Source organism: Mugil cephalus, chromosome 3, assembly GCF_022458985.1.
Source record: "Mugil cephalus isolate CIBA_MC_2020 chromosome 3, CIBA_Mcephalus_1.1, whole genome shotgun sequence".
Lineage (NCBI taxonomy): Eukaryota > Metazoa > Chordata > Actinopteri > Mugiliformes > Mugilidae > Mugil > Mugil cephalus.
The window spans coordinates 26,587,504-26,716,727 of NC_061772.1; the positions used below are offsets into that span (position 1 = coordinate 26,587,504).

General features: G+C 41.4%; 4 protein-coding genes and 1 pseudogene across 5 annotated transcripts; all 5 read right to left on the minus strand.

The window, feature by feature from the left end:
* Positions 1–8,460: 8,460 nt before the first annotated feature.
* Positions 8,461–10,095, minus strand: LOC125005921 (BTB/POZ domain-containing protein KCTD12-like). The gene has a single exon (XM_047581579.1). It carries the CDS (start codon positions 9,935–9,937, stop codon positions 9,143–9,145), a length of 795 nt encoding a protein of 264 aa, XP_047437535.1. The 5' UTR covers positions 9,938–10,095; the 3' UTR covers positions 8,461–9,142.
* Positions 10,096–14,167: 4,072 nt separating this feature from the next.
* On the minus strand, positions 14,168–19,745 carry LOC125005653 (SUN domain-containing protein 3-like). Its single transcript, XM_047581135.1, has 10 exons — positions 19,671–19,745; positions 18,977–19,064; positions 18,777–18,883; positions 18,628–18,638; positions 18,339–18,474; positions 18,146–18,234; positions 17,878–18,051; positions 17,702–17,791; positions 17,435–17,591; positions 14,168–14,316 (listed from the first exon to the last, which is right to left on the minus strand). The coding sequence occupies exons 2-9, from the start codon at positions 19,060–19,062 to the stop codon at positions 17,472–17,474; spliced, it is 813 nt and encodes a 270-aa protein (XP_047437091.1). The 5' UTR covers positions 19,063–19,064; positions 19,671–19,745; the 3' UTR covers positions 14,168–14,316; positions 17,435–17,471.
* Positions 19,746–26,200: 6,455 nt separating this feature from the next.
* slc5a7a (solute carrier family 5 member 7a) lies at positions 26,201–32,122 on the minus strand. Of its 2 annotated transcripts, none has more exons than XM_047580797.1 (9): positions 31,867–32,122; positions 30,804–31,032; positions 30,457–30,570; positions 30,030–30,185; positions 29,775–29,923; positions 28,878–29,021; positions 28,212–28,365; positions 27,440–27,657; positions 26,201–27,342 (listed from the first exon to the last, which is right to left on the minus strand). In XM_047580797.1, the coding sequence occupies exons 2-9, from the start codon at positions 30,985–30,987 to the stop codon at positions 26,668–26,670; spliced, it is 1,794 nt and encodes a 597-aa protein (XP_047436753.1). In that variant the 5' UTR covers positions 30,988–31,032; positions 31,867–32,122; the 3' UTR covers positions 26,201–26,667. The 2 variants fall into 2 exon arrangements, with proteins under 2 accessions (XP_047436753.1, XP_047436752.1); XM_047580796.1 differs by having other exon boundaries at positions 30,804–31,029; positions 31,867–32,121.
* A 1,602-nt stretch (positions 32,123–33,724) lies between these two features.
* On the minus strand, positions 33,725–41,224 carry LOC125005422 (ADP-ribosylation factor-like protein 6). The gene is made up of 8 exons (XM_047580774.1): positions 41,044–41,224; positions 39,056–39,209; positions 38,788–38,849; positions 38,530–38,598; positions 37,854–38,105; positions 37,216–37,271; positions 36,397–36,409; positions 33,725–36,074 (listed from the first exon to the last, which is right to left on the minus strand). The coding sequence occupies exons 2-8, from the start codon at positions 39,173–39,175 to the stop codon at positions 36,041–36,043; spliced, it is 606 nt and encodes a 201-aa protein (XP_047436730.1). The 5' UTR covers positions 39,176–39,209; positions 41,044–41,224; the 3' UTR covers positions 33,725–36,040.
* Positions 41,225–42,128: 904 nt separating this feature from the next.
* On the minus strand, positions 42,129–104,265 carry LOC125005445 (annotated as a pseudogene).
* Positions 104,266–129,224: the final 24,959 nt, after the last annotated feature.

Here is a 129,224-nt window from a genome sequence, read left to right on the forward strand (position 1 = left end):
ACAGAGAATCATGTCAAACATCCCTCTGAGAATCGTTCATTTAAAATAATTTGATTATGTACGACAATGTTAGCATTTCCCCAGTGATCATTCAGTCAAATGGAAATGAAACGTAACTGCGTCTTCTGTTTACAGCGTTTTTGCCATTTAAAAAAATGTAAATATATCAGAAATATAATGTTTGTCTGTTGCCAGAAGTATTCAGTCACCTGCCTTTACACATTCTTAATCCATTGGACTTAATGTGACGTTGGCCCACCCTTTACAGCTATAGAAGCTCCAACTTTTCTACGAAGGCTTTCCACGAGGTTTAGTGTTCATGGGAATTTTTGACCGTTCTTCCAGAAGCTCATGCGCGAGGTCAGACGCTGATTTTGGATGAGAAGGCCTGGCTCGCAGTGTCCCTCAGTTTCATCCCAAGGGTGTTCTATCGGGTTGAGGTCAGGTCAGTCAAGTTCTTCCACACCATACTCCCTCATCCATGTCTTTACGGACCTTGCTTTGTGCAATGGTGCGCAGTCACGTTAGAACAGGAAGGGGCTCATCTGTTCCCAAACTGTTCCCACAAAGTTGGGAGCATGGAATTGTTGAAAAAATCTCTTGGTATGCTGAAGCATTCAGAGTTCCTTTCGTTGGAGCTAAGGGGCCAAGCCCAGCCCCTGAAAAACATACCCCACACCGTAATCCCCCAACCACCAAACTTCACACCAGGCCCAGTGCGGTCAGATAAATTCCATTCTCTTGGTTCATCAGATTGATTCGTCACTCCAGAGAACGTCTCCAATGTCCTAGAGTCCATTGGTGGTGCTTAACACCACTGCATCCGAAGCTTTGCATCTCAGAAATCGTGTTCTATATTAAGCTAGGATAGTGCTAGTAATAAATATATATTATCATTTTGCATTCAATGTTAAGCTATTCAAGTATTCATTTTTTTTTTTATTTCAAACATGTGCAACAGTAGAGTGGCCGTGCAGCTGCAATAAACATAAACATACTGACATATATATCATGCACTGTTAGCTTCCTTTCTGCTAATATTGCAGCATGCGCCTGGGATTTCCCATGGCGACTGAATAGGCTCTCGGCCAATTGCGGGGAACCTGACAACGTTGGCGTGTAATATACGGCCTCGTGACTGACCCAGCAGCGATAGGGGCGGGGCCTCCGATGTACAGGAGGCTTTGATTGACAGGTCTGGGCTAGCCTGTGAATGAAGTCCTGACTGAAAGGTAACGTCTTCTGCTTCCATTTAGGCCTTTACTAAAACATGTTGGATTCATGTTAATGTGTATTTAAAGAAATGTGAATATGCGACCCCCCTGCAGTATCTCTGCAGACCACCTGTTGTAGACGTATGCTGTAGAAGCAGTCTGAATGCCTAGGCGTTTGATTTTATACACCTGTGGCCATGAAAGTGATTGAATTCAGTTATTTAGATGGTTGAACGAATGGGACTGAATAAAAGGCTTCATTCATCGTCTTAACATGTGCTAGAGAATATCTGGACAGTAAACAAGCTGACAGCGTTTAAATTATGCAGATTTATATGGTTGGGAAACCACAAAGAGTTTTTCCAGAGAAATGACATTTTTTAAATCTAACCGACAAGTTCAAGTGCTAATGATTAACCTCGAGACACGTGATGGGAAAGACAACTTTTCCAAGAGCTACTGGTGCTGCTTTATGTTTTCTGAAATATCTGCCAAGTGGAAAATCATGACCCTGGTCTTCGTCAAAGCATCTTAAGTATTTTTTAAGCCTTATTGCTTCCTTTGGGTTTAAGAAAGTACCATCTTTTGTTCTACATTTGAGTATTTCAGCCCTAAGGCATTTATTTATGGTTCTATTTTAAACCGGCTTCTAGTGTTCACTCCAGAGAAAATGGTTTTTCAGAACTTTCCATGTGAGGTTCTTTGTTCGGCTGAGAACATATTTTTCATTAGTTTAAAGGTCACAGAGCACTGGCTACGTCCTGGCCTGCCCTGTCTTAAATAATCCACTTTACAATTTGTCTTGATCTCATGTTTTCCTTTGCATATTAGATAGAATAACAAAACTTTACTGGCTTTGGCGTGTGTCTTGTACTGGTTGAACTATTTTCATACATCTACAGCTTCATCAAATCATCACTCCGGGCTGGCCTTACGTTTGCACAATCCTCACAGGAAAGCATGATGACATGATTAAGCAACAAATGTCCCAACTGCCTCTGTCTACATTTCATCTGCTGCTCTGTGAACACGTGCTATAGGCCGTGTGGGTTACACAGGAAGCACCCACGGAGAAGGAGTGGGTGGGTCTGCGCCGCGCTGCGCCTTGCAGATATCACTGTCTCCTCTGAGTGAGGCATCACCACTGTAACATTATCCAGACCCCAAACAGAACAGACAGGCACAGAGACGTCCAGCTCGACTGACAGCGGGGGCAACCTGGTATCTGTTTTTAACAATCCTCATTTCAACTGTGATCATGACCAAATGAGATGCTTTGGGGCCATAATTCACTTGCAAAGACTAAAACGGCGAACACTTGAGGAAAAGGACTTGAACTCTTCTAAGCGTCTGGTATTTAACACATTTAGATTTACATTTGAAATGACAAGGAGAGAGCTGGCAAAGCTCTGTGAAGCTGGATTTGGAGCAAAATGCTAACGTTAGCATGCTACGTTGGAGCCTAGCTGATGTTGAGCTGGTGTAATGTTGGCTGCGTTCACAATCCCCTTTTCTTTCCCCCCTTATTCCCCCATTTAATGCAGATGCTTTAAAATTCATGAAGACCTTTATCACGCCAGACTAACTGCGGGCTTGAACTAATACTGTAAATACACTTCCCCTTGAATCCCTGACTGAATGGAAATGTTTTTTTTTTTTGTTATGCATACCGTGCCCTATTAGTTAAAAATTAAGGCGACCACAGTAAAAGTCTAACACACAAACTGGTGCTGATACGATGTTCAAGTGATGGACTTTGAATCAGCCTTCACGTCTTGCCCTTTCAAAAACAGCGCGAGGGGGAGGGAGACGAGGGCTGCACTTCTTGTGAGAGGAAGCCCGCTGCAGCAACAGCAGGGGAGGAGGATGCTCCCTCTCTTCCTCTCTGTTCCCTGCAGCTGAGTGATGCTGGCAGCCTTTTACCTTTTAGTTTACCGGCACAGCGCACGGCTCAGCTTTGTCACTGGGAGCTGCACCAATCTCCGGTCTGCTGCTGGGCGCCGAGAGCGGCTCAGCGGAGATTGGCGACATTTAAACCCTCCCCTTCTACCCAACAACAACTGTACAGAGCAGACGGGGAGTAAGAGATTTATAGTTGTAGTCGTTTAGGTGGAGTCCTTTAAGGAGACGGCTGACATGGCCACCGGAGGATCACAGATTTCTACCGCTGTGTCTCCTGCTGCACCTGCTTTTGTTCTCCTCCTGGCTATTAGAATGATATGTAACTTTTTCATCTTCGCATGCAGCGGTGAAAACTACTTTGACAATAGCAGGGGAAACGAGTACTGTGGACGTACACTGATCAACCGCAACAACGTTGACCATCTTCTGATATTCAGTGTTCTGCTTTTGGACCTGGCATTCATGTGGATGTTACTTACCCACCTAGACCAGACCAGACACCCCCCACACCATAGCGACGAGAATCCTGGATGGCAGCAGCCATCCCCGGCAGGATGCAGCCTGGCACAGACACACACACAAAAAACGCTTTAGGAACAACTAAAAAAAAAACAAAAAAAAACATGAAGAACAGGACGAGGTGTTGACCTGGGCTCCAAATTCACAACTTCCCAAACTGATCAAGTATCTGTGGGATGATCCACCCTCATCCCACTGGATCCAAAGGCCCCCACTAACTACATCCTGTTTTCCAGACACCACAGGACACCCTCAGAAGGCCCATGTCCATTCTCTGATGAGTCACAACTGTTGTGGAGGCACAAACGAGACCTACACAATATTAGGAAGCGGTCATAATGTTGTGCCTGATCAGTGAACTCCACCTCATTAAGGAGTGTGTTAAAGAATGACTGCAAACCCAAAGACGTGTGCTTCCAGTGTTTTTCTCCACTGTACGCCGGTTGAAAGAGCAAAAGCCAAACTTCGACTGTGACTGCGGTTTCTGTTTCAGGGCTGAAGTGCAGGTGTCTCTAACGCTGCTGTGAATAAACGGAGTCAGCTCCTTGGATGTTTTTGTGTGATCCTGTTATGATTTGAAATATGATCAGATCAGATCTTTTTTTTATTTTCCATACAGGTCAGATAAGGATGCACTGTTGCTGTCTGCAGGTTTGCGTCTTACCGCTGGGACCCAAGAAGATGAAACGGGCTTATGCACGGGTGCAAGGGCTGTCTAAGTAATTTCTTTCATTTCCTGCATCTGGTGCAGAGGGGGAATTTTCATAGTCTAGTCAGACACAAACATACACAGGTAGGCTGCCAGTTTCCTGAAGCTGCAGAGGAAATTAGGTCAAATAGAGTTGCAATTCATGGTGACAACAACAGTTAAGGGATGTATCAGATTGTAAAACCGAATGATGCGACTGAATAAAAGATAAACTGCTGTGGATTGAAGTGTCACAACTCGAGGGGATAGTCGAGCCTTCACATGGCAAATTGTGGCATGACCAAATTTTTAGTGGCGCAGCCAGACGACAGCTTCCGGGAAGGATTTGAGACTGAGGCGATGTGTTTTTCATGTCTCTAGGACAAACGGCAAAGCTCGCAACGATGCGACGGCATTATTTTTAGCTCGATGTGTTTCAGTGAAGTGTTAATGAGTGAAGAAATGTGTGGGGCTTAATAGCCTCACCGTCCGCTTGGGAATGCAAACAGTACAACAGGTAGTGGAGTGTTTACTGTAATTCCGAGATAACAGAGGAGGGCTGTGCTCAATCTCCTGAGCAAACAAAGAGGCGAACCTTTATTTGAGACTGTTTTGTCAACTGCTCTTCATGAGGACACTGAAAAAAAAAAAAACATGCATGAGATGTCCTGAAGTTTGCTGAGAAATCATGCAAAGTCAACCAGATGTGGAGACATATGAAGACACCTCAGAGCATTTCATCAAAAACTTTATGGCTTAATGGCTGTGTACTTAGCTGCAGCCAGATAACTGATATGAGGCCACATCTCATTTGTTTGAAATAAGTTTTTAATAATTGCTTTCCGTCTGTTTCCAGTCGTTGTGTTTGACTAAGATAACGTCCTGCTCTCTGTAGCTTTATATCCAACAGTCATACAACATGTTAGATACAGTAGTGGGGAAAGAAATGTACTAATTCCATCTTCATGACAGTTATTACTATAATGTTTGGTTAATCTGAAACGGTGTAAGAAATTCATCTGTATGGCGATTGTGGAGGATGGATTTTGTGGTGCTGCTAAAACTGGACTGAATTACATACAAAAGTGTTTCTATTATTTAGCACAGCCCTCTGACTAAAACGGGGTGGTCAAAACAATAGAAACTCGTAGCGCTGCGACTCAACACAGTTCAACAGTACTACAACTAACAGCCTCCTAAATGAAAGCATAGTTGAATCAACAGCTCTATCAGTTATTTTAAACAACTGCCAAATAACTTCGTGAAGCCATGATTTAGTGCAGGACTGCAGCCAATGTGGAATGCATTTATAATCATTAGATTACACGATGTACTGGTGGGTGTTCTTATCTAATTCCTTACAAGAAAATTAATGACTGTTCTGTTGTTCCATAATTGTGTTGTAATATTGGGTAGGTCTCCCTTGTGCCTCCAAAACAAAACAGTTGTGACTCATCAGAAGATGGACACGGGCCTTCTGAGGGTGTCCTGTGGTGTCTGATTACGAGATGTTGTTAGTGGGGGGGTCTTTGGGTCCCATCGGTAGAGGGGAGGGGCCTCTGTGGATCATCCCACAGATATTTGATCCGTTTGGGATCTAGTGAATTTGGAGGCCAGGTCAACACATTGTGCTGTTATTCACGTGTTTTTCTTAGTTGTTCCTGCTGGGGACGGCTGTTGTGAGTGCCACACGTCAAAGTAACATCCACATGAATGTATGCCAGGTCCAAACGTTTCCCAGCAGGACAACGAATCGACACAAGATGGTCAATGTTATGTGCTCCTGTCAGTGGTCATAATGTTATGCCTCATCGGTGCATGTCCACTCTGCAACTAGAGTCAGCTTTGTACTGTTTCGGGTTTAATAAAACGAAGACTTGTTGGCAATCTTCAGAAGATTTTAGTCGACTGTTCGGTTAATTTTAGTTCTGCTGCTTCTACAGTATATCATTCATGACGGCTGTGGTGCTGTTCATCTGAGGGCCAATACAAGCCTGGTGCTGAGTTCTGAGGTTCTCATAGAAAAATAATATCCTCACTTTGTTCTACTACTACTTTGAGGCTTATTATAGCGACTATTTTATTTCACAGAACTGGGAGAAAATTGCTCGTGAGCAAAAGCTAAGCGACTGCTAAATACTGCAGTGCAAAGTATTGAGGACTGCAAATATAACAGAGGGGCCTCTGATGTCTTCGCTGGCTGGGAGGCAGCTCTACTATATGTGGGACATTTCAGATAAATGGAAATGAAAGGATATTCCTGCGTTTGCTTAAAGGCAAATTTCTTTCTTTTTTTAACTGCTCTCGCACTTGATTCAAACAAAGATGAACACAGCTTGAATTAATTATGCATGTGTTGTTCTCACCGTGAACAGCGTGATGTGTCTATATTAGAGGAGCTGGAGATGGAATTAAATATATATATATATATATATATGTATAAAAATATATAAAGACATGCAGGTCGCAGAGACTGTGAGAGGAAGTGTGAAAGATTTAGCACATTGAGGCTGCTAAGAAGAAAGCCAGCTTGCCTGCGTTATCTCCAACTCTGCAAATTGGCCAATTTGGCTCTCTTTATCCGTCTCCCTCCTGGACTCCGTGTGAATGCATAAGTGTGAGTGTGTGCATTTTTAGCATTTGGCGACAAGAGGGGGAGAAAATCTATCATGCACTGAGCGAGATCTCTTTTGGAGGTGTGTTATCACCAAGGACACAGACAACACGCGTGCAAAACACACTCCGTGTCAGTAATAACCGCTTGGGAAAAAGACTCACACAGAGCGAGGTTATTTAAATTTACTTTTTAGGTCTCCTCTATCACTTCATTCAGTCTGAAGTGGACTATCCTTCCCTCTCATGGGGAGTTTAAAGCAACCACCCATTTTGTCCTCATCCAGTCATAACACATGCAGCGTGCGTCTGATTTTTTCTGTGCCTCGGTTGTTTCCTCTGCGTCCTGTTTCTGGAGATGTCACTATAGAGGAAGAGCCGCGGTCGATCCTTCCTTTTTCCTGTCCAGATGGCAGCATCAGCTGACTGCAGATACGGGCTCTCTTGGGGTGTCTATCTCGGAGGTTCTCGTCGAAGCTTTCTTGGTGGCAGAGGAATGTGTGGGAGGTTGGAGATGTTTAGCATGTGCATAAAGAGGTTTTGGAGGAACCGATTGTCACTTGTAACATATTGCACGGAGAGCGGCTTCGGATACAGCTGGACAATAAATAAATGATTTGTTTCCATGTTTTCTTCCCCTTCTTACACGGCCCACACAAAGGCCGTCTTGTATTTTCTATTAGTCTTGATCCTGGGATAACTTGGATTTGCGCCCCCAGGATCCCACAAGAGAACAGACATTTGATTACTGTACTTGTCATCTAAAGAGAAATCCCCCCTTTCCTCCTCCACCCCCACCCCCTCTCCTTCCCATCCCGGCCACGGCAGATAACAGACCTCCTCTGTGTAGCAGAAAAGGGACAATCTGCTCTGTTCTGCTGTCGACGTTCTATAGTTCTGCCAGATCGGCTGGCAAGTTTTGTTTTTGACTACAGTTATTTTGTTTTACTTTTTATCTTGAGCAAAAAGAAGTAAAGAAGTATAAATGGTGTTTACACAGCATGTCTACCATCGCTCTATTCGAATCCTTACCTAACCTAACTGATGTCAGCCGTTCACAGGAAATGCTGATGGCAGATTGTGGTTGATAACGACTTGAAAAGATTATCTCTCGCTTGCTTCCTGATTGAGCGCCCTCCAAATTTACAATGCGTAAAATGTCACATTAGAAAGCTTGCATGCACTCTCTCTCTGAAATGGTGGTTTGAAATGGATTTTATCTCTAACGTGCCCAAACTTGTAAGAGTGTCACTTAGCTGGCTCACCCGGGCCGACTGTGCACGAGATGCCAGATCAGTATTGATGGAAGCGTCTTACAGAGAAAGTTGAAGATTGTGAGTCATGCAGGCTGTGAAAGAAAACAAAGCCGAAACATGAGTATTAATGGAAACATAAACTCCCCACGTTTGGTCGTTTGGATGAGTGGAGAAGTGTCTTCCGGGAAACCCCAAGTTCAACTACCTTTGCTTTTTTTTTGGTCGACGAGTAAAAAGAAGCACCAGTGTATTTGGAAAAAGACATAAATTTGAGTGTCACAATATCACATTTTATTATCTTTTATATCTAAAAGAGAAAACATTTACAACAGCTTATAAATGGCGCAGTGAATGCGCGACTGCATGCTGCTTTGATGTGATCAATCTAAATAAAAATAATAATAATAATAAAAGCAATAAAAGGATCATGCCATATGCAACTTACTGCCAATGCACAAAAATGAAAGACGTGGGAGTTATAGGAACACTACAAGAGGAGCTGCGTTTGATTATTTACTGCATGTGTCCTATGCGTGTCCCTGGTAGCCTCTCCACCGTACGAGGATGCAAGCACAGCTCACTGGGGCTGAAAAGAAAGCAAAATTCCTGCCACCCTGAGGAACCATTTATGTCACTGACCGAAGAACAGAGAGGTGGTTGTGAAAGCCGCAAAAAAAGGTTTAGAGGCCAACTGAGCCACAAAAATGAAGTGACAGATGGGAAAAGTCATTCTGCCTTTCGCTTTTCACCACTAACCAATGAGATTTATGTTTAAAGTGTCCTGCAGAGCACAGGAGAAAATGTCAAGGAAGTTAACTCTCTGTGTGCAGCCCGCAGAGCAGAGAGTGACAAAAAAAAAAAAAAAAATAGAAGAAAAAAAAGAACTTAACACGCTAATTAATTATAATGTGAGTGATGATTTCTCCTGGCTTCTTCGTTTCCCTGCCAGTTCATCGGCAGAAAACGTACTCGGTGTAGCTGGTCCACAGTTTGTCTTCACCCGGGTCGTTACTGCCGTAAGAGCAGGTCCCGGTGGAGTTGCAGGCCACCATGTGGAAACCAGCCTCGGCCAGCCGGTCAAACGCCTGCTCCAGAAAGTTGTACTTGAGGTAATACCTGGACGTGTACTTGTCGGGGGGTCGGTCCGGGTCCCGGCTTTCGTTCAGGGTTTCTCCAAACACCTCCTTGGCCAGAGAGATCTTGCTGCACACGGTTATTCTTGCGACCCTGCGGAACTTGGCGTCCGCCTGGATGTCCCTCCCGATGGTGTAGCTGCCTCTGTACCCGACGGTGATGAAGCCGGCGTCGGCGCCCGGAGAGCGCACTGTTCTGTCCGAGGATGAGGTGACGGGGCTGGTGAGCTCAGCCTCCTCCGGCTCCCCGCTGTCCTCCGCGTACGAGCTGTCCTTGCTGATCGCCGACAGCCGCCTCGACAGCTCCGGCAGCTGGAAGAAGTCCGCTTCTTTCTGCAGCCTCCTCCGCTCCTTGAAAAACTCGGGCAGGAAAAGCTCCGAGTCCCTCAAGTAGTCCAGAATGTATCGGAACAAAAAGCCGTCCCGGTCGAAGAAGTAGCGACCCTTGTTGTCTTTGGGCAGATCGGCCGGGGTGCTCTGGGTGAACTTGGTCCACAGGAGAGAGTTGGGGACTGCGGTGAGAGTCTCGAGGCGGGTCACATACACCTGGCCGCCCACGTTCAGCTCCACAATCTCTGGGAAAGTTGAACTTTGGTTGCCGGTCTGAGCCATCTTTCTTTCTTTCTTTCTTTCTTTCTTTCTTTCTTTCTTTTTCTTTCTCTCTTTCGATCCGAACAGCCTCCCTCTTGTTCCCCTAACACAGAGGGCTGGACAGGGAGTCTCCTCGCTGTACAGTAATGTTTATAGTGGTTTGGCTGTGTGGGAGGAGAAGGAACCAACACACATTAACTGTTCAGCGGAAAGCTATGAGAAAGCATCATGCTGCCTTCAAGGACTTCATGTAAGACCCAACTTCCTACCGCAAAACTTGCAGATCTCTGTGACATTTTATCTATTTTTTTTATATATATACATATATATAGATATACATATACAGCGGTGTAAGATTATCCCATGTTGGACATTAATGTTAATCCGTAAAGTAACAGAGGGCATTAAAAATAAATGAAGATAAAAGTGCGATAATTCCCTCCCAAATATAGATAAGTAAAGCAATAGTGCAGTGGAAAGTTTGGGAGGTCTTATCACAACATTTTGGGTTTTTTACTTCATTGTTTGGGCTGTCGCTAAATATCACAACTCGATGTATCTTCCCCTGCTAATATTATCAGACCGTTGTATAACAAACCCCGGAGAGTACATTTTGACTGACATCCTGCTACCTCTGACAGTGCAGTGTCACTTGCCACTTTATACTTTATTCTGTTATTTTTACGTTATATTTAACTTCTTTTAAATCATTCCAGCGTTTATATTTTATATTCTGTGAACAAGTGTATTGTAGATAAATTATGTGTCGGTGACCCGAGGTAACGACATCTCATTTAATACATGCACCAACGGTGTATTTGTTTAATGACAATAAAAGTGAGTCTTATTTTTTCTTCTATGACCTTGTGACAATTCATTGTTCTGCTGGGAAAGTTTGAGGACCTGGCATTCGTTCGTGTGAACGTTACTTAGACATGCAGCACCCACCTAGACCAGACCAGGCACGCCCACCCCATAGCAATGACACTCCTTGTTGGCAGCAGCCATACTCAGCAGGAAGCAGCCTGACATAGACACACGCAAAATAGTTTAAGAACAACTCCATAACAAAACCACGAAGAACAGCACAAGGTGTTGACCTGGCCTCCAAATTCACTGGATTCCAAACTGATCAAGTATCTGTGGGATGATCCACAGAGCTGCCTACCCTCAACCCATAGGAACCCAGAGTCCACCCACTAACAACATCCTGTTTTCCAGATACCACGGGACACCCTCAGATGACCCGTGTCCATTCTCTGATGAGTCACAACTGTTTTGGAGACCTACACCATATCACAATACAACTGTGGAATAACAGTTCTTAACTTTCTTGTAAATAATTAGATAAGAACACCCAAGAGTACATCTTGTAATCTTGTGATTACAAATGCTTTCAGCATTGGCTGCAGTCCTGCACTAAAGTTTGGCTTCATCAAGTTATTTGGCAGTTGTTTAAAATAACTGATGGAGTTGCTGACTCAACTGTACTTTGATTTTGGAGGCTATTGTTTGTAGTTCTATTGAACTGTGTAGAGTTGTAGCGCTACGTGTTTTTATTATTTTGACCACCCCGTTTTAGTCAGAGGGCTGGGCTAAATAATAGAAACACTTTGCTTAAATCAGTTTGATTCAGTCCAGGTTAACAGCACCATAAGCTACATCCTCCATAATCATCATACAGGTGAATTTCTTTCTTCAGATTCACCGAACATTATAAGAGTCATGAAGATGGAATTAGTGCATTTTTTTCCCACTACTGTATCTATAATAATCCATAATCTTATACCAGGTCGGTGTAAGTCTTCACAGCTCACGAGCCCAGGTTCAAAAATATTATTGTCTGCCTTTATTTTTATGACCAACAGTTATGATTTGAGAATGTGGAGACTCTTGTAACTATAATAGACGGTAAATGATTTTGATTCCGCTGGAATGCCTTCATGACAGCTCATCGACTGGAGGATATGTTAAGTGTTTGTTGAAGGTAAAAAGGAAAAAAGAAAAAACAAAAGGTCATGATATTTCATATTTTCATGTACTTGTATTTCATCTGGCTGCAAAAGCACGGATACAGAAGGTGCAGAAAATAACAACACACCCTCTGCCGACTGCAAACACACAAGCTGTTATTATGACAACCATAACATCACCCTCTATTAATTCTGTTAACATGAAACACCAGTGTTAATGACACATTACATAACACGCTATATGCGCTAAATTTATATATCTGGTTTCCTCTAGAGACTGAAATTCTAAATAACAAGATCTTAACAAGTCTGTGTTTATCTAATTAAAAAGAAAAACTAAAAGGCAACAGGTGACACTCTGCACTTGAAAAAGTGGTCAAAGACTCTTCAACTGCTGCTGCAAGTCTAGTGGAGGTGCAAAGAGGCATAAGACACTTCATAATGGATTATAATAATATATTAGCGGGGTATTCCTCACATGTGTGCTGATAGTGGCCTTCGTCTTCAGTTAGTTTAAACGAACCTTCAGGCCTCACATGTTTTAGGTACAAATTTGATGCAGGAGCATACTGTGTTTGACAGGAAAGATAAAACTGAAGAAGATATCACCTTGGCTATGAGTCAAACCCTTTATGATGACGTTGTGTGCATGTGGGAAAGGGGTTTTTGTGCGCACATCCCTGAAACCTAGACTAACAGTCCCAGCACACGTGGTACCATAAACGGGAAAAACCTCGACTCTAAAGGTAACATAAACCACGGCCCTGCTAATCTGTGATGCCTCCAAAATCCCTTGAAAAGAAGCCGTGCTTTTCCTCGAAGCCCCATAAGTCAACGCTTCATCGATTTCAGCTTAACACACAAGAACTGTTCGATCTAACCCCGAGTAGCAGCGTAGGCCGCATTCATATTTCAGTCCACGCAACTGCATTTGAACATCATCGATCACAGTCTCGACAGAAGATGTAATTGGCCCGTTATCTCAGACGCTTCATAAGAGTGATTGCTGATCAAGATCCATCTGCATGGCGGAAAAAAACAACAACAAATACTCAGAAACGAACGAGCTCTGAGAAAACACGAAGCATTCAGAGACGGGGCCAGAAGCAGATTGTAATGCATGAGTGAGTAATCAGAGGCGTTTAAGATGATGTTGCTCTAAAGTTACTGTTGATGCAGATGAATGTGGATGACATCTGCAGAGCTTTAGGCTACGTGACACGCAAAAAAAAGGAAGTCCTTCCCTTGGAAAGGAGCAAAACGTTGTTCAAACACTGGGCGGCAGAGATTTTGATGATTCAGTTACCTCAAACATCTGGATGCTATGAGCGTGACCATTTAATTAGCTGACAGTCAGATAAAAGACATTTTAATTACCAACTGTATGTGATTAAAGATCTTGTTATGTTGGTGTATTGTGATGAAAATGTAATTAAACTGAAAAAACTTCAGGTTTAAATGTGATAAATGTTTATTCTTCCATTTTAATTTCTTTAGAGACCCACTGTGAGACCTCCCTGAGCAGGCATTAAGGCAACAGTGGCAAGAGAAACTCCCTTGTAACAGGAAGAAACCGTGAGCAGAATCCAGCTCATAAGGAGGGAACCACATCTGCTTGGGTAACTGATGCTTTTACTAAGTTATTTATTTTTTGGTGCATAGACTGTATATAAATATGGATAATGCATCCTCACTTCCCTTCACTGGACAAACTGAGGCTATTTTCCCAGGGATACAGGTCAATCTTTATACAGTCTATATGGTTTCCGTCAATGTCGATTCATTAGGCAAGAAAATCAGTTTCATATCCGACTCTGACGAGGTGCAAATGACGCAGCTCCTGGTCAAAAAGTCTTTTCATACTAAATGCACAAAAGTCCTGCTACTTTCTTAACACATGTCTAACTTTACAGCAGAAAACTTCAACTTCAGTTTCAGCACCGTCCACCTTTTGTCAGCACGCCACAGCCAGATTCAATCTCAGGATAAGGGTGACATCTAGTGGACAGTAACTAAAGAAGCAGCTTGTTTTTCGTTTCACTGTAATGTCTGATGTTTACTGTAATGAGTAGCTACATTTTGCATCGGCCAGGTACAATACAACTGGACATCATTTGGAAAATATGACAAAAAATTGTTGGATGTGCCCAGAAAGTTGTAAATTTGAGCTTTTATCGTTTTTAATGTCTAATGTATTAATAAAACACATGCAGTGTTTGGTTATAGAAATGTGTGGTTTGTTCTATATTTTACACACACACACACACACACACACATATATATAAATATATATATTACCAACATTGTTTGTTAAAAATAAACGGGTCTCTTACTCTCTACTGCTCTGCTGCACAATTACACTTAAATTGTCATCCTCTGTCCAGTCTCGGCCTCCTGTCCGTGTCATCGCTGTTAAAGGTTACATTCCTTACAAGAGGAAAAAGACAGAAGATAATTGGATAAAGGAAGTTGTAAAGTTTAGCTCCCTAGGATAAATGAAGGGTACCGTAAGAAGCATGGCAACTCATTTACTAATCAGAAAGATCTCCTTGTCACCGTCCCTAATAGCAGTCCCTCCTGAGAACGCATGAGTTTGGTTTAAATTGCCTGGGGTCTTTCCAGAGCATTTTTCACGGAAAAGACTACAGTGGATTGTAAGTAAAGCCTCCACAATCACCAGCTATGCCCGCCCATCAATCCAATCCATTTATTACTTCATTATTATTATTTGTAATGTTACTGAGATGCCGTGTCGACTGAAACTGAGGCGGCTAATGAGATTATGAAGATCCACAAATGAATTGGAGAAGTTTAATTATGCAAACTACAGACAATGAATCAAGGAAGGAAGTCTTGCAAACACATTTTTAGTTATTTTCACTCCTCCTGACTCCACATAGTGACATAAAAATGATTAGATGCACAGATATATAGATTGCTACACAACGTATCTTATGTTTTTCGTGTGTGTCTTTTTCTACACCCACTGGGAGGGAATCACGTGACCACCTGCTCGTGACATGAAGCAGCCTTCATGATGTGACACCCAGTCAGATGCTGTCACTCTGCAGTGTAGTGGAGTGTGACCTCTACAGCAGCCCAGCCTAGACCTCCCTAGCCCTCTCCAGTGATCCTCTCCCTGCTCTTGTCGGACACAGAGACAGAGACGAGAGGCAGATACCGTTTTTTTTTCTTCTCTCTCTGTCAACAGGGAAACGCTGGTCTCTCTTTCTCCCAAACCACACACAGTCATATCCCACACAGCACACACACAGATAGACTTCACCACATGTCACACTGACTGAGTCTTAGTAAACCTAAATGCTAAGACAGGAAGAGGACATCATTGATAGGAGGCAGGAAAAACAGAGACGCTTAGATAAATGTTGACTCAGGGACCAGCACATAGTCTCCCCCCCCAGTTCATTTCCACATGTTTTACCCCACATGACCTTTTGGAAATTGGAATAAATCAATTTATTTAAATATGTTTGGAGTCCCATTCACTACATACAGTATTTACTGACCTTTGTAAATAGCACCCCCTGCTGGTGACAGCTGTCTGTCTTTGTCAATAAACTGAGTTGACCTTTTAATGAAAGTTTGACCCTGGTGACCATGGATTACAAACTCTGCGATATGAGAGATGATGATGACAATGAGGATGAGGATGTCTGTTTATTATCCTTAATTACCAAGTAATTGTTTGTGGTCCCATGAGATAAAAAAGGAAAAAATGATGCCTTCCTTTTGGCAAATTTCACAATGAGCATTGATGACAATGAGCAATGAAATTATTTTTGCATAATGTTTTTGACAATGGGTCACTTCAGAAACAGTGAAGTAAAAATAGCATCGTCAGTGAACCACAGAGCACAGAGGTCCAGGCTGCCGTTTTGACAAACCATTCCACATAACAATAACTGATTCGTCATAGGAGTGTGTGTGTGTGTGTGTGTGTGTGTGTGTGTGTGTGTGTGTGTGTGTGTGTGTGTGTGTGTGTGTGTGTGTTCACCACCTCCAGATGATGGATCCTGTGCTGTTTATTTTCTTTTGTCCAACCTCCATTGTCTATTACGGTTCCGGGACTCAAAAGAAAAAAACTCGTTTTGCCAACTCTCTTCTTTTGCTCTCTCACTGATTTTACGTCACACACCTCACATATCAAACACACACTCGCTCAGAAGAGCAGGTCCGAATGTATGTGATGATGTCTTAAAAGAACTGCATGGCACTTCTGACCCGATGTTTGCGAAATACTAATAAATAAGAACATACGACAGGGAATATGCAAACCCTCCAGAGAGAAAGAACCAGAGCCTGTGGGACTACACACCAGTCCTCCCTCTGTGCAGGTAGAATGCTAATTACTCCACCACTGTGCTGTCGGTGAAGGTGAATCAGACTGAAAACATCTCAATGTGACTTGTTTTGCAGAATTGCAGTGACACAAAACGCCAGCATTTTCCCCTTTACCCTGTGTAGTAGACGCGGGGCTAAGAACAGTTTACCTGGATTTACTTACCCCTGTTTAAGTCCACGTCTACACAGGTGCCCCACCCAACCTTTGTTTTACATTTATATCTTCTTGGGGAAAAAAACTGTCCCCGACAGTGATTACTGGGACATGAATTTGTGGATGAGTGGTTTGTTTCCCCAATGTGTAAATCTTCGTCTTCCTCACTGCACTGAACAGCATAAACTATGTTTTGCTTGGGTTTTTGTCTTTGGGGTGAACAGGTTTCTGCCTCAGTATGTTCCCAGGTTTGAAATGAACGGGAATCCGGGTGTTTCCAAATTTCTCCGTAGTTTCTCCAATATCCCAACCACAAAGGGGACGGCAACATTCCTCCTCTTGTTGCTTCCGGGATATATTCTCAGGCTTTTGAAAAACATTCGGGACATGTAAATATTCCAACTAGGCCTTCGTCTAAAACTTAAAAATATATCCCAGAAAAGACAGAGGCAGGGAAGACAACAATCTGTCATGTGGCTGGGATATCTGAAGAATTTTCAGGAAACACAGCATTCCTGTTCATCTCAAACCCGGGATAACACTGAGGCAGAAACTTGTTAACCCCAATGACTCAACAAGACGTGGTTTGAAAGAGGAGTAAAGGAAGACATGTATGTCTCTGAACAGGGGAAGTGGACTGAGATATAATCTGCCATCAGTTTACAATATAGTCTGAACTTCTGTCCATTCATTGAACACAGACACTAGTCACGCAAGTTTCTGGTTGGTAACGGACACTACACACACAGATGTTCCTATTTCCTTTTTAAACCTCAACTCCAAGTTCCTCAGAACTGAAGGATCTCCTCAGATGTGTGATGAAACATGTTCAAGCAACTCTACAAGTCTAGTTACCTTTCTTTAAATTTTTTTTTGTATATACCATTACCTGGATATCTGAGAACCTTCAAAGACACAAAAGAGCATTATGTACAAAAAAAATAAAATAAACTAAATAAATGAGGATAGAGTTAAAAAAAAAATGAAAAGAAAGGGACAAAGTAAATCCCTATAGATGTCTGGAGTCACCTTCACACAGTCTGAAATGCTGCCACAGAGCTGCTGGTCACAGCCCGTCTTCCAACTTCCCATGGACTCTGAAACTGTACAGACAGGTGTACTCAGGATTACCCCAGTTGCTGTTGACCTTCAGCGTTACATAGCTGAAGACATCTGTTTTATGATCCTGACAGACACAAAAAAGACACGGGAGGGGTTTAAATGAGAAAAAATAGTGAGACATTTAAAATGTAACGTGCATGTGCATATGTTTTAATACCGTGATGTAATACCCACAGGCAGCTTGAAGGTCTGCAGCAGGTCCCCCTCATAGTCATAAAGAAATGTCCCCAGTTGGACCTCGTCGTCATCTAAAGTCTTCCTGCCCTATGGGACAGAATGAGATGTTCATACACCTTGTTATTTTCCATGTATGTGACAGTTACTGTTACAACAGCAAATGTGCCACTTACATAGACAGAAAACTCCTTGGGAGCGCTGAAGGTGTTTTGAGTTGGGGACAATGCCTTGGATATGTGTCCCAGTGTCACATTGGTGATGGTAACTTTGTGAGACAGGCGGATGGATAAATGCCCCTGTTCACCTGCAAAGGCCCAACAGCGACCGGGAACCAGGTGGGATTTTCCCTAAGAGAAAAAGTAATGACAAAAGAAGGTTTAGAAAGTGTAACAATAGTCTCATGTAGCAATACAACATCTGTTCTGTGAGAGTAGTTCGTACCTGAATCACAATTCTTGGGCTAACAGACCTCTGACACGTTCCCCGGCTCTGGTATTCTTGTGAAGTCATATGATGTAGAACACGGGCTCCTGCACACACAAAAGAAATACACAACGACAATATGAATGGAAACTCAAAACTGAAAAAGCACAAGTGTGGAAAAGTATTCTCATTTATAATTAATACATCTCACCAAGTGGCTCCAGAGCAAAGTTGGGCAGCATGTCGCTTACAGGAAGTAGGTAGTTCATCTGGCTTTTTAACATCACAATCTCATCCTTCAGCTCTCCTATGTGCCTTCCCATCTTTTCTGATCCACTGTTAACGACCTAGGAGGAGTAAAAGAAGGGTCATTTAACATGCTCACATCATCTGACTCTAATTATGTACAAAATATTTTTTTCTACAAAAGATAGACAGTCCAGCTGGTTTTCTGATTCATGCCATATTCTGATTCATGCTAGATCCAGGAGGGTGCTCACATATACAAGTCCTGATGGATGAAGAGAACAAAAAAAAAAACAAGTTGGGGATATTCAATTCAACAGACAGACACCGAGCAAAACTGATAAATATATAAGTGGCAATGGAGATAACTGTTAAAGGATGGATGTTTAAGGAAGTCATTTACCAAAACACAAGAGAAGAACAAGGAGGAAGCCAGGAGAGGTGAACCTTCTCCAGGCAACTTCCTTCATAGGTGGAGGATTGTTGAAAGTCTGACGCTTTCTGATCATACTGGACATAATAAATAAAATCAAGGACCTTTGTATATATGGAAAACAAAACAACTGAACTAAAAGCACACACGTAGACAACCATTAAATATACCTGCACATGGTCTCCCTGTAGGAAACAACAGGCTCTACATCTTTATGGCATCTGGGGGAAACCAGCTGAGTGCTTCTTCGTGGCATAGCTAAATAAAAAGAGGCCAGGGATTTAACAGTTCTTTCCAAATATCAGACAAGGAGCAACTAAAAAAATTAGCTGCACATAAAACTAACACTCTTAAAAATAACACAAATAAAAATAGAGATAAAATAAAATAAGATTAGATTAAAGACCTATTGGTTAGTTACACCAACGGACCCAACGGCTGTCCGGCAGAACTCCTAAATAAATAAATAAATAAATAAATAAAAACAGCACAAAAAGACAAAAACGACCAAAAACCAAGGTGGTTGGTTCTCAGCAATAAAAAACAACAAAACAAGAACAAGACAAACAAAAAACAACCAATAACACAATAGGAATAAAAATTAACGGAGCTACTGGCGACATGCTGTCACTTTTTCACTCGCATTTTTGCATGAATAAATAAACAAATAAATAAATAAATAATGATTAAATAAAATAAATAAATTATTCATATCTGATTTATATCAATGCAACGAATTAAAAAATGAAACGGATCTATCAATCTAACACCGAGTTAGCTAAAACAGGGTTAGCTTACCGGTCTTCTAGCTTCTAGCTACAGGAAAAAAAACTGCAAAATAAATAAATAAATAAATAAAAATACCTTTATCGAACGACGCCAGAAATCACGTCGAGTCTCGCTGTTTTTTTGTTTTTTTTTTTAAAAAGTAAATCTTTTTCTGTGGTTGTAGCTAATTAGCTCCAAGTTGCTCGTCCTCAACTGGAACGAGCGAGAGAGAACCGTTGCCTGTGGCGTCATGACGCGCAAGTATGACGACGTCATGACGCGCAAAATTGCATCAACTTGTAACGTGCGTGAAGGCCACAAGCACAGTGGGATATTTATTTATGTATCATGTACACATTACACTATACATGTACATTATAACCTGCTAGCTGTTGTCCTCTATTAAAGCCATGCTCATCTGGTCAGTTCTACAATGATGCTGCCACTATTGTCCGAGGCCCTGAGGATTCAAGCTGCCCAGTGAAGAAGCCACTTGCATGTTGCATCGGTTTCTCTGAATCACTATAATGAAGGTGAAGAGCATGATCTCTGTGGATTATCCCACAGATACTTGAGCAGTTTTTAAAGCGTTTTTGTAGTGTGTATGTGTCAAGCAGGCGGCTGCCATCAAAGAGTGTCATTGCTATGGGGTGGGACGCATGCATGGTCTGGTCTAAGATACATCCACACAAATGCTTGGTTCAAACATTTCCCAGCAGAACATTGCATCGTCACAAGATGGTCGTAATGTTATGCATGATTGGTGTGCATCCCCATCAGAAGCCATGTATTAAGTAAAGCATTGTTTAACTGTTCTATTTGTACCTTTTTTTTTTTTTTTTTTGAATGCGAGTCTTGTGCACGTGTGCATAATATGTGTGGGTTTTCCGTAGCCATCTCATTTCTCGTGTGCGTCGTGTGTGACACGGTTGTTGCATAGCTGCTTGTGGCTCCAGCCGTACTCATCCTTTATGTGGCTGGACTGTGTGTTCTTGTCACCTTCTCTCAGGGTTACATCTGCACCCTTGTGCTCTTCAATCAGCTCTAATGGATCCTCTGGCTCAGACTCAGCCAGGCCACCGATTGTGATACTAAACACACTCAAATACACACACACACACACACAAAAAAAAAAGCACACACACTCATGTAGGACAGGGTGGGGCCGGGGACCGATATGAGTCGTGATGAGCTAAGAGGCAGGATGACCCCTCCTAACATCTTCTTCCCGTCTTTGTCCTTCGTTTCTTCTCTTTTGCTTCATCACGTCTGTGCCTCTGTGCTGCAGTCAGTTTAACCAAATGTTACAGAAAATAATTATTATGTCTAGATTTGCACTTTGTAACATTCAATAAGACAATGTGATGGCCTTCAAATAAAATAAATTAAATTAATGACATTATATCACCTAAAAACAACATATTCATCTGAAGTGTTTCATCCTTCGGTCTGTGACATCTTTGCGTCAACCCACTCCCCACCACCATCCTCACCACATCCCTGTGTGTGTGTGTGTGTGTGTGTGTGTGTGTGTGTGTGAAGGGTTCACATGGGCCCTATCCACCCTTTCTTCTGCATCTTCATTCAGAGAATGAACAGGTCCCCCGGGGCTAATGTGGGCTTTTATATGCGTGCATGTGGTCTCTACATTACACTCTCCACTGACTTTCTATGGGATGAAAAAAAAAATGACAGTCCATCCAGCGTGGCCCCTTCCTTCCTGTCCTTAGAAATGAGATGAGCTGCGGGGGACATGTTGTAGAACGGAGCACACTGCACATGAGACATTATTGTATTACGTTGACTCTAAATTTCATTACCAGACCTCCTTTAACCAAAATGTCGTTCTCTTAAACGTAGCCATCAAATCTTAGCCAACAAATCGGTAAGTTTATCAGAGCATCACGTTTAATTTGTTTACAGTTGAATCTAAAGCAATAAAAGCACTGAAAATCTGGACAATACAGTCTAAAGCCTACATTTATATTGCCCATAAATGATTGTTAATTTTAATCTTTGGCCATATCTATTAATTTTCTCTGTAATGGACATGGATACGGGCAACGCTGGCACTTAAGATGCCACACATTTATTATTTCAATCACTTTGCCCGAACATAATGAGTGCACTGATATATTGGCATGTAAATATGGGTGGCATGTCTCCACTTTCTTGCATTTGCCAAACTGAGGCTATTTTCCCGGGCATATGGGCGGCGCCATCTTGCAACTCTGTAGCCAGAGTAGGCACAGTACGGTCCAACCCTAACCCTAATACTAACCCTAACGAAACCTACACAAAACAAATGACACATGCATCAACATTATAATCACTACCTAAAATGAAATCTGAAATTTGACATGTATTTTAGTGTTTCAGTTTGGCCCAAGTCCTGTCCACTAACATGGACCTATGCTGCAGTCAGTCACCAAGGGGAGCTCTACTTGATTTGGCTTCACTCCTGAGTGAAATATTCTAATTTGTGCTGCATTTATTCTGTCATCTGAACATCTGGTTTTCCGATCATACGTAAAATAGAGCGACTTATGTGACCTTGAAAGAAAATTTCAGGGAATTCGACAAAAATGTAAACAGAATTAGCAGTTCTACCGGTGTTGCACTGATACAGCTTTTGCATATGCAATTGAATTTAAAGCGCAAGAGCTTTTCATCCTCAGTCTGTACACGCTGCCCGTCACGCACTGGAATAATTTAATTTTCATTGATCCGCGGAATGCTGATGGTTCTCCACCACAAAAAATAAATAAATAAATAAATAAAAAACAGGATCTGAATGACTCTTATATGGCTGTAATATTTATAGTAGTGAAGCTGATTCATGGCTCCGACTCATTAACAATTAGTAGGTTTGCTGAGTGCAGAGCGTCAGCCTCATTCCTGCGGTGAGCTCTCCAGACGGTCTACCTGTGGCCGACCCGAGTGGAGCAAAGCTGGTTCTATAATTAGGTTCTCCTGGCTGATTCGATTAGAGCAGCGGCCGCGTTCATTTTGCTCTAGATGCTCCTCAGCTGCTTGGAGAGACTAATGGAGGAGATGGAGAGATATATGGGAAACAATTAGACGTGACATTATCGTGTGGTGTGTGTCTTTGTGCCACAGACTAAAAGCGCAGCGCCGATCTTTTTTCGTCCCATTCATACACTGCACACTTGCTTATACACTATCACGTATCAGACCTGCGTCACTACTTTTTCTTGTACCGTTTTGCCATGTTTCAATTAGCTGCCTTGCAATTACATTACAGGAGACATTACTTAAGAAGGACATAAATAGTAGCCCCCCACCGTGATGGCGGCGCCTCAGCATCTGATGAGATACGAGCTGTCTTGTGTCACATCATCTGGAGAGGGAGTGCGGAAAACATCTCTTTCTCTGTGCAGTGTCTCACATTTTTTCCCATTCTGGATTCACAGGACGACATTTTTTAAGCCGCCCTCCTCTCAGATAAATGTGCTTTTGCATGTTGCATGTGTGGCACTAACTTTGCAGAGTGACGCACGTGACATGTCTAAGTTTTATTGGAAATCAATAAGAAATATCAATGGTGCTTTCTAGTCTGCGATTCAGTTTTTCCACTTAGAGATATTGCTGGCAGATTGGTGTCTGGGGGCAGTAGGCGTTTCAATCATGAATTACGCAATTCTTTGCGAAATTTCAAGTATTTTAGTCTCGCAATTTGTGAGAAACGACCTTAAACTGAATCAAAACAGTTAAGAGATTTATTTAGTGTTGATTCAGATGATCCTGCCTGTTTCTTACTGTCAACTTTGTGTCAAAAATTGATTACTACTTGCTTTGTCATCTGTTAATATACTGATCCTACCAGGACTTAAATTTATTCTTCTTTGGATGGCGATGCAGTGCATTTAAACATCATTTAAACATTTCCACCAACCAGATTGATACCTGGACAGTCAGCCCGACTGCAGCTCATCAGATGTCTTATCTGAGCACGCCGTCTGCCCTCGATGATCTCATCTCCCCCCGCGTCCAGGAGAGGGACCTCGATTCCCAGAATTCCTTGTTTATCTCCGCGAAGGGTGGTCTGGGAAAAGAAGCTCAGGAAGAAATTAGAAGAGACAGCTGAGACAGATAAAGCGTAGCGAGGGAAGGAGGTCCGGTTTCACGTTTTTAAACATCCTGTCCGACGACGGACCCCTTAAGCTATTTTTGAAGTTTCCATCTTGGGGGGTGGGGACAATGTTGGGCCCCATGAATAAGAGACACTTGGGAGAATTTTGGACGATAAGTCACGTTGTCCCCATCACCAGGCCAGACTGAGCTATTACAAAAGCGCCTTGTAACAATGAGTCAGTGACAATTCTAATAATCGTGTGGATAAATTATGGTCCATGAAGATTACAAACCTGTGACAGGTTGTGTTTTAGCAGCGGATACATCAAGGTCCGGATACAGTGACCTTCACAGAAGAAAATGTCTTCTTTTGAGATCTAAGTAGAAACTTCAATAGTGCTTCCTTTAGACCGGTGGTTCCCAACCTTTTTTCCTTGGAGCCCCCCACTTGTATCTAAGAAAAGCGAAAAGCGACAAATAGATGCAACATTGGAGCTTTTGGAGTATCATGCAGGGGGGTGCATATAGATGAGCTTCACTGGAAAGGAAAGAAAGAAACAAACAAAAAAAGTCTTGATTGGTGATTGGTCAGCTCTCACAAATTACAAAATCCATCAACGACGCCTTCAAAGACATCTTAGGACGTTCTAAAAATATCTACGCGTGCGTATGAATGAATAAGTGCGTTCTGGTTCACATCCAAATGTTCTCAAGACGAAGAGAGTCTTCTGAAACGTAACCATCCCCCCCCTCAACGACCCCCCTCCCTAAATAAATGGATTGACTTTTGGACGAGCGACGCTTTTGTTTCATAATTGTTAATTATCATGAGTGCTCTCTGAGGTACTTTCTATGAATGAAGATGGCTCTCACTCCCCCCTCCCACCTCCTCCCCACCCACCCGCCGTTCTCTTTATGGGATTGGTCTTAGTTTTCAAGGACGACGGGGAAGGACGGAGGGAGGAGGTGCAGTGGATGGGTGGGGCACATGCGTCATTCCTGCGCATCAGGGGCCGGTGAATTTTATGGCTAAAGGCGCCAGTAAGCTACACCCACTTCTAAATCCCCTCACCGAAAGTCTCTATCTTCCCCACGTGACCACCAGCAAAAAAAAAAACCCACCCACCCGTGTGGCTCCTCCCCGAGTCGCAAGACGAGACAGAGCACAGCACTTAAAGTAATGTAAATAACCAGAGAGGAGAAGGGGCTATTTTAAGACGCCGTCTTTCACTGTGGACAAGGAGCGGGGACAAAGATGCAAGCCAAGCGATTGTAATTTCAGTCACGTTTTCCGGACATGTTCGCTTTCGCGGGCCTCCGTCAAGCTAGCTGAAGGGCCTGAGAGACAAGGAGGAGCTTGCACAAGCAAAAATCAGATATGAGCTCTTTTCTAATGGAAAAGTAGAACATGTTTTAAAATAGCAGGAATCTACTGAGTCCAAGCCATTTTTAAAAAAAAAAAAATTACACACACTACGGAAATATTATTCCAAAAAGATTGGAAGTAAATGGTTGCAAAATATTTCCTTCTTTTGTTAATAGTTAATTTTACTTGTGCAGGGCTCAAAATTTAGAAATTTAAAGGTAATTTTGTGCATTTTACATTCTTCTAAACGAGGAATAAAGTGAAATACCAATTATATCTCCTTACAAACGTAGGATTTATATTTTCTCCTGAATCATTTTGTTTTTTATTCTTGTTTCATATTTTCTGTGACATCAAAAATAAATAAACATTTAAACAGCAGTTTTTTTCCCATTGTGATTTTTTTTTCAACCAGCATTATTTGTTACCTACTTCATATCTCTCTCTCTCTCTTTCTCTCTCTATACATATATATTCTTTTTTTTTAATCCTCATATTTACAGTATACAAACATACACATCACAGAGAAAATAATCTGTACACTGCCGCCGACGACAAACAACAGATTTCAGGACCAGCAGCTTTCTGCAACAGGCTGGTCTGAGTTTGCAAATCACAAAAAAAACAAAAAAAAAAAACAAATGTAGCAGTAGAAGTACACTATATGATATAATCAGATCTTTTCGTAGAGGTTACATTCATATTCAAGTCTCTGTTCGCTGCAGCTCTGACTCTCTTCCCTCTTGGGTCAGAACTGTAGAAATAAAAGCGTCTCTTTTCCGTGAGCTTCGTTTAAGGCAGTTGAATACAAGGGAAATTAAAAACACTAATTCACATTGATTTTTTTTTCTTTTTTTCATTTAAAACTGCACCTACATCTGACATTAAAGAGAATATCGGCTAATGCTTTGAGTCGACTACCATCGCTACTGCTTGTATATGTTCTACTCGGCGTGATACGTGTGTCGTATCGTTCTTGTTTTGCTGTCAGTATCAGTTATGATGGATAATAAACGTGAGGCGTGGTTACTCGGCTACTCAGCTCTATTTTAATGTGTAAACTATAAAGAAAAAACTCAGTCATTTCAGTGTTGCTGTGAATTTAGTCGCTTAACTCATAAAGTGTAATGTTTTCCATCATGCGCTACAAATGTAGTACCTTTGCTTCCGGCGCTGTACAGATGTTTAAGTGAGTGTGTGTGATATTGCTTTTGTCTAATATACAGTTCTTTTAAATGTTTGTTGTGCTGTCAGTCACTTCTTATCTGTTCTCATTGAATATTTCTGCATATATCGGCATTTTCACCAGAAATGTACTTAATCAAATGTGAACATAGTTTACTTTAAGTGTATCTAAACCAGTTCTAAAAAGGATGAATACACAACTATATAGTACTATGAGTGGATGTGTGTGTGTGTGTGTGTGTGTGTGTGTGTGTGTTTGCTTTACTTCACAGAAAGCAGCTTCATGTCTGGACAATCAGCAAGCTGCTACACTACATATCCTGACACGTGGCTGTTATCCAGTCGAGCGGGACGTCGTGTTTTGTAGTCCCGAGGGGGGGAAGTTTTCTTGCTGTCTCTTATTCTTTTTTCATATATATATATATATAATCACATCCTGGGTGCGTGTCATTCTTCGTCGTGGCGCGAGGAGTCGGGGCTGGACTCCTCCTCCTCCTCCTCCACCGTCTCCGTCGGCAGCGTGTCGCGGCGCGTGAAGGCGGCCGCCAGGGTCACGCTCAGCCGCGGCTTGACGGGCGCCATCTCCGACAGCCCGATGTTGTTGCCGCGCGTCACGAGCGTCGTCTTGTCCATGATCTCCCCGCTGTGCTTGGACACCACCGCGTCGAGAAAGTCGTATTTGTGCGAAATCCTGCCGCTCTCGAACAGGTACTTGGCCAGGTACGAGACGGCGACGTTGCCCAGGAAGGACGCCAGCATGGAGACGGTCTTGAAGGGGAACTTCTGCACGACCACGTCCTCCATTTCTCCGGTTATGTGGTGCTTCCTCTGCTCGGTGGTCCAGCCAGGGTAGTATATGAAAGGCGGCAGCTGCAGGTAGGGTTCGCCTCCGCCTATGCGCAGCAACATGCCGAACAGGTACCCGGCCACGGAGCCATATGTGTTGGTGCCCTTAACAAAGAGCACGCTGAGCAGCTGGGGGAAGATGATGACGTAAACCAGATCTGAGCTCAGGTACCAGAGGCCGTACACTGTGCCGGTCACCAGCGCCATCAAGGTGGCAAGGCCGCCGAACACGAAGATGGTGATACGCATCACCCACACGATCTCGCGGTCAGACGCCTAAAGCGGAGGGAAAGACGATAAGTAGAGCGTGCAGAGACGAGCAGAAACGCTCATGAACGCTGAGGCCCGAGCAGAAACAGACACGCGTACTCACCGTCTGTCTGAAGGCGAGCTGGTAGATGTTCCTCGCGAACATGGAGCTCGCCGAAAGGATGGACGAGTCCGCGGAGGACATGACGGCCGCAGACACAGCGCCCAGGCCAAAGAAGGAGACGAACGGCGGGCACAGGTGCTGGAGCACGATGGGTAGAATCATATCAGCCTCATCCTTGTCTTTAGGGGGGATGCTGCCATAGGACGTCTGGTTCCAGTCTGAGCAAGGGGGGAAAAAATTAGCCCAGTGTTTACTCAAGACATGGCAAGTTTAAAGGAAAATGTTTGCACTGGACCAGTCAATTTATTTCGTGGTTCTCTACAGTTTTGCCTCATTACATCTGCAAAATGATTCACAACAAGACAACAAGAGTAAAGAAAGTCCAAGTCTAACTAATAAAATGTGACTGTTTGCAATGATAAGTCATGAAATCTGTATTTGGAAATGTTAGTTTATATCTGAGCCCGGGACAAAACAGAGGTCTGTATTCACTTGCTCCCTTAGGAATTCGAAGCCCAAAAATCTGGAGATCAAGCCACTAATTTGGTCCCTCGCCTCCCTCTAATGTAATATTTACACAAGCAGCACGGTTATTAAACGGATTGCTGCTTCATTATGGATGAGGTGAACCAGCTGCTATTTACCAGGCTCTCTCAGATCTAAGGGCAACATGGACCCACCCGGAGCCGTCCCTCCCCACACACACACACAAGCAAACACACACACTCGACACCCCCCACGCGTAGATGCGCATATGGAAGCACACGCCGACCTGTGGAGGCCCCGATGGCCCCGATGAGGACGGAGGGCACGGCCATGACGAGGCACCCGAAGGCGGCCAGGAAAGAGAGGACCTGGGCGTAGGTAGCGGAGGAGGCTGACAGGACTCTCTGGAAATACACCTGCCAGGGTATGCCTCCCAGCATCTGTAGCACAGATACATCCCTGTGATCAATAACACGACTCAAACCCAAAATCATCTTTTTCAATAAGGAAAACCCCATTATCAAACTTTTTAAAAAGGAAAAAACTAAGAAACCGAGAAAAGTAAAAGACAAATAATGGTCACAGACTCTTTGGCATATGGTAGAACTCGGAGATTTGACGAAGAGCTACAATCAGGGTGTTGCAGCAGATGTCCATGAGCAGATGATTAATTTAATCAAATGAGTTTATGACATTTTATTGTTGCAATTCCACTATCGCCAATTTATAAGATTAATCAATTTATAGTGTCCAGGTACATAAGCAACATCCTAGTATAATTATAAATCTGATCTCATGGTTACTGGTGAGTTTTCTACCTCCGAAAGCAATGAACTAATCTCTCATCAGGATGACACTGAGTTGACTTCACATGATAAGCTTTGAAGCTGTTTCCAGTTTGAGAATGTTTAGTGATTAAGTGTATGAAACAAACTGCTTGTGGTCGTCGTACCAGGAGGCAGAAGTTGTCGATCCAGACCCAGGTGTCGCTCCTGTTGATGCTGCCCCTCCAGGGCGACTGGTAAACCTGCTTCACCGCAGTAACGGTGATGTCGGACACGGCAGGGTTGGTCAACGCAAAGGGGACGCTGATCCACTACGGTCAGCAAAACACAGGACACAGTTAATAAATATATATACAGTATAATGTTTCTAAATACACCACACACAAACATAATTCTTAGAAATACAGGCATAACATTATGACCACCTTCCTAACACTGTGTAGGTCTCCTTTGCTCCTCATCAGAGAATGGACATGGTCCTTCTGAGGGCGTCCTGTGGTGTCTGGCAACACAATATTGTTAGTGGGGGGGTTTGTGGGACCTATGGATTGAGGGGAGGGGCTTCTTCAAGTGCATCCCACAGATGGAACCAGTGAATTTGTAGGCCAGGTCAACACCTTGTGTTGTTTTTCATGTCTTTTTTGAGATGTTCCTAAACCATTTTGGTCAGGTTTGCATCCTGCTGGGGTTGTCTTCTCCTGCCTGGTCTGGTTTAGGTGTGTGCTACATGTCTAACTAACCACACATGAATGAACACCAGAACCAAAAGTTTCCCAGCAGAACATTGTATTGTCATAAGATGGTCAAGGTTTTTCACTTCTCCTGTCAGTGGTCATAATTTTATGCCTAATTGGTGTAAATTAGCATTAGCATATAATACTAAATGAATACAATTAAGCATAATGAGAAAAATAATACAAATAGCTGTTTCACAATCCAACCACATTTATTTGTAATATTTTGTAGATTAGTTTCACAGAAAAATGTAGTTTATTTTGATTTTACTGTATTTTTCTTCATTATACTTTCAGTAATTTGGGATATGTTGAGACACATGAACCTACCAGACCGACAAAGATGCAAAACAGCTGCACGACGTCAGTGTAGGCCACAGAGTAAAGTCCTCCAACCAGGGTGTAAAAGATTGCGATGAGGGCGGAGATGACCACAGACATTTTAATGTTGATGTCCACGATGACGCTCAGAGTAGCACCTAAGGTCACCAACAGAGGGGCAGGTGAAAGGGTGTCCGCGTGCGGCTCCATAAACTAACGGCAAACCAGGCCTCTGCACCGCAGCGAGTAGAAAACTAAACTCACCCAGAGCGGATAAGATGGCAGCGGACCAGAAGATCTCACCCATGAGCGCGGGTATGAAGAGGAGGCCGCCCATACGTTTGCCATACAGCTGCTGGAAGGGGTCCAGCATGGTGACGTAACCTCGTGAGCGCATGGGCTTGGCAAAAAATAGACCACCTGGGACAAAGGGCGGACGGAAGCATGACACACAGACTGAGAATTGAGGCGGCCACCATTTTGAGCCACTGGACAAAATTAAAAGAAACGTGGAAAAAAAAAAGAGGCTGATACTTTTCCTGTGCAGAGGGATGAGGATAATTTCAGCCACATATCTGTGCACTTGGTGTAATGAGATGGTTTTGTTGCAGTGTAAAGAAACACTTTGTACAATCACTGTGTGCTCACAATGCTCACAAGTCATGTAAAATCTGCATGTAGCACCACTCACCCACAACCAGACTCAGTGCATATCCGAAGGGGGCTTGAGCCCAAGCCAAGCCATAGGCTGGAAGATACACATATTCAGCTGTGCCATTGATGTACCCTCCTCCAACCCAGGTGGCTGGAAGTCACACACACACACACACATATATAAATATACACAAATAATTTTAAAATTTATTAGGATGTTACAATCTGATAAACTGTTTCTTCCATATCAGAATTATGACATCACTACATTTCCTGACTTTTCAGCCACAAAAGTAGAAAACTAACTTAATAAATGACCTCAAACTGCTGTTGCGAATTAGTTCTGGAATATGAGAAATATTAAGAATAAAACACAAACTTCACCTGTCATCGTGAATCCACCGACAAATAAACCAATGTCTCTTCCTCCGACCATGATGGTCTCGCTGCGGTCGGTGCCCTCCGCCTCCCCGGAGTGCTTGTTCTTCCATGCCGCCCAGATGCCGACGAAAAGGATCAGCAAATAGAAGAAAGCGATAGCCACAAGCCCCTCTACGTGGATGGTCATAATCGCAGAGGTCTCCCGCTAGGAACGGGACGGCGTGAAGACCTGCTTGGGCGCACGGAGGAAGAGGATCAGACATAGAGTTAAAAAAAAAGAAAAGAAAAATGCGTTACGGGATTTAACTTTCTGCTTTAGGACAAATGGAGTGATTTTAAGTTATGGGATTCAGCATGCTGGACTATCCTGCTGCTGTGAAATAAATGTACAAGCAGGACAAGTCATTAATTGTCAGCTGATAGCGTGATAATTAAACCCACTACAAAAAGAAAATGTAACATTAGAACAGCGCGATAGAAATACTTTGTTCTGCTAGTCCAGAATACAGATTGCTCTTTTGGATGTATTTAACAGACATCAGAGATAATCATTAGACCTGCACTATTCTTTAAAAATATGTCTTTCAACATAGAACCGTTTAAATTGTGGCAGAACGAATCCAAATTATCGTAAAAATATTATTTAAGATTATTAACATATTGATTCCGAGTCATAAAAAAACACTTAAAATTGCTCTGTTTGTGAGAAATAAAATTCCTGGAAATAAAAAACAACAACAATAAGAAAACACAAATAATCCAAATCACTCTGTCTGAATTAGTTTTAAATAATAAAAGCTAGTCTCCAGTCCCAAAAATGTATTTTATGTTTCATCATGATCGGTCTCCTTCGTCTCTGGTCGTCTCCGTCTCTAAGGATGCGTGCGCGTAAAATCCAAATTACGCACAGGATTCAGGATTCTGACACATCAAAAATTATATCGTAAAAACAAAAGAGTATTTTGATATTGTAAAAATAAATAACATCCTCTAAATTTTTGGTCTAAACACGGTCTAAAACATTTGTAAAGGCTTGGGAAAAAAAAAACACAACAAGAAAACTTACCTCAAATACTTCTATAGTCATGTGCTGGGGCACATGAGGAAAACTGAGAATTAAGAGTTAGAGGGATTATGAAGATCCTTGTCCTCCTTTTACCCACCGAGGAAGAGTCAAATAAAACCTCAGTGGGGGGCGACTTACTCAAGCTAATAAGGGGGCAGGTACCGTCAGAGGACTGAGACGCGCGTCACAGAGACCAAACGTCCCCCATAATGAGCACCTTGCATGGAGACACGTCACTGTGCACTGGCCGCTCTGACTGGACGAGGATGAGTGAGATTTCCTAACTCAATAACGTAAATGCCCTGACAGGAATTTTAATATCGATGCACTTTTACGCACTGATCAATAAATCGTGGATGGAGTTTTATTCTTCCTATGGTTCCTGCTCGTCCAAACTCAGCGCGTAACAGCTGCGCAAAACCGCGTCATGTGGCCTTTTATCCTCGGCCACGATTTCCACTGTCAGCTTTTTATCTACAACCACAATTTATTTTGATCCACACAATAAGCTTTGCCATCATAAAAGCGTAAAATACATCCCATCTCATCTCATCTTCCGTGCCGCTTAATCCTGCGCGTAAAATACATTTAAACAATAAACGTAAATTGAAATTTAGACTTTTCGTAGAGAAGGGGTCCGCTCTTCCTCCTTCTCAGAGGCCTAAGGAATTGTCAGCCTATAATATTCTCCACCTTTAGGCAATTAGAGCTCATTTAAATGTGTCTTCCACTTCCTCTTCGAGATATATATCAATGAGTCGTGTCTGTTTAATGACCTCCTCAGCCTGAAGTCGTTTAATCTGGACTGCTCTTGTCAAAACTGACAGGCCTCCAATTAGGATGGATCCCGAAGAGCCGCGCAGAGATTTAATGATACAGTCGGACTTTCAAACTCTCACATACATAGGAAAGGTGTAATTCGCAAACACTGCAATGGAGACGTTATTTGCTGAAGTGGGCTGAGGGGGTTAACTCATCAAAGAGAAAGGTTGAAAATATATATTTTTTTTAGTTAGTGATCCTGCACAGCGCCCCCTTCTGGCAAGCCGACAGAAGCGTTTCAGCACCATGGACAGAGGCAAACCTACTACATTAGTGTAATTTATCTAGATAAAGGTTTTAAGTGTTTGAATTGGTCTTAATTGTTTCAATTGATCAGGCTGCACCATAATGAGTGGATATTATGATTGTTATTTATTTATTAACAGTACAAAGGATGCTTGAGGAATATTCCAGTTTTGGTAATTAATAATGAAAATATTGTTAGATTTTTGTTTGTGATTTTCAAGTCCTTTCTTCTTTGCATTTAAATCTCTGGTAAATTTATCAGAAAATTAATTACAAATAAAGACAGAAAATCTAACAGTACGTTTACGGGAGCTTAGTAATCGTAGGTGACTCCGAGTGCAGTGCTGATGCCAAAACCTAAAACATCCAGAAGACAGCTGGAAAGTGTTCTAACTACTATCTTTGACAGATGGCTGACACCAGGCCAAAACACTGCAGCTAAACCTCCACATGTTTGTGATTAGATTATATGTCCATAACACATAATACATATACTACTAATAAGAATACATATGTCCGTAATCTTATCTGAGCTCATTGATGTAAAGAACAAACAAAAATGCAGTGTAGTGCATGATCTAATGAAATAACCCCCTTATAATCAGTATAAATGAATGTTTATGTTAGCTACATAAATTGTTTGGGGGCTTAAGGACTGAGGGTCTAATGAGCAGCTGTTGCTGGCAGCGCTCAAGATGTTTGAGAGAGCGAGAGAGAACCACGTGGAAAAAAAAAGAGAGAGAGAATAGTTCCCCACAGACAAGATAAGAAAAAAAACATCACACAATAATAGTTTTACACGGCATTTATTCTTTGAAAATGAAAACACAGAATGCGATACACAAAATAGATAACATGGCTCACTCCGAGTCGGAAGTAAGAATCGAAAAACGTCTCTGATGCTAAAGTGAACTTGTGCTCCAACGTTCGTTCGTTTCGAAAAGTGGAGAATATGAAAACATGATCTCACGAGGACTCTCCGCTTGATTTAAACATGGAGTAAATCCACCACTCTACCCTTACAAACATGTTATTTAATACAAAAGCTATAGGATTTGAATATGTCTGGCTGGTGGTAATATATATATGTGTATAAAACAACAGCATCCACTGGGACTCTGATGTGAGAGGCTGTAAGTAACACTAGCTTTCACTGCAAACAAAGACATTACAGTACAGTGATGCTCAGCAATATCAATAAAAGCAGCTTGTTCCAGTACCTTCTCTTTTAAGATGAAATGATCCAGCGCTTCCTTTTTAACTTAAATATCTTTCATATCTGTTTCCATGTGATGAAGCTACTGAAATTTCCCGCAGGATATTCATCTATCCATCTACCCATACGAGTTAAAACCGAACGACACACGTTGGTGATACATTCTACAGCTGATATTTTAAACAACTAATTAAATCTATGCAGAACAATGATGTGACTCTGAAGCAAACATTTTCTGTATTGTGTACAAATGAACAATTTAGTGTCATTGGTGGCGAGTTAAGTATTGTTCTCTGCAATATGTCATATGTGTCGTACTAAAAAAATAGATATTCTAGAGCTAGATGCAACAAAGTATACAAAACAAAAAATAAACAATATTTTAGATTCTAGATTTTGATTTTTGCCTTGAAACTACAAAAACGCCTCATATTTGCTACAAACTTGGTCAGAAAAAAGAAAAAAAACACAAACTCTGATCTGCACAGAAGCTTTTTAATACAAGCTTTCAGTCTGAGACTAAAGAGGAGGATAAAAGGCTTGCATTATGAATTTTGTGCAGACTGAGGAGTTGTATTTTTGTTTGTTTGTTTTCTATGTATGAATCACTGAAGAACCGTGAGCAAACCGTAAGAAGTATTTTTGTTGGATTACGTTTTTTTTTTTTTTTTAAGCAGTGAAATAAGGCAAAAATAAAAGCACTAGTTGATAGAAGATCTGTGTAGAGACATGTTTCGATTGATATACTTCACAGGCTAACTGGACATTCATTTATGACGATCACTTCAACACATATTACAGCTAAGTTGACTATTATTTATATACCCATAGCCACATGTAAAAATATGTAAAGTAGAGTCTACTGGGTCCCAGAAAAATATTTAACTTGTCACACTTTTAATTATGAGTTTGGCTTAAGCCAGAGCAGAGCAAACCAAACACGAGCATTCTGCGCTAGCTGCTGTTAAAACATGCGGTGTGTTGTTTAGAACGTGCCAGCGAGTCGGCTCTGTGGAGAGTTTTGGTACGGGTGAAACATACACTAGAACATTCGCCTCTGCTGCAGACGTAAATGACGGCTCGTTTAACTGTTAACGGTGATTCAAACAGAAATAATATCGCATCTTTCAGAGGCCCTGAGAAACATGTGAAATTAAAAAAAAAAAAAAAAAAAAAAAGGAAGCATTTGGCATAAAGACAGAGAAGGAAACAACTCTTCAAAGCCTGTTTGCTTTAGCTCGTTACGTATCCAAAGTTTTTTTTTTAGAATGATGTTGAATGTGTGCACGCTAGAAACAACCCAAACAACCCAGATGGTCACATGTTCTTGAGCAGCATCCATAAACCTGTAAATCACTTGTTTTCTTATTATTATTATTATTATTAGTATTATTATTATTTTCTGCCGTAATGAACCGCGAGCCAGTGGGGAATCAGGTTGAGTTTACATCACTGGGACGATGTCAGTCTGAATCTGGAGCAACGCTATTCGTCGAATAGTTAAACAAGAAAAGAAACAAAATATATGAACGATATGTTTTTGACAAGACATCCTGGATACATTAAAAATAAAAACAGCACCAAGCAAAGTCAGATATTTCATGATCCCCGTTACCCAAAGAATGTGAATATGAGAAAGATAAGAGAAATGAAAAGCACTAAATGAATTAGTTTTATGTTGAAAACAGATTCATGCCTGTCCATTGCTGCTCTCACTGGGACCACTGGGTCAGATCATTTTTAGACTGAACCACACACATTCAAGAATCGTCTAAATACCCCGTTAAAAACGTTTGGATTTAGCGGTACCTTTGAAAACACGGTCTACCCTCCTTTTACAAAAGACTCCCAGGAATGCTGCTGCTGCTGCTGCTTCTCGGCCGACCCTCTTCATGCCCTCACGTTCTCAGTGATTTGATTTGATCTGGAAAAGAATGTGAGAAAAGCATTCATGTTAAAAATAATATTAACATAATTTAAAAAAAAATCCTTTCTGTGGTTGTTCTGACACTTAATGAATCCTATTAGGGGTCAACTTGTTTCCATAGATGCATCCTGGATTTGGGAAAAGGAGAAAGACTTCCACTCACACACACACCACATTTACCTCAGAGTAAACCCCACTGAGCTACGTCATGTCACAAGGTCACAGTGGTGGAAACGGGGTGAAACTAAGAGAGCATTGATACCATCAGCTACAGCGACACAATAAATGAGACAACACTCAGTGAACAGTCAGTACTCACTGCATAATCTGGTCTATGGAAGGATTTGAATGAGAGCATCAAACACGATAAAAAGAAAGAAGATATTGATGGAACACTGATACAGACAGTTGTGTGCAGCAAGTCACTTCAAGACATGCAATGTTTGATGCAAATCTGTCACATCTGTAGGACTGTGAGAGAATTTTGAACATGCTACTTGAAGATTTTATTCTTGTAAATTAGGAATTCAATATTATCATGACTCCATAGTAGATCTATTGATGGGGATCATGTTTGAAGGAACATCAGTGTAAATTTTTACCAGTAGACATTGAAGCCACCACAGGCTGTATAACTCATTGTTATGTTTTTTTTTTTTCCCTGTTAATTAAGTGTGGTCATGTCTGAACCAGAGGCCTCCATTTAAACTTCAAATTTTATAAATAACCTAACAATAAATTAATATAACCAATAGTAAAAACATCTAAGATGCTTATTACTGTAATTCTGTTAATATTCTATAAATAATTTTGTTAAATTTATTTTATTTTATTGCCTTCAAATGAATGAATGAATGAATGAATAAGAAGTTTATTTCAAATATGTAAATAAGGAAAATAAACGATAATCAAGAAATGATAGAAAATGAAAATATATAAAAATTTAAATAAGACTATTATACAAGCACACGCATGGTATAACTGTTGTAGCAAATAATTAGCAAAATGCAAAATAAATATTCTAACAATTTATAATTACGTATATAATTAATACATATGGTATAATGCATATAAATATTGATATGATGTGAACAAATCGTCCACCAGTCACTTTGGCAAACTTGAACTCTCATCATACCTTGTAGCCAGTCCACTCCTTCCTGTAAACCATCTCCTTTCAGAGCATCGGTGGCACTGAAACACACCAACACACATCAGTCTGAACAAAAGCACAGAACCTTTCAGGAACTACTTTGTTTCCCTCCTGAAGCTGCTGCCCCCGCGGCCCAGACCCGGGTTATTATTGTTACAGATTCAATGCTGAGGATATAATATCAGCAGTTTCAATCCAGATATGAAGACCGTGACACAAGGTTGCTGCTGAAAGAATGCAATTATGCTCTTTCTTCCATGCTTAGATTTAACCACCTGCACCAAATGACACTTTGCTATAATTGTCATATGTACAGGAATCCCAAAAGTCGAGATGGCAAGAAGAACAACTTATATATGACATAATCATCGCGTCTCCTGTGAGAAACATGACCCTTAATTTACCTTAAACTGAAAAATGTCTACTATCTTCCATGTCACCGTCATATCCCAGTTGTTGAGATAAAAAGCTATGCTTCGCTAACAGAGCAGATGCCACAGGAAGTCAGGACATCTGCCTGTGCGCTCACACCAGGCTGCATTATTTCACAGCAGATTTAATTGTGTCTACAAGAACTACACCAGCGTTTTTAACAGTACAGGAATCAAATAACAAGTTCATACCAGATGTGCCAGGGTTTGTCTTTGATGTTCTCCAAACACAGCAGCTGTGAGACCTTGACAGAAGACAGAGCGTCCCTGACATCCATCTTGTTAGCAAAGAACAGGATGGGAATCCTCCTGTGTTTAATATCTGCAGTGAGACAGGAGTGGAAAACGTCACGTGTCGTGAATGAGATGAGTCGCCATAGTCGTATAGTCTCATAACGAACTGAAACAACAACAGGCATTTTAAGTAATAAGCTAACTCTAAACCTAATAAGGCAGTGTATGTTCCTTCAGGATAACTCTTCACACCACTACAGATGTTTCACCCTAAGCACACACACTTTTACAGCCTCTGCAGAGGAAGTTGACCCATATATTGTTTGGCTGTTTGTTCTGTCAACGTATAAAGTTAATGTTTAATTCCACTTGTTTTGTTTTAAACCATTAGTTTAAACCAATTATAGAGTAGTTCAAGAAACACAACACCGTGCGTTCAGTAATGCCATCTTCTTTAAGAACCATCCTGAGTTTATCCGAACCACGCAGAATCAGAAAAATAATGGCTGGTTCCAGAAGGTTCAGATACTTGGGAATACCATTAAGTTATGATACAATGAAAATATAAAGCTGGCTTGAAGATTCGTATATACTATGTTACTGGCAAGATGTGTTATACAACCACGACACTCACTTGTAGTAATGTTCCCAAAGGTTTCTGTATCTGCCTTGGCCGGACATGTCAAAGACTGTGAAGGAAAGACTGAGAGAACAGAACATCGTGTTTAAGTGCTGTTCAGAGGAAAAATGTAAACATATCAGACTTGAGGAAAATGAATAAATCTACAGCAGAGATTATTCACTGGAGGAGTAAAGGGTGACAAAACATTAACATTCAACTGGTAAATTTATATAATGTCCAACATGTTGTTATCTTGGGATGAGAAGTTACCTGGACGTCTTGAACTTCTCTATGCTGAAGCCGATTGTTGGGACAATGTCTTGTGCTTGCGCCTGAAAGAGAAATGTGTTGTAATCTTAACAAAAGCTTAGAATGGAAGTGCAGCTCACAGTACTATAAATAGAGCAATATCGAGTAAGGATTTGTACAACTTCTGATTCACGTTATTGAATTTATTATCTGTAAGATTCACCACATGGCGGTGAGTAAATCTATATTATATAGTATTTCTGGCACACACATATTGAAACAGACTTACATTAGAGGGCTTGAGTTTGTTGATGATGGTGGTCTTTCCACTGTTGTCCAGGCCGAGACACAACACGTTCACCTCCTTCTTCAAGCCCAGCCATCCTGCCAACTTGTCAAACAGCCCCATTGGCTAGCCGGCAACCATCAGCTGTCTGTCTGATCTTCAAGCAAAGAAAGTCAACAAACCCTGTGACATGTAGACAATAACATCACAGCAAGTCTTGCACATGAAACTGAGAATTTTTGGCATGCTACTTGAACATCTACACCGATCAGGCATAACATTATGATGATCTTCCTAATATTGTGTATGTCTCCCTTGTGCCTCCAAAACAGTTCTAACTCATCAGGCCTTGGTGGATGCCTTTGCGTCCTATGGGTTGAGGGGAGGGTCATCCCTCATCTAGGGATGTTTTTCATGTTTTTTAATTGCTCTTAAACAGTTTTTGTGTGTGTGTGTGTCTGTGTTAGGCTGCATCCTGCTGCAGATGACTGCTGCCATCAAGGAGTGTCATTGCTATGGGGTGGGGGGGGCTGGTCTCGTCTAGGTGGGTGTAACATCTATTTGAATGAATGCCAGGTCCAAATATTAGAAAACTGAATTGTCACAAGATGGTCAATGTTTTTTTTTTTGTTTGTTTGTTTTTGTTACTTCTGCTGTCAGTGGTGTTAATGTTGTGGCTGATTGGCGTGCACTGATTTCAAACAGTGTCTGCACAGACCACTCGCTCCTTTTGATTAACTGAAACCGATATCAGTCACCATCAGATGATCACATTACTTGTTTGCTTACTTAAAGCTCTTAGACGCATAAGCCATTTGCAACGAAATTTCGTCCATGCGTGCGCCTGTGGGTGCATTTTTGAATGACAAATAAAGATCTACCTATTCACGTTAGCGTATTAACACCCACACTGTACTACGAAGACATTGCACGCAAAGTTACAGTAACGTTAACCGTGAAATGAGACGACGTGTGTGTTTAGTATCAGCTAACTCATACAAAATGCTTCAACAGAAGTGAGACACAAACAACACCGCTGTTTGACGACTTTTACCCGCTAGTTTAAGCAAACATGCTTAGTCGGCTCCTGCCAGGTGCAGTTAGCAGATATTTAGTTAATCTCTTGTTGTCACTGTTGCTAGCTAGCCGTAGCTAATCTTTAACTACGATGCCAAGTCAGCTGCGCGTCTACTACGGTACTTTCGGTACAGGTGCCGGGACGGGACAAAATGCAACAAAGCAAAACAAAATAACAGCAAAAAGAACTCTTATTTGGTAGATTCTTGCTCAGATTTGAAATACCTTTGGGTAGGTGACTTTGTCATTCATTTTCTTCAAAAGTATACAGTAAAATGAACTATGTACAGTAGTAGTCAGGGTTACTGTGAATAAGAATCAAGATACTATTTGAACAAACCTACGAAGGAAAGGGTTTTATAGTGGTTCTAAAATAAGAAACTGAACTGTAAGGATACTTTTACTGGGTGAGTTTGTCAGTATGTTTCCTCAAAATTATACAGTAAAATGACTTGAAATATTGAACAGTGGTAGTGACAGATGTTGTGAACAAGAATCAAATCAGTAATCGTGGTAATTTATGAAGGTTTTAAAAGGTTAAAAATAAATAAATAAAAATACGAATCAGATTAAATACATTTTTGTTTTGTTTTGTCCTTTTTGATCCGTCCCGGCACCTGTACCGTAAGTACAGAAATAGACGTGCAAAGGGATCGGACCACGGCTGGCTTGACCGCAGTAACCTTTTATCTACTGGCAGAGAGTCATTACTTTAAGCTTGCCAGGTTTGCACCGGCTGTGTAAACACTAGACACATATCCCGTACCTTCTTGACATCGATAATTTTACAAGACGCTTTCAACCATGAAATAAACTCAATTTAGCTTACCTTAGCTTAGCACTTAATATTACTAACACGTTACCGTTACCGTTAGCTTGTATTATCCTATCGTGTCTAGCAGAGCTGTATTTACCTGGAATGTAAGCGTGGTATCTTTCTTCCGGGATAAACTTAACGCTCCGCTAGGCTAGTCCGTCTGTTACCCAGCGTCAAATGAGCGTTTCATTCATTTCTGCGCTACTCTTGTGTTTCCTTGCTTGCAGATTTAACACCGAGTTATTTACACTGTGTTGCCGGGGAAACCAATGAGCTGTGCCAACACCGCCGCCTACAGGCCAAATGACGGCACCGCCTATCCGATGCTGCAGTCTCGCAAAGGCGACAGTGTTATGTTTTAGTGAACGGACTATTCACTCATTTGTCAGCTAAGTTGGTCCATTTGTAAAACAAACAAACAAATAAATGCGTTCTAATATAACAGCCATGCAGTAAATTCATATTCAAGTGTATCATATGGTACCATTTGAGTAGGTCAAACTGTGCAATACCTTAAAATAAAATATATTTTACCATATATATTGTATTCTCATTCATCTGTTTGTTTGTTTGTTATTATAAAATATTCTATTTTTGTTTTTGTAGCTCATTAGAGCAGCTGTGAACACTTTTGTGTTTAATTCGATACTGTTTGTATCCTACAGACACAAATAAATGACCACTTTTTTTGCACAAAACCCCACCAGAACAATAAAACAATTTATAATCGCAGACATTTAATAAATGAATAAATAAACAAAGAATATATAAGGTTATCAAAATCATTTAAATTCCATTTTTTGTTATGTCCCTGTTTTTGGTTCTTTCTTTTTTTTAAAAAAACATTTTTTATATACTAAAGCCTATGGACAGTTTTATAGACATTGACAAGAAGTAAACAAAAATTCTGGCTTTGTGAATATATTTTCCCATCGTCTTTGTCTGTGTTAACACAGCATTGCTTTCGTCTGTAACTTCTCCCGAGCACCCATTTGACAAACTCACCTGACAAATCTTCACGTCCAGAACACGTGTCCGTCTCTTGAGAGACAATTAAAGAAGACATTGTTGTCGTGTGTTTGACAGAGTCGGAGGATCCATGGATACCTGTGATACCAGCATCGTATGAGGAGGAATACAGTAGGCGTGGATGCTGTGGGTAGGTAAAGTCTGAGAGAAAACTATTAAAATAGGGTCGTTTATTCAGGAACAAACATACTGAATAAAACATACAACTTTCACTGGACTTTTTGTACAAGACATACTGCATTATCATAAGGAGAGAACGTACATTTCTATAAAATCTTTTGACATTCAGCGGTCTTCAGTTCAAAAAAACATGATTGTATTTACCATTCTGTCAATCTTTATTTCTCATGAAGTGTTTCATGAGCCAGCCGGAAAGATTAAAGTCACACACCGTACCACGCACACCAGTCACCATATGATACATCCTGTCCTCATCCTCTTTCTCTCTCGTCATGAGGTAAACGGACTTGAGACCATTCAAAAGTCAATAGAAACTGTTGGATTGTCACTTGGAAAGAGAAGAGGTATCGGTGAACACTTGAATAGACACTAGAGAGAAGAAGTCCTAAATTCAAGTGAATGCTAGTATTTGCTGAGAGAATAAAGACGACCGCATTCGGCCAAACGCTGACAGAGGTTGGTTGTTGTGGAGGCTGTTTTGATAATGATCCATTAGATGACAAGTGTGTGTTAACTAGACCGCATGTGGTCCAGCAGCGGGGGGGCGAGGGGAGGGGGCCGCTCACACAGGAGCAGCATGTGGTACCTGCTACACCTAACAGTCTGGTGTTTGTGCAATTAGTTGGATGACGATGCCAAAAGGAACTCCGGTCTGTTTTTCCAGCTCGGCTCGACTTCGCGCCGCGGCCTCACACTTGAAAGCCGCTCTGCTGGATGTGGTGGAGCTGCAGGCGGAGGGACTGTATGCTGCTTATGATTCTCCTCTGGTGGCCGATCAAACAGACCCCGATGCGCCTGATGTCGCTGCGGAAGAGGAGGAGATTCGTGCATGTTTAAAGGAAAAACTTTGATGAGAAACGCACAACCTACAGCTATTTGAAGCGCACACGACATAAACAATGTCCACCTTTTGCTAATAGGACAATATGCTACACTAACAGGTGGCAATGACAGCATCGTTAAATAAGAACTTTTAAAAGGAGCCTGTGACACAGACAGAAACTATCCTATTTTTGTCTCCCAGACAAAGCTTAAACAAAGCTTAAAGCACAGTGTCATCATTTTGTCTGCTGCTTTGATGCCACCGCGTTTCCTTTTAGTGCGCTTTCTTTTTTCTTTTTTTCTCGATACTCCTGCTGCATAATAATAATAATTCAGCTCCACTCACTCTATACTCATGGTGGAAATGGAATCCAGTGTTGTGTATCCTGCTGCGAGGAAGTTGTTCTTATACTGGCTCATCTTGATGGAGTCGAGCCAGTCGCCGATGGAGATGAAAAGCGGGTAGTCTGGCATGTCCTCCGGGGAGTCGGGGTAACTTAAAGGACAAACAGACAAGTTAGCGTAGCATTGAGATGGACAGTTAATAATCTTTGGAGGGACATGTCAGTGGTTTTGAATGACAAACTGTGTAGATGATAAAGCATGCAGTTCATTAATGAGAGGATATGTGATTTATTTTTGTCCAAATTCAATTCAATTCAATTCCAAATTCTAACCCTAAACCTAACAGCCAGTAAGAATTTGTAATTCAAGTGTTATGAGAGAACAATTGACTTTGGTGCCTCGTCGGTCCGTGTATGTTTGGTCATTGAATTTTCCGTTCAGAAAAGGATATTAAAAAAACAAAAAATAAGTGGTTATTTGACTTTCAGTTTAATATTCAAAAATTAAAATTGAGTCTGAGGGTTTGAAATTGAGGGTTGAGTATGGATAAACAAAAACCACTCCCTTTTAATTTTCTGTTTCTAAGTTGTTGTTTTCAAAGTAAGAGCACGAATTAGGACGGCACTTGGCATTAACAGAAGTTAATGGACATTAGTACATTAGTACATCAGTACGTTGTTTTTCGAAACAATAAAAGAGTGTGTGTCTCAGGGAAGAGGACATGACTGCAGAAAAACTAAGCTGCATATTTTAAATAAAAACTAAAAATAACTACACATAATCAAGGAATAGTTAGCTACTAGCTAATATTACTCTGATGTGAGTGCAGAGATTTCTGCAAGACAAGCCTTGTTTTGTCATGTCAAAAATCACGTCAGCGTAAGGTTCCAAACACATCCTAGCCTGTGCTACATAGGGCGCAGTGGCCAGAAACATACATGCACTTACTTTGAAAACGGCAACTTCCGGTTGCAAAACATGAAAAAACGACCGTTGTTTTTTTATTCTGTCTTCTAACGATTTTATTTTTTTATTTTTAGAAACAGAAAATTAAAATAGACCGATTTTTAAAGTTTTGTTTATCAGTTCATAACCATGACAAAGAAAAATGGGAACAAAGCCAACAAATTTTATGACAAACAGACGAAATTAACTGCATTTTCTTAAGAGAGAAAACTTGTAAATCAGTCAGATTTGGCCAAACACAATAGGAGGAGAAGGTTTTAGTCTAAGACGTGAAGGGATGAAAACCAACTTGCAGACACTAACTTGCAACAGGACAACATTACAGCTACGATGATAATTTCTTCACCTCCAAAACAATTTTGTCTTTGTGTGGCTGTCTGTTGCTAACCAGATGCTTCCCTTTTATTGTTGCTTTGTGTGCCACTGAAAAACTTTTTTAATGCGGAAAACCTTCACATTCACACGAACTGTGCTGACACTGTAAGAACACAGAGGTTTGAAACGTACCTCTGAACGTCGCTAACCAAAGTCAGCAGACTACTGGGGTTGATAATGAGTTTGTCAAGGAAAGAGAGCACGTCGTTGAAGCGCGGGCGCTGGCTCGACTCCTTCTGCCAGCAGTGCAGCATCAGCTGGTGGAGCGTCACGGGGCAGCCCATTGGAGCTGGTAGACGGTACCCCTCCTCAATGGACAGAATGACCTGAGAGTGGAAGATGAAAAATATGGCATTGATTGTGCTTCAAATCTTGATAAATTTAATGTGATCGAGAGCTTACATCTTGATTGGACATTTCCCAGTAGGGCCTCTCGCCATACGACATCACTTCCCACATGACAATCCCGAAGCTCCACACATCACTAGCGGAGGAAAACTTTCCATAAGCGATGGCCTCTGGTGCTGTCCAGCGTATCGGTATCTTCCCTCCCTGACAAATAAAAAACAGAAACACAGAATCAGATTGTTAAAGTAACATCCGGGCCTGTTTGCCATTATACAGCCATTAGATCCACACTCACTGTAGCTGTGTAGGCGGCCTCCGTGTCATCTTCAAGAACTCTGGACATGCCGAAGTCAGACACCTTGCACACCAAGTTTTCATCCACCAGGATGTTGCGGGCGGCGAGGTCTCTGTGAACGTAACCCATATCCGAGAGGTAGGTCATGCCGACGGCAATCCCACGCAGCATGCCGACCAGCTGCAGCACCGTGAACTGACCGTCGCGTGTCTGGGCAGAGAGGACAAATAGGACGTGAGGAACATTTCATTCAGGAGTAAAACTGTGCACGTGTAAAAAATACGCATTCTTCTCACGCGAAGGAAAGAGTCAAGGGCTCCATTTTCCATGTACTCCACCACTATCATCACCGGTCTGCCTGTGGGAAAAAGAACAAGGCATATTATGAGGGGCGAACAGAAAGAAGAATTCTCTGCAAACGCACACTAGAAGACACGCTGCATAAAGGGCTTACTCCTAGTGACTACGCCCTCCAGCCGGATGATGTTGGGGTTGTTGAACTGTCCCATGATCGATGCCTCGCGCAGGAACTCTCGCCTCTGTTGGTCCATGTAGCCGCCTTTGAGGGTTTTTATTGCCACCGCAATGTCCTTCCTTCCTGGGACACGCAAACGGCCGCTGCAGACTTCTCCAAATTCACCTGTAAGAACACAGCACGCACACATGCACTTATGTAACAAAAAAAAATCAAAAGTTAAATTAGGAATAATGACACACTTGCAGGGTTTACGTCTCCATGTAAGATTAAGAGCCGACTGTGTGCAGTATTTGCTGCTGCAGGTGACATTTCTAAAATGCTTATTGTTCTTATTAAAGGATCTTCTTAAAAGTCAGTCAGACAATCAGTTAATCACTTAAAACTTGGAGTTAAAATAAATTAAGAGGCCAGTTTTCTTGCCCGCCATATTGAAGAACTGTAACTTCACTCCACCTCCAGCAGATGGCAGCGACGTGACAGAAATAAACCCGCATAGATTCTTACAAGGCTTAAAAGCACTAGCTTTGCATCTCTAAGGTGCAATACAATATATTACTTTAACATCAGCTGCTAAGAGGGGCAATAAAATAACAATTTTATGGTGTTCAGCTTTTCTTTTTAATGTTTTACTCCGCATTAAACGTAGGTGCCAGGCCAGACAGTAATCACTAGGGAGGATATCCTGTGCATTATCAATTTAAGAAATAACACTCATGCACTAAATAATCTACATTGACAAATCATGCATTTATCATTTAATCTATTCATTTCTTTTACCAGCACCAATCACCCTCTCGATGCATATGTACGAGGGCTCGATCTCTTTGGCAAATTCCTCCACAGCCTGAGTGGGATCTTCGTACGTATCTGGATCCACGTAGGTCTTTATTCCAGAGAAAGGGACTGGAAGAGATGCACAGTCACAAGTAAACGTGCGACACTGCGTTATTTTGAGGGTGTACAGGTTAATGTTGGGACACTAGGTTATAAAATGCTCATCCTACTTGGCTTATGTAGACAGAGTCTTGCATTTTGAGCCAGTCATGTGCACATTTTCTTAATTCATTTAAAAAACAAATATTTGCCTGCATAAACATTAGTCTACTACTCTACAGCCGCGTGGGGAATTCTGCTGTATTGAACCATATAACTTTATGTTTTTGTTGAGATGGTGACAAATAAGTAAATTTTTTATCCGCCTGTGCGAGTTTGTAATTGCCGGATCATTTGCTTCTATTACATTGCTCGGGTTTTCTCTGCTGTTTTGTCAAGGGAGGAAAAATAAAGTGGTAAAAACTATAAAGAAGGAGCAGAGAATATGCCCCAGAGCAGCGTAAAAAAGACATTGCAGGCATCCAGGATCCAGCCTCCTCCTCTGTCGCTGAGTCTGGGGATGCTGCTGCAGCGAGCGCCGTGCGTGATGACTGGCACAAATGATAACTTGAAGCAGCCCGTGGTGCACCTCCAGCAGATGAGCTGGGGACTAAATGTACTTTATAGCTGTGTCAGCTGGTATTGTTGAGGGTGTTGCGGGTTGACGGCTTCGGCTGAGGTAGATTTCCAGTTTGGAGTCTACGTCCCAACCTCTGTCTCCCGGGTGTCTAAGCTCGGCTCTGTAACATAACAAGCCTTTTTCTACTGCCGAGCCTGTTGGGCGTCCCCCCCCCTCTCTCCCCTCCTCCCCACCGCCTGGGTGATGCGGCTCCCCCGAGGGCACAACCGCAAATTACAAACAACATCAAACACCTGGCGGAGGCAAGCTTTATAGCTATTCAAGTAATTTTTTGTGTTATTTTAACAAAACAAAAGACGCGTGCCTGTATATTTGCACTGGGAACAGTGTTACCATTCTTTGCCGTACTTCAGCCACAACATTAAAACCGCAGACAGGAGAAGTGAATAACATTAAAATCATCTTGTGGCAACTCAGTGTTCTGCTGAGAAACTTTTGGACCTGGGATTCATTGGTGTTACTTGTACCATGTACCACATGTAGCTCACACCTAGACCAGACCAGACCAGACCAGACCAGACACCCCCACCCCATAGCAATGACACTTGTTGATGGCAGCAGTCATCCCCAGCAGGATGCAGACCCATAAAAACAGTTAAGGAACAACTCAAAAAACATGAAGGTGTTGACCTTGCCACCATATTCACTAGTGGGATGGTCCACAGAGCCCCCTCCTCTCAAACCCATAGGACCCAAAAACATCCCACTAACAACCTCCTGTTGCCAGACACCACAGTTCACCCTCAGAAGGTCCATGTCCATTCTCTGATGAGCTGTTTTGGAGTCACAAGGGGAGACCTACACAATATTAGGCAGGTGCTCATAATGTTATGCCTGATCGGTGTATAGAGTAAGTCCACAGCAAAAGTCAAATTTTCTTTTCCCTAAATAAAAACATGAAGGAACGCGCACACAGCACACTTAAAGATGTGTCATCTTGTAGAGACACATCATGGGTTTGGAGGGACACTTCCAGTCAGAAGTTTCTCATTCACTGAACTGAACGAGAAGGCGTGTCCAAACTTTAGACTGGTAGCGTATGTCAGCAGGTTGTGAGTCTTTTTCTGTCCTTCTCGAATCAATCCCAAATCTCCAAATCAAGCCCACTCACGGCAGAGCAGCTAGATTTTTTCTCAGCCGCCACATTTGTTCCCCTGCAGGAGTCAGATCAAATCCTACAAGAGCTCCCGCCCAAAGCATCTTAGCAAAATACAAGGAATCATTTTGTTCCCCGGGGGAGGACACTCCTCGTCTTTTGGAGGGGGTGGGGGGCGGGGGATCAATAACGCCGTGTTTGTCTGAAATTGTAGCGCCACGATACGCTTGGGTCAATGCTGTAATTGTTAATCGGAACAGCAAGTTTTGTCAAAATCCGATAATGGGCAGGTGGCACACTGTGCACATTGAAAGGCTGGGGGGAATGGGGGGGGGGGGGGGGTACCCAGAAATAAGGCCACAACAGCCCCAAACATGAGGAGAGGATGCTTGTGATTTGTGGCTGTTACGTGTGCTTACAAATATCAGAAAGCAGTCGGCAAATAGAGGAGCTTAGTTTGGGGATAACAGGTGTGAGTGTGTGTTCAGAGACTTGAAAGGAGATTTCAGTTTAATCTTTTATCTGGACCGCTGCCTCTAACTCATACTGGATTTGGGGATGTTTTGGAAAATGTGTGACATATTGAATTACAGTTTTAAAAACCTAAATCACCCGTCTTTTCTCCTTCATTTTGTTTGGAGAGTTGTAACGAAGATGCATTAAAGCAGATTATTTCACAGGCGAAGCCGCAATGAGACGCTCGTCAGTGCGAAGAGTCTGTTAAGTTCGGAGTCTGGGATGTGAATTATTATTTTAATTGGGTTGCCCATGCATGTATGCAACAGACATAACATTATGACCACCTGGTTAATATTGTGCCTCCGAAACAGTTGTGACTCATCAGAGATTATGAGACTGTGGTGTCTGGGAGCATAATGTTGTTAGTGGAGGGGGGTCTTTGGGTCCTATGGGTTGATGGGAGGGGAGGGGCCTCTGTGGATCATCACACAGATACTTCGCAGATCAGGTTGGTGTCCAGTGAATTTGAAGGCCAGGTCAACACCTTGTCCTTGTGCTCCATGTGTTGTTCCTAAAGCGTTTTTGTGAGTGTCAGGCTTCATCCTGCTGGGGATGGACACTGCCATCAAGTAGTGTCATTGGTTTCAGTGGTTTCAATGTTGTGGCTGATCGGTGTGCATGCACTGGTTAATGTGTACCAAGTATGTTTGGACATTTTCTCAGGCTAGCTCGAACTGAACTGAGGTTCTTTTTTTCAAATAGCTGATGCAGAAAGTCTTTTGTGTTTTTTAATTTTTTCTTCCATTAGCATTCGTCTTAGTCTAGCATTAGTCCTTGTAAACAAGCCACAAACCTTCAGTCTGCCCTCTAATAGTAAGTGGATGCTCTGTAACAAAGTGAGCGAGAGTGAGCCTGAATGCATTCGTTCGAGTCGATTTCTTTTCAGCCCCTAACGCGAGTAACAACTGAACCATCAGCGGGCGGTTTTTATTTAAATGGAAGGAAAAACGTGGCTGCATTCAAAAAGCTCACGATAACACAAATGCATGAAAGTGATACAAGCCACGGCCTCTGTTTGTGAAAGCTGTAGGAAGCATCTCCTGCAGCATACATTCTCCCGGGGTGAACGTCAAAATACAAGGTGAAGGGCAAAATATACATACGCACAGCGTAAAAAAGGTGTATATACTGTACCGTGTCCACTGTGGAAGCGAGTCCTCCTCTTCTCCTCTGACTTCATCCTGGCTTTAATATACCCCTGACACCTGTACGAATGAACCACAGGATAAAAAGTCTTGTTTGCCATCACATAAAAAGAGCACTCTGCATCTCGAACTCTCTGTCTTTCCTCTAATAACCTCCCTCAAGTGTTTTGTGCTGAGCAACACGGTGAATTAGTCGACATTATCGTCTGAAAACAATCACGACATCTAACAGATTCACGGAGCTCATGCTAAAAGGTGGAAACGTTTATTCTGACAGAAACGGAAAATGCCTAAAACAGTTTTCGTTTTTTTTCCCTTTTCTATTAATTCCACATCATCATTCTCTTCGCTGGCAAAGATGTCTTTGCTCAAAAAACTACAAAAGAACACAAAGACATTTTCCTCTTTTTTCTATAATCCATTTTTTGGAGCAATTTCTGTCTTTGCCTTTATGTAATTCTTTTTATTTTCTGCCACTTTCCCATGTTTTTAGTATCCTCAGTGTCACACACTCAAGGATTTCAGTCTCCTCAGAGAGGGAGAGTCGGGACAAAAGTGACAGTCTAACACTAGCATTTGGCAAAAATTAATTAAATAAATAAATAAATAACTTGCGGCATCTTTAGAAATGTCATCAAAGGATTAAACATGCTAATGTATTTAGCAACTTTTCACTTTAAACTCTTCTCTAGTTTCAAAGGCATTTGAATCAAAACACTTTTTAAACTCAGTTTAGCCCCGTCCAGAGAGAGAGAGACGTGATGGATGGTAAAGTTCCACCCACATATTGTCGTGTTTCTGGCTCTTTATAATCCCCCGTGGGCCGCACCTGTAACATGAGAAAACTAGAGCATGATATGAAAATGATCCACGTCTCAGATATCAGGTTGGCTGTGATGTTCGCTTCAATTCAATTTTGCTGTTCGCACTTACAACACACAATCATAAAGAAAGAAATGTTTAGGTTTGTTGCAACTTATTCTGCTTCATTTACACTTTTATCCTCTTTACTAAGTACTAGTTGGTGTAAAAACATGACGGCGGACATTTCAGCGGATTCATTCTGCTGCTGATCACTGATCTTACAAAGGATTTCTGAAATCTATGGATTACTTGTAAGTAGGAAGCGTAAGTGCTGGCCCGAATTATATTACAGTAAGAGTAGAAGAGTGCTCTTTTTCAAATACTGTTTAACCCTTTTCATAATGCCCCAACGATTTTACAAACACATTCACAGTGACTCTTAAAACAGATTTTCTCATCCATTCAGATGCCTAAGAACTGTGAAGCGATGAAACTTGTGCAAGTACATTGTCATTGATAGATATTTTGGTTCTGTCAACGTTATAATTCTTGTTCTTATTTCTGAAAATAATGAGGTGAGATTTCTTGACATTGAGTGATAACTTGTTTAACTTAAACCAATGAGAAAACTAGATGATGGATGCAACAATGGAATCAATATATATATATAGCATCATTAGCAACACACAGCCAACAAGGCTCCTGAACAGGCACATCTGCAAAGGAAAACTCCCATGTACTGTATGAGTAATAATAAATGTAAAGGATTGACAGAGCCAGAATTAATTGTAGAGAACTTAGTGAGTATACACTTTACCCATAAAGCTCCTATTTTAGCAGCACAGGTGCAGAAAACTATGCCGAGGACAATTGTTTCTATATTGTGAAGTGTTGTATAACAGTTAAATGCTCTGTACTATATAAAATACGGTATATTTTAGGTAAAAACTGTTGCATGTAAGCATGCAAAAAATAGCCCCCAAATATATTCATGGAGTCTGTTGACATATTTAATACAGGTTAAAATATAATATATTCTCGCGGGCATGCCTTTGGAAACTTAAGGTCCTCGGATGTAAACGGATGTAAAGGATGGACAGAGCCAGCATTAATAGTAAGAAAAGAGCTTGTGAGTTACAGCGCACTCATGAAGTACCTGTTATAAGTAGCACAGATGCTGGAAACTATGTCAGATACAGTCATTGTTGTATTACCGGCGAATAGGCTGGCATCATCGAGGCATATGTGAAGTATGTTATGCAACAGTCAGGTAAGATAATGTGGGCTCATCTGTTCTATTATTACTTTAAATTATTTCAGGTAAAAACGACTAACATGTGTGCATGCAAAAAAAAAAAAAAACAGGTTAAAACCATAGACTGCATAAATATGGATGACAGAACGGCTCCTTAAAGGCGAAGCCAAAGCAAGTAGAGCTCCCTTAAGCTCCACCCCCTCCATGTTAGTTAATGGGACTTGGGCCAAACTTAAAAAAAGTCAATTTTTTTTTTCAAGTATGGTTTCTGTCATTTTAGGTAGTTAATATGATGCTGATGAATGTTCAAGTGTCAATGTTTCTGATAAGTTTCGTTTTAGTTATCAATTTGACACAATCGAAACAGGATGTGACATTATGATGACTACCAGTTGCCATGCCAATGGCTCTGTGAAGCAGTCTCATCTGAATGTGAATAAATAAATAAATAAATAAGTACAATGTATAATCCAAAGCACTGCACAGACACAAACTCAATGCATATTTATATAGTCTAAAACATGGACTGAACATATTCTCGAAGGCACACATTTAGAAACTTACGTGCCACTAAACTTAAGCAGTTTTGCACGACCATACCTGCAGCATTAGGATAGCATACTTGTTTCAGCACTGGGAGAAAACCTGTTAAAATAATCTGAACGAATCAAGAGGAAGAGAATCTGATTGCAAACAAGCTGGTAATTACAGGCATGGGGAAATATGTCGCCTGATATATCAATTTAGGGACATGGATTGTGGTAATAATCATATCTGGCAAACCTGCACCTATTACAGGAGGTGTTAATCAAATTAAAATGAGCAATTTACTTTGCGCAGCTTGGTGACTTTGACCCCGGTGGGACCATGCTTCATACAAAAAAAAAAAAAGTCTCTTGCATTTCTGGTACTTTTATTATAAAATGAAACACGCTTTTAACACGTTCAGAAACATTCCGCACAAATGGTGCAATCAAAGATTATCACATGGGCCTGTGACACAATCCGATGTAAGTCAAGACAAACTATCGCCACTTTCTGTCCATTTTTCCGTTTATTATTATTATTATTATTAATAAGTGCCACTAATGGTGAAAACCCCCGTGAACCAGAGGGAGACTGAAGAAAACAGTCTGAGGCAACCTGTGGAGGTTAATGGAACGGAGCAAACCGCTGGTACATGCATTACATGCTGAGTAATTAGGCAGAAAATTGGTTCAGCCATTTGGAAAATAAGAGTGTCTGCTTGGTGGCAAAAGAGACTCCATTAACAGACTTGTAGAAGTAGCGTCACTCTGGAGATTATGAGAAGGGAAGGTGTGTGTGTGTGTGTGTGTGTGTGTGGGTGGTCTGGTTTTATTGATAAGGGGAAGGAAAACATCTTACCGTCCAGTGATGAGGAGGAACAGGGTGAGGATGACCAACAGGGAGAAGCCTCCAACAGATGCTGTGACAACCACCAGAACCTGACCCTGATCGGCGATGTCAGGATCTGAGGAAAGTGAGAACTCATTTTTTTATTTTTTTAGGTTCTGCTACTGTTACTCAGTTAAAACACTCTGCATATTTATCACAGTGAAAATCCAACAGAAGGCACTCATTTTATGGTTTCCTCATGCATGCCCAGTTTCATCTGCTTTAACTTATCTGTAAACAACCAGGCGACGATTAATCTTATGAAAAGCTCATTTAAAATGTTTGTCTGCTCTGAGTTCAGGGCTTAATTCAGACTGTGCTGTCATGATGCAGATACGACAGTGAGATACAGATGGCGGAGCTGTTCCTGTTTAGATTTGGGTAATCGATCACGTTCAGTGACAAATGGGGGGGCATAGTCAGATGTTGTTTGGAAATCACGACTTACTACTTTGCACTGGTGCAAGTGGTGCATATTTCTCTGGCTTTTCCTTTCTAGGCATAAGTTTTAAAGACATACCTGCCGCAGTAAGGTAAATCTAAATGACTGGCTACCAGTGCCATCCCTGGCTAAAACAAAGCTGCAGTTCTTCTTCCACAGTCATACCCTCTGCCGCAGTCGCAAACTCAAAGCTGGGGCTGTAAGCCGTGTAGCCGGCGGCGGTGCGAGCGCGCACATGGAAGACATAAAGGGTGGACGGCCTGAGCCCCGTCACCACCACGCTGGGGACTTTGGTGCGCGTTGACGAGTAGCTCAGCTGCTCTTGCTCCTAGAAAAAGCAGAAACAGATTGCCAAAGATGATAAACAAAAGCCCATTTTGTCAAAACAGATAAATGTGTGTGTTTTTTTTTTGTTGCATAAACCTGTTATCACAGCAATGTCTCAACAAAACACCATAATTTTTTATCCTATTAACCATCGGAGCAGATGGGGAACAAAGCAGAGATAACAGCACATTATGAATGCTCTACACAAGTATTTGGGTTTGTGAGTGGCAACGATGCACATTACTCTGTTAACAGTGTTTGAGTGAAGATTCATTCAGATTCAGAAGACTTTATTTGTCCCCGGGGGGCGATTTAATGCACGAGTGAGCGGCGTGACGTGCAAGCACAAGGCACTTTTAAGGAGCAAGTAACAAAAAATCGAACTATCCAAACCGTCCACGGAGGATGTGAACATGACTGTGTGAGTCAAGTGCAAATATAAACAGGAATTACAAAGATTATGTATTTACATGTTATTGCAGAGGCAGTAGGGTTAATAAACATATTATTAAAGCTAGAGATACTCCAAAAAAAGCTTATCTTGGTCTGAGTTTAATGCCCCTACTAAAATGCTACAATCGTCCCAGCCTTGCTGAGTACAATTACTTCTGGAATACTAGTATTATGAAGCAGACTGTCCATAAATTAAACCATAAACTACAGTATGTAACCTCATTCCAATCACCCTTCCTATGCACACTTACACCACCAGGAACAAAAAATCTAAATCACTGGGAAAAAAACAAAGGCTAAGATGCACTAGCTTTAGTATAATGTGCAGAGGACCAGATCTGGAATGAGCTTGATGAGAAATTATCTCATTCCATCTCCCTCTTCAAGAAAACGCTCAAAATGCAACTCCTATCAATGTATATTTAACTTACTGATTATATCAGATCTGTTATTGTATATTGACTGTATCAACTAATGTAATGTAACCAGAGTACTGGGATTATTTATAGCATGTCTATTATATGTCTGTTTATGTGTTGTTGTATGTTAAGGATATCTGGCCAATATCTTGTAGCTTTAAATATTTTCCTCGGGGTGCCTCCATTTCACACTTTTAAGGGATTCTTTGCATAACATGACAAATAATAAAATTAAAAGCCACTCAAATGCTGGGTGGATATGTATCAGGGGCCTTTGGTGGTCCTCCTGTTCGTCGTGTATGTGTGACTGGTGGTGATTAAGTCAACATAATGCAAACCAAACACTCTGAGATTTTCTTTCTCCATATCCATTATTTAATGCGATAAAAAGGTTTTACCTTCTCAAAGTATTTGACCTCATAGTCCACTATGTCCGAAGGTGGCTGTTCCACTGCTGACCATGAGAGGGCGATGCTGTTTTGAGAGGCCCAGTCTCTCTTGACTACACCCACCAGAGCAGGACCTGAGGATGCAGCCAGAGAACAGGTGACGAGCACCGATTAAAAACCTGCCAGGTTCAAAGACTTTAAACCACAACTTTAAATCCACAAGTCTTTTCACATCACGGACACTTCTTGATAAGTGTGTCCGGAATCTTACAGTCACCATTAAAAAAACAAACAAACAAACAAAAAACAGCACTAAAAGCTTTTTGGACTTGTTGCTCACTCATAACCATTTGTGTCAAAGATTGGACCTCAGTCTAAAAATAAAAAGAGCGAGGGAAACAAGTAAACGAGAGAAAAATGATGAGTTCAGCCCAGAGTAGCGTCCCCTGGCAAATACTGGACTGAGCAAATAAGTGACCCCGGCCATGTCTTCCTCTAGCCGCTGCGGTGAGCACTAAAGTAGATCTACTGTGTTCAGAGGCAACACCGCAAAACACATTTCAAAAGAGTCTGCGGCCGTCGCAGGAAAGATGTAATTCACTCAACAAAAAGTTGAAAAGCATCTGGAAATTAACTTGTGGCAAGTGCCAGGCGCCATTTACAGCTCCTCTCGCCAGCTTACAGTAAAACAGCCTCTGAGAAATGGCACATACCAGCGGCCGTTTGGAAGAGAAATAGTTTGAGCATCGCAGGAACACCCGAGGGGGAAAGAAAAGCCGAGAAGAAACCATTTTACTGTCCAGCTCGGGCATAATGTGCAGCCCATGAGAAGCACTTTTGTAAAGCAAACCACTAGACCTGCAGCAACTGTTTATCATGTTTGTCGTTATTGCTGAATTTGGGGGAATGTGTTACACAAGGCTGCTGAGGACATCACAAAATCACCTAGCAGAGATTCAAATATTTACCATCAATTATTCATAAAGGCTCCGCTAGAACAGAACAGGTTTTGGCAAACTAATGGATCCAAGTCTCTCTGCAGTCGAGCGTTCTGTTTGGGAGATCATTGCCGGAATACAAATTCGGGACCGGAGTGACGACTTAAACGGCCCTCATGCTCAGAGAAGCGGATAACCTACAGTACCGAGCACAGAAGGCCAACAGAAAAACCGGATGGGGCGCTTCAGAGAGGTGACGTGCCGCTGTATTAAGGCGGACGCGTCGGGGTGCAGATCCAACTCGCGCATCTTGTCAGGAAGCCAAGGTTTTTCTAGCGGCGCCTCGGCCCAGACACGACGCTTCACAGTCCAACAGCTCAACAACAAAAAAAAAAAAAAGAAAAACGATGCACACAGTTTGATGCTGACTTCTGCAAAAATCCACAACCAAGGTGATGAAAATGTAAACGTATCTTTTACAATAGGGTGCACAAATTCAGACTCCCGAGTCACGTCTGTATAAATATGTATTCTTTTATACACCTACCTAACTGGGTTGCGTCAGTGCCTCAAAACTTTTGTGTTTGAATGAAAGTTCAAACTCTAGACAGCTGCTGTGGAAAATGATGTCGATTCAGTTTAGGATTGTGAAATGTCAGAGATCAGTGAAAGAAAAAGCTCCATAAACTCAACAGGGCCAAGATTCTGACCAACTGTCCAAAACCCAAAGATATTCACTGCTCATGAGACCCGAAAGTTGCAGTTTACGTCTGTGTTCATTCTCCAGATTCATTAAGTATACACCGATCAGCCACAACATTATGACCACCGACAGGAGAACATTGATCATCTTGTGACAAGTCAAGGTTCTGTTGGGAAACCTTTGCACCAGTTTAGGAACATCTCAAAAACACGAAGAACAGCACAAAGTTGACTTGGCCTCCAAATTCACTAGATCCCCATCTGATCAAATGTCTGTGGGATGATCCACAGAGGCCCCACCTCCCAACCCAAAGGAGCACACTAACATGATTGTGTTGCCACTGGACACCTTCAGAAGGTCCATGTCCATTCTCAGATGAGTCACAACTGTTTTGGAGGCACAAGGGGAGATCTACACAATATTAGGAAGGTGGTCATAATGTTACGCCTGTTCGTTTTTTCTTTTTCTTGTCACAGTGACCTTTGCGTTTGTTTAGAGATACGCTAAAAGCAAAACCATCGAGATCTCATCAGTTCATTCTCGAGTCAACTTCAGTGTCCAACAGAAAACAAAAAGAAAAGGAGTCTGAACTTAATAATAATTCTGGGCTTCGGTTGAAGTCAGAGATAAACATCCACGGTGATCCACTTTGAAAAGAAAAGCGTAAAAGGCACGTACGGCCACTGCAAGTGAGCAGTCTACAAAATACGTATTAGTCAGTTTAAAAGGAATGAATACAGGTCTTCAACAGGGGGTCCCTAGTCAGTCCGCGGAGGTACTGCAGGGGGGTACTTGAATCCAATGTTAATAGTTTATACACAGTTTCACATGTGTTTAAAACATTAAAATGATTTCTTGCATGAAGTTGTCTATATTATGCAGATTATGCACATTTAAAATCTAAATTACGAGCTTGTGATTTCAGTGGATTTTTTTTTTTTTAAATGCACCCAAACAGAAATCTTGCCCATATCCTGTATCAGGAGGGCATTATTGTACCCAGGTATATATACAGTATATCTGCACAGCCCACTCAGTGGATAAGACTGTATGGGACAGTCGCATAAGTAGAAGAGATTTCTGTCTGCAACATAAAGTCAAGAATATTTCCATGCATCCGTCACGGAGTCCGAGAGTCAGTTTAACATTTTCTCTGCAGACGTTTTTGCAAAATGAGGAAAACTCTCTGGAAACCCTCCGCGCTCGTCTGCAAGAGCCTATTTTAGGGGTTAAATCAATATGCTGGTTAGATACCTTCTACCGCGGATGACTGACTCGAGGCGAACAATTACGGTCATTACAGTTTAATCACAGTTCACGCAGCAAAGGACAATTGAGAATCTATAAGCTCTGGCTGGTTTATTGGCAACATGTGAAAATAGGTTAACTGCAGATGCTCAAACAGATAGAGAAAGGACAGGAGGGAGAAGAGACCGAGGAAGAGAGTGAACGGGGTGAGCTGTAAAGAAATCCCACGAGGTTGCATCTCCCCAGCATCTGAGCATATAAATAGAAGTCCGCCTTATTCCCAGAGCAAGGGGTGGGGTAGGGTGGTGTGGCGAGGGGGGGTGAAAACAGTAGAGAACCCACTGGAGGAGGAAAAGGAAGCAAGAGAGAGGAAAATCTCCCGAATCAGGACACCACAAACCAGTGGTTCACACGTGGATCCAGCATGTGAGAACTTTTGCTCGAACTGTTGTTGCTGTTCGGTAACAGACACAGTCACGAGAAAAAGAATTTAAAAAAAAAAAAAGTCATTTCCAGGAGAAGGAGATGTCAGCGGTTGACTGCATGGACCTCCAAAACAAATAGAAAAAGTCCACAGACATACATCCCAGAGCACAGATTAGCATTGCTAGAGAGAGTTGTGAATAAGCAGGATCAGAGACGTCTGACTTATGTTTCTGAGACATGCAGCTTTCGCCTTTTAACAGCTCCAGTGATTCTGTGCAGCGGGCGCCGTCCTAAAATAGCGGTATCTCAGTGTAATTTACCGCGGGCTAGACATGTAGGCTGTTGAGTTTAACGAGACTGGAAAATTTTGCATGCTGTTTGGGCATGCAGTATAAAAAAATAAATAAAATAAAAAAAATAAAAATCACAAAAAATTTAAAAGAAAATGAGTCTGAGGAGGAGAATAAATAAATTTTCACTATCTTGATCTATGAGATGACAAAAAATGAGAGTTTCTATGTTGGCTGAATTCCGTTTGGAGAAGGTCTTACTTTTGTGCATGTTGCTTCAAGGTCAAGGCAGAAACACAGCCTCCAAATTCACTAGATCCCAAACTGACAGAGGCCCCTCCCCTCAACCCATAGGACCCAAAGCCCCCCCACTAAAAACATCCTACCAGACACCACAGGACGCCCTCAGAAGACCCACGTCTATTCTCTGATCATTCACAACCAGTGTTGCCACAGTTTGAAAACTTTGCCACCTTGAAAAAGTAATCTGATTACTGATTACTGCTTGTCTATGTGTCTATTCTAAAAAAAAAACTTGTGCAATTTATGTTTACACATTTACCACTGCTGCAATAAAAAACTATATATTTTAATTTATCATTTTTTTTATATATTATATTATATTTATTATTATTTTTTAGTATTAGTATTTTAACTTAAATTATACCTTCTTGGCACTGTTTTGTATATATTTGTGGGTTTTTTTGCACTGAAAAGGAGAAGCTTGTTTAACACTGTATAATTTTGTTTTTAACTTTAAAAACTTGTCTACTTTCCTGATTACTTGATTTTAAAAGCAACTAAGTTAGCTAACAAGTTACTTTATTAGTTACATTTAGCCCCTTCAGATCCCCCCTACCAAAAATAAATAAATAATAAATGCAGCATTTCTTCTACAAAATGCTGCCTGACCACTGGTTTTGTTCCAAAGTCTTGACATAGACAATTTAAAGTCTTTTTTTTCTTGGAACCTGAGTGGTATTAACGAGAGTTGTCCTCATGTTGAAAACGCGACATATGTGACGTCACTTCCCGAGACTCAAGAGGAAAGCAAAAAAATAAATTAAATGGGAGAAATAGTTACTGGTTACAGGAAACAACTGCACCACTGGTCACAACTGTTTTAGTGGCACAAGGGTAGACCTGCGCATTATTAGGAATGTGGTCATAATGTTATGCCTGATTGGTGCATATAAATACTTATCTTGTGAGAAACACTGAATAGAACTGAGGCATCGTTAATACACCTGTAGGATATGTCTCATGAAAAAAAAGGGTCTGCTGCACATTTAAAAGTGCGGATGATGAACTCATTTACAGTCTGTGGTACAGCAGACGGTAATGAAGGAAAAGAAAGAGCGCGCAAATCTGTACTGATTAACCCGTTTCATTCACCGGGTCCATTGCATCATTACATTTTGTGAACGGCTCCCATTCAATTTGACGTGTAATTCAATTACAGGGATTCTGCTCGGGATCCATCTGTAACAGCCGACACGTTCAGGCCTCCGCCTCTACAGTCCCCCCCCCACACTTTTTAAGCGTTATGTAAGGATTACTTTTAACACAGAGTGAGTCTAGCTCCCCCTCCACCCCCTCACAGCCACCACCATCCCCCTCCCGCTCCTGCTACTGTTGGAGCACATTTTGGCTCAGCGCAGCAAAACACCTTACACAAATTTCGCACCGATTTCCTCCGCGCATCCTCGTGGAATGCTGCAGAGAACTTTGTGGGAGGACTCCTCGCCGAGAAACGCTCTGCTGAGCATCAGCCGGCGTCGCACTCTGAGCAGAGTGCCCTTCACTCTTCATAAAAGCCGAGCTCGTCCTGCTCGCTCTGCCCTGCGATGCGTTAGGACACCGGCTGATGACCTTCATCAGCAAACCCCCAGAGAAATGAATTGCGGAGGAGTGCAGACACAAATAGCCACCGTAGATGATGAGCCGCGTTTTTTCCGGAATAAATACATATGTCTCGTGGCAAAGAAATGGAATAACACTTCCAGTGCATCACATCGCCACGAACGCTCCTCTCTCGTCGTGTATCTTACTTAGCCGAGCTTTATAACTCATCAAGGTTAGACAAGCACGGAGGCAAGTGGGAGGAGAAAGTATCAGTAATTCTGATTAATGGGTTTAGCATAATTTAAAGCATAATGAGGCATTAATATGCAATTTACAAACAGATAGCGAGCCAACAAAAAATAAATCATCCCCTCTTCTTCTCCTTCTTCTTCTTCTCCTTCTTCTCACCGAAGAATCCGGTTAATTGCTACTTCTGCTTTTGACTAGTTGCTGTTCTTTTATTGGCACGGTATCGCAATCAATTATACGAATCGCCTCGCAGCATCTGCGTTGCCTGACAACGAGCTGCGACGAGCACGGGGTTACTGGGAGAACTTCTCGCGGCTCATTTTCAATCCATATTGAGTTTGGAATATTATGCATTTAGCCGCACACCGATCAGGCGTAACATTATGACCATGTTGTGCCTCGTCAGAGAATGGACATGGGGCTTCTGAGCGCGTCTGGTAACAGGGCTGTTGTTAGAGGGGGGTTTGGGTCATACGGGTTGAAGGGAGGATCCTCTGTGGATCATCCTAGCGAATTTGAAGGTCAGGTCAACACTTTGTGTCTTTGTAACATGTCTGAGTAATATTCACAAGAATACCAGGTCCAAAAGTTTCCCATCTTGCCACAAGATGGTTAATGTTATTTATTTCTCCTGTCAGTGGTTTTAATGTTGTGGCTGATCGGTGCATACAAATACATTGTATGATACAGCAACAGGAAGAAGAAACTGAAATATATTTTCAGATAATTTGATTTGTTTTAAGTTCTGGGAATAAACTGTGACAAATATAATGCTGTAACTTCAGACTATGAGCCGTAGAAATATGCATTCAGACGCCATGAATGATTTACGTTGTGTTCTTTTATTTTGTCCTTTTCTCACATAAAATATGCAGGACAGTTATGTAACGGCAGAATAACCAGGGTCATTCTGCATCGTATCAGACCACACAATTAAACAAATTGTCACTCTCTTCTCTGTAATGGAGACGTCTGTCCTGCACAGAGAGTCAAAATAAAAGCTACCTCCGATTAACGAGGAAGGAAGAAACGTGTGTGTGTGTGTGTGTGTGTGTGTGTGTGTGTGTGTGTGTGTGTGTGTCTGTGCTTCTGCAGGAGAGACGAAAAGGGGAGAAAGCCGATACGCTACGCAATGTGTGCAAATGTTACATGCGTGTGAATTTGTCTGCCTGCTTGTTTGCATGTGCGCCTGGTAGCGTGTGTGCATACATAGTGTGTCTACCGAGGAAAGGCAAGTTTGACAAGTTAATCCACTCTAAACATCTTAATGGGAACATCCCCACAGGCTGCTTCTCCTCCTCCTCCTCCTCCTCCTCCTCCGTCTCCTCCGCGAAGATTATTCTGCATCCCAACTTCTTCCCATCACTCCAGCTGCCTTTGCCAGGGAGACGGGTATGAAGTGACGCATTTACACCTGACATGTGGCTTCCATGGCATGATGGCAGCCTGTCAGCATACATTACATTTCTAAAAATAAATCCACCATACAATATGTTTCACTGTATGCTTGAGAGGGATTAGCCGTGAGAAACGACTCTGGAGTCTTTTCTTTTCCCCAAGGATGTGTCATCAGAATTCAGAATTACTTCATTGATCCCAGGGGGGAAATTGCTTGTGATCGTGTTTGACTAATTGTGACTAAAATGCATAAATGTTGGTAGACATAATAAAAATACTGAAACACAGAAATACTCCCACAGATACTTGATCAGTTATGGGATCTAGTGACTTTGGAAGCCAGGTCAACACCTTGTGCTGTTTATGTCATTGTTATGGGGGTGGGGGTGTCTGGTCTGGTCTAGGTGGTTGGTACATGTCAAAGTCAGGAGTCTTCAATGTTTTTCAGGCCAAAAATATATATATATTTATAAATATACATTATTATTCTTGTTTTGAATTCAAAATTAATTATTAAATATCACTTTATTAAATATGTTGGATTCATGTTAATGTGTATTTAAAGAAATTTTAATTTGTGGGGTAAAATAAAATTTAAAAAAGATTAAAAAATGTCTAATCAACCAGCTCCCCGTGGACTCTTTAGGGGTCACGAACCCCCTGTTGAAGACCTATGGTCTAAGTAACATCCACATGAATGAATGTCATGTCTAAGAGTTTCCCAGCAGAACACTGAACTGTCGGAAGACGCTCATAATGTTATTCACTTCATTAATGTTTCACTTCTCCTGTGAGTGGTCATAATGTTATGCCTGATCGGTGGACTGAATACTCCACACAGTCTGTTAACTAGATTATTAATGTAGTTTCATGTTCAAAGCATATTGCTTTTGACACAGCGAGCAGCTAAATCCAACCATCCAGCAGTTTGCTTTGCACATGAGCACACAATTAAAAAAATATATATAAATGTATGACTTTCAGTAACTGTGAATTCATCCACTGACTTTCCTCCAGACTAAAACCTCCAAATATTAGATGGTTATGTAAATTTCTTCTCAATCTACTTTGAGCTGCATTAAATGCTAATATTAGCTACTGTATGTATATAATACAGATTTACTTATACCTCTATTTCTTTTACATTTGTTCACATGCCTATTCTATTTTATTTTATTTAGCAAAATTTGTATTTTATTTATTTATTTATTTTTTTACTTATGGTTCTTAAGGATGATTTATGTGCACCTGAGCTACTGTGACCAAGCAATTTCCCTTGTGAACGAATCAAGTCTAAGGAGAAGACGCTGCACTATGATAATGTACGTATTCAGGAAAAGAAATGAAAAATCAGCAGATTTTTTGATTTGTCAAATGCAATGATAACAACTAATTCTCAAAGCTGCATTAACCAATGAACTGCTTGAGACATTTGGTCGGAATAAAATTCAAAAATTCAACTGAGTGAAAAAAAAGGTGACTCAAAATTATGGAGTGTGAATCTAAAAAAAAAAGCTGATTTGTCCCCAGCTGTGTTCTGACTCTATTCTGAGTCTTTTTTTTTCTTTTCTGACTCTGTTCTGACTCGGATTGTGGAACCCGTGACGTGTCGTTACCACAGGTCGGCCGGTTGCTCCGTTTTTACGACGTTACATTAGGCTGCCGGTAATTAATGGTTCAATTAGTGACTTGAGGTGCAGGCCAAATAAAATGAGGCTGTTGTGGGTTTTGCAGAGTAAGGGTAAGGTCTTAGCAGAGTCATTTCAGATCATCTGATTGATAGTTTTAAATTTTAACCCTAATTTTTCTGCAGCAGAAAAATAAAGTTGTATAAAACTGGAGTTGGAATCCTGAAAAGGATTTGGATCGGCCCCAAGAAACTACACTGAGACATCCCCTGCTTGTTGTTTGCTTTTTCCATTAACATCACGCTCAGTCAGTTTCATTACCAACTTTTCTTTTCTTTCTTGCGAGCTGCAAAACAAATGCCAAAACAACACTAACACAATTACAGCGATCCATTATACCTGAGTGTCAGTTTTAGTATGCGTGCATGCTGCGCTCATACAGCCAGGTATCATTTATTAATCCATTCTCTTCCCTTCTATTCATCTCGACCTTCTCCCTCAATTATTCCATCATTATTCTCGCCTTTTAAAACACGAGGTGGAGGTGGAACTCCAGGTCTCTCTCTTTTTTTTTTTTTTTGCCATTTCAAGCCCGAGACAATCCTCCCGTGCAGCTGTGGTCCACCTCGGGTCAGACGGGTTTTACTAATTAGAAACAGGCTGAGGTCAAAGTGACTCTGTCAGCTCTTCAAGGGTCAGCGCAGTGTTTCACCTGTCGGCACATTTAGCCGGGCGCGGAGCGGGAGGCCGCGGAGGAAGATTCAGCGCTCAGGTAGGAGACGGGCATTATCTAGATAAGAATAAATATGCTCCTGTTATTGTTGTATAAATATCTGCTGTCAGCAGCGGTGCACGGTATTCATGAGGTGTGAATCATCTATTATGTAACTACAGTGTATGCGTAGGTCACACACACACACACACACAAGGAAGTAAATTTAATCTCTATTAATACTTCAACACAGAATTTTCACAAAAGACAATAAATGGGGAACAAAATTTGAATTTTGACACGACCCACTAACGTTGTGGAAGTCCATTTTCGTTGAGCACCTTGGTCAGTGCCTGTGTGTGTGTTACGCGTGCACATTTAGGCCGTTTTAGACAACTAAAACCCTCCGGTGGTTAGTTAGTAAGGTAGTTTGGAAACAGTTCCTCCTCTGTTTGACTCAGCTCTCTGCCGTCCCACAGGCTCCTCCAACAGTCTGCTGGGAAATTTCCCACCATTCCAGAATTTTTTGCCATTTTGCCCATGCAAGCAGGATTAAAATGATGAATGTGTCGCAACATTTTGTAGCTTACCATGCCCAAGTGAAGCCCCGCAATGTGTGGGAAAATGTAGATGCATGAAATTTGTGGCTCCATCAACGAAAAAGGTTTTGGAAGAAATTTGTTAATGAGTTACCCTGGAAATGGTGCTTTGCAGAATCCAAAATACGTAGTTTTTTTTTTGTTTTTTTGTTTTTTTGTCAATGTTTTTTTTCCCTGTTGCACCCGTGCAAAATTAGCAATTAATCATGCATTAAAGAAACCAAAAAACATAAATAAAAGTCAGTGTTAAATACTACAGTCTTATATATCTCACCATATACTGTACAAGATAGCTATATGTCTATATTACCATACATCTTTCTATCCATATTATTGCATTTTCTTTTCAAGATTCAAAAAGTGAATCTATCTTTGAAAAGGGCAACTTCCGGTTGCAAAATATGCAAAATATGTTTCTGTCGTCTAACGATTTTGTTTTTTTGTTTTGATTTCAGAAACAGAAAATTAAAAGCAGACGGTTTTTAAATTTTTGTTTATCCATTCTCGACTCTGAAAGAGAAAAGTGCCTCGAATTTCAATTAATATTTTTGAATTTTAAAATGAAAAGCAAATAACTGCTCATTTTTTGCTTTTTAACGTCCTTTTCTGAACAAGATACAAGATAAAACAAAACAAAACAAAAAGAATCTGAAAGTTTAACTTGCATTGACTCTGCAACTCACCGGCTTGCTGGGTTTTGACGGTGACATTCGCCAGTGAGCGCGCGGCCAAGCCCAGCCCTGAGACGCCGTTAACGGCCTCTACGTGGAAGGTGTAGTTGGCGTGCATTGCAAAGTCTAGTATTGCCACAGAGGTGCCGGTTATACCGAGCGGCCGGGGGATGAAGCGCAGGTCTGGCTCGCACGGCTCACACTGTGTCACAACGCTGTCGCCATCGCCTCCGTCACAGCGCTGGCACAAGACGTTGTAAGCCACGTCCTTCCTGCCTCCTGTATCGCTAGGAGGCATCCACTGCAAGAAGAGAGCCGTGTCATTGATCAATGAGACCAGGTTCCTGGGAGCTGAGGGAGGCCCTGAAGAGAAGAGAAAAGTGTTCAGGGACAGAAACGCGTTGGTAACTCACTTGTCACTTTAAAAGACAGATTTGTTCTCCAGATCATGACACTCATGTGACCCCCCACCCCTAAGATGAGACCAAGAGTGGGCACACGATCTGACAGCCATCGCCTGTTTCACTGAGCATCATTAGAATCCTTAACGTGTGTGTTTGGCGCGTATGTACAGTAGGCGTGTGGGTGGTTGGCTTTAAACACGCTATGTTTCATTCCAACAGCTTGTGTAAATTTGCAGGATAAAACTGTTGCGCTTGTTGTTTTTTTTTTTTTTTTTTCCCTCTCACAGCTGTACGAGATCTGATTTGGCAAAGAAAGAAATGAGAAGCGTTGTGTCTTTGAATATCTGCGTGGAGGCGTGTGGGGGTGGCGAGTTTTCAGAGTGCTCTGAGTGTTTCACTCCAGCAGGCCAGTTGTCAGCTTAATGGATAAATGTCAGGAGTTTGCAGCATCCATGAATGAAACCCATCATAACAAATGCTGTTTTTTTTTAATCTTTTGATACTTGTGTCTGTACTTAAACAGATCAATGACATATTTGAAACTTTAATAAAAGAAAACGATGAACGGAGGCAAGAAATGTAGGATTAAGAAGGTAACTAGTCCACTAACTTGTACAAGCCATGGTGGAGGGATCCTTGATGGCCCTGAAGAAGCCTTTATCGCAGTGACAGATGGTGGCGGCCTGGTCGTGGCTGGAGCTGTGTAGAGGACACTTGACGCATTTAATGTTCCCCGCATTAGCCTTGAAGAAGCCAGGCTTGCACGCTGCAGAATAAATAAATAAATAATAATAAAAAAAACGTATGGAAGAAGGAGAAGAAGAAGCCAGTTATCATGCAGCTGCATTCCCATCGGCAAACACGCGGACACTTAATTCAAAACTCCAGCTGCTTCTCTCCTCACCTGTGATCTGACCTTATTTCCCGGGGTACCATGGATCACTGTCGCCTCCTTATTAGCTCACTAAGGAAGAGGCGCACACGTGTAACGATGCACCTTTACTGAATAAATATTCCAAAAGTCACACACACCAGCCACAAACAAGTTTTTAAATGAACACGGTATGAGGACATTAAAGCCGCGTATGCTTCAGGCTTCCATTGACAAACAGCGACATTAGCCTACTACCCAGAGCTTTCCCTAAACGTGGCAAATGCTAAGGGCGCCGTGGAGCCATAGGGGGGTGCACTGAGAGTGAGCTTTTTTCTCCCCCATGCTAACAGCCTAATGCTAATTTTATATTTTATTATTTCGTGGTATTACCAAAACTTACTACAACTTATCTAAAGTGTATTAGCCAAAAGTTAGTTGTTGCAGCAGCTCTGTGCTCAGCTCAGAGCTCAGAGCGCCCAGCCACCAGCCCTCTCCACCGTTGATCGCCGCTGACAGTATCCACAGTACAGTACAGCAGCCAGCCGGTGGAAAGTCTGTTCTCAGTGAAGTTAATGTCATCATGTCAAAAGGGCCAAGGCTCTCGGTTGCTCAGGGAAGAAAGAGAAGAAAAGAAGAGGAGGCAAAACAGCAATAACACAGAGGTAATTAGGTGTTGAAAATCAATCATTTTTGTTTCTAGCTAGTTTAATTGGAGCAGAAAGTGGAGAGAGCAGAACGTTACAAGCAACGGGTGGACTACTTTCTGAAGCTAGTTTACTCTAGAGGATAACAGACTAAACTGCGACAGTTAAATAAATAATAGCAACAAGAGTTAGCATCAGTGACCCACACCTTAGGAGAAGTATTCAGGTGTAGAGATGGCCTCCACTTTTTCTCTTATGTCCTGCTGCATAGAGCACCAACCTGTTTGCCAGGTAATGTTGAGCTTATTTCACTATATTTATATTGTGTCATGTCTGCACTGGGTTCTGTTGTATTTTATTTTGTGCAATAAGTATTTATATTGTGATTTTGCATGCATTTTAATTGTGTTGTATTTTGTATTTTATACTATTTATTATGTATTGCTATTGCCGTTTTTTACAGTTTGATATCTAAGTGAAATAAAGTGAAATTGGATTGAAATTGAATTTTAACCTCTTATCATTGCAGCCTTTTTGCTAAAAAACAAAACAAAAAAACAAAAAACAAATGAAACTCCTATTTAGGACATACCCAAATTAAACTGCATGCTGTTCATTAACATTTTGGGGCTTATGCATGGTCTCTGTCTCTTTTGAAAGCCAAGACTCTGAAGTTTCTATCACAAAAGTTAGAATCACTCAAAGCTGTATTGTTCTTGAGTGATCAATGATGGCATGCAGTTATAAAATAACAAGTTGTAGGATTTGCCTGATTTTTTAATTTATTTTTTGTTCTGAAAAAAATGTTGAATCCTATAATGATTTTTATCTATGAAATCAGAAGAAAATGACGTATTGCATCATGCAGCATTTACTCAAACACAACTCATGTACAGGACTCTGATTGGTCTCAGACTGTTTGGTATTTTGTTATATGTAACATGGAGTTGTATTTGCCCATATGTGCTATAGAACAATGCTACAAGATGTGTAATAAACTGAGGTTCCATCAATATATTTTGTGCAACAAGTTATTAATTCTGCCTAGGGCCGGTTCTGCTACTACCCAACAGCTGAACATCGCGTAAGCTCAATGATATTTTGCAAGTAACATCATGTTGCTATTATGCAGTAGTACGCTTACTAGTTGGCATGAAAACCATCCATAGTTAAAGGATATTGAAAGTAATTTGGACTATTTTGTTTTGAGGTCTAAAATAAAATCAAACTGTTCACATGTCAAACTTTTTATTGTTAATTTTTAGGTATTGGTCGAAAGTTTGGGGAAAAAAATTGTTCATCGAAGGCCAGACACTCGTTTTGGCAATTAGTTTCTGATCATTAACAAAAACAAGTCAAGCAAGATATCCCACAGATATTCTTATTTAAACCTCGACTCCTCAGTCCCTTAAAACTGAAGGAACTACTCGGATGAGGGGCAAAACCTCTTTGCAAACAAAATTTTTCCTTTCTTTAATGTTGGTTTTTGTTGTTGTTTTTCTTTGTTTGTTTTGGATATACTATGACCTGAATGGCTCAGAACCTTCACAGACATATACTCTGGAAACCTCCCAGCCAGAAGGTTCTGGGTTCTAATCCAGACCGAGGAACAGCTTCTTCCCAGAAGCTGTAAGACTGTTGAACTCTGGTGGAGCTGTGTGATTGCTCAACTCAAGTATCTTTGCACGTTTAACATTTTGCATGTTTAAAGTTTTAAAGTTTTGCGCACCTAAAACTCTGTTTGCAACTGAATAATCCATGCTGCACTACTACTTGTTCTTAAGTACATTTCCTTTTCTACCTTAGTTAGCTTATCTTATTTTATTTATTTTGTTAGACACAGCTATCAGTATTATATACTGTTTGCTTGTGTCTATTTTACAGTTACTCAGTATCTATATATTATAGTTACTATGGGGTAACAGCCCGGGACCTGAGTACATCATTTTGTTTCAGCTCATGCTTCCGTATGGTTGTGAATGACAAATAAAAATCCTTGAATCCTTGAATCCAGTGCTGTGCCTGGGTCGGTTTTCTCTAGGTACTCCGACTTCCTTCCACCGTCCAAAGAAAGGCTTGTTAAGTTAACTGGTGATTCTAAATTGATCATAGTTGTGAGTGTGAATGGTTGGCTCTCTGCTCTCACTCTGGACAGACTGGCGACCTGTCCAGAGTGAACCCTGAATCGTGTTCCCTTGACAGCTTGTATAGGCTCCAGCGTCCCCATGGCCCTCCAGAGGACGAGCGGTTACAGAAAATGAATGAATACTCATCAAATAACTGTCAAATTATTTACAAAAATGGTGGACTGGTAGTTGGTGGTAATCTCAAATATTAAATACAGTGTACACTGATTAACCTAATCATTGATTATGTTGGTGTCATGGCACTTGTCAGCATTCAGGACATATTAGGCATCAAGTGAACATTTTTGTCCTCAAAGTCGATGAGGTAAGAGCAAGAAAAATTGGAATTTGATACCAACTCTGATGTGGTCAGTAGCAATCAGGAAGGCATATCAATGAACCGGCAACAGAGTCATAGGCATCCAAGGTTCATTGATGCAAGAATAGAGCAAAGGTGTCTAAGCGTAGTCTGACCCAACAGACTAATCTACTCCAGTGGTGCCCATGCTGACAAATGTCCCCAGGACGTTACCATGAAGCTTTCATTCATAAAAATGTCAGGACTCAGGTTCACCAGAAGAACATTCTTTTGTGGGAGATCGTCAGCATTATTAACTCCACTAGCTGGTTGTTAATAATAAATAATAAAAAATGTAATAAGGGGAAACTACTCATTTGAGGTTTCAGGACTAAATCAAAATGCAATGAAAAAGTAAATTTTAATCACACTCCTCGTTAGAGGATAGAGGAATGTTTTTTTTTTTTCTGTTATTAGGCTGGTAAAATAGGAAATATTAACATACAAATAATGTCTTGCAGAAATGTAATTACATCCTGCCTTCACTCCAAAACCATTTTGCTGACCTTAGCATTGTGAGTTGTCTACTTCCAGTTCTTCCCATTTCGTTCCTTCCATCAACCCAACCAACGCTTCCTTCCTTATCTTTTCACTATTTCTCCGCTTTGCTCAGCCACAGTTTTCACCTTTTCTTATATGTATTTTTTTTTTTTTAATCTTTATTCCAATAAATTTCTTCTCCCATCTGTCCTCACGCTTTCCTCTCCGTCGGTCTTTCCTTTAAGGCTTATCAAAAACGATAGCATAACCATGGCAGATTGCCTCCTTCTTCGCGGACTTATCTCGGCAGAGAAGAATAAAGCACTACTCGTGCAGTTATTTAATATTCCGGGATATTTGTGGCTAATTTTACCGCAGAGTGATTTATCTCAGACGTGTGAGTGGAATGGCAATTTCAAATTAGCAAATAAACATGCAAGACAGTCTTGAGACTTCAAGGCAGAAAGGTTTATAATTTAAGCGTTTTAATATTTTTCCATAGTTACAATAAGTAAGTAAGAAAGAAAGATTTATCTGTTCCTCACATCATCGTATTTTATTCTTGTCTGATGCATTTTTTTCATCCGTTGAACATTGAACCTATGGCCCAATGTTCAACACTGTACCCGGGCCTCTAGGAGAAGGAATATAAAACTGAGTGGATTAACCTGGTGAAATAAACTGAATTAAACAGCTCTTGTATGTATGGCCTTGCACGAACAGAAAATGTGAATAGTCGGTAGCTGTAGATTCAATAAAGTGATTGGTGCAGAGTCTCCTACTGTTAACCATGGGACAGGTGTCACCAAGACCTTGGGAAGTCTAGTCACATTAATTCACTTGCTGGTGTCCACACTTTGTAAATGAAGACACTGCTACAGCTACATTAATTTATTGTTCCCACAGACAACTGCTGCTGTATTTCAACAGACAACCCTCCAAGCTGAAACAGCAGGACAATGTATCTGTGGATCTGTGTATTTGATATATATATAAAAGGTAACAGTATATTGCTGTGTACATAAAAGTGTGAGCTTTGGTGTGTTTTCTTGAAAAATTTGACCTGAGGAAAACCTTTACCAATTTGAGTCAGCTCCACAATGGATAAGAGGCACACGGGACCACTTTGAAATACAATAAATATGTTTTACACACAGGCCAGAGTGAGATTTGACTGACATTTATACTTCTGCCTAACTATAAATTAGAGATTAAATAGCCTGGCCCTATAAGAACGAGCCAGTAAACACTGATGTTATTGAATCACCAACCTGGGAGCTAAAAAGAAAAAAGAATAACAATAAAACTTTCATAAGCGAACATGTTTTCATCGAAGAGTTCATCCAGCTCCTAAAATACCTCTGTGGTTTTTAAGATTCTCTTTTCAGCATTTTCACATGACTCTCCTGGATGATGTCACAAGCACGCATCTAAATACTACATTACCCATGAGCCTTGAGCCCCTTTGCTCATGTAGAGGACGCTGGTCAAGTGGAATCGCTGCTGCAGAAACGTGCAGCTAAAGCTGATGTGTGGCCACTAGAAACAGCAAATTCGCACACATCGTTCAAACATATCTAAAGCCAAACAAATATTTGACGTGCCTACTTGAATTAAGCCGTGAAATGAATAATAAAAGCATAAATAATAAAAGCATCCTGTAGCCTATAGCTGTGGCGTCTGCAGACGGGGGCTGGAGGGTCTCCCAGCTGACGGGGGACGAGAGGTGAGGTATGAGTCGTCAGTAACTCACACATACACACATTAATTTATGCTCACATTCACACCTACAGCATTTTTAGCATGCATAACATTAGCATTAATGGCATGTTTTAGGACAGTGGGAGGAAGCAAGAGGACCTGAGGAAACATGCAAATTACAAATAGAATTTTTCAGTTTGTGAAAAAGGTTCCGGTTTAATTTTCTGTCACATTACATAACCAATTGCTGATTGATTGAAATTATTGATGCTGTAAATAATATAAAAATCATTTGATTTTTTTATTGTAGAAAGATAGATAATCTACATAAACAGGCTGGAAGAAGCATCTATAAATAAATCTATAAATATAAATATAAATATAAAAGTTCGGCACGTGCAGAACTCCTCGCCCTGAATCACGACGCTGCTTAGCTCCTAATGAGAAGAGTAATTCGTCACCCAGCTTCCAATTTTTGAGCCACCTCATTCTCATGGATATTACTTTCCTCCTGTGCGGAGGTCCTGCCAAAGGCAACAAACACACAGATTCATCTGGAATTCCAGCTGCTCCCTGCTTTTTAGTATAAGCTGAGGAGATCGCCACCAAAAAAAGCAATTACTATACTCATACCCCCATTTCTATTGAAAAGTTTGAAAACATCCCGGCTGCACACACACAAGCCTGACCACACACACACAGACACACACACACACACAGGTACCCGTGGATTCTTCATGCAATATGAAAGGTTGCAGCAAAACTATTATTTCCATCATGTTTCACATATGAAACTACTGCCAGCTGCTGCTTATGACATGCTGTACCTTTCAAAATGATAAACAATTGCACTGATCAGACGTAACATTATGTCTTCCCCATCTTCCTAATATTGTGTAGGTCTCTCCTTGTGTCTCCAAAACAGTTGTGACTCATCAGAGAATGGACATGGGTCATGTTCTTTTGAGTTGTTCCTAAAGTGTTTATTTTTGTGTGTGTGTGTGTGTGTGTGTCAGGTTGCATCATACTGGGGATGGATGCTGCCATCGAGGGGTCTCTTTGCTACGGGGGTGGTGGTCCCTAGTCTGGTCTAGGTGGGTGCTACATGTCTAAGTAACATCCACAAGAATGAATCCGAAAGTTTCCCAGCAGAACACTGAATTGTGACAAGATGGTCGATGTTATTTACTTGTCAGTGGTTGTAAAGTTGTGGCTGATCGGCATATTCTGCTAGTTACTTCAGTCAGTTAGTCAAATTAATGTGTTGAAATACTGAAGAATGTTTATTCAAATGTTCAAACTGAAGATGACACACAGAGGAAGAATGAAATCTAGAAAGGACTCTTTCATTTGCCAAGAAGTCAAGGTCACGGTGCCATGCAGCATTCACGTTAGATCACATTGAGTTTGTTCATTCTAAGTATTAGTCTGCACTAATATATTTAGTTGTTTAGCTGATAAATGCCTCGCTGTGTTCAGATATTCAACATTATAAGTATGAACTTGTGGTTGAGTGCAAGTCGCATAGAGTTGGTTCAGTTCTTTCTTTTTCGCTGCCTGTCCACTGACGACGTTGCACAGTAACTGAAAACCAAAACAGCGATCTGAAAGACGCTTTGAAGAGCCGAGGGGAAAGTGCAGAGTCAGGTGATGGTTCGCCACAAGAAACTAAGACATCCCTTTTAAATTCAGCGTATGTTTGGATCCATGAAAGTACTGATCTCAGCCTCTTAAACGGTCGATGCATGATATTCGTGCCTCATGGCTCAGGGTACCGGTCGGCTCCTCTGCAAATGTGCAAGTGCATCATTTGCAGAAATGTAATGATGACAAAAAAAAAAAGAACAAATCAAAAAAAAAAAGGTTTACAGTTGTTTAGGCGCGTGGGGCTGGAAGTTTTCTCTCTCTCTGCTTTTACGTTGTCAGAAACAGATGGAGCCAGAGACTATGTTTACCCTGGTCCTTCAGCTTTGATATGCAGATGGGGAGTTCACAGAGAATGAGTGATGCTCTAGTCTGGCGCTGCTGCGTTAAGAGTCCAGCGTAAACACCGGCCTTAATGGACAAGAGAGGGGCACGGCGACGGCGGCACAACCAACAGATTTGTTATATTTTAGCAGAATGTAAACTCACGAGTGCGTGTACCTGTTTGGAAGCAGCCCGATGCGGATAAAATATCTAATAATCTGCTTTCTTAGCATCGACTTTTGATAACAGGGAGACGAAACTGGGATAGACCGGCATCAGATCCATGAAAAGTACCGAATATGTTCATAAGGTAGCAGCAAAAAATGCTATTTTGAATATGCAGTTGAGACCAAAATATTTGAATCTCTCCGGCTACCGAGTGCACTCACTCACCGGGTTTTTTATTATTATTTTTTTATTTATTTATTTTTTCGGTGTTGTCTGCGTGCCCACTCCGACTCAAATGGAATTCAAAAAGACATCTCTATTAGCCCTCCCCCGCACTTCGGTGCCTCCTTTTTGAATATGGTGCCGTGACGAAAGGATGTGGAACAAATAGCATTAGCGCTGTGATGTTGCCTTATCTAGGTCATGATATAACCAGCCTATCTCTGAGTAATCCTCTTGTGGCTGACACTGAATGAAAGGAATAGAATAATAAAGCACTCGATTGAGATGTCAGAACAGACTGGCAGAATGCTATCGGGGTGGAAAGCGGGGTTTGATAAGAGCTGATGCCTTTGTTTAGGCAGCTGGGGGGTGGGGGTGGTGGGGGTGGGGGGGGGGGTATGGACGTGTTAGCGCAGAGCTCTGCCATATATTTAGGGGCGCTGGGGTTTTCCCTGCTCTCTCTTTCTCTCTTTCTCTCTCTCATCCTCTTTCGCTCTTTCCCCATGCTGCCTCTCAGACAGCTTTGATCACAGCACCCTTTGAAGCAGTGTTCCAAAATGAAAACGAGGAGAAAGCAGAAGTCATCGCAAGTTCACGCCTAAACTTCCCGCAACTACTTGCAAAGTGCACGTCTTCATTACGGCGCGAGGCTCAGTCGGACCTGCGGAGATCCTTGATGAGGAGAAAATAATTACCCATAAATAATGAATTATAAGGCCGTGGCGTTGTTACTATCGACCGCATCTTTTTAACCTGATGTTAACGAGCCCTGAGAGGCTGTTTGAGAGTTACACAGCAGAGCATCCTTTCCTTGACATATCTCAGCTCGGCGATAACCGCGGCGCGGGGAAGAGCAACAACGCGGCAGAGCCTCTGGATATTACAGCGATATTTCAGACAGAAGAGGGAATCTTAAAGCAGCGGTCATTTTGGGAGATGTTTTCTTTCAGGCTAACAGTCGGACAATAAGATCAATATTAATTCTCACGTCTGTAAATCCACTGCAGGGATAATCCAAGGGAAGGTTTAGCAGGCACGACTGGGCACGGGAGGTACTGCAAGAAGTCTCGCAAAAGCGAGAGTAGTCTGTATGTGTTAGGTTAAAGCTTCATTAAATAGTAAATTAATTTCCTGGTTGATGGAAATTGACTAATGATCTATAACTGTTTCAGATGAGTATAGCACTGTGGCAGACTGTTTGTTCCCAAATCACCTACCTCATTTGACTCTAGATTCTGACTCTTGTGGTAATGATGTGTAAATACTTAACTTTTCGTCTATATATTACAGAAAAGACGGGACGTGTTTTGAATCCCAGTTAATTCACAAGCCTTAAGTTTCTTTGCAGTCTCTAGTTGTACGGTTAATCTGTAATCAAAAGGGGGTTTGATTAATGCAAGTTAAATGATAATCTATACACTGATCTGCCACAACATTAAAACCACCGACAGGAGAAGTGAATAACCATCTTGTGGCGATTCAAAGTTTTGCTGGGAAACTTTTGGACCTGGTATTCCTCCGTGTGGATGTTATTTAGACATGTAGCACCCACATAGACTAGACCAGCGCCCCCGCCTTCTAATATGGTTCTGTTAAAGCTTTCGCTTCCTCTTGTTTAGATGAACCTATATAGATACGTCTGCTGCTCTGAATCAGCAGAGACACCGACAGGCTCTGAGCCTCTCACCATCTCCGTTCCTAACATAAAAACATAAAAGATACTGAATGCATCCAGTCTCTTAGCTTCTCACCAGAGTTTATCTCTGTACTGAAGGAAGCAGAAGACTGATAATCAATTAAATTAATCATTCCAGTCCTTATACTTAAACTTTAGACTTTTGTCTAAATTTTGGATTATGGGAAATTGATTTTCACATAAGAAACAATAAAAAGTAAATTAACCCTAACCCATTTTATTATTAATTCATGGTAAAAATGATCATTTAATTGCAGCCCTGCTTAAATACCATGATGTACTTTGAACACAAGTAGCACCACAGATGGGTCTCTGTAAATTATTGCCGTGAGAGACTATATTGTGTTTAATAACTAGATGCACCCGTCAGAACTCTGCGTCCTGAACCTTGTCATCACTCTCATTAATTACACTCAACGTGTCATTACAGCGGCTGCCTAAATATCAAGTGCCTCCACAGTAGCTGTGTGTATACCAAGGCATTTCCTCCACCACGCTGATGCCCAGGTACGTAGCTGCCCTTTTCAAACCTCAAAATCGCTGTTGGCAGTGTTGCAAATCAACAGCAGGACTTGTTTGTGGCAAGATTTCTGCATCAGTGTAATTAAATATCATGATTTTTCAGTAGCGTTATTTCCTGGAAAACAAAACCATGTGCTTTTATCACAGCTTTGCACACTCTTGGCATTCTCTCGATGAGGTAGTCACCTGGAATGGTTTTTAATTAACAGGTGGGCTTCTTGCCTTCATAATGTGTTTGACACCATCGGTTGTTTTGTGCAGAGGTGAGACTGGTGCAAAGTTCTCTGATTCTAATATTTATCACTCATCTAAAGCTGGGGGCGTGCTACAAGATTTTTTTTGACTATATTTTACCCTGTTGCCAGTTGGGCAAAGTCTGGTCCTGTCTGCACTAGTTGGCTAGTGAGTCAGCATGAGTAGCTGGCACAAAAATCTGTTGGTGTGTGAGGGGAACAGACCCGATCTGACCTCAGTTGCAGTCAATCAAATCTCATTTAATTATCTTAGCTGAGTCTGGAAGCAGTGGGTTAGTATGAAAAAGAGAGGGGGTGGGACACAGGAAATAGTGTCGGAAGACGACGGGAAGTAGCGGGAAGACCAAAACAGGGTGTTTTTAACACTTTCTACTGATTGAGAGAGAAATTAATGCAGTAGATATACTAAGGATGGACTATTTTACTGTGATGATGAGTAAATATTGTAGAATAATGCCACACTAGTAGTAAAACAGGTTTTCATGGCCCCCATGTTAGCACTGCCTGCTGATGTGGAAATTCGGGGACATTTACAGCTCGGAGATAAAATAAGTATAAAATAAATGATAATCATAATGTATAAGATGCGATTACCAGTAAGAATATTAAAAAAAGTTGAAATTCAAACAGGTACCAATATTAGCGCATGCAGTTTTTTTGTCATTAATTAAAAGGCCAATTAAAAGGCTTAAAAGGCTAAAATTGGGGACACTTTCAGGGACAGCTTTAGCCAGTGGAAAGCTCATCCAGAACGGAGACTTTCCCCTGGAAAATTTCGGACCTTTCCGTTTTCACCACACCTCACATTTACGCAGTTGCACCATGTGGGTTTAGAAAATGGTCCAGTCTGAAACAGTGTTGCGCAGTGCAGGGTGTAATTGAATACACTGGTATATTAAAAAACTTCATATCATGACAAAAAAAAATAAATAAATACTGGTATTTGGTTTGACCTTACTGTCCAGCCCTAGTGAGAGTTGCTTTCAATCGGCTTTTTTTTATCTGTTATCCCTCATCAGGTGCAGTTGTTGTGTGATCCCCAGCCTTTCAATCATCATCCAAAACTCTGCTTTAGCCAGACTGTTAGCGTGCACTCCTAGGATTTTGAAGTTCTGTAAAGACAGTGAAAGTTGCGTAGCGTGTCCCCAGCCTAAGTAAAGACAACAAACAGTCCATTACACTTGAATATCAGGCAGTCTGGAAAATGTCTTTTTTTTTTTTTACCACTTTACTCCACATGTGTTCCTTAACAGTTCAAAAGCCTTCAGAAAGAACCCATGAAAATAAAGAAAAGGCATTGAACGAGAAGGCGTGTGTACATTTTGACTGTGTCTAACAATGCTGCAGTATCGCACCGAGGCTTAGGTTTGTTGGTTTGAGGGATGTGGACCACGCATGGCTGGAAGAACTGACAAACACATCGTTTTCCGAGTGCCAAGTGGGTTATTGCTCCAAGAGTTACTGACCCATTCACTGTAGCGGCTGCCAAGATCCCCTCGACACTGTCGCAACTACAGCACAATTGAAAGAAGTCACGACTGCCAGCCAAAGGGAGAGTATAGATGTTGGACGTATATGAGGGACACCATGAGAGCGCTGCTTCTGAGCTGCTGTCTCATCAGTAATCCCTGCTGACAGGCTTCTGTGTTGTTTAACTTGAGATAATTGATGGCGAGAGAGAGAAAGAAAAAAAAGATAAATAAAAGGCAGATAAAACAGAAAGAGATAAAAAGAAAAAATTACACCCGAGGAGCAAATAGAAGAGATGTTACAGCCCGTCCTACATATCAGCTGTTCTAATGACTGCTGGAGTTCTCTCTGTACCACCCCGGGTAACTATATCACCACAGGGGGTAGCGCATGAATTTCACCCCAACCAGCTGAGATTGCTGTAAGTGCGGAGAATGCAGTAAGACGGCACTTTAGCTGCAATCGTGTAATGCGGCTCAATTTAGATTCTGCCTTAATTACAACCGTAACTCTGAGTAAATGAAGGAGAGGGAGTTTTACACAAGGCACTAAATTAGCGATGAAACTAACAAATGAAGGCAATTAGCAGGTAGCCCCCAGTCTGTCTGCACAGTCTAGGAGAGAAACCAGGCCAAGGACTATCTGGAACAACATCAGTTTCTTGAACTTTTTTTTTTTCTTAATCTGTTCTGCTGACAATGGGCCACATTTAGGTAGTGCTGATACGAGTAATTAGAGAAGAGGCGTCCTACAAAAAAAAAAAAAAGAGAGAGAAGAGAAGAAGCTGCTCACAGAGGCACTGTGGTGTTTAGTTTTCCAAGTTTTATTGTAAATGTTAAATAGCTGAAATGATTGAAGCTGCGACAGAATGATATTTTTCAGGGAACAAACCCCCAAAAATCCAAAAAGAGCTTGATGTCCCATCTGCACAAGACATCATCACTGTCCCGTTTGAACCACATGACCGAGAGTGGTCCTCGTGAGACGCAGAGCAGCGATTGTGAAATGTCAGAAAAACTCCCGGCTATACACAGAAGCCCTTCTTATTTGCATTGTTCGCGAGCTCACAGCGGGGAAAAGAAAAAGATGGCGGCGAGAGAACGGCGAGAGTAGAGGATTAAAAGGGAGATATGAAGGGAGGAGGGGTGAACGGGGAAAGTGAAGAGTAAACAAAGAGGACAAGAGAGAGGAGAAGATGATGAGGGGAGGCGGAGCTGAAGAGGGAGGGAAGAGAAATGTGGATGGAAAGGATGAGACAAGGAAACAGGATCTTAGACTGAGAGGAGGGAAAGTCAGTCCTGTAAACTCCTGCAGATGACTGGGGAGGCTCTAGAGATGGGCTAGTGTGACGCAATGCCTTCTCTTCTCTTCTCTTCTCTTCTCTTCTCTTCTCTTCTCTTCTCTTCTCTTCTCTTCTCTTCTCTTCTCTTGTCAGTTTTAATATGCCGTTCTCTAAAGTGCACTGCTCTAACATTGGTTTCAAATGCACGCACAAAACAAAAACAAATACATTCATTATGACACAGGGTAAGATGTTACAATCTCTTGTGTCAAGATCCGAGGCAAGACACATTTAGTAGCCCAGTCCAGCTGAAAACCGACCAGCAGGCTAGCAGTCAGCTACCAGCTAGCAACCAACAAGAAGACACCAGCTAATTAGCCTAGCCAACAGCAGTAGGCAGCATGTACATTAGGAAAAATACTAAAAGGAATGAGCGGGTTAGAATAGCATTATATAGGGATCTGTTTGGATTTCTGAAGTCGCTATTTGGTAAGGAGAAGAATGGTAGCCTGACGGTACCGGAACAGGAACCTGAGGAGTACTTGGAGGAGGTACATAAAGATAAGGTAAGGTTCAGAAAGATGCCTGTCTCCTAAATTGAACTCAGATCACGCTCCTCTCTACACTATGTTACTTATCACAGCCACAGCTGTACATGCACTGCATCTTGGGGGACTGCAGGATGGGTCAGGGGGCCCTATGTCAGGGAAGACTGGAGGACAGTAGTTTTTCTGGAGTCCTCTGACCAACCCCATCCTCCTCCTTTGTCCCAATCTTATGCACCACGCCACATCCAGGGTCACAGGGTCACAGGGTCACGTTGCAGGGTTTTGCTTCCGCAATGAGGACTGACGAAGCACAGAAATAGGGACACTTCTCACTTTTGCGGTGTCTGTGGTGGTGGTGGTGGGTGGACGGTTGGGCTTTTCTAACCTGTGCCGGTTTGTGCTCGCACCCTCTATGAAGGCGGGGGGCTGTGGATTGCCCTATGGCTGTGGTGGTTCTCTGGGCTTGGTACCCATGTGCTCCTGCACTGGGGTGGTGGTTCTCAGGGGTTGGGTCCCCTGACCCAACCTTGGACCCTGGTAATGGTCTCATTCATATTAAGGGAATGCCCACATGCACATGTGTGGTGTCTCCTGCCAGCTTGTACTGGGCCACATCATGAAGAATTGATGAGTCTGCCTAATAAGGGCTGGACTTCTCTTTCACTCTATCATTATGTGGTCGATCTTTGAGTTAGCTCCTCTACTGGGACACCCTTACCCTCCTGGACTGTCCCATCTCTGCAGAGTTCTACACAGAAACCCCCTGGACCACCTCAATCTTGAGTGAGGTGACTTGGAAAGCAAAGGATCCTTGTTTAACTATGTAGACAAATGCAGACAAAATAAAAGATATTCCACCAGTTGGGGATATAGGTAGTCAGTGCAATGAGAGTCCACCAAGGTGGAGAGAGGTTCATGAGGGGGTGAGGGGCACAGAAGCCTCTACAGACTCGGGACCTAATGGAGTCCCTTCTAAATGTATTTTTGCCACATCTAAAGCCTCTTCTCACCTTGGCAGTAGCCGTCCATCTCCTCGTGGCCAATGCTACAGACACAGCGGCCCAGCGGTACCAGCCAGTCTCCATCAGCGCCACAGTACAGTTTGGGCGTGTCCCGCTCCTCCGCGTTCTCCACGCACGCACCCCTCACTTCCACCAAAGAAGACGAGTCCATATGCGGCACAGTGTCTGGAAATGCTGCCAAGTTCCTTAAAGTGGACGGGCAGCGCTTGTAGAACACCTTGGGTGGAAGAAGAGCAAAAACAGGACGCTGGAATGTGGCAGAAGGTGCAAGGAATTTAAATTTGCAAACATAAGCCTGCACAGTGCACACCAACCTTAACTGACACAAGAGCAATGCAAGCTCCGACATCTTGGAAGGCCAGGTAGAAGCCTTTCTGCGTTACCGGTCCCACCTCCCTGACCTCAGTATTCAGGCGAAGAACACGATCTCCAAGGTCTGTCTGTGTAAAGCTTTCATCTGCGGCTATGGTGTCCACCTTCAAGCCAACAGCAAACATGTACTTTACAACTTTTGAATTATACCAGCAGCATAACTCTTTTTCATGACACGGGACAAATAACCAACCTTAGCATAGTCGCTAGGCCGAAACCGAGTCGCTGTCGGGAGCGGCTCCTCCGTCTGCAAGTAGAAGAGGTTGAAGGTTTCCTTACAGGTTCCGGACACCCAAGGTATGGAGTTACAGTCTCTCAGGGTGAAACGCAGCTCCACGTATACCTGAGTCAAAATAGAGAAATAAATTATCAGATCATAAACATTTTCTAGCTGGTTGCTGTCTTTAGACTTATCCTGTCCTAATGCAGATATGTCTAATAGTGTCATACATGTTGTGAAATAGGAAAAAAAAAAAAAACTGAGAGTACAAAACAATAAACTTAAATATGAAATACACTGATTAGGCATAACATTATGACCGCCTTCCTAAGATTGTGTAGGTCTCCAAAACAGTTGTGACTCATTAGAGAATGGACATGGTCCTTCTGAGGGTGTCCTGTGGTGTCTGGTAACAGGATGTTGTGAGTGGGGGTCTTTGGAGGAGGTCATCCCAGAGAAATACAGGAAGTCTCTCATCTTCTTACACAGCTTCCTGGGCTGCAAAACTGTGTCTGAAATTTTTGGTTTCAGCAAATCAACTTTTCTAAGCAAGCTCTGCAAGACCGACCAAGCAAAGAAGGCCATGGACGTATTTCTGGACATCCAAGCGCAGAAAGATGCCGTCACCACAGCTGGCTGTGAAATATTCCAGCTCATGTTCCACAACAAACCACCTAAAGACTTGGGGGACTTGAGATTTGAGGTGTTTAGTAAACAGGCCGCTGTTGGGAACATCAGACCTGAGAAACTACCCCCAACTACAGCAGCTGCAGCACAGTATTCTCTCCGGGCATATCTCCAAACCAGAGTTTGGCTGCTGGTACAAAGTTCATCACTGGATATCTTGGACTATGGGTGGAAAGTGGGAAAACAAGGTTACACACCAGTCCCTATTCAGTTGTACCTGACTCAAGTTCATTAACTGCAATTGTGAAGGGGCTGTCGTACACTGAGGTTCTGCTGTGAAAAGCAAGCGATAAAGTGTATCTCTGCATGTGGAAACTGTCATGGTTCTTGCCAGAACACCACCCAGCCAGATGAGAAAAGGAGTAAGGAGTTGGATGAGAAGGGTGAACAGCTGATATACCAAAGTTTCGATGCTGCACATTTCTGTTAAAATGAGAATTTACATTTCCCTGGCAATACTCTATTAAAAATGGAAGGGGTTTTACTTGAGACTAATGGTTGCAAAAAGATCCTGCACCCCTGAAAACCTCTAATTAGACATCCCACAAGCTAATATTGGAATTTTCATTTTTGCACACCTTAACTTTGACCAGCTCTCAAGAACTTTCCCCGAGGACTTAGGTTTCCATAAATTGAGAGGCGTTGCTGAACACATTTGTGAAGAAAGCAATTGGTAGTAAGTTTTTCCACAGATTGTCACAAAATCTAGCTAACTTTCCCTAACTATGGGGGGGCTTTTGGGTCCTATGGGTTGAGAGGAGGGGCCTCTGTGGATCATTGATACTTGTTTCAGTATCAGTTTGGGAATCTAGTGAATTTTGAGGCTGTTCTTCATGTTTTTATTGAGTTTCTAAACCGTTTTGTCAGGCTGTATCCTGCTGGGGATGGCTGCTGCTGTCAAAGAGTGTCATTGCTATGGGGTGGGAGTGCCTGGTCCGGTCTAGGTGGGTATTACATGTCTTAGTAACATCCACACAAATGCCAGATTTAGATTAATAACACCCTTTTTTTTTCTCTCCAAAGATGTTTTCTTGTTTGTGATACAGCTGATGTCTCTCCAAGGAGTTTGACGTCTACCTTTTCTATCCTTACACAAGCTTCAAGGTGACTTCATTTAATGAACATTTCAAAGTAAATATTTTTTAAATGTGTCTGATGAGGTCCAGACCCTCTGTGCAGCTTGCCGCTGGATCCATCCAGACCGTAGCCAGTTGTTCTGGTTTGGCTCCATTACGTGGCAAACCTGGAAGGTGTGGATGGGTCGGTTCTGCTCATCCATCTCCGTGATAGCGTCCCACTGAAAACATATGGGAAGAAAAAAATGGGTAAAGTTATTAATATCTATTTCCAGACTCACAACATGGCATTTAAAATAAGACAAGCAAGCAGATTATAAAAACAATATAATTAAATCTAACAGCAGAAAAAGAATTGGGTCATGGGTATGTATTATGTTAGTATAAGTCTTCGTAAAATACAGATTGTGTTATATCTATAATAGATGTAACCATGGATGATTTCATTTCAGAGCTGCTCCATAAAATGTTGAACCTGTGCACCTTCCATAGCTTGTGGCAGAACTTAATTTCTATACAAACATGACGTCTGAGAGACACCAAGTTGATTTCTCCAATGTTTTCAAGCTGTTGCATCAGCCCACACTCTCTCATTTGTCTGCCCCGCTTTAATGGTGTGATGATCGGCGCTTCAAAAGCCCTAACGTTTATTGACAGGACTTCTTTCACACAACTCCTGTGGCGTTAACATGGCCCGAGACTGCGACACGCTGCACAGCCGGACACGTGGTTATAACTGAAGGGCACGAGATGCAACAGAAGGCATGGTAGCACTTCAGCTTGATTATGTCATGGAAAGGTCAGGATAGAGCAGCAGCACAGAATTATTCTGCAGAAAAAAAAAGAAATACAAGTAAAAAATATTACTTTAGAGGGGAATGGAACAGTAAGCGAGGAGGAAAGTTCAAATTTTAGCTTCTTTCTCACACAGGTGACCTGTCATCTTGTGAAGTGGGTGTTCTTAATGTTCTTAGCCTGTGTCCTAGCCTCACTTAGACATAACTCCTTCTCCATCAACACAAAAATAGAGAACATGTGGCAGAACTTATGCCTGTCTTTCATCATTTACTGCAAAAATATTTCACATTTGTCTGTTTCTTGTGTCACATTTAACTCGAGGATATTGGAGAGTGAATAGCCTCCTCTCTCCCAGTCGTCTTGAACGCGAAGAGGACTGAAGCTTCCTCCTTGATTGCACGCTATCATTTCCAGGTCACAGACCGGAGCATGGAGTTCATCAGAAAGCACGAGCGGCTACACAGAAAACACTCTGACTGGTTATTGATTTCTCTCTCCACCACATAAGCTTTCGTATTTTTAAAAAAAAATCTGTAAAGCAGTGATATCTGCAAAATGGGTTTTTAACATTACCAAGTGCTCCGGCGTTTAATGTGACTCGCATGAGTGTTTAAAAAATTCAAACACAGAGTTACAGGAGAATTAAAGAGTGTTCTCGAATATAAATTATTAAATACCACTTTAACCTTGACTGGAGTGTGGAAAAAGCAATTCATCTTATATTAATTAAGCTATCTAAATAAGCTCTATGTGATACCCTCAGGCCAAATGATTAATCAATCATAATCATTCCCTCTTTCATTTGGAACTATGGCCCCGCAATGTGTCCACGCCTTTATGATGTTAAGTGGACTCTGAGGTATCTCTTCAGTTTTTAATAGCTTAGAAATAAAAGCAAATCCCACACCAATCAGCCACAATATAATGACCACCTTCCTAATATTCTGTAGGTCTCCCTTGTGCCTCAAAAACAGTCGTGACTCATCAGAGAATGGACGTGGGACTTTTGATGGTGTCCTGTGGTGTCTGGAAACAGGTTTTTATTAGTGGGGGGGCCTTTCGGTCCTAGGGGTTGAGGGGAGGGGCCTCTGTGGATCGTCCCCACAGATACTTGATCAGTTTGGGATCTAGTGAATTTGGAGGCTGCATCACTGCGTTGTTATTTACTTCAGCAGTGTCAGTGGTTTTAATGTTGTGGCTGATCGGTGTATACCTTAGCAAATGTAAACACGACACTTGTATGATTACAGCTAATTGTGCAACCATATTATTTACATTTTTCCATTTTGCAAGCGTTCCCACATTAACGGTGAATGTTAGGTTTCGATAGCTGACATGATCCCTTCTGTTCATAGCAGCTGGTGAGAAATCCACTTTTTAATGAACATTCGGTGGAAGAGATGAATGTCTGAAAAGTCTCATGTTTAGTCTGTGCGGGAAACACGTATTGACTAGTCAGAAGCAAGAAACAAATAAAGCAGAGGCATCTTCCAAAACTACAGTGTTTTAGATAAAATATTCCATCCTTGAGTTTTGACTACTGCTTCCTGCACACAGACACATTATCTAGATGTAAAATATCTAGACAACAGGATTTTGGTGCCGCTGATATGTAATCACGTAAGTGGTATTGAGCATTACATTTGAGAGAGATTTGGTTGTGTGCAGGTAAACAGCTCGTGTGGAGATCGAACACCCCGTCATATCCTGTTTGATAAGCAAATCCCTTAAACAAACGTGCCGTTCACTAAGGAAGGCCACACATTAACTGATGCGAGTAAGTTTATTGGTAGACAGGTCATGAGAGAAAGGGATGGAGGGATGAAGAGGGTTCAAGGGGGTGGGATGAAAAGGGTCATAGGGGATGGGATGAAAGGTTGCATGCAGGTAAACAGTTTGTTTTGACATCGAACACTGTTATACCCTGTTGGCAAGACAGCGAACATGCCGTTTGTTAAGTAAATACCTTAACCCTTTAACACTGAACAAATCGTACCATAACTCACAACAGTTTGCGCTACTGACAAAATTCCAAGTGTGGCTGAACACTGGGAAGTTGTGCTTTTGTCTGAAAGAACTTTGTGACACCTCAATCTCAAATTTTTCCAAACAACTCTGGGGCTCCCCGGTCTTGCGTCGCTCCCCAACCTGCAGCCAACAGCAGCGTTGTGTGTCATCATTACCATAATGACAGCTTTTTTTCCCCAGCGTTCAGCCAGACTTTGAATTTTTTCAGTCAGTGAGTTACGGTAATTCAAATACTGTACTTTTTTTTTTGTTACAGATTTTTTTTTCTGTGGCAGATGTTGTTTAGGTCTTAAAAAGGTTAAAGAAACCCACCGTAATGGTTAGAAACTCTGTAACAAGTGGGAACTGTGTGGTCATAGATGTAGCCTCTTGACTCCAACTTTTATTTTAGTGTCTTAAGTTGCCAGTCAGACTGTGAAGAACGACCGTTGCAAAGACCAGGAAGTCTTGGGGTAGATATGCGTTATCTGTAATCCGTTGGCTGCGCTGGAAGCCCAGAAAGAATTGGCCGTTGCCCCACAGGCTAGGATATCAGAAGATGGGTGGTTGACGGGTTCCCAGACTGGGAAGTGATCAGGAGTAATATTTACAGAAAACTAAACTTCTTAGAGGGTGTCGGTTATTGTTTTAAGACAGAATTTTAAAAAAAAGTTACCTTTTAATGACAGATAATGCTAAAGTTGGGATGCTAATGTCCTTAAAATGCTAGCATGTTGATGTTAAGCAGTTTTAATGTATTCCAGTCTTTCACTGCCTTTAACTTGTAAGCATGGTAACATAGGCCAAACAACAATGAAGCATGGGATGCATAGGATGATGAAACTGTTCTTAGGTTTTAATATCTTGATGGCAGCTACATGAAAGGTCAGAGGAACACGCTTTTAAAAATCAGTCTTGAGATGCTTTATGGAAAAGTGTAGCCTGCTGGAGACATCCTTCAAATGAGCTTCAGCGTTAAAAGCAAGCTGCTATTATGGCTAATCATCTAGAATTCAAACATGCTCAGAGACTCTGACTATTGTTGCATAAGATTGCAAGGCCTCTGCAGTGCTTTGTCACAATAACATTCAGTCTGTCATTACTTTTGACTTTCACTGCAGTTTCTAACGGCATTTACTGCTCTAGAAGCCAGAGAAAAGGAAATAAGGAAATGTATATTAAAGCAGGACTCGCAGACTTGATTTAAGAGGAGTTTCTTCGACGTATCCACTATCTCATTACAGTGCCCTCCTTGCAGAGCTGGAAGCCGAATTTGAAAAAAAAGAAGAAGCCGCCGGTTTTCTGGTTTGCATAAGATCAGCATTAAGTAATTGGAGATCCATTATGCATACAAACAAGAGAAAATGGTGATTTGTCACTCTGTGTGCCTCAGTGTTCCAAAATGCACCCTTGGGAAGTGGCACGGTTCAGAGCTGAGAAAACAAATGCAAACCCCGGGTTTGAAAGATGAGCTGCAACCCACGCTCTCTCAGGCGATCAGATATGTACCTACTAATCGCTCTGTATATTAGGCCCGAGCTTAGAAACAGAAACCAGGTTTTTAGTACAAGATGTAGAACTAATTCATGCACCAAACTCACATCCACATTAGAGTGTGTTGGTGCAATAGGAGAAACAGCCCAAAACAGTACTAAAAGCGGTGACTGGTGGTGGTTTTGAGGCTGAACCTGGGATGAAATACTGATCTTTAGTATGTCATCATTGGCATGACTTGGTTTTTGTCACAAATTTCATCATTTAATCTAAAAAGCATCATCACAGTCTTGTACTGTAACTGGACCTGGTCCTATATGAAGCAACTTATTGACTTCCGCTTGCTTAGTCGCACTATCCCCAACGTTTGCAACACGGCGATTAATGATGCTGGAGTCTGCATACAGATCGTTATTTGAAGAAGAAGAGGAAGAAACACTCAGCAAATATCAAGAGTCTGTGTCCCTCTCCAGACATGAAGGGGTGTCTGATTTGTCAAAAATAACAATCTCTTTCCTTTACGCAAATGCACAAATTATTAAACCACGTCTAAATATCAACAGCGGATAGTGTTTGACTTGGATTCTCTCGCTGCAGCTGTTGGAACACAACCTGTTTCCACCTATTCCTCCTCCCTGAATGCCTGTTTTTGTCCCAGTACTCCGGAGCAGGACAGAGCAGCTGGACCCAGCAGATGGACGAAGCAGCAACACTCTGGGCATGTAAATTCCAGTATGTTTATTCCACATGCTGTCTGGGCCAGGCTGCAGAAGAGACTATTTACCTCTCAGCCTGTGTTCTGCATCCTGCATTCAATGTGTTGACAAAGCGAGGACGCCAGCTTTTAACACCTCCTACTTAGCTTTATTAAGACACACTTTAGCCCCCTTTCTGCGACTGCATAAGAAGCCGCTGCAAAGACATTTCAGTCTGCAAACATGTCCAGACACTGATAACTTGCTATGATGTTTTTTGGGGGGGTTTTCTTCCACCATGGCTCCCACAACTTTAAAGTCTGCGCTCAGCTCCTGACAGGAATCTTTGACAGCCGCAGAATTTAGTTGAAGTTTTTCATCGCTGAAAAGAGATTTAGATCCAACTTTTGTCTGAGAGATACAAAGATTATCTTTCAAGTCAACAGATGGCTGCATAAAAAGGGAGTCTTGGAAAACAATTCTGTCTGGCTTCAACAGAACACCAACTTTATTAGGGATAATAATCATACTGAATGCATGTGTCAGTTTTAAGAGCCAGCATTCAGTTTAGTGGTTAGGTTTATAATTGAGCTGTATATCTCGTGTATCTCTTGTCTTTGAGAATTTAACCACATTCAAATTCAAAAATCAGCGCACGCCACATCTGACTCATTGACTCTCACTATTACTATTTAGCCGGCACATATGCTATTGCACTAATAACAACAGTGATAGACCAATCAGAAACAGATGGGCCCGATCTCAAGCTATATATACTTCATCCAGTTGTTTCTGTCTAGGAGGAATGAGTATGTTTCCTTCAAACATTCGGTGGCACGAAAAGTCTGATCAAATTTAAATCAGACTATCAACTATTACCAGTAAATGTAGCCCGTGAGAACATCAGTGGCACCATCACCGCGGAGGAAAGTCATTATCTTTAATGTTTTAAACCTTAAACTGTGTTTGTATCACTTGGACCTGTGGCTGTGGATGGCCCTGAGCACACAGAGATATGGGAGAACACAGGATACGTTATTGAATGATGTGTGCCGAAAGCATATAGGAGATGACAGACCAGTGAGTCTCTTACTGCCATTTTCAGTTCAGCTCTCTTCTGAGAATATTTTAGTTTTAGCCACCATGATGACTTTCATTAGATTCTCCGTGGAAAGGAGCAGGTGAGCCAGTGTTCCTTCTTTTATTCTTACTGTGACAGCTCCTCAGGGGCTCCCCAGCTCAATTCAGGGCTAGATGAAAACGATACACACCAATCAGCCACAACATTAAAACCACTGACGGGTGAAGTAAATAACATTGACCATCTTCTGGCAATTCAATCTTCTGCTGGGAAAGTTTTTGACCCGGCATTCGTGTGGATGTTACTTTGGCAAGGTGCCTCCCACCTAGACCAGACCAGGCACCCCCGCCCCATAGCGATAACACTCACACATGATAGCAGCAGCCACACTCAGAAGGATGTAGCCTGACACAGAAACACACACAAAAATGCTTTAGGAACTAAAGAAACTAAAAAATAAAAAAAACACATGAAGAACAGCACAAGGTGTTGACCTGACCTCCAAATTCCCTACATCTCAAAATGCTCGAATATCTGCTGTGATCTACAGAGGCCCGTCCCCTCAACTCATAGGACCCAAAGGGCCCCACTAACAAGATCCTGTTGCCAGGACACCCTCAGAAGGGCCATGTCCATTCTCTGATTAACTATTTTGGCAACACAAGGGAGACCTACACAATATTAGGAAGGTGGTTATAATGTTATGCCTGATGTCAGTGTACATCACAGTTGAGCAACATGATTTACTAACCTTTAATCTGCACAAACAACAGATCTGTTGCATAGGACTAGATGTTAGTATCCCTTATTGCATACTTGAGGTCCTTTGGGTTATCCAGTGGGCGTTTCGCTAATAAGCCCACAGCACCTCCAGAGGGTTCAGCAGTTAGATGCCATCAACTCACTTGAAGGCCTGTGTGGAGTCCTTTGTGTTCATCCACAGCCACTGACTCCCCTTTTCTGCAGCTGTAGAGAGGTCCTTGCCTGCCTACCGGTGGGCTTTCCCCCAACTTCGATCTCCCAGAGTAGACTAGATGTTGAGGTGGCTACAAACACTCTACAGCCTACCTCAACTGACTGGATCCTCACTTTCCCGCCTAGTTTTTGTATGTCAGCAGCAAGCTCCATGTACCTCAGCTTTATTGCACTCCTAGGCCTCCTCTACAGAGCTCTACCCAGGGCTCTGTGAGCTTGATGATGTTAAGATGCCTGATCGAAGGTGACCATATAGCACAAGGTCTGGTCGCAGGTTGGAGGATGTGATCTCAGCTTTTGGTCTGGGGTCTATCCGGAAACTTACAATTACGTGCTCCGCTCCACTGCCCAGTATCTGGTCTCGAGGTGGTGAGACAGGCTTGACCCTCGCCGTCCCAGACAGAGGTTTTCGGTTGCCAGCGGGATGATGTGGGTGGAAGGGTGCTGACACTCAGCAATCGCTTTTCCATCACTGCTGCAACACACCTTAGCATCTGGTTGTGCTGCCAGGTGTAACGGCCTTGGATGAGGCTGGTCTTGCAGCCCAGTAGAAGAGCTGGACAGAATGAGCATACCATGCCATTCACTAAGGTTCTTGGGAAAAGGGAAGACTTCATAGGCAGCCTTGATGGTGAAGCTCGCTCTGAATGCCTCCACATCCCATAGCTCTTGCCAGGGCCTTCCACGCCATCCCACGTCATCCACTGCCGTTCTTTTGCCTGTGCAATGGCTTCTGCACACTTGTCTGCTTCCTCTTGGCTCCGTACATCCTGCACCACAAACTTGCGTTTTTCGGATGGAGTGGCCTTGTTCCAGGCTGGTGATACCATCTCTCTCCTGCTGCATTTGGCCCAAGACATCACTGTGTCTGAGTGCTGCCTTTGCCTGCTCTGTTGCTGCTGATGGGGTCCACCTCCAACTGGATCGCCTGACTCCTGTAACATTATCTCCAGTCTTACTTTGGCACACCTCAGATAAGCTGGAGATGGGCAGGTCTGAAATTCCTTTGCTGTAGAGCCTAGTACTGCTGAGGCACTTGGGACACTTCCTTGCGTAGAAGCTAACCAGTCTCTCCACTTTTTCCACCTTAGAGACTGGGACTTCATAGAGGGTTAGTGGTCACATGAGGCGTGAGAGTAGCCCCGAACTGCATGCACTGCAATTTATAGGTGAAAATTTACAGTGAGTGTAAATATTTCATGTCAGTGGGTGTGGCGTTAGGGTGTTACTGCAGACAGATAGTGTTCCATTAACAACAGAGGAGCCCAACCTGGGTAAGAGGTGTGAGGTTTTGATTAAAACAAAGCAATTTGTCATTGTCAGGCTAAAGGCATGGGAGAGAGAGAGGGGTGTTATGAAAATATCATTAGGTCTCCGTAGTTTTGATGAATTATTGATTTGATGTGAATCTGGGCGGTGGCACTGGGCTGTGTTTTTGTTCAACCAATTAACGGCGGTTGTTGGTCCCCATAGCAAAAAGGCTGTTTAGGGTGGTGTGCGAGGGAGGGAAAACCATTTTCAATATTTGTCCCTGAAAATATCTCAGTATTGTGTCGCCATTTATTGGTTTTGCTCCAAAGGATTTATTACACTTTTAATAATAGCCTGAAAGCACAAGGCCGCTCATACGCGCACACATACACACAGAACCTTATGTCTTGAATTACACACAACATCAAGGAAACAAATAACTGTTATTGCTGATGTTTGCTCAGTCCCAGATGAAATATTTGTAAGAATGAAAACTACAACATCTCCCCTACAGGCCCTGTAAGAATTATATGCTACAATTAAATTAGTTTAATATCTAGGTATTTTAAGGGCTCGTGCAAATCTGCATTCATACGCATTCCTGCATGTGTTCAACAACAACAACAACAAAAGAAATCACGAGAAGAGAAAACCAGAGATGATTGAATTGGGATCTTAGTGTTTTAGGAGTTTTATTGCACCTCTTCTATTTTATAACTGGCCTCACTGTTTGAGCTTTCTTTTTCATTTTATACACTCAGGCTAAATAAAATTTAATCATGAATAGAGGTGAAGTGTCAGCGACTAACCAGTAGCAATATCCAAAAATCCAACAAGTCTACAAATGTCTGATCATGATTATGATTAATGTAATTCACCTTTTTATAACTATAGTTATTCACGTCCGTTTTTATAAGATATTTTTCATTGGTTGCTTTTCAATAAGGGAGCTGATCCATCACTCGTGTGAAGGCACAGGGCATTTGCAAAGATCAGCTTTTGACTAATATTTTCTTTTTTCCCCACCTGCATCTATTTCCTGCAAACAGAACCTAACACTGAGCTCAGTGCACAGCTGTTAGAGGAGATGTGACTGAGAAGATTATCTATCACAACAACTTTCAGGCCAGGCCTGCATTCCTTCATTGTTCAGAGGCAATAAAACTATAACCATTCCGCTTATGTGACAGACCATTAATGGCTGAAAGGGATGTAAAGCGTTTGTAGTAATTATTGCATCCTTTAGACCTAAAGCAAAATATTTCACCTGCGAGCTGCGAAACTCATTATAACATTGTTTGAGATTTTGATTACTATCGGCTGTCTGCCAACTGGTGTCGTTAGCTTCTTAGCAATCTCAGGCTCAAAAGACTCTTCCCAGCTGTCCTAGACAAAGCTTCTTCTCATTCATGGATTACAAAAAAAATCTAAATAACGAAATAAATAAATCACAGAGAATTCATGAATTTAGGAATAGGGGTGATGCACATTCTGCTTTCTCAAAACCCATATGAGCACATATCTGGGACCAGACTTAAAAAAGCACCTGTAGTGTGGTGTTAGCTCCAATATTTCACTTAGTCAAGTGTCCATTAAATTCAAAACCTCTGCAAATGACCCAGAATGCATCAGTTTGATGATATATGCAGGCCAAGAGACATGCATGTGGGCAAAATGAGGCTAACTAAGGTTAAAAGTGTTGCAGCGATGCATCGAAACGAGTCCACTGTGCACTCAGACAACACACTGCAATATGCAGTACATCCAGTGCACTTAAGCTGTCAATGCTCTGCACATTGCCATCACTTCCCCTGCCACGTATCAGCATTTCTAAAGCTCCGCCCCTGACTCCTTCATCCACCTGTAGGTTACTGAGTCTATACATTCCCCCAGGGATGGAGTGAGTAGCCTTCCTCTGCTATGCTGTGCTTGGTGCATGCTTGTGTTGAAGAGGTCACAGCATAGACACCTGTTAGACATTATAATGAACGTCAGCTTAGCACAGTCTTAAGCAAGACATAAAGATGTTTATTTCCACCAACAAGTCCCCAAATCATTGTTCACTGGATGACACGTTGGTCTAACTACTGTCGAGAGGTTGGCATATCAAATCAAATCAACTTTATTTATATAGCACCTTTCATACAAATGAATTGTAACCCAAGGCGCTTTACTCATCGAGCAAATATAAAACAAGCCCGCGGAAACCTCCCACTTCCCACTCCCACGCACACAAACACATGCACACACACAAAGGAGCACAGGGATATATAGAGCACAGATAAAATGAGTGGCATGGCTGAGCGCGGACGGACTAATGAGGAGACGCCATTATAAAACGACTTCTCTTTAATCAGAGCAGTTAAATACAATCTGTGCAAATGAACAAGTCAACTGAAAATCTGGGCAAATCACATGAAAAACAAATCTCTCTCAAACAAAAAATGAAAGTGAGAACAGTTGCTCTGACTTCGATATAATTCTTTTTGAAGTGGTCTCCAGGTTAGAACTTGAAACGTTCTACATCCTCCATTTCCTTTGTTAAGAAACAACAGCATGTTGTCATAACCTACGTGTATATATGCCTGTGATGTATTTTCACTATGTACTTGGATGCTGCCTGCCTCTCTGAAGTGTTTGATTACAGATTTGGTATCATTAAAGTATGATCATGTCTTGTGAAAGTGGACTTGACATATCAAGTCTGAGAATATCGAGGAAGTATTGATATTTCTGCATCGGTATGCACAGCCCTCGCTCCCAGATGCTAACGTTAGCAGTGTGGCTAGAGTAGAGATCGACACACTGTGTGTGGGTGCATACTGAGGACATCCAATAATAATAACAAGAGTGCGTCTTGTCTCCTACATCTCCCACAATGCTTAGTGTGACATATGCTGCAGTTCCACATAGTTTCTCATTATTCTAAATTATTATTTTTTCTCTACAAACTTTTTTTTCTTGCACCCCTAGGAGCGAGAAAAAAACTTCTCGCTTCTGGTGGAGTATGCTTCACTCTAAGGAAGAACATCTGTACAGTTTCAAGTTCATTAGGAATCTTAGCAGTGACTAATCTACTAAAGAAGGACATGACACTCACCCCATTGACAGGATATGTCTTCCAGTCCAGTTCTCCCAGCACTGTCGTAGTGTCCAGCAGGACCACTGCAGAGGGGCAGGGTAGGCGGAGAAAAGAGAGTTGTGTAAAAATGGAGAAGAAAAGTTGGAAGAGCGAGAAAGGACGACAGTGCAACCATTAAAAAAAAAAAAATGACAGGGAGAGTAGAGAAGGGTAAGAGAGAGAATGCGAGAGAGGTTGGAGAGTGAATTGAAAAAGAAGAAAAATGGAGGTGACAAAATAGGAAGAAAACAGAAAATAGTTATCAAGCTGTCAATGAGGAGCTGCCGGAGCTGTAAAGCCCTTATCAGGTTCAACCACCTATGAAATAACAGCTCTTAGGAAAGTCCGGGACAACACCGACGCTAACAGAGATCCGCCCTCCATCTAGTTGAAGTCTGTAAAATTAGTACTCTCCCGCTCAGAGGTCACCAGTTTCCCGCTACATGACATCGAAGATGAGACAAAGATGAACAAAGGGGGGGAAAGACAGAAGCAGTATGGAAACTTTAACCAAACAAAACACGGCTTAATTAATTCAGATTGTGAAGCGGCATCCAGCAACTCACTGTTCAGGTCCAGACTAAAGGAGGAAATAGTGGATGTGGCACCAACAGTGTGGAGATAAGCCCACGATGAAATCTAACTGGTTGGGGTGTACAGATGGACGGATCTCATGATTTTAAATAATGAGACGCATTCAGAGTGGATAGCCAAGGCAACACTGGGAACAACTTGTGATTCCTCCACGAAAATAGTAATGTGTCGGATTTTCGTACTCCTTTGACAATACTTGAAAGTGTCTACAGCTTGGGCAGTATCTGACTTTCGGTCATATTGAACCATCCACTACCAACGTTTTTACCCACCGGTCAGGAACATTAATCAATTAAATATTCATGCCCCATACCCACAGACTTACCCTCTGTCTAATGATTGAAACAGAGGGGTAATGCATTGTCCCTTTGATTCATTAAACTGTGATCACATAAGGAAAACATTAGTCAGTGCTGTGAGTCACAACCATTAGGGTCAGTCGATGGCACCTTGCTGATCATCTAGAATTTATGAACGTAATCTGGCAGGGTGATCATTTGAAAAGAGGAAGACGTGGCGCATCAGCATTTACCGAGCTCGTTAGCGAGTGTTTATCTGCAGGAATCCTGCGCTGCATCGGGCAATGTAACATCCTCTGGCTGTCTGCACTCTGGTCACGGCTAAGGCATGAAGAGAGCCATTATCTGGCCTCGCTAAGCCCCCTGGGCCAATTTGATATGATGAATGTGCAATTTCCTTTGTCTCCACGCCGCCAGTTAATTACAATCTCTATCAATAAAGTATGTCCCACTTCAGCGGGCGACATCGCAGACCAAAGAGTCAAAACTTCAGACGAGCTGTCACTCCGGCGCACAGCAGCCTTTTCCAAATCTGTACTAATTTAATGGGGTTGTGACTGTTTTCTGAGCAGGTTAGGCAACCGGAGAATATAAGCTTTTTGAGGAAGACCACTTGAGTATTTACATAGATTTCATTTTTTTTTTAAGCGTTGATTTCCAGCTGGTTATTAAAGAGCTGAATCATAATAAGGTGGACTTGCCTCTGTTTAAAAGGAGGACCCGCAGAGATAAAGGGAGGGGAGACTAAGAGACGGAGCCGGAGAGACAGAAAGATATTGATTTTTTAAACAAAATTAAACTTTCATCATCAAGAGCAATCTTCCATAGCATGTATGTCAGCAGCAAACCCTTCCCCCCACGGCTCCCCGTGAACCAAACATACGTACGTACACAACAACGCAGCCATAAAATAATTAAATTCCCCGGCTATCTTTGGAGCCAGGAAATAATGGCCCATGACCACAAGGGGGGAATTTGATACGCAGATTTTCTCACTCAAAGCAGACATAACACACACACTGCTGCTATTTATCAGGACACCAAATCACATTACTCCCGTCTGCGTATTGTGTCTGGGAGTGTGAGAATCTGCCGTCCGCTCTGAGTTTCCTGACCCCATGAAGTGCGTGATAATGTATGCACAAATAATAAACTCTGGCATCAAAGTAGAGAGAGGTTTTCAGTGAATTAACAGACTTTGAACACTGATATGAACATACTGAATAAAGACTCTTTCTCAGAGAATGTGGATCATTTAATAACAGTGCGTGTTTGGCTTCGTTTGATACTAAAACTTTTGTGTCAGCAGGGCTGTACGCTCACTGTTTCAGGTGGTAGCGTTGTGCTAGCAAGTTAAATTTTTTTAGAAAAGATTTGTACACCGGTGGACAACTAATGTGTTTATTGGCAAAATGAATTTGATACTGATAAGAAATTCAGAAACATTGTTGAACTGTCTTTCGAAATGTTGTCACATTGAAATACGCAACTATTAAACTTGACATTCTTTTCAGGGGCGCGAGGGTGAAGATAATGTATTAGTATGTTAATCTAATAAATGACAAATTCCTTTAAACCAAATAAATTGTTTTATTTACGGGAGCCTCTTTAAAAGGAGCCAGATCTTGTAGATTCGTTCAAAAGAGCGGCTCATTTTGGTTATTTTTAGGATGGCAACTTATTTTAATATAATAACCACTGGGGGGAATGATAGGGTTCGACTATATACACAATGTATTGCTGGGATATCTGACTTTGAACTATTTTGAAATATTGAATTTAGACTATTTATCCCATGGGAAAAACCTGGAAAATACCTTTGTAAAGAAAGAAGGAAAGGAATAGAACCCATTTCAACTCCTACGAAGTACCTACGCTCACCATTATACCACCAACGCTAGAATATTCTGTCAAATTGTTATCAAGGCAAAGGTCCATCCAGATGCTACTGCATTTTCTTCGCCAGCCACTCAAATGAAACATGTAACCCTCTTTCTTGAACCTGTAGCGTACTGAGGCATTCACGTGACTGCATTTGCATATCACATAAGCACATGCACGTGTTCTCTTCTGCACTCCTCCCCTTGTGCCTGTTCTCTGTGTGTGTGCATCTGTGTGAAACACAATGAAACGGTTCTCGCTGTTTAATTTAAAGAGCTGGTCAACAGATTCGGTTCGTTGGCGAATTTCACAACTCTATTACACAGGGACAATATGGACAATGACTCTAAAATCTAGATAAGGGACTTCTGAGTTTAATTACAAAATAGTATAATGTGTTATGAAGGGATAGCTGCTTCCTTAATTTACTTCAGACATAATGACTGCATGCACATTAACAGAATTTGTCTGCAGGTGCTCCACAGGTGTTTCTTTCACTGAGCTACAGGTAGCAGTAAGAACCCACACACTAAGGCTTGTAAAGACTTGTCGACTGGTCAGTTTGTAGATTTCCCTGCTGTGCCGTGAGGCTTTAAGCATCATGTCGACTAAGCACTGGTCACGTGACTATAAAAACATGGACATCTCCTAGAGTCCAGTGGGTCGTTGCAGCAAACTAGCAGCGGGTTCTTTAAGTGTGTGGAAATACTTCATTAAAGATGAAGCCCATACCACGGTGACATGTCCGTCCTGACATACAACTAAAGCACTACTGCAGTGCATCGCCTAAAGTTGTCAGCTAGAGGAACTTCAGACGAATCCTCCAACATGCAGTGGAGTACTAGTAAATGCTACTGATGGTGCTGAGTTGCCGCCTGTTTTTATGTAGGCTATACATATCTGCATATCTGCAGTATGTAGCACATGAGCTGTCTGTTCTCAGCATATGTATTCAGGTCAAGAATATACAGTAGATGTCATTGTTGCAAACCATTACTTTCTACAGTTTCTAGTTGGTGCTGATATGACTTTCATCACGTAACAGTCAACTTTAAAAATCTATACGTGTTGCTAACAAAGGCGTGGGAAAAGACGACTCAAAGATGTTAAATGGGTTTTGTAGGAAAACTCGTCATGGCACCTCATGCGAGGCTAAGCTAATCATCTCTCTGTAGCTTCGTATTGACATCTACTAGTTAAATAACAATCACAATCTGTAACCATTTACAGACAGTACTTGACTGAGGGCATGTAAGTAGACTAGTGCTTGGCTCAAAGCGCCTAGAGAAACAGCCATTATTATACAGGAACTTGATTTCTTTTTCTTTCTTTGTCTCTGTTTACTTTTGTTTTTTCATTTTTTCAGGATTTGGTTTCGGAGAGACGCTCGGAGAGGCAGAATCATTATTTCCTATATTGGATGATAATAAAAGTGGACAGCAGCGTCAAATTGACCTGATCCTGAGCACGGATGATGCATCTTTCTCATATTAAAAGAAGCCAGTGAACGCACCAGCTGTGTGATGAAACGGCCTGAAGATGTCAGACCCTTCTTTTTGAAATACACCGAAGATCAGGATATGATACAATATGTTTCTGCATTTAGTCAACGGAGCCATCTGTCCAACGGAAATTAATTTCAATAAGTAATTAGTTTGAGAGAATTATTTCCATTTAAGGAAAATTTAAAATGTTTGCTTCTCAGATGTGAGTATTTGCAGGTTTCTTTGGTGAATGCATGGATGTATTAACAGATATGAGATATGGTGACACCACTCTGCTCTGATGATTATGTTTTCGAGTGATCGATCACTGTAATACGACAACCAAACGCCATCATCCAAAGAACTTATTTGTTTTTTTCGATCTTTCATAATTTAAAAAATTAACTGTAAAACAAAGTTGAACAAAGTTTTACCTTTTCTAATTCAAATTTGTAATTTCAATGTTTTTGATTTATGCACCAGGCTGATAATTTTAACTTTAAGTTGGTGGCCACCATCTTTGAGTCTGGTGCCCAATGATCCTTTAAGGGATTAAGGGATTCTTAATGTTCGATAAGCCAACACCCAACATAAGAAACATATCATTGCTCTACTACAAACATTTAAGGGGTAACATATTGTGTTATAAAAGGGTTGTGTTACTGTAAAGTTGGTTCTGGATGTTCTGAGTTAAGGCTAATTTCAAACTTTCAACCAAACCAATGTTATTCGAGGTCGCCTTTTCTCCCCAAGCAAGCTGGTTAGTACTAATCTTTAATATCCTCTTAATATTACTCTTAAACAATAATATTAAACAAAAGAAGTAATCTAACCACCCCCACGCCACAGAGGGAAAGTGATAAATGTAACAAATTACACTGTATTGTGTATTTTTAGCTTGGTAGCATGCAGACAAATGTTTCAGGGGGAGAATTTCTACTTCTAGTTTACAACAAGATGGCTGCCACTGGGGAAGTGAGGTGTTTACATTCTGCTATGTCGTCTATTGGGTAAAATAACCTTAAAGGTGCCTTCACATTTACTGTATGTCGTCCTTCTGAAAACAGGACACACTCCGTTACGGAACAAATGAGCCGAGCTGAGCCCCGTCAGAGAAGGTGGTCTCAATTACTCCCACCCATGAACCTATAGATACCGTATAATTATACCAGGTGGTTTAACTGGTGTGTCTTTAGAAGGGTTCGCACTGTGGGCACTGCTGCTCCTTCAGAGGTGTTGGTGCTGATGCTCCATTTGCCGATTTCCAATTTTCCGTGCGAAATTATGACCAATCACAAAACTATTTGCAAGAAAGTAGTGTGGAACATAATACTGGTGTGAAAACATCATAAACGACAAACAGATAACACAACATGAAGCCGGTGTCACAATATCATTGCTCTGCAGAGGTGCGTGCAGAGGTGTTTGCTTTTTTTTCCTGTGTATCATTTGAAAAAAAAAAAGCCCAATTATGATATGCAAATGTTGCTTCTACCAGACCAGACTCAAATTCTGATAAGAATTGAATGCGGCCGTGTTGGTGTAAAATCTCCAGGCCAGACCACAGTCCACTGGCAAATGGAAATGGGAGAGGCTTGCTTTATAAGAACAATAATGTTTTGATCACAAACTTTTTTTTTTCTAAATGGACCAAGTCATTGTTGGGCCTAAATCTAATTAGCGAATGGAAAGCAAAATAATAAAAATAAAGAAAAGGGAACAATGAGTCTGACACAGGACATTAATCCAAGAAGTTTACCATTTAAGTTGCACCACCATCCATTTATTTTCTTCTGAGAGTTGATGAGCCTGCAAATTTTTAAATCGTACATCTAATTTTGGGACTCACTAACGCAGCCCATTCCATTACATATGTATGATGACGTGCCGTTACTTCATGCAAGACTAATGCTGCGGCTTTATCCCCGCGCTCTCTTGCAAGAATACTGACTTTTACCTCAGCTCCAGACTTTGGCTTTGGGCACAATATCATGTACACGATGCACACGTGTAAATGCAAATAGGGCTCAATTTAAAAAACCTCTCCCTTTGAAACAAGTCAGCTGGAAAGATTAAAAGCTGCACTTTGAAACAACCCCGACGTGAGCTGTGAGAATAATATTTATTAGCACCTAGACGTGCCCACATTATTTAATTTATTTTTTTATAATGAATCAATTATTATTTTGACACCAAACGGCTAAAAAACTAATACATCTTGAAAAGACAGCATCTTATCCCTCACACTGTCTTTTTTTGCACAAGTACTGGATCCGACTAACACGTATTAGCTTGTTCTCACAATATTTTAAACACCTCACGTTGTCATTTTTTTCCAAGTTTCCCCTGTGTGCACCCCCTCCTCCTCAAGCCTGTCACCACCATAGGCAGACAAGCATCCTATGGGAAAAACTGAGCGCGAGAGCGAGCACACAGATGCAAAGAACCAAAAAAAAAGAAGAAAAAAAAACAGACTTTGACATTTAGATAGTGAAATGGCTCCTGTCATCTTTGGAAAAATGCGTAACCTAAACATTAAACATTCAAGAAGGAATATTAAACTGACCTCTGCAAATGTGCAAAGTGGGAGATGTCAAGAGCAGATTACATTATGGCAACCATTTACCCATGTGACTTACAACTGGAGAACTGAAGAGAGATAACATTATTATGCCCCGCGTCTCTCTCTCATACATATGCATCTGCACATTCTGCCCGTGTGACTGGGAGAAAAATCTGAAAAATTGGGACACTATTCGGAAGAAATTGGTACCAGCCACTGACCCCGACACAATGAAATCCACATGTTTTTCACAGTAAGTGTCTAAGGAATCCTCACAGGGCTGCGTGGAAGCAAATCGGCTATATTTTGTGTGATATAGGAACGCATATACAAGCCCACCACAGGAGTCGAGAGATAGGTAAAAATAAGAAACTCAAATGTATACCAGTATAGCCGATGAGTGTGCCAGAGGCTGACATTTACTGGAACACTCACAGAGGTCCCTATAGCAGTGGAGATGCTTCTGTGCACTCAGGTTTTGGAGGTGAAGTGTGTCAGATCCTTTCCTATAATTTGGATGATGGAGCCTCTGTCTGTGTGTTTGGCATACAGATGGAAACTTTTACACGAACATTGCATTCTTGCTACTGTAAACACGTATTTTCAGTGTGGATTCATTAAATACTCATCATTCATTTGAACATTTCTGCTCTGTTTTGTAATGGAGAGGCCCGTTTTTGATAAGATCTTAGAGATCAAATAGAGAAACGGGGGAAATATAATGTCTTGACAAAGTCACTTTTCAAACATGTGTGCTGTAAGCGACAATGAATCAGTGACTGGGACAACAGATGGAAGCAATGACTGACAAGCAATGATTGAGAGATTGGCATCCCCCTAGTGAAGCCAACTAATATATATATATATATATGAATATGCAATTTGTGGCTGCAGATACCGTTAAATTGTATGTTTAAATGAGTTTTAAATAACAGAGTTTTAAAAATCTTGGCTTATTTTGTTCACGTGAACGAGCAATGGTTGCATTTACATTCATTTAATGACACTACACGATAAGTTTTATTCTGCGTGTTAGCTCGCGTTTAAGGACAAGCCCTGGCTCTGAATGTGTGGGTACACCGACGTACTTACTCACCTTGGTTTGTGGTCCCCGGGTCCGACAGGATACTTTTAAGCAAGAGCAAGAACACGCAGTATTTCCCACCGGAGCGCATCGTTGAGTCAGACACAAGTGCGCTCTGAACTAAAACGCCGCGCAGACTCCTAAACAGATCCCGACAAAGAAAAGGCAAGGAGGTTTCATGAAATCTCCACAGTATCCAGACTCATACGGTTTCGCGGTTTCACCCGCAGGAGTTTCCTCCTTTCTTTTTCTTTTTTAAAAATTTCCTTTTATATTTTCAGTCCAGCATCCTGGACACCTCCGTGTGGACACGGGCAGACGTGCGATATAAACGCCATTTGCGCGCAAAGATGCGACGCAGTAAGTTTAAAAAATATGTCTATATGTCGATGAGCAATTGTCTGGAAAGCTCAAAAACGCGCAAAGTAAAGGTCGTTCGCCGAGGCGAGCAGAGCGTGACGAAAAGTGTCCAAAGCCAAAAGTCTGTATGTGTGTTTGTTGGGCTTTTATCCTAAACGAGAGACAAACAGAGAGGAGAAAAGAAAAATCCTGGACTTCCCTCCTCACTTTCAGCCAGCGCACCTCATTCTGTGTCTCTGTATCTGTACGTCTCTCTCTCTCTCTCTCTCTCTCTCTCTCTTCTCAGGATAGGTGGGACCCTCTGGCGCAGGGAGCATATTTTTATTTTATTTTATATATATATATCTCTCCTCTCTCTTCTCATCTCTCTTATATTATATATATATATATATATAATATATATATATATATATATATACTATATATATATACATATATATATACCACATCTAGAGACTTAAGACACAAGTCCGTGCGTGCAAAATATACTTTTTGCTTTTTGAGGTATTTCATCTTGTTTCTCACTTTATTTCTCTCACAACGTTTCCAACAGTAAATCATGCGCGGGGTTCTGCTGGGTTATTGATTCCGGGGGAGGACACGGAGGAAAACATGAAGCAATTATTAGACTGCTGTATCAATTCTGTGCTGTGATGTGGGTTATACCTGCATTGGATTATGTTGTAGGAATAGTAATGCGTCTGGGGCAGTTTCTATTTATGGTGGCAGCGGAGGAAGGCGAGCAGACAGATGGATAGGGGGGTTTTGATGCGGAGCACGGTTGGTCGAAGGTGCGCGCACACGTCTTGGCAGTGGGTGCCCTCTCATTAGAAATGAATTCTGCCAAAGTCTTGGCACAATCAGAAATGAACACTCAACATTGTGTGGCTGAGCTTTGGTTATTGCGTGTCCCTGACGCAAAGAGTTTTCACGCGTGCTTGGAACACTTCTACCTGTCCTAAATAATGGCCCGGGAGCCTCAATAGGTAACACAGCAGCAGACACGCCTGTTAATAGACGGTCACTTGGATTCGCATACAGGGAGACGATACTGTATAACGACCTTTTGGACTCCAGACACTTCTTGTGTTAGAGCAATGTTCTGCTGGTAAACTTTTGGACCTGAGATTCGTGTGGATGTTACTTAGACATGTAGCACACACCTAGACCAGACCACACACCTCCACCTCATAGCAATGACACTCCTTGATGGCAGCAGCCATCCCCAGCAGGATGCAGCATGACACAAACACAAAAACGCTTTAGGAACAACTCCAAATTCACTAGACCCCAAACTGATTAAGTGTCTTTGGGATGGTCCACAGAGACCGCTCCCCTCAACCTATTGGACCCATCGCCCACCACTAACAGCATCCTGCTGCCAGACACCACAAGACACCCTTAGAAAGTCCAAATCCATTCTCTGATGAGTCATAACTGATTTGGATGCACATGGGAGACCTACACAATATTAGGAAGGTGGTCATAATGTTATGCCTGATCGGTGCATCGTATAGTATTGCAGGGCCCGGTCTCTTCCAGCGATGGTCCCTGTTCTATCAGTGCACCTCATATAACCGTGTTTCAGCACCATGGACAGCACCACCAGCCAGCAAAATTGTTTGCTTCTCTTATGAGTTTCTTCTTTGCCTGGTTTAAAATAAAGTCTCATTCAAACATTCCTATCTGACAGTATCAGCCAGAGATTAGTATCCATTAATTCTCGACTTGCACGCATTTCATTTATCAAACTAAATTAAAGCAGCCATACTGCCTCAGGTTTCTGAGGATCATTTTCATTTTTTCCCATTAATATTTCCACGACAGAATGTAACATAAACACAGGCTGAAAAGATTTAGGTTCATGGTCTTTACTGAACAGAAAAATTTGACAAAAATAGATAAATAAGTGAAAATCACAACAAGCTTCTTTAATGTATTTTGTTGGAAAAGTGTCGGAGTAGTTGTCTGTAACCTAACCACCAGCCCACTTGTTTTATTAACTGAAGCTTTTATCTTTTTCTCTGATGTATCATCCATTTTATCTGCTGTTGGAAACACTCTACCCATGTTGCTATTGATTCTAATAGTCAATTTTTAGCCATTTACTTCCTGCAGAGGGAAAGAAGCGTAACTGCTTTCTATATATTAATGATTCGATTTTTTCTCTCTCCCATGAGTAAAGTGAGAGTCCATCAGTACTAGAAACATTTATTTTTTTTCTCACCTCCATAACACTGGCCAGTTCCATGAAATCTGGTGTGAATATTAATGAATTCTCAAGACATTTTCCATTTGTATAGCGTTGTCATTGTTTTGGTAACTAAGATCCTCGATGATAACGACCATCACTTATTGGATTTCCACGAACGTCAGCTCTTATTAATTTTCAACAGAAAAATAAAAAATACTAAAATTTTTGGCGACCTCATTCACCTACACCATCAGCAGCGTAAACTTTCCACTTGAACTTAAACAGCCACTCTGTCTCAGTTTGTTCCAGGTCTTACACAGGACAGAAAAAGTTCTATGGAACCAATGTCCTCAAGTGACAGGTCAGTTTCATTCATGCCTGAAGATTGCAAATGTGAGGATGAAATTATGGGGAATGTGACGTCTTTGTTCAGCAAAATGGATGGACTGTGTGTTGGGACCCAGGTGCTTTGTGGTTTGAGGAGACGTGGGTGCATACGGACCACAGTGCGTCTGTGCTCGGCGTTGGGGCTCTTTTGGACGGGCGGAGACAGGAGACACGCTCCTGGGTGTTGGAGTTTACATCCCACAACATCAGTGGACAAGGAAACACCATGCGACGCGATCCGTGCCACTGTTGCTATGCAACTGACCAAACAACTGGATCACGTTGGACACTGTTCTGCCAACTACTTTTGTACATTTGTGTTCATAATGCTAATTCTGCAAACTTTTTTGATGACACTGTTTATTTTATTTATTTATTACTAGATAATATTTATTTTTTATTGTTTATTTTAACCCAATCTTATTTTATCTTTCTTTTTACTTGTAGTTTTTAATAGTTTATCCCATCGCTTCTTACCTACTGCTGTTGGCTAGGCTAGTTAGCTGGTATCTCCTTGTTGTTTACTAGGTAGCAAACGGTTAGCCTGCTGTTCTTTTTTGTTTCTAAATGTGTTTTGCAGAGGGGAGAAGTGTTGGCTCACATGTAGTCGCATATTCCATCACTTCTTACCTGCTGCTGTTAGGCTAGGCTAGTTAGCTGGTGTCTTCTTGTTGGTTGCTAGCTGGTAGCTGACTGCTAGCGTCCTGGTGGGTTTTTCAGTCGGACTGGGCTTCTAAATGTGTTTTGCCTCAGATCTTGGCACAAGGGATTGTAACATCTCATCCTGTGTAATAATGAATGGTTTCTTTTATGTGCTAAGCTACTGTGGCCAAGCAGCTTCCCTCGTGGATCATTAAAGTCTGTCTAAGTCTTAGAAAGAAAGAAAGAAGTGCCGGGATGCATTGCATTGCGTGTATTGTAGGTTTTTGAATCAGCATCCGAAATAATTTATTCTAGAACTTATTTAGATAAATTAAAGTAAATTAAATTAAAAACAAATTAAAAAATATTTCAGCATTTTCTTTCCAGTCCAACTTTTGGTAAATTCCGGACACTGCTGTGAACAAAAGCAGCTTCCAAATAAATAAATGTAAATATATATAAATAACCTGTTCGTTGTCCAATTGTTCTTCATGCAGCATCGTTAAAAGTGTAAATGATCTGTAATCAGGAAAAAGCCTCCTCTGTGGATTACTGCAGAGGGAATGATAAGAGATAAGGTTAACCAGAGTGGTGCACAGCAGCTGCAATCATCAATAATGTTTTTATGAATTCTGCTAAACCTGAGACCTGATGCAGCTCCAGTGAGAAGCAGAAATCCTGCCAGCTTTCACAACTCCACTGCTAGTGGCGTACCTCAGTGTCAGATTATCAGTATCAGAAAGTTCCAGAAAATGTGGCACAAAGTTGTGTTCTGAAGAGAAGGAAGGTTGCAGCTGGAGTGACAATGAACGTCGGTACAAAATATTACAGGCAAAGGGGGTTTGACACTGTCACCCCTACCTGTGAATCTGATCTGCGTTGCACAATGAACACCGCTGAGAAGATATTAAATGTTGATCCGGTGAAAGTGGTAAACTCATGGCAGATGTTACCCAATTACAGTAACAAGTAGCCGAATAAGGCAGGACTGAATCGTGATGCCTCAAAGTCACAGAGTGGATGCGAATGGAGCGGCTTCGCCAGCGAGAAGTCTTTCAAGATCCCAGGACAGAGTGACCTGTGAAAGAATAAGCCCTCATTAAGTCCTGGATGGGGATTATCACTCTTCAGCTGCAGACTGACTGGGACCATTAAGGGCTTTAGAGCATCATTTCCTGCAATCCATTTACTCTTACACATCTCCTCTGCTACCACACGTTGCTCCGTCTGATCGTTCCTAATGTTGTCTGCCTGTCAGACTACATCTCTGTTTGCCTTCGACATTTACTCCTCTTCTCCCTCTCTGCTCCTTTTGCCTTCTTTCTTTCTTTCCTTTTTCCTTCTTTCCCGTCACACTCTTCAACCTCTCTCCTCCCCGTGTTTCTTTCCCCTCTTCTTAATCCTCCCCAGCCCTGTTGTTCATCCCCTCTGTCTCCCTTAACGTCTCCTCTATTTTTTTATTATTTCTTTTTTGCTTCTTTCTCTTCCTCCCCACAAACAACCCATTCCTTCCCTCCAGATCTTCCGCTGTTGCACGGAGCCACCTGCCCACGCACTATTTCTCCCCCACCTCTCCGTCCATCTTTTTCTGTTATGTGTGACCTCTCTTTCTCTCTCTCTCACCCTCCCATCTCCCTTTCTCTGAATATTTCATGATTCGGTGGCACAGTGCTGAGGTGAGGAGCCTCTCTCTGTCTAGAGCTTGCACAGCACAAATATTTACTCCCTGGGCTGAGCTTAGTTGAGTGTTAGGACAAACTAAGGCTGCGTATGTGAGACTGTGCGCGTGTGTGTGTCTCATAAGTAACAGTGATTACATGTGACATGGGCCCCAGAGGGGAAAAGAGGTCCTTGGTTTCATCCTACATGTCCGTGCTCCATTGCACATCTTGAGATAGATAGATAGATAGATAGATAGATAGATAGATAGATAGATAGATAGATAGATAGATAGATAGATAGATAGATAGATAGATAGATAGATAGATAGATAGATAGATAGCTCAATATTGTGATAGAGATACTGTCAATTTATTTTCTTGAAACTGACACTGAAACTGATATTGCTAGTAGCTACTACTGTATATTGTAACCAAACACCTAAATAAAGCTGCACCACGCTACATGTTTCCTTAAATTACTTGTGCTGTTTCGCGAGGTACACAGATATCTTTTGGTTTTGCACACAAAGTGAACTTAACTATAATATTCTTCCTATCCTTTTTGTCTGACAAACTGAAAATAATGAGCATATGTCCACCTGGGGAATGCAGAGTCTGACTCTGACGCTGCAGTCATCTTCTCCCCAATCACCTCTTCTCTGGCACTAACAGGAAGTTAACATTTGCACTGATTTTTTTCTCCTCTGCTAACCTCGACTTTGTATAAAAATACATGATTTAATTAATTTCGGCTTTAAAATCCATTGTGCAAAGACAGAGAGATGGATTGATAGAAGGAGATGAAACTGACGGAAACCGAAAGAGAACGTGGGAGAGAAAGTGGGAAATCTCCCGGTGCCCATGCATTGACAAATGTCTGTTCTGTTTTGGCTGGCGAGAATGGAGCTCAATTGCAGGTCTGGAGGAACATCAAAACACAATTAGGGCCTGACATGGAACTGGTCATGCAGAAGAGCGAGGACAGCGAGGGAAGGCGAAGTGGAGCCAGGCGAAGGAGGAGCGCTCAGTAAAAGAAGAAAGAAAAAAAAGAAAAAGAAGAGGAAGACGACAAAATATCTGAGAAGCAGGCAGCGGAGGAAACGGGACGGGGAGACGTTTAGAATTGCGTTTTATTGCCTGTGATTAGTGGGAAAAGTGGGGAGGAAGTGGCAGTGATACATTTAGAAGGTGCGAGCGTGTGTCAACAGGAGAAAATAGGTTAGGTTAAGCATCTCACTGATTGGCCCAGTTCATCACACGAACAATCATTTCTTGTGTACAGAAATTATAATGCATTTAGAGAGGCTAATTTAATTTTCATCTAAGTGATTTGGAAATTTACTATGCATGCACTTGTTGGAAATCAGAGTGCGAGCAGGAAAGATAGTTCCCCCTAGATGAGTGGTTAGAAGTACAAATGTAGACTATTGACTTCGTGGGGAAAAACTCTTCTGACTGGAAATATCCCAACGGGTGCTACAGGGATTGCCTTGATATTCTGCACATTCTATCATGCCCTGCAGAGGGTGAATCCAAAGGATGTGACTGTTCATTTAGTATTAATCCAATAGTGTATGCACAAAATATGACATTCTCTCCAAGTGATTGCATGCTAACCCATTGAGCTAATATGGTGAACAAAACAGCATCACACATGCTAAATATATGGGACTGTCATGGTACTTTCGCTCAAAACACCTGGATTATCTCACATACTGTTATCGAGCCTTTCAACCTACAGGGAACCAATTTGGTACTGGTTTGTAAATGACCTTTGTGGTAGTGATGCGCAGGTCGATACTGAAATGACGATACTTCTGATACCAGGTCTTTATGCTCCAAAATCGATCCTCAAATCAAAATATTGATACTTTGGATACTTCAGTCATTCGAGGTAATGTAGGAACACGGTGGAAAGTAATTAAATTATTGAGTTGTGGCAACACAAAACAAACCTTGAGAAACACCTCAGGTTGAACCACAACGAAGAATACGAGGCATTTATGATGAGGAGGACAGAAGAGGAGAGAACAGGGTCACAATTAAGGTGCAACTTTTCATTTTTGAGTCGTTCTTAATAGTTAAATAATGATTTATTTCAACTGTCCTATTAATTTACTTATTCTTTTTTCAGGGTTTTAAGCAGCATTTTCACGTATTTTGAATGATTCTTCTTTTTTCTGTTGTTGTATCAGCTCAGTTACATAGTAAATGAGAATGCTACTTCAATATAAAATAAAAAAAATACATTACTCCGATGTCTTGTATTCTTTATGAAGCTATGATTTGAAATACTCTACTTTTTTTTAGGTTTACCAGACACATTAGGTGAATTTACACAAGTAAGTATTGTCAATACCAGCCTGAATTTTACTCAGTATCGGATCAGAGAGGAAAACTTTGACACAATATTGATTAGTTCAGAACGTAAAATCATGCTTACCATCAAGAATCAGACATGATGATGAGGAATTATGTGGACATTGGCACTGTGAACGTGGGTGCACTAGAAATGAAGAAACATATAAGCAAAAAGGAGATATGTATTGTCATGACCATCTGAAAGACCTGTTATTAAAGTCAGTATGAATATGAACGTGAATTTAGGCAGAAGCTTGAAGGTTCTGCTGCTGCTGAAAAAACAGCACAAGGTGTTGACCTGAGACCTACACAATATTAGAAGAGTGAAAAAAGAGAACAGCAATAAGCTTATGGTATAGTTCAAAGACATGTTATCTGTGTGAAATAACTTTCCAGAGAGTGGGGGAAAATAATTTGGGTTGAGCAGCCAACAGCCAGTTAGAGGCATTTTATTTGTGGCCACAACAGTCTAATTAAATGTGGGACTGGCTGTGACACATGTGATGCACTGACACGTCTACTGGGTTTGACCACAAGGCCTGAAGGAGGCAAACGTTCATTTTCTAGAAAAGAACCTTTGTTTTACTGTTGAATATTCAACTTTGTACGACAGTATTCACAGAGGCCACAAGAACAAAACAGACCAAAAAATAAATAAATAAATGAAATAAAAATAGAAAAAATAGAACACTGTCTGTCTAACACTGGATTTCTCAGTCTCAATTACAGCCGCCTCTCTTGTCTCGGTACATACCTCAGTACATTTTAACTGATCTTCATTTTGAGTCACAGCTGCTTCTAAGAAGTATACTTTTCCATTAACATTCATTCCTTTGTGAATTACTGTATAATTGATATGAAAAAAAAAAATCTGGCTTTGAACTGAACTGAGAACAATATCTACACCTAAAGACACAACAACTTCAAAGTTGTGAAGTCAGCAGGAAGAATTAAAACTAACTTAAAGAGTACAGCTGAGTGGATTAAGCCTACTTCTATGCTGTGGCCATTAACCACAACTTTAGCAAGCTGCCATCGCTATTAAATGGAACAGTGAGCACTGGACGAGCTCAGAGCCGAAAGAAAATGGGCCATATGAAAATGAAGTCATGTGTATGTTAAGTTTAATATATCCATTCCAGGCTCGTTCTGCCCTTTTGCCAGCTCGTTGCGTCTGATTGATAAACTTTACACGCCCTCGGGGAGAACTTTCATTTCAGTCAAAAGCGAAAAAAAAAAGGTCATAATTAACATTTTGTTAATGTTGGCGAGATCCCCAGGAAAAATACTTATAACCATGAAAATAAACAGATACGCACTAAACAATGCAGATAACATACATTACAGCCCTTTTTTAAAGATATGCAAAGCAGGACCCTCTTCATGAGCACATCAGTCACCGTCATCACACTTGGCCGAGGGAGAAATATCACATAGGAGTGTCTAAGGTTAGTTATGCTCCGAGCCTGACCTTACTTCCCATAATATGTCAAATAAAACTAGGACGGTGTTAACAGTCAGCAGAAGTAAAACTTTTGCCTTTTTCATACAGATGTGGACATAATCGTTGGCACTGTTCAAAGAAAGAAAAGCCCACAACTGACAAAAGTAATGATGAATAAAAATTCACTGAAAATTAACTAATCAAAATCAGACATTGCATTTAAAATTTGAAAAAAATGAAACTAGCCTGTATAAAAATACTGGTAGAAACAATAACATCAATCAGAACTGCAATTAATCAGTTTGTCTATTTAAAGGGTGAAACTAGTAACAGTGCTGTGTGTACAACATTAACCACTGGCCCACAGAAAGACAAGGAGAAAGGTGTCTCAGGGGATTAGAAAGGAAATTATAGACAAGCATGTCAAAGGTAAAGGCTATAAGATCATATCAGAGTACTGTAGTTGCCCAAGTTTAAGGTCCACACGACTGTAGCCAACACGTGACCGTAAATTGATGATGAACTGAAGAGAAGAACTTCCAGATATATTAGAGGTAAACTCCAAGGCCATGGAACGTCAGTGTCATATTGAACTGTCCGTCACCGGTGGTGATTATAAAGCGGAGGGAGGAGCTAATCCTAGTGAGCTAACCATGGGGCTAAATTAGCATGCTGCTGTTATTTAGCTGTTGGATTCTTTCAGTGTGTCTGTATGTCAGTGTGTTAAATGACTTATGTTTAGCTGTAGCTGTGTTGTCATTTATATTTTAATTTAGTTAGTTCTGTTTATGTCGTGTATGCTATAGTGGAACAGTAGGCTAACCGATTAGCCTGTTGTCTGCTAACTGATACAGCGCTACTACATCTTTGTACAAGAAACTCTGTTAACATAATTTAGTATTTAGTCCACTAATTCTTGTGTTTTGAGGTTTTTTCAGTTAACCGTATGGACTGTATGGAGCTTCAGAAGCTGCTCTACTACTCTACTCTACCGATGGATGAACGGTTGCCGTGGCAACCATGGGACTGGTGAGTTTGTCAATAGAGTCGATTGATGAACCCGCTTGATGCCAGTTAAGCTATCGCAATGCAGTCTGGGATTTGTAGTTTCAATGGTGCGCACGCAAAATATCTGCTGGTCAATTCTGGTAGATAATAAAATACAACTGGCATTGAGTTATGGATGGATGGATGGATGGATGGATGGATGGATGGACTATTTCTGGAGGGAAATGTACTGATCCTCCAACAGGATAATAACCCCAAAGAAAACAGCTAAAAATAGAACAAAGTGGCCTTCTATGAGAACTGATCTCAGTCCTATTGAAGATATAAAGGATCTGAGATCAGGAGTGTGGAGAGGGCACCCTTCAAATCTGAAACAGCTGGACCAGTTTGCTCATGAGGAGTGGGTCAAAATACCTGTGGACAGGTGTAGAAGCCCCGGTGAGAGTTACAGAAATCACTTCATTGTAGTGCAACATTTTTTTTTAATCCAGGTCATTTTCATATATATATATTTTTTAAATTATTCTGTTACACCAAAATTCAAAAGCGATGTCTGATTTCCATTTGTTAATTTTCAGTAAATTTTTATTTTTTACTAGTTTTGCCAGATTCAAGTTGTTTTAGTGTTTTTTTTTCTTTCTTTAACAGAAAGGTACCCACAATTTTCTCCACATGTGTACACTTATATAATCAGTGTTTTGTAAAGAGATAGAGCTATGAGACAATGATTACTTGCTGAGTTTCGGGACAAAATAAAACGATCCGTCCATTTAGAGTCTGTATAAAGTTTTTACTGTATATGATGGTACAGTCTCAGGACATCAGAGCACATGATAGGCATTCAACCCAACATCTCAGGGGCAAAGAGAAGGTGATATATCAAATACCTGGAGGACACGGCATAAACTGCGATTCCCCCCTTCTCCCGCTGCCTATTGAGCTGATCCCCTTTGTTCTAAAGCTCAGAGAAGCGTTCAGTCAATGCGTGGCCACGTTTGAACACCTGCGGGCACCTGTTGTTACGAGATCGATCTCAGTGGCAGGAGGGGAAGCCCAGATCTGTGGTTTAGGAATTGGATTGAAGCTGTGTCTAAGAGGCCCAGTGGGATGCAGAATCCTCTCAGTGATTAAGGGATGTGAAAGGCTTCGTGCCCTTCAAAAGTATTTGATAGCTAACCGGTCCGCACACACTGTGTTCTTCGAAGGAACCGCAGACACTGCATAAACCGCACTAAACCGATTAAAGGAGGAATGCGTTCAAATTCTTGGATTGAAGAGGAAATTTCTAGGGTGTCTCAGCAGTCTGCAGGATCCTGGATTACAACATAACTCTGTTTATTCAAACCCAAATAGCTGCATTACATAAATCAGCAACAATTTAACAACTATGAAAAGCTCTTATACAGACTCCTCTTCTCTCCACTCATCACAGTCTCTCTAGAGCAAAGCGTCCTGACGAGCATTAGGCTCAGGTCCAGTTTGATAAGATGAGTCAGTGTATCACTCCTGCAGGGGAGATTTTAAAAGCTGATCAAAAACAGACAGCCAGCACAGCAACTCTCAGCAACCAGAGTCAAGCATGGGGTTTTGTAACTTCTTTTAAGGATCGTCTTCATCTACTGAATGGCCTTATTGACAGGTATTCATAGTCCCAGGAGGATGAATCCTAATCATCGGTCCGGTAAACGCTTATAATCATTCTACCATTGACTTGATGGATTGGCGTTTATTGGCAGGACTGGTGGTCTTCCCATTTTTATAACTTCTTTTAGCCTGGAATAGGCTATTCACTGTTTCCAGTGCTAGCTCCTCCTCCTCCACATCTGCACCTACCTCCACCTTCCTCAGGGCTCAGTTTTAAGTCCACTTCCCTTCAGTTTATACATGCTCCAGCTAGGAAAAATAATCCAAAGACACAACATCTCCTTCCATTGCTACGCCGATGACACGCAGATCTACCTCCCCCTCAATTCTCAAAGTCAGACTGACACCACCTGAATAAAAAACTGTTTTGAGGACATCAAAGACTGGTTGGCTCAGAACTTCCTTCAGCTAAATGAAAAAGCTGTTGTCAGGTCCAGTTTCCTCTAGCTCAGAACTATTTCAGAAATCAAGCATTTCTTATCACCTTCCGACCTAGAAACAGTTATTCATATCAGCCAGGCTGGTCTACCGCAACTCCCTCTACTCAGGTGTTACCCAGACCACCATCTCCCATCTCCAACTAGTCCAAAGCGCTGCCACTAGGTTATTAACAAGGTCAAAGAGGCAAGATCACATCACTCCCACTGTTGCATAATTACACTGGCTCCCCGTTCATTTTAACATACACTTCAAAATTCTTCTGATTGTTTATAACTAACTCCATGGTCTCACCCCTTCATATATCTCTGAGCTTCTCACCCCGTAAATCACCAGCTCTGACTCACCTTAAGACCCATATTTATTCCTTTGGCTTTCAATGGCATTTTGATCGGTTTGTTTTTTTCATCTGATCACCCTGGGTGTTTGTATCTTTTCATTTTTTGATACATTGATGCTGATCTGTATTTTACATGTTGATGCAAATGCTCTTTGATTTTAAGGTGCTATAAACAGTAAATGAAAAATAAACTAAATATATTTCCCATGGTGTACAATACATTATAACAAGAAAAAAACATTCTTATCATTGCATTTGGACTCATAAAAGTATCAGTTGCTAACTATTCATGGTTTTTTTAAGGATTGAAGTGTCAGTGCAGTGTGTTGCCTGGATCATCTTCATCTACTGAATAGATCGCTCTGGCCTTATTGACAAGTATTCATGGTCCCAGGAGGATGAATCCTAATCGTCGGTCTGGTAAACGCTTGTAATCATTCTACCATTGACTTGATGGATTGGCGTTTATTGGCAGGACTGGTGGTCTTCCCATTTTTATAACTTCTTTTAGCCTGGAATAGGCTATTCACTGTTTCCAGTGCTGGATTGGTGGTCTTCTCATTTTTACTCCAGTATCTTCACAAGGTCTGGTGTATATCCTTATGGAGCAGATTGAATCATTCCTAGACTTAACACGTGTCTTCGGTTTCATCATAGTCTGTCTTAGTAGTCTAACTTAATACATTTTCTCGCCCTTTAATTAATTAATCTTTGTACTCATTAAAGTTTAACCGCACTCGACTTCAAACTGTCCTTAACAAGTGTCAGCAGCAGTATGACGAAGTGCTTCTCGTGACATTCTGTGGATTTAACTGTTTGGAAATCGATACGGTCAAGACCCGACAAGGGTTTCCTCTTATTTTGCCAAAGGCGTGCTGGGAAAAGGCTTTGCCGGCAGTGAATTCTGAGCAGGTATAATATGCAAAATGGATGAATGGACGATGCAGAATGCTTGACTGTACTGTTAAAACTTCAGTTGGAACTTAAAGCCCATTACTAATTTAAATCCCTCTCATTTCCTTTTTGTCGGATGATTGACGAGCGGGTAGGTGGATAAAAACGTTGCCAGAATAGGGGGAGAAAGTAGTAAAGGAGAAGAAGATTAAAGATTTATGTGATCGTTTAATTGGGAGAGGGAGAGAAGATTATCCCAGTTTGTTTCAGACGTGCTGATGACTCAGTTTTGTAACATTTCGTGTCTGAGATTATTTGAGCTGCGATTGACTCACGGTGCACTTTGCATCTACTTTTTTTTTTTTCTTTTTGGCTGTTCTTCCCTGTGCAAATGGCAAACTTGATATCTCAAGTGTTTCTCTGTGTCTGAGAACAGACATTCTGGTGTTTCTGCCGTTGAAGAGGACGGTAATTGAACACGCACAGCAATTGTACACTGCTTCACCGTGTGACTAAAATCTCCAAGCGCCTTTTAATAATAGATTTATTATTCATTGTGATAATTGAACAACGTGTGTAGCCATTTAGTCACCTGCATTATTCATTTAAACTGGCTGTGCATAATGAATATGGAAAAGTAGCAGAACATACTGGCTGTGTCTGTTTTCATACTCACACAGATGTTGTTTCCCCATCAGGGTCTTGACGTTCAAGTTTTTGGCTGCTTGTTCATTTATTTATGTGTACCTTGAGCTCATAAAACGCCCAACACCGCTTTACAAATGAATGAAGTTTGAAGTTATGCTAGCTAGTTACCTAGACTAAAAGCTTAGCAAAATAGCAGCTACCGTCATATATACTGTGAATCCCATGTGTTCGTGTAATTTATGTCCACGTAGACGGACAAATTTAATTGACACGTAACTTTGCCATGGTTACTACTAAGTTATTGTGGCTAGCATGCTAATGTTATAATGATAATACAAATGATGATACTAAATAATTAATTTTCACTATTTCTGAGTATTTATAATTTTTCCAAGTAATTTCAAACTTTTAACGGTGATGGATGAACACGGAGACTGAGGAGAAGGTAAACACAGCTCCATGACTGATGAGGTGATTGGCTACAAAGCATTTTACAGGCTCATTTAAGATATTTACAAGTGGACGCTGCGATATTTAAGTGAGGGCCTTTTACATATTGACAGACGTTGTCAATAACATTTATAGGCCTGTTAATGGTAAAAATAAGACATTTATTTCAACATAGCACATCCGCCGCATAGGGTTATACTGTAGAATCTAACCTCTGATGTAGCAAACATGGCGCCCATGGTTTGAGTTGGCCAGACTCTCTCTAATATACAGCTCTAGAACACTGCAGCCTCTCCACAAAACAAAATTAAACAAAGAAGACTTTTGCCACAGATGACAAGAAATGTCTATTGAAAGATACGCTTGTGCGTGTTCTTGTTCTGTTGAGGAATACTACTGTTTTGGGGCAAAGTTCTCCTTTTCGTGGCTGTTTTTTCTGAGCCACTTGACTTTTTTCTGGGTTAAAACCTGTTAATATTTGGTTTTAGAGGCAAGAGTTACTATTAGCTTCGGGGTTGGGCACTTATTAGAGATGGTTAGGATAGGGGTACGGGGGCTAGGGAATTCATTACGTTAACAAAAAGTCCTTTAAAAGATAGAAGCAGTGTGTCTGTGTGTGTGTGTAGCATGAAATTACAACTGTTCAAACAAAAGAACCCTCTGAGACGTGAGAAAATTAAACATTAATTTCTGGTCCACGGTCTGTAGTTCAGTTAATGCTCAGCCACGATTGTTCTTATTGGTCCAGCCCGGTTAGAGTCTCCAGGCACTTGTTAACGAGGTTACAGACCACAAGCAGAACACAAACCCATCAGCTGTTTAGCCAATCACTCAGTATCGATGGTTTTATTTACATATAAAAATTTACAAAGTTAATAGCTTTATTGTAGTCCCAAGGAAACATTTAAAAGAGCCCCATTACAAGATTCATTAAATATATCTTCTGTGTACTGAATTCCCAAAGCCTTATATCCTGAATATAGTACTTATTGATTTCAAGGAGGATATATAAAAAAGTCCTTATTCACTCATTCAGTCCAGCTTTGATATTCTGGCCAGCAGCCACCTGTCACATCGATTTGATCCACCCACAGGAAAGAAAAATAAGAAGACACAAACACCACCACTCTGTCTTATCGGCATCTACACTGCAGGCTCCGTGCAATTTCAGAATAAGGAAGTGGGATCTGTTTAGGGACGGAGACAGAGAAAGGGAAGACGTTTTGGACTCACACAGACATTTAACTTGAAGGTTTCGCTGATAATAGAGAACTTATTTAAACACATATTACAAAGAGAAGTGACAAGAAACGGAAGCCGGGGAATTTTTCTCAGATTGGTGAAGTCTGTATTTGTTTACATGTCTTATAATTTGATACTGAATAAAATTTATCGCCTTAAATTAGCAATACAGATTCAATAATTTGTTCAAATACACCCTACTGTACATTGAGGTAATGGCCTCATTTACTATATAGCTGAGCTAATACAACAACAGAAAAACCAAACGGAGGACGCAATCATACAGTAAAATAATAAGATTATTAAAAATATTGTATAACTATTAAGAACTACTATATAATATATATATTATGTGTTGTGGTTTAACCTGAGGTGTTCCACAAGGTTTGTTGTGTTGCCACAACCTAATAATTTAATCACTTTAATCATTGGGTTTCTCCATTATTTTGAATGATTTTTAATTGAGAATTGATTGTACAGCCTGGTATCAGAAGTATCGATATTTCAGTATCGATCTGCACATCACTAACATCCACATGAATGAACGGCAGGTCCAAAGGTTTCCCAACAGGACATCGAATTGTCACAACATGATCAATGTTATTTACTTCACCTGTCAGAATTAGTAGCAGTCATAATGTTAAGCCTGACCGGTGCATAGAGGATGTTTTTGTTCCCTTGCGCGTATAGGGATGTGTGTGTTTATGCAACCGCAGGTGTTTACGCTGTCTGCCGACAACAGTAATAGTAAATACTCTTCCCTTCTCCTCCATCTCTTTTCCTCTGGGTGAACGATCTTGAAAATGTATGTTATAGGTCTTGAGAGCTGAGTGCACTTGTAGGTTTCACAAGAACATCAAAACACAATCAAGTCGTGTGGATCCCTGAGGCTCCAGGCTGGGAGCTAGCACTTAGGGAAAGAGAGGATTAAGAGGAGGGAGGGTGAGGTGGTGGTGGTGGTGGTGGTGGTGGGGGGGTGGACTTCAGAAACAGGGAGATGAAGATATGAAGGGAAGCAGCAGGATGTGCCGTCGGAAAATAGATAAATGGGAAGCCAGGCGTAAATGAGTGCCCCCTCATTTCATTTCGTCGGAGCCAGATGATGTTTTGACAAAACGTCTCCATTGAAAACGAGGATCGGATAAGATTTCATCGGCCATTTCGGTTTTCACGGAGGGAGCGGAGTTTATGACTAATTGATTGCCTCATACATTCATTCAGAATCCCTTTCCCTCCTCTGTCATTAAATACCGAGCTCAGTGAATCGATACCAAGCTCAGCAGGTCCAACAGAAACCTCCCAAATTGCTGGTGTCACAATTCACTACCGAGCTGAGTGAACTCTGACAGCGTCGAGGTGGGTAGAAAGTAAAAAAAAATAAAAATTATTATTATTATTATTTTTTTTTTGTTCTTTTTCTTTTTTTTTTTTCACAGCACAGTAAGAAAAAAAAATCCTGCTCCTATTTTTTGTGCACTTCTGAAGCCTGAGTGTGAGGAATGGTAATTGAGCCATCACTCCAGGAAAGGGAGGAAGATGAATAGACAGCAGGGGAGAGCGGAGAAAGAGCGACACGACTGGCTCAAGGAGAGAGCTCAAAGGAAAGAAAGCGTATATCTCCCTTGAAGTTTGTTCATTTTGACTAAAAGAAAATTTAAAAAAATTAATAAAAAAAATCTGTAAAATGTTATTGCTTTTGAAAATTAGCCATTTCTCTAGTCTCTAATCTTTTCCGCGGTACATGTTTTGACTCAGGTCTCGGTTTTTTATTGAGGACCCCAGTGAGCGTGACACTCATTAACACACCTGTGATTTTCAGTCTCGTATGAGTCGATGTGAACTGGGAGCGTGGTGAAAGTCAGTGTATGTCTATCATTAAAAATAGGTTTGTGTTACGGTAAAGAGTTTTCTCTGTTTCATAACTTACAGTACAGCTGAGCTGACAGGTTCACTGTCAGGCAGCTATTTTTACTGTTATTATTTTAACATTTGCAAAACATGTGCTGCTTCTCAAACATATAATTGGAAGAATTTACCACAAGGTACGGAAAAATTCCAACAGATCTTTTTTGCTGTCTGCTTACATTTGAAAACTAGACAGTTAATCCCATGCAGTGAAACATTTACACGTACTTATTTCCCTTTGAAATGATCCCACCACTCTGAATAAAAAAAAGGTTTCATCACAATTCTTCGATACGCACCAATAAGGCATAACATTATGACCACAGTCTCCCTTGTTGCTTCCAAAACAGTTTTGGCTCATCAGAGAGTGAAATTGGGCCTTCTGAGAGTGTCCTGTGGTGTTTATCTGTTGTTAATGGGGGGGCATTGGGTCCTATGGTGAGAGGGGAGGGGCCTCTGTGGATCATCCCACAGACACTTGATCAGTTTGGGATCGAGTGAGTTCGGAGGCCAGGTCAACACCTTGTGCTGTTATTCATATTTATTGAGTTGTTCTTGTGTTGGGTCTAAGTAACATCTACATGGAAACACCATAATATATAGTTGCATGATTTGGGGAGACCTACTGGAAGAAATTAAATATAATTTTCATAATTATGTTTTCATGAATGAACAGTGTCTTGCTTGGGCCTGAACAGATAATCAAACACCGGCTCTAGATAGATAATTTTGCTTTTTACTTGAAGGGAGAGAGATATTTAGTTGACTGCAGTTTGCAGTCCCACCATTAGATGTCACTAAACCCTGCAGATTGGTCCTTTAAATCGATAGAAACTGCATCTGTAAGTGACATTAACCTGTTTACCAAGTTTAACTCTAGAAGGCGAGTAGACAAAGTCGAGTCAGTTTTTATTTGTGTTTCAGGGAATATAAAGCTTTCACATTCCTTTCTGCATCTGCTTGGCGATCTTGGCACCCACTCCGCTGGATATTTATCTTAATTTACCTGCTCACTTCAGGCTCTTTACTTTTCTCTTCAGTAACACTGACTCAAAATTCAGAACGGCAGAATGATGCAATGATGCTTTGTTTGAAAGTTTGAAATCCCGAGGCAGATCTCAAACCAGATGAAAAACTGATCATACTTAATTACTAATTCAAGCTTCACTCACTTATATTTCTATATTGTGCAGAAATATCGTTATTTGAATTAGATTACAACTAACCAGTGTATGCATGGAATCAAAGTGCTATAGCTACAGATTGGTGTGTTATTACTGCCACCACATTTTGTTCATTTGAATATATTACTCTCTGTCACACACACACACACACCTACAGTATGCTTGTGATTAAGGGCGCCCAAGGCCTGTCAATGGACAGGGTGGTGTGGGGGAAATTAGGTCTCAGTGCACCCCGTGCAAGAGGCAGGCAAGAGTTAAGACATTAATAGGCAGAGAAAAGCCATGCAGCATCACTGTCTACCTGTGTGCTAGGACCGGCAAGATCAAAGGCTGACGGAGAGAGGAGGGGAGGAGGTTGGGGGGGAGACGGGAGGGGAGACAGACACACAGACACAGAGGAAGGGAGAGGAAGAAGTCATCCAGCGACAAGGAGACAGAGAGAATAGCGAGTTCTGAAGGCTCAGAAGGGACAGGGAGGCAGGTAAAGAAAAAAATGACAGGGAGGATGAATAGAAGACATTTTTTTTTTTGCCATGCTGACTGCAGTTTATGAGCTGCTCCATTGGCCTCTAAGTCACCTTTTGTATGTCTTGTGAAACACACGAAACTAAGCCGACGGTGCACTTGTGGGGGGTAAAAAAATCGCCTGCAGCAAATATGTTTTCCATGCAGCGTGCACTATACATCAATGGCAACAGATATTTGGACGGTAAACTCTGAAAGAGATAAGACTGACGTACCTCAACGGCCAAGAAATACACATTTGCATTTCCCAGGGGATTAATCCTAAGAATCCAAAAAACCAAGGGCTTGTAAAGATTTTTGAAGACGTTTCAGCCGAGTTAGTTCTTCAGTTCTAAAAGACCGGAAAGGAGTTGGGGTTTAAATAGGAACATATATGGGTGTGACCCATCAGAAAGTCTCCCCCAACGACAGGTAAGTGTCAGGTTCTTAACACACTGCCAGAAAGGGAATTTCAACAAAGCAAAAAAATCCTTGTATCAAAGAAATACATCTTATATTTTTTTCAGAGACAAGAACTTTGTGCTTGTTTTAATAATGTTTGTCAAGTAAGTTAATACAAGATGATTTGATTGAATATAAGAATATTGTGCTTCTTCCTAGTAACACTGTTTTTGCGGTGCAGACACTAGTCATGCAAGTTTCTGATGTCAACACCACAGACCGTATATATAAATATGGACAATGCATCCTCACTTCCTCACGTCAATTGGCCAAATTCCCCGGTATACAGAATGCAGCATCGTTATCCGCCAGACTCACTGGCATTTTCATATAAATAATACCTATATTTTTTCCAACTCTCACAATGCTACAGGACCACTACATGGAGCAGTTGGCATGGCAACTTGTAGTCATCACAATGTCATATCCTGTCTCTGTATTACCTACCTAAAATGACTGAAGCGTACTTCATGTTTTAATCTGGCCCAAGTCCCACCCACTAACATGGAGGGGGTGGAGCTTATAACATATACTGCAGCCAGTCACCAGGGGGAGCTCTACTTGGTTTGGCTTCACTTTTAAGGAGCTGTTCCACCGCCCTTCTTCATACAGTCTATGGGTAACAACCACCAATGTGCATCTTTAAACCCCAACTCCCCACCAGTCATATACAATTGAAGAAGCTAGCTACCAGAACGAGTGGCAAACCATCTTCAAGAAACTCTACATGTCCAGTTTCCTTTGTTTCACTGTTTTCTGGATATGTCAAGATCAGGATAACGGATAAACATCACAGACATTAACCCAAAGTATTTAGATCCTGTGCCGTTTGCATGGAAAAACTGTTAAGGAGAGAACATTTGCACCACTCACATTAAGCTCAAATCTCAAACACAACAATCCAACGACAATAACTACAGGTTATCGACTCCCAAGACTCTACAAGAGACATCGGGTAGCAGCATGAGACTATACTATATCATATTTGTGTAAATAACACATCGGAGACTAATCAAAATATCCCACAAATCAAACCAAGTTAAGTGGAACAATCAGTGAACTACTGTAGCCCAACAACCCTGTGGAATTATATCAGTGCCACAGTGCATCAAAAATAACTGAGGTGAAGATGTGTAGATGTGTGAGACGGCATCCTGCAACATTTTTATGGCTGCACATATTCACCACCACTGAATGAATGTGAATAATAAATATGCTATGTGTAAGTGCTTAAGTGCTGACATAAAATGTGATGAATAGACTATTGAATATCTAGTATGAGCATTTTAAAGGTTGGCTCCAGGAGGGCTGCATCATTTCTGAATTACATCAGCACTCTCTGAGAATATGTTCTTAATTTAAGGAAAGAGTCATGCAATTGCTCCATTGAAAAAAAAAAAAAAAAATTCACCACTAATGTCTTAATGTCTGCCTAAACTAATGTTTTAAACTGAAGGGATTTGTATAAAATCCATCTGTTTTAATCAGACTCTCCATGCTTCTCGCCTCTGACTTCCCTTTCCCCCCTTTTTTCCCCCTTTGGATAAGGAATCTATTATTCATGCTTTTCCTTCATTCAGGGTGCGCCCGCTTCAACAAGGTTTGAAGTTGAACAGAAGTAAAATTGATATGAGGCAACTCGGTCCAAGGACACTTTTTTACAGGATCCATGCAGGGGTAAAATAAGACTTAATTTAGGCAATGTCAGACACGCACGACAGAGCTGAGACGGTCTCGAGTTTCTCAGATGAAATAAGACTTATAATACAGTATGGTGTCCCCTGAGGCTGAACCACCAGGGCCCACGGAGAGTGCATGACTATCACATATTACAAAGAAGAATATAGGGCAAAACGAAAAAAGAAAAAAAAAACACATTGCAAGATATAGTTAAAAATGTAGCACTGGAGTTTTAGAATATTAAAGCAAATTACAAGTCAAGCTGTAGGACTCTCAGGTTTTAATATCCTAGCTGTTATTACCGTCTCTTATTTTAGTGCAAGGTCAAACATTGAGACTTCTACACCGATCAGCCACAACATTAAAACCGCTGACTGGAGAACAACATTGACCATCCTTTGGCGATTCAATATCAGTGCTGAGAAAGCTCTGGCATTTATGTGGATGTTACTTAGACATGCAGGACCCACCTAGACCAGACCAGGGCACCCGTCTCACGCCACCCCACGGCAATGATGATGGCCGCTGCCGTGTGTTAGGTCCTCAAGGAGCGTCGTGTCCTCAGCAAGCAGGCGTCGGGATGCAGCCTGGTTGGAAACAAAATGGTTTAGAAATTATTCAAAGCTGTTTCGGGGCAACAAGGGAGACGCAATATCATAAAGGTGGTCATAATGTTATGCCTGATCTGTTTATATTGTTGCTGCACTGAAAGTTTTTTTCACATTTTAGTGAGCCAGTAAGTATTACAGATGTCCAAAATCCATCCAAAACAAAGCGAATGCAAAGGTAAGAGGACATGAAGTGGCATCTGAAGTTCGGGTCATTTAAAACTGAAGAAGCAACATGAATGAGTGGCATCCATGACCTGGATGTTTGGGAATCATTGAAGTGACTTTAGTGTAAAACACATAAGCAGCTTTGCATGTGGGCTAGACGGATCTAAATTAGCCAATTCACCAACTACACATTTAAGAAAATGACACTTAAAAGATTTTTTTAGGATGGTTGTGAGATATTTTACAAATGCTGGGAAAAAAAAAAACATACTCCCCTATTAATATTGTTAAGTTGTAAAGTTCTCTCTCTCTGTGCTGCTTCCATTAACAGACATGACGTCACAAAAAGTTCCTCAGTAGTATAAATTCACATCCTCAAACGGCATTAAATGAATACCCAGTTTCACTCATCTAATTTTTCCAATTTGCATTTAATTTGTGTAAAAATTACGACTCCCTACTTAAAACTGAAAAGACCCGATGGCTCGCTTTCAAATCCCATTGTGCTGCAAGATTGTCCCGGCCTTTAGTTTTATATCTCCGGATCAATTCTCTCTTCAAAGGATGAATGGACGTCTGGGCCAGAGTAATCTGTCCTGCCTACAGTCTGCTGAGCCTGTGCTTTGTCGTCTTGTGCAGCTGTTATGGATGTCTTCTTTCTCGCAGCTGCCGAGGTTCACAGAGGTCTGTGGGTGGAACAACATCTCTTGTTGGTTGAGTTTGTCAGGGGGCACACCGGAGTCAGTCTTAAAGTGCTCTTGTTTTTTTCTTTTTCTATTCCCCTTTGAAATAAAACTGCAGACAAGTTTTGAAGAGAAGGGGGAAGGTCAGACAAGCAGTAACAGACTTTTGTTGCTTTTAACAGTTGTCCAACTACATTCAGCTACTATAGATGTATCCTACGTATCACTCGGGTTTAACTTTCAGTGTTTTGCTGGAATATCTTTGTTGGACCTCAAAAATAATAAAAAAGACTTTTACTTTTCTTTGTGTATTTTTCTGTCCTTGGAATATGTGCGTATGACTGAGAAACAGTAGATAAAATGATGGAAATTTATCTTATCTTATCTTAATTATTTCGCTGTGACTTACACCAATCAAGCATAACATCATGGCCATCTCCCTAATACCGTGTAGGTCTCCATTGACCCTCCAAAACAGTTTTGAGAGTTTTCATCAGAGAATGGACATGGGCCGTCTGAGCGTGTCCATTGGGGGGACTTTGGGTCCTATGGGTTGAGGGGACCAGGTCAACACCAAGTGGTGTTCTTCATGTTTATTGAGTTGTTCCTAAACCATTTTTGCATGTGTGTCAGGCTGCATCCTGCTGGCGATGGTTGTTAACATCAAGGAGTGTCGTTGCTGTGGGGTGGGGGTGTCTGGTCTGGTCTAGGTGGGTGGTACATGTCCAAGTAACATCCACATGGAAGCACCATAATATATAGTTGCATGATTTTGGGGGCACCTACTGGGTATGAGCAGATGATCAAACACCAGCTCTGGATTGGTCAAGTTGAATTTACAGAGGCCAACTTAGGTTCCTCTACACACTTGAAAGGAGAGAGATATTCAGTTGACTGCAATTTGCAATCCCACCATTAGATGTCACTAAATCCTGTAGATTGCTCCTTTAAATCAATGGAAAATGCATCTGTAAGTGGTGTTAACCTGTTTCATGTTTTGATCAAGTTTAACTCTAGTATGCATGTAGAGAAAGTTGAGTCAGCTTTTATTCCTTTCCGCTGCTGCTTGGCGATCTTGGCACCCACTCTGTTGGATATTTATCTTAATTTACCTGTTCACTTTATGCTATTGAATTGTCACAAGATGGTCAATGTTATTTACTTTACCTGTCAGTGGTCATAATATTATGCCCGATCGGTGCATGTTCCATAAACTTTCCTCTGTTGTTTGTCCATGCTAACATTGACGGTAGCTCATGTATCTCCAGGTGTTAAAACACGGGACGTATTTTTTGCAGTCAGTCTAAATATTTTCGTCTGGGTTATGTTCTCCAGTTGGATTATACAAAAACCTTGTAATGATTGGATTTGCTGTACTTGGTGCATCTAAGTCTGCAGAAATATGTCTTTCATCATCATTTTTGGGCCGGACTGTGCTAGACTTTGTGCATAAACAGGTATCTATATTTTATACTGCTGTATTTTTGTGTTTTTTCTGCATGCATTTGGGGGGAAAAAAAAGTCCAGTCTGGCTGACCTCAATAATTACTCAGTCTTTCCAGACACTTCCTCGGGGATTAGTAATGTAGCAATTAATCAAGTGCAGCTCTCTCTTCCACTGATGGAATATTGACAGATGATGACGTATGAAATGAATGACAGATACCCCAAAAGGAACAAAATCTATAGGCCCACTTGTTAGCTGTCCAGGACATTCACTGTCAGAAGCTTCAACATTTTTCACAACACACCAGATTGACAGTACGTTAGATGTGATTAGATTTCTTCCTGCACAAATAATGAACATGAACAGCGTCTCTAAGTGTGTGTTATTATAAACAGCATCCTGCATAGAAATGTTTGTCATTAGGAGTTCTTCAACAGTGAGTTGATAAGTTTCTTTGTCTGGGGCTCAGATGTTGTTTGCTGAAAGCAGCTGCTGCAGGAAACAAGGTTAATAGCGGCAGTCAGCCTCAACCATTAAGTACATTTACAGGCTTTAAATGAAGCTGTAAAGCACAACCATACTGGTGAGAGGCTTTCAGTTTGATTGGTGCGTAGTTCCATAAATTTCAAATCCTTTATTCATTATGTGTTGCCCACTTTGTCCACCGCTAAAATGGCACACAATAGACCCCTATCCAGTTTGTAAAGAGTGTGACTTTTGAGGGGCGGGGCTTAGCTGGAGGCAAAACATCTGAAACACTGTAGCTTGTAAACGCTGGTTAGCATATTTCAACAGACTGTTTTGGTAAGAATGGACGAGGAAAACGCCTATTTTAGGGAATATAGTAATACATTCACTGTCTGAGAAGGTGAGTGTTATTTTAAAAAGTTGACTTTGACTGATGGGACTATATTCACTGACCCCTACACTCTCACTCACTGGATCGACGATTTGACCAAAGGAGGACACGGAGGGGACGAAGTCTGGTCTGTCTTTATGAAGTGAAGCCTCTAAAACAAAGATATTACAAGAAGTAAGTGGAACCACTATGGAGGGTAACGCAGTAAATGCAACTTCTGCTTGGACACCCCTGAAATATACAACTAATGTTGGGTTAGCTCGCAGTTAGCAGTATTAACATATAACAACAATTCCCCAAATAATGATTAATTTAATGTAA

Bases quoted from the DNA above. Each gene is read 5' to 3' on its own strand.
- LOC125005921 (XM_047581579.1), bottom strand. From the start codon at position 9,937: ATGGCTCAGACCGGCAACCAAAGTTCAACTTTCCCAGAGATTGTGGAG.
- LOC125005653 (XM_047581135.1), bottom strand. From the start codon at position 19,062: ATGCCACGAAGAAGCACTCAGCTGGTTTCCCCCAGATGCCATAAAGAT. The intron at 18,884-18,976 runs GTATATTTAATG...TATTATGTCCAG, and splicing joins TACAGGGAGACCATGTGCAG to TATGATCAGAAAGCGTCAGA. The intron at 17,592-17,701 runs GTGGGTATTACA...TGTGTCTGTCAG, and splicing joins TGCAGACCTTCAAGCTGCCT to GATCATAAAACAGATGTCTT.
- slc5a7a (XM_047580797.1), bottom strand. From the start codon at position 30,987: ATGACCATCCACGTAGAGGGGCTTGTGGCTATCGCTTTCTTCTATTTG. The intron at 29,022-29,774 runs GTAGGTTCATGT...TGCTGACCGTAG, and splicing joins TTTGCATCTTTGTCGGTCTG to TGGATCAGCGTCCCCTTTGC. The intron at 27,658-28,211 runs GTCGGCGTGTGC...CCCCTTGCTCAG, and splicing joins GGCCATCGGGGCCTCCACAG to ACTGGAACCAGACGTCCTAT.
- LOC125005422 (XM_047580774.1), bottom strand. From the start codon at position 39,175: ATGGGGCTGTTTGACAAGTTGGCAGGATGGCTGGGCTTGAAGAAGGAG. The intron at 38,599-38,787 runs GTAACTTCTCAT...CTGTTCTCTCAG, and splicing joins GAGAAGTTCAAGACGTCCAG to TCTTTCCTTCACAGTCTTTG. The intron at 37,272-37,853 runs GTATGAACTTGT...GGTGTGTTTCAG, and splicing joins GACAAACCCTGGCACATCTG to TGCCACCGATGCTCTGAAAG.